This window comes from Cupressus sempervirens, chromosome 1 (genome assembly GCF_028749045.1).
Source record: "Cupressus sempervirens isolate cs-2001-9-10 chromosome 1, ASM2874904v1, whole genome shotgun sequence".
Taxonomy (NCBI): Eukaryota; Viridiplantae; Streptophyta; class Pinopsida; order Cupressales; family Cupressaceae; genus Cupressus; species Cupressus sempervirens.
Window position 1 is genome coordinate 688,383,641 of NC_143118.1, and position 107,703 is coordinate 688,491,343.

Below are 107,703 nucleotides of genomic sequence, written 5' to 3' on the forward strand. Positions count from 1 at the left end.
ATCTTGGTTTGTGTTTGTGAGTATCTAACCAAATGGATTTGTAGACTGTTATCACAAGTAGAAGAAGCTCATGGCCTCCTTTCACCATATGTTAAGATAATTTTAAACATTAGAGCTAGGGTGTGGAAAACAAAATTGGAAATGTTTTTCCATGTTCTAATGTTATTTGCTTGCTATAAGGGCTAGAATTGTTAGTTTTTAAAGCAGTAGAAGTTGAGAAAACCAATTACATAGTTCGCCAAGAACACTTGTATGCAAATAACCTATTGCTGAAGGAAACCAAAGAGGGAAAAAGCGCAGCTTGGAAATCTCAATGGAGTGAGCAAAATGTATTCCAAGATAATGAAAAAGAAATTACAAGAGTTCAAACTTAAAGGTGAACAGAACCCTAAAAAGGGAAAAGAAACTAGGTTATGCATTATAATCAATATAAAATATCAATTATATGCACCTAAGAGATAGCTTAAGTAAACTAGAGTAATAAACAACTTAATTAATTAAATCAAGAATCTAATTAATAAGCGTAAATAAATAATTAATCTAAAACCCCCCCTTAAGTAAAGCTCAAGAGGTAAGCTAACCTAGTAAAGCTATGAAAGCAGGAAAATGGGTCCTGGCAACAAGGCCTGATCAGGTACCCAAAATAAGGAAATCTCTGTAAACCAGAGAAAAAGGAGAAAACCCAATGGAAAAAACCCCTCTCCAAAAAGAGATAGAACATAGATGCTAAGAAAACATGAAGGAAGGAAGGAAAGCCTCAACAAGACCCCTTAAGGACAACTTCTATAACCCCAAGCATAGACCACAATTGAAGATAGCATGGTGATGCAAAAGATTTGGTGAAGATGTCAGCAACCTGGATGTCAGTGGGAATATACTCCAAAGAGAGAACACCATCATGAATCTTTTGACGTATGAAATGCATATGAAGCTCAATGTGTTTAGTGTGTTGATGCTCCACTGAGTTGTGGGAAATATGAATAACACTCTAATTATCGCACCACAAAACAATGGGATGATCAGGAGGAGAACCAAACTCAGTCATCAACTGTCAAAGCCATAAAATCTCTTGAATAGCATGCATTGTTTTTCTATACTTAGCCTCGGTAGATGAAAGTGCGTGAGCATGCTGCTTCTTGCATGACTAGGTGATAGGACCAGAGCCAAGACAAAAGATAAAGCCCAAAGTAGACTTCTGATCATCCACATCACCGGCCCAATATGAGTTAGTAAAGACAACAATGTGAGGAGTCCCTAATGTGTAATAAATGACATACATAAGTGTGTCTTAAATGTATCTCAAAATATGCTTGGTAGCTTGCCAATGACTCTCATGTGAAAACCAAGAGACAAAACTAATTGTAAAGGAGAGATTAGGACAAGTATGTGTTAGGTACAACAAACTGCCGATACAATGTGGGAATATGGGAGCAAGCTTGATTTCAAGCATGTCAAAGTGTCAAAGAATGTCAAGAGCATACTTTTTTTGGTAAAAAAAGATTCCAGCAAAGGACTAAACAATTTGTAGACCAAGAAAGTAGTGTAACAAACCAAGATCAGTCATCTCAAATTGTTCCATTAATGCTCGCTGAACATCCTGAAGCATAGAGGATGAGCTACCTATGAGAAGAAGATCATCAACACATAGCACAAGGATCAAACCTCAGCCTCAATACATTGAATGTATACTGTAGGATCAAAATGGTATTGTGTGAAGCTTGTAGAAAGTAGAAAGGAGTCCATCTTCTAATACCAAGCTTGAGGGGCCTGTTTGAGACCATACAATGAGTGTTAAAGTCTAGAAACCAAGGAGGAATTCTGCATAAATCCTTGAGGCTACTCTATGTAAATCTCCTCAGTAAGATCACTAAGAAAGAATGCACTCTTCACATCCATTTGAAAAATGGGCCATCCTTAAGAAGCTGTAAGGGATAAGACAAGGTAAATAGAGTTCATCTTGGCAATAGGGGCAAATCTCTCAGTGTAATCAATACCCTCAACTTGTGAAAGACCCTTTGCAACAAGATGTGCCTTGTGGTTATCAATAGAACCATCAACAACAAACTTAGTACAATATAACCATTTGCATTGCACTAACTTTCTTCCCTTAGGAAGAGAACAAAGATCCCAAGTATGATTCTTCATCAAAGAAGAAAACTCCTCCTCCATGGCACTATACTACTTAGAATGTCCTGTCATAGCTAAAAATGTCTGAGGATCACCACAAATAGTATGACTCAGAAGACTAGAACTTGCAATATGAGATCAGGCGTGACAGGAAGTGGAAGGGTCGCTAGCTAGAGATCTTGCAACCTCAATTGTAACATGAGCCCATTTAGACATCTGTGGAGGATCCTATGGTGGAGGTAAATGGGGATCAACAAGATCATCATCCTCATCATTTGAAAAAAAGATTGGAAAGGATGAGGGAGTAGTGGTAAGTGAAGTAGACTCTAGAGATAGGGTATCTACTACAGGAAGGTGCTCATCAAACTGGACATCCCGTCGAAATAGGACCTATCTAAAATTAGGATCAAACAACTTGTATGCCTTAACATCATCGTAGTAGCCAACAAAAATGAGGTGCCAACTCTTCCACTCCATTGCTCTCCTTTGAGCATTAGGTACAAATGCAACTCAAAATGAAGATACATTAGGCTTGACATGAGACCAAGCCTCCTTAGGAGTCATATATTGAACTGCCTTGTGAGGCATTCGATTCTGAATATAATTGGCACAATTGACTACTTCTACCCAAAAAGACAAATCCATGGACTTGGATTGTATCATACAATTAGCCATCTCCCAAAGTATTATGTTCTTTCTCTCTGCCACACCATTCTACTGACGGGTGTAGGGCACTAAAGACCATGTTCAGAGCAAAAATCCCTAAAATCTTGGTTCACATACTCCCCCCCATTATCTGTGCATATCCACCGAATAGAAAGACCAAATTGCTTCTCCACAAATGTCTTGAAGACTCAAAATGAATCAAAGACATTAGACTTGTACTTCAAAAAGTACACTCATGTGTGCCTAGAAAAGTCATCAATGAATGCAAGCATATATCTAGCATCAAAAAAGGAGTGGGAAATGACATGAGGTCACTATGAATCAACTCCAATGGTACCAAAGAATGAGTAGCTCGTCCATGTGGAAAAGGATCCCTATGTTGTTTGCCAAGAGCACAAACATGACAGACACCATCTATGTAGGAAATCTGGGGAAGCCCAAGAACAAGTGCTTGTGTGCTCATCTGTTGAAGATATCTGTAACTGACATGACCCAAATGCTCATGCCAAAGTCTACTTACTAAATCTACATGTCTTACAAGACAGGAACCTGTTCCATCAGAAGACTCAAATCCATCAAATCTGTATAGGCGAGATGCAGAGTCAACACTCCCAATAGCCACAATCAAGTTAGAATCATGTAAGTCTCGAATAACCACATCATGTGGTGAGAACTCAACTATCTTACCAGAGCTAGAGTGGCAAATCTGATAAATAGACAATAGGTTCGTCAAGATGTCAAGGAAAAAAATAACATCTTGAAGAGAACCCCTAGTTAATGCAACAAAAGAAAAACCCAAGAGTGAAAGATGTGATGAGTTCCCAACAACAATTTGTGAGGTAGCATAAGGAGCAAGTGAGGTGACCAACTGCTGAATGTGAGTCATATAGTGAGAGGCACTGAAATGAAGAATCCAGGTAGGCCCAAAAGTCAGTGCTCATGCAATAAGAGTGTGACCTTTCCCTACAAGGGGGATGAAGACTTAGGAGCATAAATGTGATGCTCCTACATGGCTTCCTCTAAAGCCTCCAAACATTTCCAACACCTAGAAATGGGATGTCCATCCTTTCCACAAAAATTGCAGGTCTTAATTAATTTTTTCTTAGTCTTGGAGGAAGACTCAGTAGACTTCAAAGAAGATTTACCCTTGGAAGGGATATCTGGAGGTTTAGGATTAGTTTTCAGTGTATCTTTCTTCGATTTGGTTTTTGGTTTTGGTTTCCCCTGAGAAGATTGAGCAACCAATGCTTGGCTGGAAGAGCCAAAACCATCCACCTATTGGATCTTTGCTTGTTCCAGTGTCAACTGATCACAGAATGTCTCAAAAAAAGGCATTTGATGTCTGTTGCCCAAAGCATCCATAGTGGAGTAGAAAGTGGAAGAAAAGATCTAATACCATCCTTGCAACTTTGAGAGTATAAAAAAAATGCACTCATCATCTATTTTGTTTTTCCCACATCCCTGCAAAATTGTACACAAAGATTTGAACTTCATCAAGAAGTCCTCAATGGTGGGAAAGTTGGTAGGTGTCAAAGAAGTCAACTCTTCATCAAGCTGTAGTGCCTGAAACTCATTCACTGTGCAAACAAGTTGTGAAACTTGGTCCAAATAGCCTGAGGAGTGTTCAAACCATCCAAATAAAATAGGAGACTATTGAAGATGTTTAGTGCAATCAATCCCATGGCTTCATCCATTTTGTTTATGTGTTGAAGAACCTCAAAAGGGCATTGTAGGATAGGTTGATTCTCATCGAGACATGACCATAAGTCATGTGACATAAGAAGTCAAGTCATGTGTGCTTTCCAATTATGGTAGTTGTGTGGTGTAAGCCGAACCATAGAGGGGTCTGACATTGAGAGAAGAAGATGAAAGTAGAAGGGCTGATTTTAAAGTAAATTATAGAAAGGAAAAAGCACCTCACCCACAATGTATAAATATATCCTTCATAAACCAAAGAAACAACTATGGAAAGCACAAAAACTGAGAAGAAACACCAGATGTAGAGAGGGAGGAAACTAAAGCCTCTACTTCAACATAAAAAATAGGAGCTCAAATAGCCACATCATAAAATGAAACCAACATCATCATCTTTGGCTTAGAACCAACTTTCTTGTGCTTCTTTCAGATCAAAAAAAGACCTCTGTATGCTTAAGTTATGGCCAAAAAATGAAATGCTCCTCCAAAGAATGAGTTCTTTGGAAAATTACAGACACTAGAAAAAATTTGATGGCTGTATGGCCATCTGTTGGAAAAAAATCTAGTTGTCAAAAAAAAATTTGGTCATTGGAAAAAAAATTGGTTGCTAGAAAGATGATGTCAGCAGATCAAAAAATGACGTCAGTGCCTACAAAAACAATCTATCAAATTTTTTTTTCCCAATGACCGAGAGATGACATCACTTGTCAAGAAAATGACATCACTTGACCAAAAGGTGATATTACCTAGATGCGGTGGTCACTGGGCAGTAGGATGACAATGGCAATGTGTCGGCGGTGGGTGAGCGGTGTGCTGACAATAGGTGGATGCGGGCTGAGCTGTAGTGGCACGCCATCAAAGGCATGGCTCTGATCGAGCATAGGTGACTCGTCGATGGTGTGTGGGTGGCACATTGCTGGCAGCTGGGTGGCCCGCTTTAAAATGCTTTTAAAGCTTTATTATTATTTTTGAATCTGTACGGCCCCCGGGAGGCCAAATCTTCTTTTTCAAAGGCTACTATGGCTGAAATTGACAAATTTTATATGAATTTTGACTATACGAAGCCTTATAAGCGTGATGGCGACATCTATTTTTGCCTAAAGTGCACCAAAAAAAGGTGCCTCCTCTGGATTGAAGAGAAAAGACCATGAAAAGATGTGTTTTTCATCTTCGAATCACAACTTCAAGATCTCCAGACTAGGTAGCAACAAGGAAACTCTAATACCATGTAGAAGTTGAGAAAACCAACTTCACTGTTCGCCAAGAACACCTGCATGCAAATAACTTGTTCCTGAAGGAAACCAAAGAGGGAAAAAACACAGCTTGGAAATCTCAACAGAAGAGCAAAATGTATTCCAAGATAATGAAAAAGAAATTACAAGAGTTCAACCTTAAAGGTGAATGAAACCCTAAAAAGGGAAAAGAAACTAGGTTGTGCATTATAATTAATATAAAATATTAATTATATGCACCTAAGAGATAGCTTAAGTAAACTAGAGTAATAAATAAATTAATTAATTAAAGCAAGATGATCTAATTAATAAGCATAAATAAATAATTACTCTAACACTTATATGGGTAATACAATTAACATTATTGAGTTTCTCTCATTTTATAGAATTCCTTTTTAAAGAATCATTAGTATATGTCAGTGGTCATCTCTTTATTCATGTTTTTTTTAATGTAGAGCATACTTGGCTATAGAATGCAAAGAAGGCCCATAATGTTAATCTTGGGGAGATTGTCAGAGCTAGACTCAAGTAATTTTTTGTAATGAATAAATTCAAGAAGAGAGCACAAGGGTTGGTGCCAAGCCTTTGGTCCTACATTGACACTTTCATGCGATCATAAAAGGCTTTCCACTTTGCTTGCATATAATCCTTGGATGTTAAACATATGTCTATGTAAGAACCATAATCAGTGGAGTCGATGCAACAAATTTCTAAACTATTGTGGTCTAGACAACAATTAAAATTCAACGAGGTTGATGATACAAGTCCTTATGTAGAGCTAGACATCTTATCTTTTCTCACAATCTTCAACTAATGAAACTTCAGTGCAAATTATATAAATACTAAAACATAAATCCTCATCAGTTGAAATGTTAGAGTAAATAAATTTGTATACTTTTTACCTTTATCAAATCAATGCCTTGGAAATGTTTTACTCTCTCATTCTTAAATGGGTGTTGGCAATAATCAAATTGAAGAACTTAACTTTAAAAGTTGGAAAGTTTCTATATTCGACATTAACAACATAGACACAAAGCATGCTACCAATAGTTTATCCATAAAACACATATTTAATAATCAGTTTTATTTAGCATAAACATAATAGACACCCAAAGCATAATACACAACATATATGATTAAGTTGCCATTATATTTGTAACTATACAACAAGTAGAAAAAAATTGTATACACATTTTTAACATAGTTCCCAAGTGTTCTACAAAATAAGCCTCATTTTAGCATGCTTTGTTTGACCAGAAGTATTCGTAGGTGGCCAATTCTTCTAAAAAGAACAAAAAGGTACACACTTGATCAGGGATACTATTTCACTATATTGGATATATTATATTCATGGGTATAGATTGTATGTACTATACATTATTTAGGTAATTCTAAAATGTAACTTTGATAGTAGGAGCACAACCAAGGGCATAATACTCATCAGCATGCATATTGTGTAGGAAGTTACAAAACCCTATTAGCATATCACACATTGCATGGAATTCTAGTACTCTTTCCTCCATTATCATAACATCAACATCTTTCACACCACATATTATTGAGCATGTTGCCTTTACATGTTCTAGTATGTTAATGCAAATAAGAGCAACTCTAGTTGAAAACTCTAAAATGTTATTTGTAGAAAAACCTGTACAATTGATTGAGGGCAGCGACTGATTTGGAAACACATGGGGGACATTACTACTTCTTGTTATCTCAATAAGATCTATATAATTTGGTGGATTTTCCATATCTAAGTGAAAAAATTCAATAAAACATTAAAGTTGTGATATAATAATATCTATTGCATCATTATTAAAGTCAATTTATTATCGCAATCCTACTACAAATAAATTTTCAAAGCCAACACTAATAAAAAGTTTGTTAGAAAAGGTGAACAAAATCCAAACAAAGAATCATCCATAAAAAGATCAAAAGACATTGTTAAAAATAAATTCTCCTATAATAGAAACAAGCAAAGAAGAAAGAAGATGGTCAAGATACAGATATGTGATCTTTCCAACTAGTAAAATTGTTATGGAGATTTGGGGTTGACAGTACAGGACAAGTCCAAAGGTGAAGAACGAGAAGGTAATCTACATGAAGTACTAATAGTAGACCTTAGGTTAGAATGACTCAATGATGACAACCTCGTACTGAAAAAGGATAGTCCTCATGCAAGTAAAGAAGATAGTATCAAAGGAAATGTCCAAGGGTCAATTTGTAAAGGTATTTATTATGGGAAGAGAACATGAAAAGACAAATTTAGGACAAAATCTTGGTTGTAGCACCAAGATTAATAACAAAGTGCAAATCTAGAGTAGTGAGCAAACCTTAAGAAACATCCATTTTGTGAAAGAGGTAGTCATCAAACATTACAAAAGGACATGATAGAATCTACCATATAAGAAACAAGCAAGGAAAGAAAAAAATCAAACAACATTGTCTTTTAATCTCCAATAAACATATCTAGCAAGATAGCAATAAAACCCTTTAGCTATACTATATGTCTAGAAGAACTAACTTCCCATCAAACTACAAATCTTTGTACAATCTCATAGTTGCATTGTTTCTTTGAATTAGATACGAATTATAGTTTAATAAATTATTTTGTGAAATAAGAAAGCAATTTGCAAACCACTCAATCCACATGAGATTTCTTGATTAACCAGTTTATTATTTACCCAAAAGTATCCCAAACCTATAGACATCATATATGTAAATGAAATCAGGATACTTAAGGAATGCTTAAAACTAGCCAAGATATCTCATCACAACACAAAGAAAACTCATTAATCTATGTTTTGAGGATTCTGTGATTTTCACAAGCAAAGAGACCACATCAACACATTCGCCACAAACTAGTGGGAGCAAGAAAATGTAACTCTAAAGAAGAGTTTTTTAGTGAGAATGACATATAGAAAAAAAAAATGTTCCACCTTGAACCAAATAGAACTATTAAATGACCCTCAATGCAAGTAAAAACAAAAGAGACATTTAAGACTTATGAGAACATTTACTAACATTAAATGCAATAGTAACATATTTTTAGGTCCTTCCTATATTATGATTTTGGGGGTGGGTCTTTTAGAACCTTAGTCTTGTTTTGTACCAATATAATAGGTAGTTTTAGTGTCATATCTTGTATGTGTTTCTTATATTTCTTCAAGAGATCCCTTTTTTTAAATACAAAAACTAGTAGGGGCCTTCATATTTTCACAGAGGTATTGTTGTTAAAGTTGATAAAAAATCAACCCCATAGCTCCCAAGAGTCACTTGCATGTAGACACCTATCACAGAAAGAGAGAAGCAAAAGTTATGGAGGCTGGAATTCCCAGATCCATAGATGAGACATTCTTGATGAGCAAAAATAGAAATTGCTATTATCAAAACTGAATTAATAAATTACAAAGAGATCAATCCTTGTAAAAGGAGATCAAAACCCTAACAGGTAAAACCTAGGTTGCATGATAATAATTAATAAAAGAATTAATTATTATATGCCTAAAGGTTAGCTTAAGTAAACTAGAGATAATAAGTGACTTAATAATTAAATCAAAATGATTTAATTAATAAGGCAATATCTTATTACTTTAACACACACCCCTTAAGATAAACTTATGGAGTAGCTAAAAAACTAGAATTTATTGTCAAAAGTAAAAACAAATGGGTTTGGGCAACAAAGGCCTAATCAGGTACCCAAGCACAACCAAATCTTTGTAAAGAGGAGAAATAGAGAAAACCATATGGGAAAAACCCTACTCCAAAAAAAGATGAAGAAAATACTGAAAAATAAACTAGTGAAGGAATGAAGAAGTCTCCAAACTAGGGAAGGTTCCAAAAGATAAGAACAAAAGATGATCATGAAGAACACCATTGAAGCATGAAGCTAAAAAAATTGCCAAACTGTTGATCTAAAGAACCTCCACTGTATAGAACATAACCAAGTAGAGAAGACTAAGTCTGAAGAGATGATCAATAGAAGATGGTAGGTATCTTCATGGCCTCCAAAAATAGGAATGAAAGAATGTCTATATGGTAAATGATCCATCTCACCAAAATGCATGGGTATCTAGCCACATCAATTACCTAGTACATAGGATCAAATACGTAATACATAGCTCAGTCCATCGAACCAAGAAAGAAATTGAACCAACATAACCCCTTATAATGTCAAGAGGTAAAACATGAACACTGAAACTGAATGCAATATCTCCTGTAGAAAGAAGAACCAGGAACATCAAGATTTTTTGGCACAAAAATTGAGATTTTTTAGCACAAAAATTTTGTTTTTTTAGCATGCAAATTGAGGTATTTTAGAATGAAAATAGGGTATGTTGGCACGAAAACCTAGGTGATTCACCTATGCTTGCCCTTCCAATTCTTTTTTGACCTACCTGTGGTTTTTTGGTCATAACTTGCTCATCCAGACTCTATTTTTCACAAATGAGATATCAATAGAAAGCTAGTTTTGAGAAAATCTTGGTGATACAATTTATTTTCACTTTTGATGTTGTTTGGTTGCTAGTTTATGTAGTTAAAGTTAGAGGTTCTATTTTGCACTTCGAGAGACATATCTTGAGACATTCTATTTTCTAGATTCTGCTCCAGGCACATCCCTTTCTATTTTTTTCCTTTTTACCATGTTGAAGTTGATGAAAGATCAACCCCATAGCTCCCAAGAATCACTTACATGCAAACACCTGTCACAGGAAGACAGAAGCAAAAGCCATGGAGGCTCGAGTTCCTAGATCCATAGATGAGACATTCTTGATGAGCAAAAATAGAAATTGCTATTATCAAAAGTGAATTAATAAATTACAAAGAGATCAATCCTTATACAAGGAGATCAAAACCTTAATAGGTAAAACCTAGATTGCATGATAAAAATTAATAAAAGAATTAATTATTATATAGTTAAATTTTAGCTTAAGTAAACTAGAGATAATAAGTGACTTAATAATTAAATCAAAATGATTTAATTAATAAGGAAATATCTTATTACTCTAACAGTTGCTTCCTCAAATTGTTGGTCGGATTTCTATGAGTTTTTCCCACTCAATGTTGGAAAATCCAACACTATTTGGCCAATGGATAGGTTTGATCCTTTCATAATCAAATACCCCTGCTCTTTAGGCCCTGCAAAACCTAGGCGGGTGCACCTTCACAAGAACTATTCACAATGACTGAATGCATGCTTTATGGATGATGCTCTTGAGATGGAAAGTAATTCTCAAGGAGAAATCACAAGTATAAAATTGAATGCTTAGAATGTTTTTATAGATGGTTAGAAATATGAATGGGAGTGGATAAATTGCATACAGATGAATTAGGCAAAAAACAAACTGCAATTACATATTGACTCAAATGAAACAAGAAAGACCTGTCCTTCATCCAATTGGGCAAATAGAGTCAACCTTACAAGAACTTATTTGAAACTCTTTTAGAGACAGTTGATTGCACATCAACTACCTCATAGAAAACTTGAAAAATACAGTTCCTAGTCTAAATGAATTTAACTTTGGTGATGGAGATCAATTAGACAAACATTTAGTAAAATAAAATATTTGATGATCAAAGATACATATAAAGTTCAATCCATCAACAATTGTCCTAGATCTGAGAGGAAAATATAGTATGCTAGTATTGAGAAACAAATTATCCAAATTGAGAGAAAAATAACATTTTTTTTTTGTTTCAAAAAAGGAAGTACAATTGAGCCGTGTTCAGTTGCATTACCTAATCAAATGCAAAATCACCCAACTAGTATTTCATGATTTGTGAAATGTTGTATTATGATCACTATATTATATCCTACCATGAATGATCTTGGTATCCTTTATAGAAACTTAAAGGATGCATGTAAGCTTCAGATCATCACATTGTTTCCTAACTAAAACCTAAATGCAACTGAACACAATAAATTGCTATGCAAAGTTTAATATAATTAATCTAAAATACCATCCTTGATATATATAAAACTATCAACATAACCCTTGCACCCTTCAAAGATGCAATTTTTAGTTTATAGTTTGTATAGATTGTCTATTTGAAAATGCTTTATGATCCTTGCATTCATTTTGAATTTTCAAATGAACAAGATAATTATCGTCGAGGTAGTTTGTTTGACAATACTCATGCACTATTTAATGACTTTGATGTGTTCTTCACCTTTCCATATTTTGTAGGTATATCAATAGGGGGCTCTCCAAAATTGACCTTCGTTATAGATTAATTGATGCACACATTTCCTTCTCTATTTGGGAAGAATTTTGTCAAATAGTTCATATGCATTGTCTATACTTCTCATTTAGTATACATTTCACTACCATCATCGAATATAAAATCATTGAGACATTCTTTCAAATATGTCAAATGCACAGTTCTTGTCGGAGTTTCAAAAAAAATTGAACTTAAGCTTTCCCTCAGCATTGCTAGTTGATTAAGGAAAGCCACAATGATATCTGACATATTGTTTTCTTTGACTTGTAGTTGAATGGATGGGAGGTGTTGGATATACCACTACCATCATAATCTAATAATGTGTTAGAAAAAGTTACTATCATTTTAAGGTCATTTCATCTTATCAACCATATCCATTTGAAAGCAATATACATCACGTTTCTTCAATGTGACTTTTCTCTATGCACCTTGATGTTTTGATGGAGCATTTGTTGCTTCGATAGATACTCCTTTCTTCATTGAAATGCTCGTGTCCTTTGATTTCAATGAGATCTCTATACTGTCTATTTGATGGTCACACTTTTGGTGAAACATCTTTCTATTTACTTGATACCTCTATTTTGATGGAGTACCTAGTTTGGATGAGAGACTTTTTGCTTTGATAGATACATAGTGTTTTATCATTGTAGGCACATTCATTTATATTTTGATGAGATGATTTTTGGGATGAACCGACCATTGATGTTTCATTGAAGCCCATATCTTATTTATATTTTGGTGAGAAATTATACAAATCACCTTGATATAATCACCTTAAGTTTTTATCTCCACCATCAAAAAATTGATCTTGTGATCATTAGATGATTTTGAATTTTATTTCTGCTTTATAACTTTGAAAGCGTATAAAATTATTTTCCATGTAAAACCAAAGCCAGGGGTGCCATGAATAGTAAGTGAAGTATAGTACTATGGGAACTCATCTTATATTCTTTTTTTTAATATTATTATTGAAATTGAGCAATTTAAATAATATAAACTTATATAATAGCTTTAAATTAGGCTCTAGAAACCATGATGCATGTTTGACCCCAATGGGCCCTTAGTAAAATTATTTTTGTTTTTTTGAATAATTGGCCACTAAACCTTTTCTAATCAATATTTTGAGTAGTATGGAGTGAGTGGTTTCCACTGACTGGATCAACAATTTGTCAAAGTACTAGAAGTGATCCTATAATGAAACAACTCATACCACATTGGCCATGCATCATTAATGAACTTGTAACAATAAAACTTCTTATGATAATCAAATATGTTATTCTTTTCAAATTGTTATATTTAGATCGTGACAACAAAGAAAATTTTAGTAGCTTCAAGCCTTGTAAAGATCTCTTCCTAGCTAACAAATACAAAAGTTTGGTAATGACCTAAACACAATGTCTTGGAAAGTAGCCATTTGTAGGATTTTCAATATTTTTAAATCTCAAAAAACATTAAACTTTACAAAAATTAATGATTCCAATAGAGTGCTTGAGAAATTTGGATCTAGGGGTCGATGGATATCATCAACTAAAGGAATGATTGGAACTCATTGTGCATATGTCTTAGTAAATGGAAGTCCTCAAGGATTTTTTGTCACTTCTCATTGTAGGTAGGAAGATCCAATCTCTCTTTTTTAATTCATTTTGATGGAATAAGTGCTCAGAAGATTTATTTCTAAACATCAAGATCAAGGTTAGTGAATGAGAATAATAGTAGCTATAGGAGTGGATCCATTGACTTACTTTCAATTTGTAGATGACACACCACTCATGGGGGAGGCATATTTGAGGGAGAATAGAATGGTGGGAAGAGTACTAAACAAGTATAACAAAGTTTTAGAACAAAAGATTAATTGGAGGAAATCTAAGGTCATCTTCTTCAACACAAGTGAGGATGTTCAAAGAGGAATCTTAAAGGTCTTCAAGGTAAATCCTTGGGAATTCCTTTATTTTAAAGGACATTCAAATAGTCTCTTCAGAGTCAGTTGATAGATGGGTGAATAAGGAAGTTGGAAACATGGATAATGCTAGTGACCAGAGTTTTAATGTTAAAAATAATCACATCAATAATCCCACTTTTCTCAATGACATGTCTTAAAATCCTATTGAAAGTTATCAATTTGATATAAGAAAGGATAAGATTTTTTTTGGAATGGCATTCTAGAGAAAAATAAAATTACACTTTGGCTTGGGAAACATATGCAAGCCAAGAGACTCAGAGGTGATGGTTTGAGGAATCAGAGAACATATCAATTTGATAGAAGAAAGGATGAGATTTTTTTTGGAATGACATTTAAGAGAAAGATAAAATTACACTTTTGCTTGGGAAACACATGCAAGCCAAGAGACTCAAGAGTCAAGAGGTGATGGTTTGAGAAATTGGAGAATTCTTAATGAGGCTACTGGTGCAAAGTTAGTGTAGCACATGTATAAATTCTTAGACCATAAATGGGCAAGAAATGTTAAAGAAAAGTATATGGATAGCAATGAAAGACTCAAAATTTTGATGGTTTAAGAGGCTCACCAAGGTTCTTCTTCATGGAACTTCATTGTAATTTGTAGGTCAGTAACAACGAATCACATTTCTTGGGAATTGGGGGACAATTAGAAAGCTAATCTTTGGATTGATTATGTGGACATTAAGTAGGTGCTAGCAGCTAAACATGTCCAAGTTAACATGATAAATGAAGTAAAGAAGCAAAGTTGGGTATAAAGGTCAGTGATTATGTGGAGGTGATAGATAATAGTTTGAGGTTGAATGGTGTTAGGAATTGCTTAAAGCATTTGGGTTGGATGAAATTGATACTCAAATTTTCAGTAACATCTTTAGAAATCAAATGCTAACCCTTTCAGAATTAGAAGATGGTTTTTTTTGGTGTGGTTTGGTAAGATGTTTAGAATTAGAAAGCACATTGAGAAAAGTATAGTAATGTAAGACATGTAATTAATAATCCATGATCTAGAAGTTTAAGCAGATAAAAGGCAGGTAATAAATTCCTTAGTGATAACTGGTAAGTAAGGAACATGGTAATATCTTAAGAAGTCTCAATTGTTTTAAAACTGATTATCTCAATATTTATCCTTTAATGAATAATTTTTTTGGGTTAATGTATAGTTTTAAATGTATATTTAATTTTTAATACTATAAGGGATGGTTCAATTCAGTATATACAACTTAACGAAATTTTTTTAATTGAGATTTTTACAGTTTGTATGATATGTTATCATTTAGTTTTTAAGCTTCTTTTAAAATAAAATTAGTTATGGAGCATAAGTTCCCCTTTAGCTATCATTCATGATGTCAAGGCAACATTTGTGTATGAGTTTCTTTATGTATATTCTAAGAACACTTTAACAAAGAAGATGATCTTTGAAATCGGGACTGTGAATCTCATCTATTGAGATCTTAAAAGCAAAGCATGACCAAGTGATTCTCATTTCATTCTTTTCTGGAATTTAATTTGGATATGTAAGGATATTGATTTATCTAACATGCATGGATCCAACACATACCTTTGATAAATGGACTATGTTATTCTAGGGCAAGACTAGGGGTCTCTTACTCTGTTGCCCCTTCCTGTGCCCTCATTGTATAGAGTTGTACTTATAAGTTTGTTTTATATTTAATAAACATATCAAGACATCAATCATCTACCCGTGTGTGTTCTAAACTAACTTAAAACTAATTATGAATTAAATATTATATTATTTCAATATAGAACACACACATAATATGCTCAATAAATATAAATATAACAATCATTAATCTAAATATTAAATAATATATGCCAAATTATATTTATATTGAACTTAATTTAAGTTACACAAAATGAAACTCTGATCCTAATTTTTTATATAATCCTAATCTTAACTCTAACTATTTGCTAAGTCTAACTCTAATAAAGAAAACGTCAACAATCAAAATTAAATATATTCACTTTAGGCTATTCATGAGTTAATCCTTTAATAATACTTTTAAAGCAAGTATATGAGCATTCTATTAAAACATATTATAGCTTTATAATTTTTTAAATAAAAATCTTCACTTTAGACTATTCATGAGTTAATTCTTTAATAATACTTTTAAAGCAAGTACTTGAGAATTCTATTAGTACATATGATAGCTCTATAAAAAGATAAAATAATAATAATATGTCATACAATATAAAAATGTATTTAATTTTAAATATATAATAATTATATAACCATTGAATTATGATAATATTATAATCTAGGGTTGTCATTTCACCAAAAAATCAATCTATCAATGCTTGATACAACCACTAGACTTATAGAGTACAAGAGATAGTAAAGCCATGTCATGAATCAAAAGGGGAGTATTGGTGGTTAGTCCTAGATTTGTTGTTGCATCAAAAGATCAAACTATCAATGTCTAATACAACCACTCAACTTATAGAACGTAGGAGACTATTAAGCCATGTTAGGAATCTCAAAGGGGAACGTTGGTGGTTAGTCCAACAAATAAGAGTCTTTGGATTAAATAAATAGTAAGAATTAGTTAGTGAGTTCATTTCCATGAATTATTATCCCCATCTAATCTAAATATTAAATTATATATCAAATCTATTTATGTCACACTACTCTAGGATTCTCTACATTAAAACAATGGTTTTAAATAGTGTACCCTAAATGGCTTTGGCTTTACATTAAAACAATGGTTTTGAACATTATGCCCTAGATTGTTCTGGCTTTACATTAAAAAGTGGTTTTGTAAATTGTGCCTTAAATGGCTTAATTTATACTAGTTGTGGTTGTGTAGAGTGTCCCCTAAGTGGTTTCTGATTTTACTTTAAGCTAACAATGGTTTTTGATAAAGGGTGCTCCCCTTAATACCACAATACACAATAAAAGCAGATAAACCACACAATTTGAGAAAATAAAATATGGGCTTCTTATTATTGCTGCAAATGTGGAATTACAGAGCTACAATATGCAAACCCATATGGGCGCTTTCCTTACAATAGTCTGCAAGACATAAATGTGACTATCACCCAAAACTGCCTAAACATCACTACGCGAATTTCTTATATAGGCAAATTTTCACCACCCAGGAAGGTTTAAGATATTAACCCTAGTCCTTGAGGCTGACAAAACTCCAATAAAAAATCATTTCTTAATTTATTACATAGGGTCGGCCCTAATTATGTTTTTGGGTACCCCAACTTCTGGAGGCCTTAACTTTCAAACCATACATCTAATTTTCAACTATAAGTATTTTTCGGAATTGTGAAATACTAAACAACAATGCCTAGCATGTGCAAGTGCAAGTTAGCCCATGCAAGACCTCATTTTGGAGCCTACAATGCCTTCAAATTTGAGCTCAAAGGCTTTGTGCCAAAAAACCTCAATAACTTTTGCAATACATATGGTATGACAATGCAACTCTATTGGGTAGCCGATATGACTAGGATGAATCTCCACCTGTGAAATCACAACATTCTGAGACTGTATGACCCACTTACTAAAAATAGTAAGTTTCCATAAATAGTAGCTTTGTACTGATATAGCCCTTATTAAAAATGGCAAAACAAAAATATTTTTGGGTGATACAAGATTGGCCTTACACCTAGGATACTCCTGCATCAAACACCTGGGGTAATTTTAAAAGTGATTCTGTCACATCTCAAGTACTTAAAGGAAAACCAAGACGGTCACCCTCCTCCCTTTCTAGCCATGATAAATCTTTTATTGGCCTCCCTTTTCATTTGACCAAGTATTCCTCATAGGTTGTGTTCCTTGTACTTCTGCCACACAACTGTCCAATATCTCCTTAATCTCCTTTGTAGTTGAAGTAGTTGTTGGAAAACTCCATTTTGCTTATGTTACTTCATTTCCATTGCTTCATACATGATACTCTATTAATTTGAAATGTTAAATATTGGTAAAACATTCAGTTCAACAAGAAACTCTACTTCATAGGCATTTCCAAAATCATGATTTTTCAGTATTTTGCACGATCCAAACTTCTTCATTTTCAACCTATTATATGTATCCACTAGAAATATAATGTAGGCACAATCTTTATTTTAAGCTTGTTTGTTAATCAAGAAACTTCTAGAGAAATATTATGAGGTGGTGAGACTCTCACAAACCTCAGAATAAATTAGTTCCAATTATGTGATAGGAAGTTGAGACATTATAGGGATGTAATTAGATTAGTTTCAAGCTTAACTTAGCCTATTTTATAGTATAAAATAAGCCTCAGTGCAGCTTGCAAGCAATGATAAGTAGTGTATGGTAAACCATAATGTAAATAAAGCTATTGTTTTGCATCCTAATGTTTTATTCAGGTTTTTTCATGAGTCTTTTGTCTCTGCTATCATTTTGGAGTGTATATGGTACTGCATTAGTTGGTATCAGAGCCCGTCAATAGCTTCTGATGAGATTAGATGATTGCATATTAATCTAAGCCAGGCTGCAACTGATCACACTAGTCAAAGTGTTTGCTAGACTGTTACATAAAGTCACATTGTGAATAAAGTATAAGCATTGTTCAATATAAGGAAATCTTCTTGGATTTATAATTGTGATTGTTGAAGATGCCAAGTTAAGGAGATCATAAGGTGCTGATTCAAAGACATATCACTGTTGAAGTCATCGCTTGTTGTTTAAGTCAAGATCTCTGCAAGTCCCAGTAAAATGCTCATAAGTTTCTTGTTTTCCAACAAAATTGAGAAATACAAAATATTTTGGAAAGCCGAGAGAGAGGAGCATCAAACCCAGAAATTATTTTGAATAATTCATTTCAGCAAATGAGCAGCTTTCATCAGAAGGTGATGGATTTTACTGCACAATATAGGAGTAAGTTTTATGAATTTAAATTTAATACTGTTTGTATATTTGAAATCTCTTTTTTAAGTGATCCATTTTATAAAAGAGGACATTTTAATCTTAGTAAGAATAAAAAAATTGTATGAGAAAAAGATTATTCTTTAGCCCCTTAACATTATTGTCTAAAAATAAAGAAGTCCCAGCGAGTGTGAAAGAAGACCTTTGCCTAGAGATGGCATTTAGAGTTCATGGAAGAAGAGGAGGTCAAGGAGGGGGTCGAGGAGGAGTAGCTGCAAATGCAGAAATCCTAGAGGAGATGAGACACATGCAAGCACGATTGCAAGCTATGGAACTTGCGCAAAGAAGAGGTATTGATATGGAAGATGTCAGTGACAAAGAAGAAGCTCAAGAGGCAGAGGTAGGACCTAAGGAAGAAGGATTTGAGACAAGATTCATTAGAGCAATCAACAGAGCAACTTCCAAACCTAAGTTGGAAGTGCTTATGTATGAAGGTAGCCTGGATACTGAGAAATTGATCGATTGCATCAGTGCAATGGCGAAATACTTCGAGTATGAAAGTATCACTAATGACAAGAAAGTAAAATTTGCAGTGACAAGACTGGAAGGTCATGCATCCCCCTGGTGGGATGGAGTAAAAGATGAAAGAAGACAAAAAGGGAAATCCAAGATCAAGAGTTAGGATCAGATGATAGCAAAGCTAAAAGGTGAATTCCTACCTAAAGATTATTAGGTTAATCTTTTTAAGAAATTACAAAATCTTAAGCAAAAGGAAGTGTCAGTTAAAGATTATATAGAGGAATTTTATAAGTTGACCATTAGAGTTGGTCATATTGAAGATGATATAGAAAAAGTGGCTCGATATCTCAATGGATTGAGATATAATATTCGAGATGAAATTAATTTTTTATGTCCAAGAACAGTGGAAGAAGCATACCAGTATGCTCTCAAAGCAGAGGAGAAAATGTTTAGAAAACAAGCGCAAAGCTCGAGAGGGAAAAGTAGAAGCTATAGAGGAAGAGGATCATCAAGTGGTAGAAACCAATGGTAAGCTCATAGGGAAGAAGCTAGTAGTTCACATCACCAGGAACAATCATCCCGAGGTAATGATTCCTTTAGAATCAAAAGACCCTATTCTAGAGATAGAGGTAGAGGATTTGTTGGCAAATGTTTTATATGTAATCAATATGGACATAGATCTTATGAGTGTCCAGAGAACTCTATGACAAGCCAAAGAAGTGCACACATTGCTCAAGCTGAGGAGGAGATTGTAGAATCACTTGTTCATACAGATGTACCTGAGGTTGGAGAATCATTGCTCATGAAATGAGTCCTACTTAAGCCAACCAAAGAAATTCAAGAGTCAGTACAAAGGAAAGCATGATTCATAACTACCTGCAAGGCCAAAGGTAAATGCTATAAAGTTATAATTGATAGCAAGAGTACTGACAACCTTGTATCCACTGAAATGGTTGATAAGTTGGGCTTGAAAAAGACAAATCATCCAACCCCATATAAGGTGTCTTGGCTGCAAAAAGGACATCAGTGGTAACAGAACAATGTCAAGTAGAATTTCAAATAAGAAGTTATAAATATAAAGTAATATGTGATGTTATGCCTATGGATGTCTGTCATATTCTCTTAGGTAGACCTTGGCAATTTGACAGGAAGACAATCCATGATGGAAGATGTAACACATATACTTTTGAAAAAGATGGACATAAACACACACTAATACCTCTTAAGGATGAAAATGTAGTTGAAGAGGTCAGTCCTAAGGTATTAATGGTAAGTGGGAAAGAATTTTGGCATCAAATCAAGAAGGAGGAGGTAAATTTTGCTCTAATTGGGAAACCAAAGGTAATTCGTACAAGTACAAAATTGGTTGATTTACCTTTAGAAATTCAAAATATGTTAGATGAATTTATTGATATTGTTGTGGATGATTTCCCTGATGAGTTACCACCAATAAGAAGTATCAGCCATCATATTGATCTTATCCCTGGAGCTAACTTGCCAAACAAAGTAGCCTATAGAATGACTCCAAGAGAGAATGAAGAGATCAAAGCCCAACTACAAGATTTGCTTGACAAAGGGTTGGTCAGAGAAAGTCTAAGTCCCTGTGTTGTTCCTACAGTATTGAGTCCAAAAAAATATGGAGGATGGTGAATGTGCATAGATTCTAGAGCCATAAACAAAATCACCATTAGGTATAGATTTCCTTTGCCTCGTATGGATGATTTAATGGATTGTCTAAGTGGTGCTAAGTATTTTTCTAAAATAGATTTAAAAAGTGGATATCATCAGATTAGAATAAGGGAAGATGATGAATGGAAAACAACATTTAAAACTAATGATGGGCTTTATGAATGGTTAGTAATGCCATTTGGTTTAACAAATGCTCCAAGCACTTTTATGAGATTAATGAATGAAGTGCTTAATGAATTCATAGGAAAATTTGTAATAGTCTATCTTGATGATATTTTAATCTATAGTCAATCAAAGGAAGAGCACCTTCGACACTTAAGATTGGTTTTAAGTAAGTTGAAGCAAGAAAAACTTTTAATCAATCTTAAGAAGTGCATATTTTTGAAGGATGAGTTAATTTATTTGGGTTTTGTAATATCTAAAGATGGATTGAAAATGGATCCTAAAAATATTAAAGCCATAATAGATTGGCCTACTCCAAGAAATGTTTTTGAAGTCAAAAGTTTTCATGGACTAGCTAGTTTTTACAGGAAGTTCATAAGAAACTTCAGTGGTATTTGTGCTCCAATTGTTGAAACAATCAAGGGAAATAAACGGTTATTCCAATGGACTAAAGAAGCAGAAACAAGTTTTCAGTTACTTAAGAAAAATATTATTGAACAACCTGTTCTAGCCTTACCTGATTTTGGTAAACTCTTCCAAGTTGAATGTGATGCTAGTGGAATGGTTGTTGGTGCTATTTTAAGTCAAGAAGGTAAGCCAATTGCTTACTATAGTGAGAAACTAAATGATACAAGGAAGAAATATTCTTCATATGACAAAGAATTTTATGCTCTTGTTCAAGCTTTGAAAAAGTGGAGGCATTACTTAATGTCCAAAGAATTTGTGTTGTATACTGATAACCATGCTTTAAAGTTTATTAGTAACCAAACCAAATTAAATCAAAGGCATGTAAAATGGATTTAATTTCTTCAAAATTTCACCTTTTTTATCAAGCATAAAAGTGGTCAAACTAACAAAGTTGCAGATGCTTTGAGTAGAAAAAGTTTGATCATGCAGAGCATTGAAATAAGCATAATGGGTTTTAATGATCTAAAGGAGATGTACAAGGAAGACATAGACTTCAAAGAAGCATATGAAGCATGTGTGAATCCTCTTAGTAAGTATAGAAGTCCTTGGATAGATTTCATGATACAAGAAGGTCTTCTATTCAAAGGAAGTTAGCTTTACATTCCAAGAAGTTCCATGAGAGAGAACTTGGTGAAAGAAAAACATAGTGGTAGTTTAGCAAGACACTTCAGGCAAAACAAGACACTAGCTCAGTTGAGTGCACACTATCACTGGCCAGGTATGAACAAAGATGTTAAGAAGTTTGTAGAAAGATGTAAAGTGTGTCAACATGCCAAAGGAGGTAGTAAAAATGTAGGTTTATATCAACCATTGCCAATTCCCAATAGGCCATGGGATTTAGTAAGTATGGACTTTGTACTTGGTTTACCAAGAACTCAAAAAGGGCATGATTCAATCTTTGTAGTAGTTGATCACTTTTCCAAAATGGCTCATTTTATTCCATGTACAAAGACAAATGATGCTACAAATATTGCCAATTTGTTCTTCAAGGAGATAGTTCGGTTACATGGATTGCCTAAAAGCATTGTCTCTGATCGGGACACTAAATTTGTAGGACACTTCTGGAGGACTCTATGGAAAAAGTTGGGTACAAATTTAAGCTTTAGCTCAGCTTATCATCCTCAAACAAATGGTCAAACAAAAGTAGCCAACAGAAGCCTTGGGAACATCTTGAGAATTTTGGTTAATATGCATCCCAAACAGTGGGACTTGGTACTTGCACAAGCAGAGTTCGCATACAATGACTCACCTAATAGAAGCACGAGTATGAGTCCATTTTAGATTTTGTATGGTATACATCCTAGAGGAGTATATGAGTTAAGAAATTTGGGTAAATTGGAAACAAGAAGTGCCGATGGTGAAGACTTTGCAAGAGCAATGCAAGATTTGCATGAACAAGTAAAAGGGAAACTTGAAGAAAGTACCATCAAGTACAAAATGAGAGCTGATCAAAAAAGAAAAGAAGTCAACTTTAATATTGGTGGCCTTGTTCTAGCTCATCTAAAAAAAAAGATATTTCCAAAGGGTGAGTATAATAAGCTAAAGGCTATGAAAATTAGTCCTTGCAAGATCTTAAGGAAGTTTTCTAGAAATGCATATGAAATAGAACTTCCACCAGGAATTGTGATTTCTCCTATATTTAACGTTGCAGATTTATACCCTTTCAAAGGTGAAGAGAAAACAATTAAAGTACCTGGAAAAGATAAATAATAGATTGTTGAGTGGAAACAATAGTTACCCAAAGAAACACCCAGGCAACCTGAGGAAATTGTGGACATGAAAGTGGTCAAGAAAACCAGGGGCAAAGAATATTTCCAATACCTAGTCAAATGGAAGGGCCATCCACTTGAGGATGCCACATGGATGACAACTTCAAAACTATCCAAGCATGGTACAAATATGGAAGACCTCATGGACAAGAGTTCATGAACAAATCTTTTGTTTCTTGGGAGTCTGATGCAGGCACAATCTTTATTTTAAGCTTGTTTGTTAATCAAGACACTTCTAGATAAATAATATGAGGTGGTGAGACTCTCACAAACCTCGGAATAAATTAGTTCCAATTATGTGATAGGAAGTTGAGACATTATAGGGATGTAATTTTAGATTAGTTTCAAGCTTAACTTAGCCTATTTTATAGCATAAAATAACCCTCAGTGCAGCTTGCAAGCAATGATAAGTAGCGTATGGTAAACCATAATGTAAATAAAGTTGTTTTTTTGCATCCTAATGTTTTATTTAGGTTTTTCCATGAGTCTTTTGTCTCTGCTATCATTTTGGAGTGTATATGGTACTGCATTAAAATCTCTCTTTCCTCAAATGAACCATGACTTCATCCATAACTTGAAATTTTGTATACCTTCTTTTCACATATTCCTTAGCCTTATACTATGTATTCATCCTTAATTTTTTTCGTCGCCTCCTCATGGATGTTCTTCAAATGTTCAGCAAAATCCTCTGCTTCAACACTACTTATCTCTCCTTTATCCAACTGCCTCAATTCAGAAGTATTTCTAGCACTACTCTCATATAAAATCTAGAATGATTATTTACCAGTACTCATGTTGATAGAATTATTATATGCAGTTTTTTTTGTGGTAAAATCATATCCCATCCCTTTGGCATATCTCCAACCAAGCATTTCAACAAATTTCTCAAACTTTAGTTCACCACATTGGTTTGTACATTGGTTTGTTGATCATGTGATGAACTGAACTTCAAATCTGTCTTCAGTTTCTTCCACAATGTATGCTACAAATACCCAACAAACTTGGTATCTCGATCAGAAACTATGCTTTTTGGAAAACCATGTAGTCTCACCACTTCTCTGAAAAATAACTCTGCCATGCAGGGAATAAATTGTGTCATTTTTAAAAATATGTCAACCACCACAAATATTGATCATGCTCTCGTAGTGTCCTTGGTAAAATAAGAACAAAATTCATGTTGACATCCTCCCATGACTTCTCTAGTAGGGGTAATAGTTGATACAACCCCATATTTTGCTTCACTCCTTTTATCGTTCAACATACTTTACAATTTTGTACAAACTTCTTGGCATCTTGTAACTGTGGCTAGTAATAATTCTAAGAAACCAAAGCAATGGTTTTATCTCTACCAAAATGTCAAACAAATCCTCCACTATGCTTCTCCTTGATGAGATTCTCTCTCATAGAACTTATGGGAATGCATTGTTGACTTACCTTGAACAACGTACCATCTTGGATTATGAAATCAAACCACTTTGTCCTATCAAGTGTAACAAGTTATGTACAAGCTTTTCAAACTTCACCAAAATAAGGATCCTCTGAATACAAATTATACAAAAAATTTCTTCTACTAAAAGCATCTACAACTCTATTAGACTTCTCACTTTTGTGTTTCAAAACAAATGTATAACTCTACAAAAACTCAACCCATTTTAAATGTCTTTAGTTCAATTTTCCTTGACTATTCAAATATTTCAAAGCTTGATGATCAGTATACAAAAAAACTCAGGAAACAGATACTAACTCCACTTCTTCAATGCTTGAACTATAGCATAAAATTCCTGATCATAAACAAAATATTTTCTTTCGGCATCATTCAACTTCTCACTGAAACAAGCAATAGGCCTACCTTCTTAGCTCAAGACAACTCCTATTGTAGCACTACTAGCATCATAGTCTTCTTGAAACACTTTGTTAAAATCTATAAGTTCTAAAATAGGCTTCTATGTAAATTTCTATTTCAATAGATTAAAACTCTTATTTGCTCCTATAGTCCACTTCAATTATTTCTTATCCACAAATACTCCTAAAACCTCTTATAAACTTTCTGTAAAAACTAGTCAGTCCATTAAAAGATCTTACCTCAATCGTACTCCTTGGAGTAGGTCATTCAAGGATAGATTTCACTTTCTTAAAGTCCATTTTAAGACCTTCTATTGAAACTAAAAATCACATATACACCAACTCCTTATTCACAAAACTACACTTCTTCAAATTTATCAACAACTTTTCCTCTCCCAGCTTATCAAACACCTTAAGAATGAGTATCAAATGCTCCTCCAATGTCTTACCAAAGATCAAAATATCATCTAAGTAATAATGACAAACTTACCTAGAAACTCCTTCAGTACCTCATTCATGAGCCTCATGAAAGTGCTCAATGTATTGGTTAGTCCAAAAGGCATGACTAACCACTCATATAATCCTTCCCTTTTCTTGAAGGAAGTCTTCCACTTATCTCCTTCTTTGATGTGAATCTAATAGTACTTATTCTCTAGATCTATCTTTGAATAGTCCATACTATTATCCATCTATGACAGTGGAAATCTATACTTGATTGTGATCTTGTTGATAGCACAAGAATCAGTACACATGCTCTATTCTCCATTCTTCTTAGGTGCTAATATTGTTGGTACAATACACAAACTTAGAATCTTTCAAATCAACTCTTTAGTTTCTATTGGTGTTATTATGCATGTTGAATTGTTTGGAAAACTAGCTCTTGGAATCAAGTCCTCTAGTGACTGATCTTCCTCATTGGGGAAAATCCATCAAGTACATTATCTAACACAATATCTAAAAACTCTTCCAACAAATCTGCAACTTCTACACGTACCTCCTCCAGTTCTTTACCATCTTTTGGAATTACAACAAAACACATATGCTCACACCTCATAACCTTGAGAAACTACTTTCCATCAATAATACATATTCTGGCAGCACTACATACCTTTTCTTCTTTGTCCTTAAATGGCTTCAACTTATGTTTCACTCTGTCATTTGCCAGAGTATAGGTATTTGCACACCCATCATGTACAACATACCTATCAAATTGTCACAACCTACCCAAAAACATATGACATACATCCATAGGTATGATATCACAAAGAACCTCATCCTGGTAGCTTCCAATCTTGAACTTCACTAGGCACTGCTCATTGACCATGACCTTGTGGCCATCCTGCACCTAGGAAATACAATATGGACGCTAGTGTTTTAGCCTCATAAGGTTTCACTTCATGACCATCTTTTTTGACACCAAATTATCAATGCTTCCACCATCCATAATCACATCACAACACTTATCTTCACATTTGATCCTGGTGTGAAACAAGCTTCTCTTTTGATAAGGTTCATTCTCACCACTCAGTAGGACTCCTCTATTAATTAGGAATTCTCCTCTTTCAGCATCTTTAAAATGTGATGATTTGACATCTTCATCAACATGTGCAACTCTGAATTGGCCTTTGTTTCTCCTATATGTCCTTCCTTGACACTAGAGACATTCAAATGCCCTATGTCCTCACAGTGAAAATAGGTTCCATGAAAACCCCCTCTACTAGACCCTTGCTCTCTTCCTCTTTTTCTCTAATCTCTAATATTTTGATCATAGAAATAATGGTTTCCCCTCTTATTTTGATTGCTACTACTAGCCTCATCCTTTATTGAATGATTCCATTGCATACATGTAGCCTATGCAAGACAGATACAACATAATCTTTGATGTACACTAGAAAAAGATACTAGATAGAAGATTGGATTTCCTTCAAAAGTTGAGAAACCCCACTAAAAGGTACCCATATGGACAACTTGCAGTCTTTTCACAAAAAATAATGAAGATTCCCCCTAATCAATTTCCAACATTTGAGCCCCAATTGGTAACATAAATTTGAGACGGGATATCCAATATTGTGACACGTAGAGAGAAGGGCAATAGAAAGAATGGAGCAAACTATTCTATTCTTAATTAAATTATCAAGGAAAAAGAAGAAGAATTTTGCTTTGGTTTAACATTAAAGTGAAAAGAATGGGCCACAAGCAGCACACCGAGAATCTCCCCGACCTCTTCTTCAGGGGCAATCGAGGGAGGGAAACGACTATCCGGCCCTCTTTGAATCAATCAATCAATTTTCCATTTCCACTTTATGTCGACATGCAAGTATCAAATTGCAATAGCGTACGCTATTCATCGGCATTTTTGGGGCTAGGGAATGTGAAGTTGAGATGGTCCATAGGAGAAGTTAAACTATTTGATGGATTTGATGGTTTCAGATGTGGCAATGAAAGAGCCACGTCTTCCCTTCCACATATATTTTGCACAAACCCTTTTTGACTTTTTACCATTTGTTTGCATTGAAAACTGTGTCATTAGAAAAATTAAATTCCTAAAGACTTCAGCTAATTAATTTATTATTTCTACTTTTGTTCAAATATTTCTCTTTTTCTGATTGGCCACATATATTTTTGCCAATGGTTTTTTTGTTTTTTCCAATTTAGAAATTCTTAAAAAATAAATGGCCAATCAAGTACAACCATATTATTTAATCGTAAACAAGGCAATAATACCTAACTGTCAACCAGGAACCAACAAAAACATTTTTATTGGCCTCTTTTATTTCGGCTTTTCAATAATTGAACCAACCTCACCCATTTAAATTTGTCACAAACTTTTTAAAACGATAGACAACAACGAAAGTACAATTGTCATACACCAACTTTAATGATTCTTAAATTAACTTCCTACTTTTTAGAAGTGCAATTTGAAAAATGAAAGCTCAAAAATAATCAATCAAGTTGGTATTCACTATTTTAAAAATAATCTTCATATTATTATTAATGCATCATTTTCCTTCTACTTATCTTTTCCCTATTTAGGGAGGTAGGAAAAAATGCACCCGCATGATGGTGGAAATATCCATTTCAATGACCACACAAACATTGCTCAATGATTTGGCGATTAGCTTTAGGGCTCGCAACAAGTAAATCATTTTATGTAACGAATGCTTGTATGAGGCTTATTAGCATTTATTAAGTAATAGTTGTGCACTCGTGAGCTAATCATTAATTAGTATTTTTTCCTTGTTTGATTAATACTACAGCTTCCATAAATATTTATTAATTTGAAATGTTATATAATTGATTTATTAGTCCTGTCTATATAGGTGGAGGCTTTTGTTTTCACCTGATTTTCTTCTATTAGTTTGCCTCCATTCCAAAAAAAAAATTACAATTGTAATGTTTTGCACAATTATTTTTTAATTTTAATTTTTAGAAGATTGTTTCTTTTTTCTAATTGACTTATCATATATTTGCTAGTGGTTTTTTAAAGAAATTCAAATTATTGTGAATATAAATGTGAGCCTTATTTTGCCTCCATTCTAAAAACATTAAATTACAATTGCAATGTTCTTAAGACATTTTTTTGGTTAATTTTAATTTTTTGAAAATTGTTTTTTTTTCCTAATTGACTTAGCATATTTTTGCTAGTAGTTTTTAATTTTTCTTTTCAAAATATTTTTTCATTCTACCAATTGGAAAAAACTAATCATCATTTTTTTTCTAATTGACTTAGCATATTTTCGCTAGTAGTTTTTAATTTTCTTTTCACAATATTTTTTCATTATACCAATTGAAAAAAACTAAACAATTTTCATTCAAATTAATAATGTATTTTAAAATATGATATTATGAAATAATAAATTTTATAATATGATGTCAAATTCAATAACATTATAAAATAATACATTTAATAATATGATAACTAATTTAATTGATTTTTTATATTAGAGAATCCAAATAGCCATTGTAAACAAACTCTCTAAAACAGTTATAAAGTTTTGTAATTGCCAAGGACAAATCTATTTAAAGGGCTCAGTGAAATCAAATCCAAATAGTAGAGTTGGAAAAAAAGGTCATGTTGTAGGTATAGCCCAAGGTAATTGTTGTTTAGAAGTAATCTTGTTTCAATGCAGAATTTTTCCTTCATAATTTTATGAGATTTCAATCTCTTTGTTTCTTTATTGATTTGTTATCACCAAACAATTTATAATCAGTTAATCTTTTTGAAGACAAAAGTTCTAGTCAAAAATTTGTTGGGTTTGAATTATTGTTGCACATAAAGTACAAATCAAATTAGTGATTGATTACTTACGAACCTATCATGTCTATCATTTTGTTGATTCTGATTATTAAAAGAAACCCAATTTCAATCATTCATGTATGGTATAAGTTTACTTATGTTTCAATTTGGTTAATGGTATTGGGAACAAACTAACTCTAGTTTAAGAGTTTGACCAGCAATAGATGTTTCAAGAAATAGTTTGCATTGAATTATATTATGTTCTGCATAGAAACCAATCGAAGAATTGGGAGAATGCAAGATTTATTATATTTTGTTGACTGATATTAGTCCATATAATTATAGAACCCTAATTTTTTTAATGAATTTTGTACTCTCTTGGTTGAATTAAATCAACTGGCAAATGTATGAGAATTTATTCAAGTTTGGTTATGAATGAATGTGGATGGAGTATGCCATCGGGCTTGAAATCTACTGTTGGTTACATGGTTGGAATTCCTAGGCTAGATAGGTATTGGTTATTACCCAAGGCTTGTCTTCCTTGTTATTATTGTGTCTAGATCTGATTTATATTTTAAAAGGCATTGGGTGTAAAATAAGTTTGAAGAGAGATCAATTTCAAGAATCGATTTATTCCATTAGTTGTTTCTAGTTGTATTTGACTTGAAAGACAAATTTTCATGAGCTTATAGTGAAATGTTGTGAAATTCAAGAATTGGTTAATCAAAAGCCATATGACAATATCAAAAATGAAATTGGGTCTCTTATAAAAATGTGTATGAGCTTTGTGAAATTTTGCCTCTATATTATTAGTATTTTGACAGTAAAGTGAAGTGAGAATATGAAGATTTAGGATTGTTCAATACACCTTTGCATCATAAGGAAAGATGTCTTAATATATAATATAGTTTACTATGAATATTAACTATTTCTTATTATCAATTATAAAATTTGTATATTTATTTAAATCTTAATTCTTTTTTATTAGGTGGGACTCCAGCTGTATCACAGCTCTTGTTTATAGTTTGTCATGGAATTAATTAATCTCTCGGTCCGAGATCTTACTTTAATGGAACCAATCAAGTAACCTAGCTAGTGGACATTTTAATGGTTCTAATTTGGGCATGATAAGTGATGTAAAAGATGATGACCTAAGTCAAGTCTTGTGAAGTACACAATAGCCTAGCCTATAAGTTTAGACTAAATGACCTTAAAAGATCATAAATCAATTTTACTAATTCAAATAAATATTTGCTATCTTTAGGTACCAATACCTTTGATGCTTTTTCCATCATGCTTTTATGATATAAATGAGTTCTCTAAATTTTTTACTTTATTATTTTCTTTAATTGTTTATCTGATCTTATTTCCTTTCAAACTTTACCATTTTTTAGGTCACATTCTTACTATTCCCTTTCCCTTTCATGATGATAGATTAGAAAATATGAAACAAAATGGGTGCTACCGACCTTTGAGTTAAGAGAAGTTTTGTCCTTGTTGTTGAGATAGTTTGATGTTTCTAGTAAACTAGAAGTGAAGTTCAATTATAGTTGAACTCTATAGACAAGAGAACTAGAAACATGTTAGAATAAAGAAGCAACCAACTAACATAACAGTTAAGTTACTAGTAAGGCCTAGTCAATAACTTTTAATAGAAAAAATGCAGTTGTATTGTAAGGCCTTAATTGAGGATACCTATAAAAAATAGCTAAGGTAACCTTGTTAGTTGCATATACCTAATTGCTTAACTTGATACATTTAGATGGTGCAAGTCAAACAGGGTGTGGATTGACTTCATGATTACTGTGACTATGAATCCTTGGCTAAGGTGAACTAGAATTAGTTGGTGATTGTCAATCTCTACCTCTCAGATAAAATGTGATTAGGAGTTAATAGAATCTTTTCTATTGAGCAAAACCAATCAAGCTTGTAGGGAAACACTAGTTCCAAATGACTTAACCCTTACTACCTATTTTTTGAAATTGATCAAGTTTGCAAGGAAACCCTTGTTCCAAATGACTTAACCTTTACTACCTATTTTTCCCTCGTAGAGAGTCTCAACCTACTTTAGTTAGAAGTGTGCAAAAGAAGATCAAATTGATGCACAGTTGGGTGGTTAAATGCTCCAATGATAAAATCAAGACACTCATGGCAGCCTTCTTTCCTCTACCCAGTAAGCTCTCTTTCCACTTATCATTTTGTATTTGTTATGAGAATAATGAAGTCAAATGGATTTACTTTTCATAGAAACTTGTAAATTTTACTCTTGCTATGTGATTGTTGTTAAGTTTACTCTGACTATGTAATTGTTGTCTCTTGCTATGTACTTGTTGCCAAGTTTACTCTTACTATGTAATTGTTGTTTTATCATGACATATTATACTTTTTATTTATTTATTTATTTATTCATACACTATTATAATATTTAGTATGCATATCTTATATCAACTAACCATTGCATCTTTTAGTGTAAGTACAAGTTTATCATTGCAATAATGAATTTTAGTTCATAATAAGTAATATTTTATGTCTAATTAAATTCTACCACAATAATAAGCTTTCATTTCCAATACACAATAAATGCCCACTTTGACAACTACAAAGCTTTTCCTAAGTTCCCTCAAAACAAACACTGGAATTCTGTCATAAATCTTTAAAAAAACGAATTGCAAAAACTAATCAATGAATTGTTTTGCATTCATAACCTCAATATAGTTCTGCTCGGGAAGAGTTGGAAAAGACAATAGTAAGTGACTAGTATAGTTGATCTATGGTCAACCTTGCAAATCATAGTAGTAAAGAAATGTTGTCAGAATAATATAAAACATGTAACAACATGAGTCATGACGGAGCTAAATACTATTCATGTGCTATATGCTACTAGCATTTAGTAAGTACACCAAGCACAACTCCAACCAAATTGATTGGAAAACTCAAAACTAGTATCAAGAACACTGCAAAAGAAGCTTAGCTAACTGTAGAACTTACAGGTATAACAAATTACCAAAACATAAATTTCCCTTTTAGGAAGCTTGCTTTAATATTAAATGGGATAATTACTAAAAGACACTAGAATTCTTTAAAAATGTGATAAAGTTTCTTTAACTTTTGGTAGCATATTTTCTAGGAATGTAGTGGTCTTGGACCATGTAATTTTCCTATTCTTATTAAGAAATAACTGAAAATAGATTCGATTAACTATTGGAATGTCATGCAATCAAGAATATTCTATTTTTTTTGAAGAATTAACTCCAAATTAATAAAAATGACAAGGACTCGGTAACCCTCACCATAGATTTAATGTCATACCCAAAAACTTTAGCACCCATTATTGAACAAAAATTGCATTTATGTGTTGTAAATTGATTTAATATTTGTGAGGAAATTAATAAAAAGAAGATGACACAAAAAGAGACAGCTGAAACATGAGAACATATAATATCCAAGAATTTGATGCCTGTTAAAATTGTCCTGAAATACCAGAGCAACAAATTAAAGGTTGTTGATTCCAAATAGTAGAAGGGTTTTCTTGAGTCTAAAATGTAAGAGAAAAATTAGAGATGCCAATAAAAGAATTACATGTGTAAAACCAAAATTGATATACAAATAAATTGTTCTATAGTAATGTGGATTATGATAGATCACCAAAAGATCAAGAAGAAGTAAATTTATTATATTGTCAAATAGAAAGACTCTAAAACTAAAAAGACAATACTAGGATCATATGGGCCCAACCAATTTTGGTGAAATGGATATCTCTGTCTTAACACTAAACCAAATGAGCCTGATTATTCATGCTCCTGGGATTTGAGCTCCCAACACAAATGGATTACAACATAATTCACAATGGTTATCCTCTTGACCAAAAAAAATGTTTTGCTTGCAGTTCTAGAATATTAATGTTTGACCAGTTAAAATTTTGTTCAACTGAGCCCACATTTTACTATATTTTAAGTATTTTGGTTGGCATGCTAATTTTTTTTTGTTTCTATCAACATTCTTACACCATAATCTTTGGCATTCACATCTACCCTCATACGGTCTTGAAACTAGGTGTGCTTGATTGATTTTAGTGCAAGTCACATATCTTGCAGTGTGTCCAAAACAATAAACAACAAACTTACCAAATCTAATTCAGTGTCTTTGCCACATAGTGGGCATGCGATAAACAATAATGTAGTTCAACATCGTTTCAATTTCACTTGTTCATGTAAAGATTTGTCTTCCACTAATTACTGTAGTAAATATTAGACCAGGTAGAAACACATACATTAGCATGCTCCTCTCAATTTAATTCCAAGGAAAGAAACACTCACAAACACAAGTACCAATAGTTACAAGCTCAACAATAAGAAGGAATGAGATAATATATTAGTAAGATTTGCATATTAATTGCTCAAGAATCCCCATGATAGCATCTGTCATATTAGCCATGAAATATGAAAATCAACATTGAAAGGAGACCCAATTAATAGAACATAAGCAACTTGAAAGCTATGCAATAAAAAAAAGGTCTATGAGCCAAAATGTAAAGAAAAAAATAGGAAAAAAAAATTAATGTCTTCTTTTGCACCTAAATTACCAATTTTTAGCATTATAGATGCAACAAAGAGTTACAAAAGTTGTTGAGATGAGTTAAACATTATATACTTCCTTTAACAATTCAAAAACTTGAGTCAAAATTCACAGAATCCTACTCTCTCTGGCAAAACCTAATAGAGGATGAAGCCATACAATAGTACCAAAATGCCAAAAATCAACAACCAAATAATCTTGTGTTTATAATCTCTATCTCCTTTTACATATTGGTTCTATTCTGTCAAGGATGACTATAGCAGCCTTGTGCATTTCCAAAACAATGTCGCACCCCCCAATAAGCTCACCTTTGTGGTATAACTATGGAAATGTTAGCCAATTAGAATAAGTCTTCAAGCTTTGTCTAACATCTTCATCACTCAAAATGTCAAAATGACCAAAGTATAAACCCTCTTCACTCAAAGCATTTACAACCTTTGAGCTGAAGCCAAATTGAGGAGCATTAGGTGTGCCTTTCATAAAGAGCATGAGAGGTGCAAAATTAACTAGGTTTTTCAACCGATCATCAAGTGACTCTTTGGGCATCACTCCTTTTTTAGAGGCAATGTTTCTCAGCTCTCCACTTTTGTGTATTTCTATCTTGATATCTAATCCACCAATAAGCTCACCTTTTATGTATAATTGTGGATAGCTCGACTAGTTAGAATATATTTTAAGACCTTGCCTTACCTCTTCATCAGTCAAAATGTTGAACCTCCCAAATTCTAGCCCTTGCTCTCTAAAAATTTCAACAACCTTTCGACTAAAACCACAGTGTGGTTCTTCAAGAGTGCCCTTTATAAATAACATGATTGGGTTGGAATTAATGATGTTCGTTAGCTGAGAGCTTAATGATTCACTTATACCAGTTGAGTCCACTATACCACCATTACTAGACTCTGAGTTAGCAGTATCATGTTTGGGTTTAGCAGAAGTGGCTTTTGTAATTAATTCACCAGACTCATTAGCGGTTAAGATCAAGCCATGGTCTTTAAATATTTTTTTTAGTTCCCCACTTTCATACAGTTCAAGGGTGATATCACAGCCTCTAAGCAACTCAACCTTACAATATAGCTACAAAAAAGGTTGGCTAGTTGGATAATGCCTTCAAGGCCTCCCGCACTAGTTAATCACTTAGAATATCAAAGCTACCATATTCCACACCCTCTATTTTCAAAACATCCACAACCTTTCTACTAAATCCACATTGTGGCTACTTGGGTGTCCCTTCCATAAACAACATGACTAGTTTGGAATTCACAAGTTGTTGTAGTTTTCTCTTAACTGCATCACCAGAATCTATATCAGTTTTAGCAGTCTAAAGTGACTTATATATTTATTTCACTGTCTTGATAACTGTTGAACTAGCAGACATTCCAAGACTAGCTAGCATGACTAGATGTCTCGACAATGTCTATGGAACTAGACACCTTGGCCACTTTCTTGGCCACTTCTGATGGATTTTCACATTCTAGTGTATCTACAACCTTCCCATCCTAAAAATATTAGCATGTATAAGGGCACTGAAACTCCAAAAAAACACTCATAACTTGATAAATGGGAAAGAAAATTAGAGATAAACCAAACATGCAGCCATAGTGGTGAAGGCCTAATTTTTTTGAGCACCATTAACATAGGAACATTAGTTTGTATTTATTATCATTGTCATTGATATCATAGAAACAAAATCCATCTATGAACCAATTCTACATGTAGACTAGAAATCTTGGCAAAAATGCATTTGAAAAAAGTTTCACATTGTCTCATATATATACAATGTGAATTGGTCTTGTTATGGATATTAATGTAGAAAAAACTAAATAAGTAATTTATATGAACACAAAACTCATGATGAAATTTAATTTATACATGCGAAAAGTACTATTTTTTTCTCTCTTTTAAAAATAATTTCCCCACATTTTAATTTAATTTGTAATCCACATTTTACTTGAAATGCACATACAAAATTCCAATAAATCATAAAACAACAGATGTTGAAATGTGCTTATGCAACCCTCAACACAATGCCAAAATTTATAGCCTACTAGCTCTTAAAGAGATCTATATCAAACACATCAAACAAACTAGATTTTCTTGCACACCTATTATCAAGTAGCTGTGTCACTAATTAAAAAATTAAGACTCAATGTGGAGAATCTGAGGTATGAATCTCTATAACTAAAAAATATTGACTAGAACCAAGCTCTAGATGGCAAAAATTGGCATGTTTCTCTTGTTGAAATTCTGGTAAGAAGAGTTGAGAAAACACAACTAAATTTGAATTTTTTCCATTGGTAATTTCTACTTGCACAAAGTCCTTAGGATTAGATGCCATAACCAAGTGGTAACTATTGACACAAAAGTCTACACCCTTGCTTAAGGTATGACCTTTAAGAGACCTTGTGTAACATGGAAACAACCTCCAAGTGTGGGACTTGCACTTTTGAGGTTGAATGTCTAGAGAAGGCCAACTTCTTTACTATCAAGGTGCACCTAACTACTTCTTGAGAGGAAAAGGGAGAAGGAATGCATGAAAGCAAACTACCTAATCTTATCTAGAGGGGGTGACACACCAATATAGTCTATTCGGTCTTATCTCTACTTAACAATACACTATTCACCAATATAATCTAAAACTACATTGATTCAACCTTTACCTTAATTCAAAAATAACATATAGATTAGGACCCAAATTAGATGCTATTAGGAAGGAACTTCACTCTATATCATTCAAGGCCAAATAGATACTATCATACAGATTGAAGAATGGAGGCAATACACTAACAAAGGCAAGAAGATTTTGGACTTATATTAATAGAAGTATGAGGTAGAGTAGAGAAATATATTCATTCATAGGCAAAAGGAAATTACAGTAGGAGAGCATATGATACAACTGCTATAGAATCAAAGAAAAAAAACCCACCCTAAAAAGGGGTACAAAACTTGCTTTTATAATTCAAGCATAACTGAGAAAACTTCTACCCTAAGACAAAGATCAACTACCACCATTGAATTTGTAGAGAACAATCATTGCTAATCCAAAGAAGATTTGATCAGGTGTATGCCCATTTGCAAAAAATTATATCTTTCATACAATTTCTTACTTGGAAGAGATAGAAATGATAGTCATAACTGCATAGCTAGGTAAATGGATAACCTAAAGTGGTGATTAAATGTCCTTTGCATCTAATAGGTATGGAGAACATCAAAAGGTGGTTGCAGATGATCCAAAGATTAGTTCACCATTAAAGAGTTGCATCAAATTGTGCTTTCTATGCCAAAACAAGCATACCATAAGTCAAAAGAAGTCAATTATTTTGCTTTTCCCAAATGGCCCAATACCTTTCAAACATTTTTCCACCTTGCAAACTTCCTATTTCCTTGTTGACTTGTGCACTCTACTAATATTCGTGACTTCGTAGCCTAGATTTCAATTTAACCATCTGGCTTGCAAAGCCATGAAACCTTTATGCTTTATGTCAATCACTACTTTGTAAACCTTCATCATTTCAACCCTTAACTGTTGCAATTGGTTCTTTGCATTGTTGCCATGGTTTAGTCTTAATAACCTTCTAACTATGCAATGGTAGGAAATAGTTAGTTTGCCCTTAGTCGCTCCTTCACAATCTATTTTTTGGCTAGAATCAAATTCCAGCGACTAGGTGAACAAGGGTTACCTTAGGCATTCTTTATTGCTTCGCCTTGTTGGGACTTATTTTATGGTTAGCAAGAAATGATGGCAACCTAGCAATGATGAGACTTAATTTCATGAAATCCTTTGTTCGTCACTTCACAGCTATCTATCCTAACTATAGACCAAACCCTGCAAAGCTGCGACCATCACTTGTTAATAGTGACTTCCAACCCCACTTCCTTACTAACCGCTGCAACCAGGTGAAGCCCAAAAATTAAATGCCATTGCACAGTCACAATCAACTTTTAATTTAGGCCTATTTCGATGAAATACATCAATCCAATAGATATGCTTCATTCAATGAATTACTTCGAAAACCTTATTTGTCTTAACTGCCAACTGCCCTTGTGATGATATGACTGCCTACACATGGCCCACCATGACACATGTCACCACCTCGTAGTAAAAACCATGGGTCAACATTTAACCTCGTGACCATGCACACAAGGGCATTTTCTGCTTCACTATCCAAACCCTAAGTTAAGCTAAATCACCTGCGATTGAGCAAAAAAGTGTAAATTGAACTGTTGTGGTTAACTTCACATGGTTGTGGCTTGCAAACACTTAGAGCTAAAATTTCCTATGACCAAGCAATCAAAGGGGAACTAACTATTTGAGATAGTTGTTTCGCATTGGTGCAGGCAAAAATTATGGTTTAGCTATAACCACAGTGGCAAGGTGATAAAAGTAGTCGCAAGGTCACAACATAAAACCCTAAAAGGGGTATGTCATGAAATATAAAAGGCTTTGAAGACCTAGGGACTCAGGGATATAAAATATATAACTAAGAATTTTGCGTATCCCTATTGGCTTGCATGGCAATAAATGAATAGTACAATGGACGTAGACATGGCTACCACCTTGATTTTCACGAGATTGGCAATATTTGGGAAACAAGGGTGGGGGAGAGGGAGGGAATGGTCAATAGTATCCTTGCATCAAATTCACCTAAGATGCAAGACTTGCACCTTATTTCATCTATTGGGTTCCACAACATCTAGAATTGCTTTACAACACCCAAAATTGGATAGTGTAATTTGGCATATGAACATGTAAAATATTCCTTGTCGATTTGAACACAAGTTTTGACAATTTGCTACTCACACTTAACCCACTTTAATACCATAGTTTAATTACAACTGTAACTAATTGCAATTAGCTCTAAATTAAGTGATGCATAATAATAAGGCTCACATTCCCATTTTTGGAATAGTTGTGAAGAATAAAAATTATTAGCTAACATGAAAATGTCTCCACCTAAGGATGGTTTTTAAAGTTGAATTTTGATGGGGATGCCAAAGGAAACCCTAGACCAATGGGAGAGGGGATGGTTATTCACTATCCTTTAGGCTCCTTCATAAAAGGAGGATCATAATTTTTTGGCACCAAGTCTAATAATGAGGATGGAGTTGTTAGCTCTACTAGAAGGATTGAAAATGACAATATTGGTGAGTAAAAATGGATTGGAAGTCAAAAATGGCTCTCTTGAAAATTATTCAAGATTACATTAAAGAAAATGACAAAGACTGGAAACTAGAGAGTTGAATGGAGGAAGTTAAACTGGTAGATGCTAGCTTCAATGAACTTCCAACATTGCTACATAAAATTCAATGGTATTATAACCCTCCTCCTAATTTCCATATGTATTAAAAATTAAAAGTGAGTATTTGTTATGCCATGTTAAGGCCTTATGTTTATTATGCCACCATTTTCTCTCCACGTTATTTCTTGTCTAGTGATTAGGAGTGAGACTTGTGAAAAAGCTCTAAATTTTCATGCTTGGATTCTCTTTCCTTGAATTTTTGTTTGCCTCTATGCAATTTTTCATGTAGTCTTGACGTTGTATCTGATCTCTCATGATGGCACATGTTAAGAGAGCTCAAGATTATTATGGTGTTGCATCCAATTTTTCCCTAAAGCACAAGATCAAATATTTCTATTCCTTTACATTTGTCAAAGACATACTTGGTGAGGTGGGTGGAGAGGTGCCAAATAGTCAAAAGCACTAATAAAGGACAATTTTTCTGCCTAATCGAAAGAATATGCACCTGACACTGGTTTTTGAATGGATTTTGCATTCCCTCTCTCCTGTAGTAGTTACTTTGCTCATGGCCAATAGGTCAGATTGAAGTTAACATGGATGGCTTGCTGGAGATGGTGCATTGGTAATGCAATCTTCTGCTTCATTTTATATATCTGATGATGTCATGCTATTCTTAAAAGACACACCTGCCATTGGTTTTTGAATGGATTATGCATGCCCTCTCTCCTATAGAAGTTACTTTTCTCATGGCCAATAGATCAGATTGGGAGTTAACATGGATGGCTTGTTGGAGACGGTGCATTGACAATGCATTCTTTTGCTTCATTTTATATATCTGATGATGTCATGCTATTCTTCAAAGACATTACATTGTACATAGATAGTCTTTAGTCTCTCTAGAAAATGACCATTTAGAGTTTTCTATCTTTTATACTTCTCCTCCATTGCCTATAGGTGTTATTAGACTGCATAACAGGATTATGTAGGCCCAGGGGTCTTGTGGCCGCTACAGATTGTGTTGTACATTAATGTCTCTATTTGGATTTTATTTTTTTAATTAGTTGACGTGTCTCGTGTGTTTTCCAAACAGTGTAATGCTTTTATGTAAGCTGGATTTTGTTCTTGAGCTGAATCCCATAATGTATATGTTATTTTCTAATAGGTTTAGGCCCCCATAGATCCCACAACTAGTTTATCAAAAAATAAATTTAAAAAAGCTCACATTTAAATAAAAAAAATCTATGAGAGCAAGTAGATTTCGACAATCCATAAGATCACTGTAAGCTTATTTTTGGATTCGATTGTGTATTTATTTTTGCATCAAATTTTTGGATCACACTTTGTGATCCATTATCAGGATGAAAATGGGAGCAATAGGAGATAATGATTCCCCCAAATTTAAAATTAACCTATTTGTAGACCAAAACAATAATTCCAACAATAAAATACTAAAGTGAACTCAATTAATCATTAATAATTCAAGAAATAATGAACAAGTACATCAGTTACAAAATAAGCAAATTATGATAATCATTATGACTACCTAGGTATCTTCTAACCAACCATAACTTAGTTCGATAGAAAAATTCAAAGAGCACCAGTAAACTACCCAACCCAACTAAGCTCAAGAGCATGCAATCATGCAAAAATGACAACTCACCTCTTATCCCACAAGTAGCAAGAACATCCAACTATGACCAATTCCATCACCTAGGGGAATCTTTACCCCTTGGGGTATTCAACTTGCCTCTCAACCCACAAGAGGCAAGAAAGTCAAACTATAACCAATTCCATCTCTTAGGTTGGTCTACTTAATTTGGGGGAGCCAACTAGTTCCTCAAATCTTACATTTGGTTGATTATGAGATAAATGTATGTATATATATGCAAGAATATAACATAGGTATCACCTTTATTGTAATCAATATCTATTAGAGCATATAAGAAGATTGATTGTATCCAATGATTAGAAATCAATATCACAAATGTATATGGGCAGATTGATTGCATAAAATACTAAACTAAATATCGAATTACTGATGCAAATGCACAATGGCAAGATTGATTGCATGAAATATGTAGGCATTCACACCAAGTTATGGTTGTAATGCACAACAAATTTAGAACTCCATCTGATTCCTTGTATCAAATTTATCCTTGATCAATGAATATATATATATATATCCATTGTAATGTAAGTGTCATGTCTTTCCAAAGTCACATCTCTTCTTCTATAAGGTGGCATCTCCTTAATGGTGACACACACACACACACACACACACACACACACACACAAGAACTAATTAAAATGGAGCAACACAAAAGAAATGAGAGAGCCCTACCTCACTCCAAAATCTATATACACTTTGTGGCGAAGAGCCGTGTCTTTCCCAAAGTCACAACTCTTCCTTCTAAAAGGTGGCATCTCCCTATTTGTGAAAATTAGTAACTAAAATTGTTGATTGTTTAATACTTGTGCCCCTTTACTAATAACCCCTGTCTACATAGGATTTGATCACATCTTGATAAAACACTCCTGCATATCAATACAACATCAGAACTTACATCGATACAGAATATATATATATATATATATATATATATATATATATATATATATATATATATATATATATATATATATATATATATATATATATATATATAGTAATGGAAGAGTCACATCTTTTCCAAAGTTATGACTCTTCTAAGGGGGGCCTCTCCCTATTCATGACAATTGTCTTTTTGTAACTAAAATTGTTGATTATTTAATATCTATGACCCTTTATTAATAACCTCCGACTGCATTGGATTTGATCACATCTTGATAAAACATACTCCTACATATCATCACAGCATATGAACTTACTGTTGAGATAATGGGTGTTGCACACATTGCATAATATTGTTATATTGTATTATTTTATTTTATTATGTAATGTTGCACCTAGATGGACGTGTAACATGTAATGATTCCCATGGGATATTCTCGATGAGTTGTATGGTAACATTGTGATAATATTTCATGTAATTATTTATTATTGGGGAAAAGAATTAATATTCCAATAGTAAATGAGGGGCTAATGTGTTAGATAGCATATGGATTTAGCACATGGTTTATGTAATACCACTTGGTAGTTTTGTGGGACTTGCTACTATATAAGCAGCCACAAGGGTAGTTGTTGTGTATTGAGAAGATAAAAAGACACAAAGGGAAAGAGTCGAGCAGGACAAGGCTTGACAGGTTAGCCAAGGGAGCATTTGTGAAGGTTAGAAGCATGGCATGGGATGTGTGGATTCATGCTTGTTCACTTTTGTTTGTTCGGTGGTGGCTATGGCTTTGAAGGCTTCCATGGTTGTATTGCAATGGTGTTTTTGTTGAATAATACATGGTGATGGATGCTTTTGGAGGTTGGTTTTCTCCCTCAACGAGGGTTTCCAAGGGTATATCTTGTGTCACATATTTGTGGGTATGTTGTCTATTCTCTTGCATGTGAATTTTGATTGCATATTTATTTCAGATCTATTATGGGTTATGTGGAAATGGTTATATTCTTTGTTGCAAGTTTCCTTACAAGTGGTATTAGAGCTATGGTTTTATTATTGTAACCCTAGATTGAATTCATGATAATGCATGAGAGGATAAAAGATAAGACAAGATATATGAGTTTTTATTATAGATATGAGGGTTTTGGGTTTGCTGGTATGATAGGATGTTGGTAGATTTTGGGCATGTGAAATTGTTGGACAAAAGGGTCTTTTGGATGTTTCATTCAAATGAGGGTTTTTTATGGGGAGCTTGCAGAAATGACCTCCTGGATAAAAACAAACCTCACCATTGGATCTGGGTCGACATTTCTATAAATTTTGATATATAATATGCCCTAGTTTGGCCATATTCAAAGGAAATGAAAGAGTTTTTTAGTTTCAGCCCGTGATGGCTGTCAAATTTAATCCCGTCAGAATTTTTGTCAAAAATAAAAATAAAATTGCAATGAAATTTGTATAAAGACTATCTTAGTAAAATGACCATAACTTTCTCTCAGGATATTGGATTTCAAATTTCTTACTGGCATTGGAAAGCTAATTCAAAGCACTACAACTTGGTGTAGGCTTGGTTCTATGATTTTGACATTTTGTCAGGTTTTAAGAGCTCCAAATTTAGATGTTATTTATTTTAAGCACAAATTAGCTCATACCTTGGGCATATGGAGTCAAATTTTGGACTTTGAGTAGTCAACAAAAAGCTTTTGGAGAGCTCTACACATTGGTTCAGATTTGGTGTAGGTTTGGCATGGTCTATTTGGTGATATATTAATCTGAATAGTTTATGGTATATATTAACTATGGTAAAATTGTGAGTTTATGGCATTGTATATTTTGGAGATTTAAGATTTGATGTCATTGTATACTCACTTCATATTTTAGATTGGTCTCATGATGATATGGTTATCAGTGTTTGGTTTGGATATGTATGATGACTAGTTGGGTCTACAAATTGTGCAATGTTGTAAGCGGTCTATACTTGTAGGTTGCATTTATGGCTTAGATATGGATTGTCTTTGCCTATTGATCTTTCATTATTGATGCATATTCAGATTGGTGGCTTGGATTTGGTTTATCTATGCCCTAAGTTACATAATTTTCTGATTTTTCTTCATATAGAAGGGATGAGATGTTGTAACCAGGTATAGTCATGGTGGAGGATTGTGGTTGACTATTTTATGCTGACAGGTTGGACACATTGAGAGTTAGATGCTCAATTCAGGGATGTGATCATGGTGCCATGGATTTTGGCATGACATGATTGGATATTTAGGTACATCCTTGATGTTCATTGGCTTGAATTCATGATTTGATTATGGTGGTATATCTTCTTAGTTGAGGATCATGATTATTTGATTTCTTTTGAGGAGCTCATGATGTTTATTTTGAATTTTGTAATTGTTTGATACTTTGGTTGATTCTCATGGTTATAGGATATTTTTTCATCATGTGTCATGGATAGCTTGGATACACGGTTTAGTGAGAGCTTATGATAGTGATGAGGTGGCAATGTAGGATTAGTTCCTGGCTTGGCTTGTATCTTCTTGGTTTGGAGATCTTGGTTTCACTTGGTACTGATAATTTGGTTGTGTGGGTTTAGACTTGGAGGATCTTCATGTAGGAGATGGATTTTATGATGTCATAGGTGACTTGGTACTATAGTTGACTGGGAGTTGTTGGCATTGATATATTTATTGAGTGTTTGCAAATGTTGGAGGTTTATCTTAGATCCTGTTGCTGCAGAAACATCTTTGACATTTGCATGGTGCACTTGCTATCTTCATGGTGTATGAAGATGGTTAGATCTTAAGGACTCGTGGGGTTCTTGGTTATCTTCATGGTGTGTGGAGATGGTTGCATCTTAAGGACTTATAGGGTTCTTGGTAAGGTGTGGTTTATGCTTTCATTTGACATGTTATCCTTGTATGAGGATAGTTTTATTATTATGTCATGATATACTCTTGATACACAATTAGAGTTTTAACATGTTATAGTATGTTCATATGGAGCATGTTATCTCTTTGGTTGAGATGGTTAGATCATTTTGTCATGTTTATGTTCCTGAGGCCATGGTTAGAACTTTGACATTGATCTTGGTTTAGTTTCTTGGTATTGAGTACATTGATCATAAGCTGAATACTTCATGATATCACTATGTTGCATTTGGAGTTAGCATGGATTGATTGGTTACAGGTGCTCATGGATACTTTGAGACATTTGGTGATGTTGATTTCTCTTGGATTAGAGATATGTTTATTAGGACGATTGATGGTTTTAGCAGGTAGTCCGAGGGGCATTCACCTGATATGGACTTGAGAGAAGATTGTTCTTAGATGAGTCTATGTTGGAGACTTGGATATCTTGATGAGAATTCTCATTCCCCACTCTTGGTCTACTCGATGGTTTGCTAATTGAGAGGTATAGCCCATTATTTCTCTTAGGTGCATTATATTTATGCTTGTCTTTCATGGATATGGATCTTGAGCTATCATACATGAGTTAGTTCTAGAAGGTTCATTTGAGAGTTGTTTAGCATTAGTTATCTCCATTTGCATATGTTTTTATGCTAGTTGAGTTTGGGAGATGGCTTTATATTGGGTATATTCCTTGGTTTAGGAATGGTTATTCCTTGGATTAGGAATGGTTTATGAGTTTGATCTTCTTGTGAGAGGCTTACATCCATGATTAGTTATATGGTATGGTTTGGGTCTTGTTGTGGCTTCTTGTTGGGGTTTTACGGAGGAGATCATATTTTCACAATTTACATCTAGAGGTGTGTATAGAAGAAAAAAATACAAATTATGATTTTTATAGTTTCTCTTTGGTCTTGGTTATCATCTTGGATGTTCAATTTTGCTTACATTGGATTTGAGATTGGTTAGAGATTGCAGGATCACTGATTTTTTCTCACGTATGTCATGTGAGAGATGACATGGTTATTCGTTTATCTCTTTCCTTTGTTAGTCTTGGAGAGCTTGGGAGACTATTGGAGACTTGTTATGAGAGTTGTTCTTGTAGGTTATTGGTTTATGTATTATGGTTGTCCTTGAGACTACATGGATTCACTTCTTTGAGATGATGTGAGTGGATTGGTTATAGATTTGACATTATCTTTTGTAGTGGGATCTTCTTGGTATATATGAGGCAAGTATTACTCTTGAGGCTTATGAATGCAAGTTATAGATTGGATATAATGATGATGCAAGATTCACTTGGTATACCTTTGGAGGTTGGATAGTTGGATGGATTTGGCACTTGTTGTGGGTGCTATTTCAGCTATCGATATTTGAGAACTACAGATATATGTGATTACCTTTGGATTAAGTTTTTCGTGCTTGGTATTTCAATTAGTATAGGATTATATGATCGTCTAATGTGGTAGGTTGGGTGCCTTTCTCTTTGGATGGCTTCTATGTATGTCCAGTGGTAGTGACGTAATAAAAGGTGAGATCATTCATGTTTAAGATGCTGGATACTTTGATTTTATTGCAGTTACCAGGATGGAGTACTTCATGTACTTTGATCCATGATGGTGGATGTGCTAGGAGGGATTGTTCCCTGGTTTATTTATGTGGCAACAAATTGACCCAATGCAATGTATACAACAAGTGGGAGTTTGTTGAGATAATGGGTGTTGCACACATTGCATAATATTGTTATATTATATTATATTATTTTATTATGTAATGCTGCACCTAGATGGGCATGCAACATATAATGATTCTCATGGGATATTCTTGATGAGTTGTATTGTAATATTGTGATAATATTTCATGTAATTATTTAATATTGTCAAAAAGAATTAATATTCCAATATTAAATGTGGAGTCAATGGGTTAGATAGCACATGGTTTATGTAATACCACTTGGTGGTTTTGTGGGACTTTCTACTATATAAGCAACCACAAGGGTAGTTGTTGTGTAGAGAGAAGAGAAGAAGACAAAAAAGGAAAGAGTCGAGTAGGACAAAGCTTGACAGGTTAGCCAAGGGAGCATTTATGAAGGTTAGAAGCATGGCATGGGATGTGTGGATTCATGCTTGTTCACATAGTTTTCTTGGTGGTGGCCATGGCTTTGAAGGCTTCTATGGTTGTATTGTAATGGTGTTTTTGTTGAATAATACATAGTGATGGATGCTTTTGGAGGCTGGGTTTTTTTCTCTCAATGAGGGTTTCTCAGGGTATATCTTGTGTCACATATTTGTGGGTATGTTGTCTATTCTCTTGCATGTGAATTTCAATTGCATATTTATTTTAGATCTATTATGGGTTATGTGGAAATGGTTATATTCTTTGTTGCAAGTTTCCTTACATTTACATCAATGCAGAATTATCATTAATCTCTTGTATTGGAATTCCTAGAAAATCATGAAATCTTATAAATAAGATTTTTTTTTAAATAAATGACATCTACTAAAGTGCTACTCATGGGGAGGGCATGACATACCTTTAAAAATAAGCAACTATGATTTGACTCAATAACAAACGGATTCCCTAATTATGAAATTTGTAATAATTATTAGGTTAGTAAGAAAGAATTGCATGAACTCCATCGCCTGTTGGTTGGTGAAAGATACATGTGGATAGCGGTCCCAAGGGAGATTAAAGACCACCATGTACCAGTGATGTTTTTCTAATGAGGATATGAACATTTACTTTTGAACATAAGCCTAGCCATTCAAACAAATTATGTGTTGGCAAAGCTCAGATAAAACAACAATTTAGAAATCCACATGCAGGTGCTATTTTTGAAACTGCTCTAAAATTTTAGGTGAACATCTAGCTCAACTAGACACTACTAACCTATAATGGAGACATGTTACTCTCATCCATACTATCTAATGGATTATTCCCTCTTTGAAAAGGGTTTGAGTCAAGCATGTCAGAAGTGGCTAGAAAAAGAGGTAGTTTGCATCCTTGTTGATTATAATACTTAATGTCTGAATGGTATATATTTCATTGATGATAAGCTAAATGGCAACATTCATAGGTAAGGAAACAACTAGAAGCACCCATTGTCAAAGGAGCCATGTGTTATCTTTGATGGAAAGGATGAATAAATCATTCTCATACTGACTTCCTTGTACATGAGTTAGGAACTTTGAGTGTGCTAATTTTAATTAACATTTTTAAATGATCTATATAACCAATATTACTTATAATATGGCATTACTTGTTTTGATTTGAGAGCTCTATTTAATGATTCAAGTAAGTATTTTATAGAAAATTACCATTACAACAACCAAGAAGATAATTATAATTTGATTGCCTGGACAGATATAACAACGTTACCATAGTCGGTCATTGTGCTCCCACGTCATCTATGTTAGCCATGTAATCTACTTATCTAAAAGTAAGATTTAGAAGAATGGTATTAACCATTGAATAAGAAATTCTCCATTGGTATTTATGAACTGTCATGCACAATGTTAGCACATTGAAATTCTGAATTTGATGTGTAATCTGATTACAACTAGGTGTACACCTATGAAAAATAATTTAAGTGGCTTAGTTTGATAGTTAATAATCTATGCTCTATGAAGTTTCTGGGATGGAGATGTTTTAGGGGATCATGTTTCTGGTACAGGTACAAGTCAAAGCCAAAATTTAGGGGACATGATCTTATGGATGACAATTAAAAACATATGGGTTTTTTTTATATATAGAGACAGAATTCAAATATGCATATCATTACATTGATAAACCATTCACTATGGATATTTTAAAGATCACTTCATGAAAAATTATCAAATGACAAATACTAGATACTTCCATTATAACAATATCACATACATATATAGAAAAATAAAATGCCTAAAGGCTCCAAGTATCATGCATGAAATTAGAATGAAATAAAGAGAAGTACAACTAAAATAGTAAGTAGTAAATACTAAATGCAATCTTTCCTCACTGCTATTGCTACTTTATGTTTTTTTTCTTCCTCTTATAAAGCATATCAAAACTAAAAAAAAGTAGAAGAGTTAGTGTTTTATTGATTTAATGGACCAAATATGGTTTGCATATTTTTGTTACATCTTTAAGATAACTAGGGACTGCGTGGACATCAAAAGTTTAAAAAAATGATTTTTTGGGGCTGTTTTGTCTTTATCGAAGTGGCTGGAAAAAAGAGGATCGCCAGCAGTTTCGAGGATGAATTGGGGACATCAAAGCCATCCCTGGTACTATTGGCCATCCCCAAGTTTCCTCCCAAAACAAATTGGCCAATTCATGGACCTTTCCCAATTTAGCAAAAAGTGGATGGCTATGGGGACGAAAAGAATCTATCTTCGCATCCCCATTTCGTTCCTTAGAGGGATAGGACCCGAAAATGATAGGGGACACATCCCCATGGAACACTGTTAATAACTTGATTCCTAGTAATTGTCACGAGAAATGCTCTTGGAATCATGTTAATTATCCATCATGGAACATGTTTGCCAAGTTACAATGCTTCCCACAATCAGATTTGACAAATTTCTAAGGTACCTAGTTTGAGGGCTCAACAAAAATATGCATTCTACACATGTTTAGAATTACCAGTGTGGTCTACCTTGGAGGCCTACGTTTCACATCTAGTTGATTGTTATATCAGAATGATTGTTCCCCTACATTGCAAACATGTCAGTAAGCCTCCATATACATTTTTCAGATGCAAACTGAGCAAGTGGACGGCAAGGATGGTGGAATAAAAGAAAATTCTTTGTGAAAAAATGTTTGCATAGTTGTTAAACCCAAAATAGAATGGGAAGCTTGATGTCAGATGGGTCGTGGTAATAGACATAAGATATAGCCCCAGGTCAACATTTAGAATATTTGGTCGGATTTGAAAATGAATGCAACGTAATCAAATTCGCAAATCCTCACGAAAGTTAATCAGAGGTGGCAAATGATATGTAATTTCATGTTATTAATATAATAAAAAAATTATTGCCGAGAAAAAAAAGTCAAGATGGAGATAATCATGGAAATATTTAGATCTTTTTATTTAAATACATTATTTATCTAAGTCTTCTGAGAGGTTGCTCTGATATGTTTCTTTTATGAATAGTTTTTGATTCCAACTTCAGCCGTGTGAACTCTTGTGAGGTGATTTTGTATCCCAAGCTCATTTTTATGAATTGTAATCTTAGTATATTATTTTTTTAATAGAAAATAACCATTCATCAAAAAAACAAAATACATTATTTTAATGGGCATTTGGAAATGTTTTGAACACTAACGGAATGTATTTAAAATGGAGGGTCCCTTTCTCAACTCCAAGTCGAGTGAAATCGCATGCTTGCAAGAAAAGATACCAAGCCCTAAATTAGACCTCGAACATGTGATGAAGGCAATTTATTTCAATGTCTATGCTTATACAATTGTATAGTGGGCCCGAATAAAAGGAGCGTTGAATGTTTTTAATAAAGACCATGAAGAGTCTTTGCAAACGATGTGGCGACGGGGCATCAAAGATTTCGAAGCTTGAATTACTGTTGGTGGTATTCATTGAAGGCAATGAAATGTTTCATCTCCAGCTGCCAACTCAATATACGCCACGGTGATTATGGATGTGTCACAGTGATTATGGATAGGTTCATGTTAGGGCAGTCTACATCCAAGTCTACATGAAACCTGCCAGTTAAGCATAAGGAGGAGACCTTAAATTCAAAGGGTTATATGAGCTTATATCTGACATAGAGGTATGGTTAAGATAATTAGGTCCACTAACTTAAGCACAGAATGCATTATTCTGTTGTACCGAGACAGCCTTGGTTAGAGCCATTCGGATCAATCTCATACTACATTCTAACCACGATTGTTTAAGTCTAAGACTATCATTATCATACAAGGGTTGTCAACCATGTAATCCTTGCAAGGTATTGAATACGGATTTATATCTGTTAAATGAAGATTATAATTTGGAAGGACATCTCTTATAATTGAAATCTAAAGTTAATGTTGTCTAGTTTTAGGAGGTCCCACAAGGGGACATTACAGTTATCCTGTAGAGACGTTTCGGGTGTATCTTAGCATTATGTATTGCTGGATGATTTTTTGATGAGGATTGAAGGTTATGTTGGTTTGATGTGATTCTGTTGATTGCATTTGTAGTCTTTCATTGAGTGCTGTATATTATCATTTGTAGATTGTATATCTGCTTGCTTTTGTAGCAATCATTCTGGGACTGGTGTTTTTAACTTGGGTTATAGCTGTAGGATTGTATGGAGACTACAGTGTTGATCAGATTCATTATTTTGTAAAGAAAGTACTGTTTAAACTTTAACTTTCTAGATTGTGGAGGCTCGAATATTTGTGACCTCTGTTTTGAGACGCTGATATTATTAATCAATTAAACCATATTTTTTTGGTGTGGCTGGGTTTTTTCTCGAGTAGGAGAGTTTTTCCAGGGTATCTCTGATTTTCATATGTTTTGATTTATCTGTTATTTATTTTTAACGCATTTCTGGTTCTAAGTTTTAGATGGCCAAATTTCAAAGTAATGGATAACATGATTCCTGTTTATGGAGATGTTGAAGAGACTGAATGCTTCCATATTGTATTCAAGTGGCTTCATTTTCCTCTAAAAGATCGATGCTAAAATGTTATATGTGCTGCTCACTACTCCCATGTGCACATGAACAAACTTACGACTATCTCACATTTCAATCACATAAAATGCCTTAAACTGCATTGTTAAAATGCCGGGCAGAGCTATCATTGCATGCACACGTTTCTTGGTTTATGCAGATCATAAAGAAATGTGGCTGTGTTTCAGACAGCAATATCCATGATGTTGGGCACTCCTACGTTAGTGTTTGAACCCCCTTTTTGCCATGTTTGTGTGGCATTGAGACAAAAAAGCCTGGTAGTGTTGTGTTGTAATGTCGCTTATTGGAACCTTCTTCAATTTTTTATTATTTTATTTTTCCAATTGCAGACATTTGCATATATTTTCTTTCACCTTTCTGAATGATATTCTCTCAATGTTAAAACTCTATATATAGCATTTTTATTGAGAGTTGTGCCTTTTCATAAATTAAATTAAATTATAATAATTATACTATATTTGCTATATTTATTATTATAATATTAATATTAATATTATTACATATAATGCATAATATATTTATAATATATATTTAAATTATTAATCTAAATATTATATTTTATCGCTTAATATGATATTTAATTTTCGTATTGATATACTATGCACTATTATAATATGATAATAAATTATACTATATCATTATTAATATTATATTATTTATTATTTATTTAATTACATGGATCTTATTGATGGGGATATCATATTCCTTCCCTTTGGATTTTGCTTGTCCTCAAACAAAAACCATTTATACATGACTTTTTGTAGAGCCATCATACTAAACATATAATTGGATGCAATAATTAGTATCATCATAATGCATGAAAACACAAAGCATACACGAAGTAGACATATGGAAGCATGAAGACACTAAGTAGACATGTGAAAACATGAAGCAGACACATGAATGCATGAAAACAAAAAGAAGACACAATATAGACACATAATACATGCATTCTTGATTATTGTCCTATAGCTCACTAGAATCAAGAAGATGATTTACAAAATTTACTTCTTCGATAGAATCATGCAACCACGAGTAACATTAGCACACGTGCATATATATGCTTCAAAAAAATGCGAGTCAAGATAATTTATTCCAAGCTAATCCCATACTTCCACACAGGTAGCTTACGTAGGGGGGTGCTTGTTTTGCTTTGCACTTATTATCAATCTTTAGTTGAGTAGAACATTTCAGATATAACTAGATTACTTAGCCACCAAACTCAATGGTCTTCCTCAAGGTTTCAGTGGATCCAAACCCATGTTCCTATCTTGGAATGACCTCAAGGCAACTTGATACCATCTTGGTCAAACCTCAAGGCAAGTATAGTGATGCAGATCCTATCCATCTCAGAATAACCAATTTCTTGGACTAGCTTGAATACACCTTTGTTCTTTGTCCTAAGGCCACCATTATAGGTAAGTAATAAAATATATGTGAATTAGATAGGTCATGTTATTCTAATTATAACTCTAGTCTAGAAGAAATGTTAAGATGCAATAGGTCACTCAATGATCTTTCTCAAGGTTTATGTGGATCCAAGCCCTTAATCTCATCTACAAGTAACCTCAAGGCAATTTGATCCCATTTTGGTTAGTCCTCAAGATATCTTATAGGGATGTTGATGCTTATCCATCTCAGAATAACTTATTGGTTGGGATTTACAATAGGCTAGAATAATTGATGAAATGACTTTGGTTGCTTTGATACCACACTCAACGGTCTTCCTTAAGGTTTATGTGGATCCAAGCCCTTAGTCTCATCTTGGAGTAACCTCAAGGCAACTTGATCCCATATTGGTTAATCCTCAAGACATCTTACAAGGACATTGATCCTTACCCATCTTGGAATAACCAATTGGTTGGATTATACAGGCTTATACTATATTGTATCCCTATCTAACCCTTCTAGCCCTTAGCAATAACAATTGGTTTAAACATGGATGTTAATTTGAGTAAATGATTTGATATCCCACTTATTAGACTATGTACAATTTACTTAAAATATACAACATGGTACATACCAGTCTTAGAGATCATGAAGTTCTACCCTCTGATTAATGATTATGTGATTGATCTAATTGTATCTAAAATATTTGTAGATCCTATGTAAATACTTTATTTCTTTATATTGTTGAAGTTGATGAATGATCAACCCTACAGCTTCCAAGAATCACCTGCATGCAAACGCCTATTACAAAAGAGAGAAGCAAAAAAGCTATGGAGGTAGGAATTGCCAAATCCATAGATGAGACATTCTTGATGAGCAAAAAAGAGATTGCTATAATCAAAACTGAATAAATTTTTACAATGAGAGATCGTCCTTATAAAGGAGATCAAAACCCTAAAAAGGTCTAACCTAGGTTACATAATAATAATTAATATTATATATGCCTAAATTTTAGCTTAAGCAAACTAGAGTTAATTAGGAAATATCTAATTATGGTAACATCCTCCCTTAAGATAAACTTAGGGAGTAGCTAAAAATCTATAAACTACTGCTGAAAGTAGAAATGGGTCCTGACAAACAAAGCCTAATGAGGTACCTGAGTACAACCAAATCTCTGAAAAGAGGAGGAATAGAGAAAACCACATGGAAAAACCCTACTCCAAAAACAGATGGAAAACATGCTGAAAGAAACTAGTGAAGGACTAAAGAAGCCTCCAAACTAAGGAATGTCCCATAAGAAAGGAACAAAAGATGATCATGAAGAACATCATTGAAGCATGTAGAAGTTGCAAAGCTCTATCAAAAGTAATTGTTGATATGAAGAACTTCCACTGAAATAGAACCTAACCAGGTAGAGAAGATTGTAATCTGCATTGAATTAGGAGGCACATAAAGACAAACAATTGAACTCGAAGATACAAATGGCATGAAACACCAAATCCTGAAGAGCTAATCAATCAAACCAAGGAAGCATGAGAAACAACAGAAGAACTTCCCTAATGCAGACAAGGGTGAGATGACATGCATCTGGAAAAGTGGGCCAAAAGAATTGCAAGTCAAGGAACCACGATCAAGATGCATAAAAGAGTACATATGTGTGTACTGAGGTGATCAATCTCAAACACAACATGAGACTAATGTCAGGGAAGGGACACTCACTGGACAAAGGAAGATGGTAAACAAAGGCAAAACATCAATCCTCCATGACACTTTATTAGTTAGTGCATGTACAATAAGGCACAAGACATAAGGAATCTCAAGAATATAGTAATCTGTACGAGTGTCCTCAGATGACACTGTTTGAATTAGAAGGAAAATAAAGGCAAATAACTGAAACAAAAATATAGATGCAAATGACACTTTATCTCAATGTGTTTGCAAGAATGCATACAAATGATGTCTACATAGACCATAAGAGACATAAGACTAATACAAAAGATAACACAAATCATGACGAATCATCTAAAGCAATGAAATCGATCCCGAAACTTGAAACAACCAAGATATCTACCAGAATGTAAAAATGTAGAAGACTGAATAGAATGTGCCTAGAGATGAATCTAGAAAAACAACTAGCATCACTAGAAAGATCTCAGAAAGAGCTTTCCAATGATATAAAGAATTCTCAAATTGGAGATCAGATGCTCAAGATATGTCTCTCAGAGTGTAAAACTAAACTCTAGAATTTGATATAAAAAAACCATCAAAACTACATCAAAAATAAAAACTAATTGAACCACTATGACAGGCTCGGAACTAGCTTTTTGACGATATCTTGTTTGCAAAAAAAGGAGTCTGTATGCCCAAGATATGAGCAAAAATGCAAAGGTAGGTCCAAATAGAGGTCGAGGAGGTGACAGTAGATGTTGATGTAGTGCTGATGTGGTGCTTATGTTAGCAAGTTATGAGCCCAAATTTGATGGTCAAATGGCCATCAAGGCAAAATAATGCCTAAAAAATGACCCCTATTGAAAAAATATCCGACCACCAAAAACACAATGTTAGACAAAGGGTTAGTGCTGGAAGAAAAATTTGATGGCCAATAAATTACACCATGTGGATTAAAAAATACCATGGAAAGGGTGTAAAATTACTCATAAAATGACCACCATGCCTGAGAACCACTAATGGAAACCCCTGAGCTAAGCCAAAAAATTGGTTGTGAAATCCATGCCAATAAATTGTCAATAATTTGTGGCTAAATATATAACCACGTGGCATGTGCATGATGCCAAGGGAATATGCTATAACATTTGGAATTGGAGGCAACACTCAAAAGTCAGTGATGAAAAAGGATGGCTTCAAGTTGTTGGTGTAGATTCCTCCAAAAATGACATTGTGGGGACCAAAAATAACTTGAGCATTAAAAAAATGAAAAAATTTCACCCATACAATTGACAATGATAAATGCCCATAAAGTACAAGGCCATTTGCATGGAGGGTAGGTCAATAGGCTTCATTACCCTCATTAGAGGCCATGGTGATTCCTTCTGCAAAGCCAAGATTAGAAGTAACTTGGTGCACAACTACTGGGTAACTAAACCACCACTGTGAGTCTACCATACAAGCCATCCCACCATTCAAAAATGCCACCAAGATGATGGAACCGAAACAAGAATGTATGGATCACCAAAAACAAACTCCCACAGATCGCCAAAGATGCTACAAATGCATAAAAAGGAAACTCAGAGGCCAAAGACTCCTCAAATATGCTCCATCATTTGGGCCCCCTACAAAAATGGGTGTCAAGCATGAAGAGGAAAACGATGGCCAAAAAAAGGGCTAAAAAAGTGTGAGAGCTCCCAAGAAGAGTGCATGTTTGAAAATACATTTTTCCATCTGAGGTCCCAACCAAAATAGTGCCTAACCCAAAATACAAGTGTAAATCACAACTCAGTCCAATCTCCTTCTCCCACCATAAATCACGTGCTTGGAAAGGGTGAGTAGCTTTGAAACTAGTGTAGGACGGGTGTTGAACTCAAGCACCAATGACCACCACACACCAAGACGCGTGAAAAGTGGAGCCAAGCAACTGCAAAAAAGGGGCAAAAAGATCCATGTAAACTACTCCAATCATAACACCTTGATCTATGGTGAGTTCAATCAAATTCTCTTCATCCCTTCATCATTGTTCTCTTCATTAACTAGGGTTGTAGACAGAGGTGGAGGTGGTTAATGGGCCATGTAGCCTAGCTAAGAAACAATCAGCTCCAATTAAGAGTCGTTGACCAGTACAATTAATGGCACTAATAGGGGTTGCAAATTTCCAAATTAGCATGCCACTTCTAATCAAAAATTGCATCAAGGAAACCACCATTGGGAGAAAAATAATAAAATTTGCCTATACAAAGAGAAAAATTGCCAAGCACATTGATAAAAGGTCCCAACCATCAAGGCAGAATCGCTTTAGGAAGCCCCAGCACAAGTCAAAGGGCACTAATGTGGACATTGGGAATCCAAAAGCATTCACATGGCATGAGAATGCATACACAAACTTTGAAAATTGGGTGGCCAAGGAACAAGGGCCTCTAACAAAAATACATGCTAAAGAACAATGCCTCTTCAATCCCATCCACAAGCTGTCCACCTTATATTGATTTATTTTTGTATTTAAAAAAAAAGATAAACTAGGGTGGTAGAAAAATGGTGATTTTTTAAAAAAAAAATGCATTTCCTTGATTTCTGTGCCTAGGTAAAAAATGACCTGGGTGCAAAAAAATTTGCCTCAAATTTCAACAATGTCCAAATCGAACATATTTTATATGGAAATGGGGGTTTTTGAGCACTCTAAGCTCAATGGTGGTATTCATTTGGGCTCAAAGTTCTCTAAAAATTAGGTGCCCCCAAATCCAATAAAAAATGCCAAAAGCTCAAATCTGAAAACTGCTATCAAATCTCTCACGAAAAAAATAGGGGCATGAAGATTTGGAGCTCGGATATCATGTTGAAGTTGATGAATGATCAACCCCACAACTCCCAAGAATCACCTACATGCAAACACCTATTATAGAAGAGAGAAGCAAAAAGGCTATAGAGGCAGGAATTACCAGATCCATAGATAAGACATTCTTGATGAGCAAAAAAGAGATTACTATAATCAAAATTGAATGAATGTTTACAATGAGAGATCATCCTTATAAAGGAGATCAAAACCCTAAAAAGGTCTAACCTAGATTGTATAATAATAATTAATAAAATAATTAATTATAATATGCCTACAGTTTAGCTTAAGCAAACTAGAGTTAATTAGGAAATATCTAATTATTAAAATGTCTAATAATTTCTTTCCCTTTCTAAAATTTCTGTCCTTTTCATTTTCCACATTAAATATGTGTTTACTTCTAAAGGTGTAGCATCTTGGAAATTCACTTCCAGCTCCAGTAAACTATCACATAGCTTCCCATATGAGTAGATAGACTTGTTTTGATCAACCTCAATCTTTGGCTTCCCAATCGGCTACTCACTAATATCCATGAGTTTCTACAACTCATAGAATTCTTTTTTGAGTTTGTCTGTAATTGTCTATGTTGACTGATTATTTCAAGTCAATTCCCTTTGCATAGACTTTAAGCATGGTAAGCATGAATAAATCTATGGCCTAACCACTGAATTGTAAAATCCATCATCCATTGGTGTAGCTCTATAATGGGTCCAGATAAGGAAGATGAGTCTATGGCTCATAGATTTTTTTGGTTGATAGATAATACTAACATTACACTGTATGAGGATTGTTGCACACTAACAGGATCAAGTGAGTTGCACTTTTTTAGAAGCTCTGATGTAGGTTCATAGAGTATCCACACATAAAAAATGAATTGCTAATATCCATCATGTGCAGAGGAAAATTGAGATGAGTGTGAGTCAACTGAATGGGTCAAAAAATGGGATATATGGGTTTTGGATCCAACTGACACTTATCATCCCCAACAAGCATTGGAAATAGTAGAGATGGATTCATCCATTGACTTTGACCGCTTGTCTAATCTAGTGCAACCTAGCAATACACACACACACACACACACACACACACACACACACACACATATATGTAACTTTATAACTTTTACCTAAGTATTTGTTGAATTAATGACCGTATTTTGTACATTTATCACTAGACAGGCCATGTTTTTGTTATTATTGCACTTGAAGACAATGAAGAAGGGATAGATTATTATTTGTGTCATTGTGTCCAGGCCAATTTTTTTTGGGATCACTTGGCTATAGATGGTGAAGGTTTAGAGTACCATATAGGTGCAGTGGTTGTAACTGGCATGTGGCTTACACGATATTCTATGAAGAACCCTAACTTGTGGTCATTTGAGGATTGGCAAACATAGAGGAAGATTCTTCATTATTTGAACTTTTTCATCACGTCAAATGTTCACTTCATAAAATATGGTGGAAAACCACATAATAAGACTCTTTGGAAAGTTCATGAGTTAGACCATGAGGCAATACTTGAGACATTAAAATGTAGAGCATATCTAGTTGGTTCATTAGATTGAATATAATTACAAAAACATGAAATCCTAAGGTAAAATATTGTTAGGGTTGGGAAACTAAGGTATTTTGTTACCTAATATGTCCTAGGAATCCTAACTAGGGTCCTAGATGGACCCATTTGAACAAAAGATGTAAAGAGCAAAAAGTTGCTCAAAAGTTGCAAAGTTTTTTTTTTTTTTTTTTTTTTTTTTCTAAGGGTAAACGCTTTGACCTGGAGCTATGAACCAGTGAGGCCACAAACGGGGGACCTCATCCCCATGAGATTTGAACCTTGATGGTAAGGATAACAACACAACAACTTAACCATCACAACATGCCACTATTGGCAAAGTTGCAAAGTTGCTGAAAAAGATGCTTGAGAAATTTTTGAAAAAAGTTGCAAATGATAGTTTGGGAAGTTGTAACTACCCATGGTTGGATATTTGAGCATGGGGAAGTATATTTTGGAAGGTTAGAATGTTTTCAACATGGGGAAGCACTCAAATTCCTAGGTTGGTCAAAAGTTGCTCAATAGGTTAAAAGTTGTCACAGATGGGAAACTAAGGTATTTGGTTACCTAATAGGTCCTAGGAATCTTAACTAGGATCCTAGAATAGTCTTAGATGGATCCATTTGACCAAAAGACGTAAAGAGCAAAAAATGTTCAAAATTTGCAAAGTTGCTCAAAAAGTTGCTTGAGCAACTTTTGTAATTTTTGCAAATAGTTACAAATGGAAGTTTGGAAAGTGGTAACTACCCATGCTCGAGTATATGAGCATGGGAAATATATTTTGTAAGGTTAGAAGTTTTTAGTCAAATTTCACACTCCTGTCCAACCAAGTTGCAATTTTGAGCAACTTTTAGAACTTTTGCAATTTTGCATAAAAAGTGCAACTTTTCCAAAGTTCACTAGAGTTCACTTATAGGACTTGGAAAAGGTTCCAAATTATTAAAAAAAACTAAAAACACCTAATCCTAGGCTATCTTGACCAAAAACTCAAAAAGATCCAATTTTTCCTAATTAGCAACTTTTGCTCATATCTTGCACAAAGTGGCTTAGGCATACATATCTTTATCATATCTCTTGCATCGTTCATCATGGGATCGAACTGTCTACTTGGTTAGCTCCAAGTGGATAGGTAAAAATTAGTCCCAAGTTTGTCCCATCTTGTTGACTTCTCAAACATTCTCAGGCATGCCAAACAAAATTGATCCTAAGAGTCGCTAAATGCCATAGGGCAACAATATTTGACAGGGCATATCTCAGAGCTCATGTGAGGTATGGATGCAATTCTAAGTGTTGTAGGATCATGTTTTTAACACCTATAATAAACTTTTTCTCTTTTTGAAGATTGGATTTTGTTTTGATTTTGCGGCCCCATCTCAGGTGACACTAAAACTTGTAGTGTTGGCCAGTAGAAATTTGCCAATTGGTGAATCTCTCTAATTGTATATCATGGGATCGAATTGCCTATTTTGTTATCTTTGAGTGGTTGAATAAACCCTAGTCCCAATCTCATGCCATCTTATTGACTACTTAAACATTCTCGGGCATTGCAAACCGAATTGACCCTAAATGCCACAGGGCAAGAATCATTGACAGGGCATATCTTGAAGCTCATGAGAGGTATGGATACAATTTAGGGTGCTATAGGATCATTTTATTGGCAGCTACAATAAGTTCTCTTGTTTTTTGAAGATTGGATTTTATTATGATTTTGTGGCCCCATCTTGAGTGATGTTGAAACTTGTAGTGTTGGCCAGTACAAATTCATCAACTAGTGAATCTCTCTAACTATTCATCGTGGGTTCGAATTGTCTATTTCATTAGCTCCAAGTGGTTGGGTAAACCCAAGTCCCAAGCTCATCTATCTAGTTGACCGCTTGAACATTCTCCGGTAGACCGAATGAAATTGACCTTGAGAGTTACTAAATTCTATAGGGCAGTGATCTTTGACGAGGCATATCTTGGAGCTTGTGCAAGGTATGGATGCAATTACAGGTGCTATAGGATCATGTTGTCGAAACCTACATTAAACTCCCTCTCTTTTTGGAGATCAAATTCTGTTTTCATTTTGTGGCCCCATCTCGGGTGATGCTGAAACTTGTAGTGTTGGCTAGTACAAAGTTGCCAACTAGTGAATATCTTTAACCATTCATCATGGGATCGAACTATGTGTTCTATTAGCTTCAAGTGGCCAGGTAAACTCTAGTTCCAAGCTCATCCCATCCCATTGACTGCTCAAACATTCTCAAGCATGCCAAATGAAATTGACCCTAAGAGTCACTAAATGCCATAGGGCAACGATCTTTAATAGGGCATATCTCGAAGCTCGTGCGAGGTATAGATGCAATTCTAGGTGCTACAGGATCGTCTTGTCGACATCTACATTAATCTCTCTTTATTTTTGGAGATCAATTTTCTTTTTGATTTTGCGGCCCCATCTCGGTGATGCTAAAACTTGTAGTGTTGGCCAATACAAAGTCGCCAACTAGTGAATCTCTCTAACCATTTGTTGTGGGATAAAAATGCCTATTTTGTTAGCTCTAAGTGGATAAGTAAACCCTAGTCTTAAGCTTGTCCCATCCCATTGATCACTCAAACATTCTCGGGCACACCGAACAAAATTGGCCCTAAGAGTCACTAAATGCCATGGGGTAGTGATCTTTGATAGGACATATATCATAGCTTGTGCAAGGTATGGATGTAGTTTTAGATGCTATAGGATCATGTTGTTAACATCTACATTAACCTCTCTCACTTTTTGGAGATCAAATTTTATTTTGATTTTATGGCCCCATCTCGGGTGATGTTGAAACTTCTAGTGTTGGCCAATACAAAGTTGCCAACAAGTGTATCTCTCTAACCATTCATCGTGGGATCAAATTGTCTATTCCATTAGCTCCTAGTGGTCAGGTAAACCTTAATCCCAAGCTCATCTTATCCCATTGACTGCTCGAACGTTCTTGGGCACACCAAACATAATTGACCCTAAGAGTCACTAAATGCCATAGGGTGGTGATCTTTGACGGGGCATATTTTGGAGCTCGTACAATGTATGAATGTGATTCTAGGTGCTATAGGATCATTTTTTCAACACCTATAATAACCTCTCTCTTTTTTTGGAGATAAAATTCCATTTTGATTTCACAGCACCATCTTGAGTGATGTTGAAACTTGTAGTGTTGGCAAGCACAAAGTCACCAACTGGTGAATCTCTCTAACCATTCGTCATAGGATCAAAATGTCTATCATGTTAGCTCCAAGTGGTTGGGTAAACCCTAGTCCCAATCTTGCCACATATCGTTGACTTCTCGAACGTTCTTGGACACGTCGAATGGAATTGACCCTAAGAGTCACTAAGTGCCACATGGTAGTGATCTTTGACAAGTCATATCTCCAAGCTCGTGCGAGATAGGGATAAAATTTCAAGTGCTACAAGATTGTGTTGTTGATACCTACAATAATCTCTCTCTTTGGAGATCAGATTCTATTTTGATTTTGTGGCCCCATGTTGGGTGATGCTGAAACTTGTAGTGTTGGCCAATACAAAGTTGCCAACTAGTGAATCTCTCTAACCATTCGTCATGGGATTGAATTATCTATTTTGTTAGCTCCATGTGGTTGGTAAATCCTAGTCCCAAGCTCATCCCATCTCATTGACTGCTCGAACATTCTCAAGCATGTTGAACGAAATTGACCCTAAGAGTCAGTAAATGCCATAGGGTAGCGATCTTTGACGAGGTATATCTCAGAGCTCATGTGAGGTATGGACACAATTCTAGATGCTACTAGATCATTTTGTCAATATCTACATTAACCTCTCTCATTTTTTGGAGATCAAATTCTATTTTGATTTTGCGGCCTCATCTCAAGTGATGTTGAAACTTGTAGTGTTGGCTATTACAAAGTTCATGGCTATTACTTGTAGTGTTGGCTAGTGTTCAAATCTCTTTAACCGTTCATTGTGGGATCAAACTATCTATTCTATTAGCTCTGAGTGCCTAGTTAAATCCTATTCCCAAGCTCATTTGGTCTTGTTGACTACTCAAACATTTTTGAGCACGTCAAATGAAATTGACCTTGAGAGTCACTAAATGCCACAACACATCGATCTTTGACAAGGCATATCTTGGAGGTCGTGCAATATATGGATGAAATTTTGGGTGCTACATAATTGTGTTGTCAACAACTACAATAACCTCTCTCTATTTTGGAGATCAAATTCTATTTTGATTTTGCGGCCCCATCTCGGGTGATGTTGAAACTTGTAGTGTTAGCTAGTACAAAGTTGCCAACTAGTTAATCTCTCTAATCAGTCATTGTGGGATCGAACTATCTATTCTATTAGCTCCAAGTGGCTAGTAAACCCTATTTCAAAACTTGTCCCATCCCATTGACCACTCGAATGTTCTTGGAAACACTGAACGAAATTGACCCTAAGAGTGACTAAATGCCATAGGGTAGTGATCTTTGACATGGCATATCTCGGAGCTCATTCGAGGTATCGATGCAATTCTAGGTGTTACATGATCGTGTTGTCGACACCTACAATAGAATCTCTCTTTTTTAAATATTGGATTGCATTTTGATTTGTGGCCCCATCTCAGGTGATGCTAAAACTTATAGTGTTGGCCAGTACAAAGTTGCCAACTATTAAATCTCTCTAACTGTTCATCGTGGGATCAAATTGTTTGTTTTGTTAACTTTGAGTGGCCAAGTAAATCCTAGTCCCAAGCTCATCCTGTCCTATTGATATCTCAAACTTTCTTATGCACGCCGAACAAAATTGAGTCTAAGAGTCACTAAATGCCATAGGGCAGCAATCTTTGATGGGGCATATCTTAGAGCTTGTGTAAGGTATGGATGCAATTTTGGGTGTTATAGGATGTTTTTGACACCTACAAGAACCTCTCTCATTTTTTGAATATTGGATTCCATTTTGGTTTTGCAGCCCCATCTCGGGTGATGCTAAAACTTGTAGTATTGGCTACTACAATGTTGCCAACTAGTGAATCTCTCTAATCGTTCATTGTGGGATCAAATTGTCTATTTTGTTAGCTCCGAGTGGCCTGGTAAACCTTAGTCCCAAGCTCATCTTATCTTGTTGATAGCTCAAACATTCTCAGGTATGCTAAATAAAATTGACCGTGAGAATCACTAAATGTCATAGGATAGTGATCTTTGAAGGGGCATATCTTGGAGTTTGTGTGAGGTATGGATAAAATTATAGGTGCTATAGGATTGTGTTTCAATCACCTACATTAACCTCTCTCACTTTTTGGAGATCAGATTTCATTTTGATTTTTCGGCCCCATCGCAGGTGATGTTGAAACTTGTAGTGTTGGCTAGTAGAAAGTTGCCAACTGGTGAATCTTTCCAACTATTCATCGTGGGATTGAACTATCCATTCTTTTAGCTCTGACTAGCCACTTGGAAACATTTTTACCTGCTATGACTTTCAAAATCATATTTCTAATTCTTAATTCCCCTTACAAAGATATATTTTGAGGAATATTGGAGGCACAACAGTTGTAGAAAGCCATGACTGCCAATTTGAATCCATTGGTGCCGCATGAATTTATTCCTCCTGTAGTACAATACATGACTCTCCCTCCTCTCCTATCCACTTTCTCAATTACCCTCCAACAATGAATGCAACCTCACTGATATCATACAATATTGTTCCATCTCCATTCCAACTGCAGATAAATTATGTTCCACACATCATGAATTATATTCCAGAAATATTTCCATCGAGTTTCCCTCTCATGGGTTGCATGATTCCTTTTCTCCTCTAAATACTCTCTTTCTTATTGGAAGAATAGTGGAACCATCCAATTTTTTGCCCGATTTTTCGGTTTGCCCTCCTAATGATTATCAAGGTTTGAAGGGTCCTCCGCAACATCTTGGGCTAAGAGTATACCTTTAAGTTAGTTGTAGGACTAGAATAGATTGAAAATCATTCTAGAGGGGAGTTGTACTCTTAAAATTCAAGGGTCTTTGATAAAGCACCTACCAAGACCCATTCTACTAGTATTAGTTTGTTCCTTTACTTTTGGGCAAAGAGTCGAGGCTAAGACTATTTTCAAGAAAAGGATAATCTTTTATCCAATAGTTTTTGGTGACTGTGCTGGAGATTTGGATTAAAGTCTATTGCTTGGGTTTTCATTCTCAGAAATCAATAGGTTCCTCCCTGAGGATGGACGATGGCAACTCTATATGAATGACCTTTTTTCTTTGGTCTAGGAAGGTCTAGTGTAACTTAATGCCCATGCCAAACTCAAAAACTAGGAGAAGGCCAATGCCTAAGCCTAGTCTCCAAGAACTCAACTATATTATTGATAAGCTACTACAAGAGCTTGTGGTTCTATATAAAGAAACCATCTCCCATATCATCCAAATGAATATCAACATTGAAGACAATCATGTTTCTACATCAATGTTGGAATGTGTGTGTGCCAGATTCTACAAGCTGAAAGACATGCAAAGAGAGGAGATGAGTTTGAAGCAAGGCCAAAGCTCATTCCCACTCCCAAAGAGCTCCATGCCATGGACAACAAAGTGCTTCATGAGATTTCTTTCCCAGCATAGAGAGAGTATTTCTTATGGAATCCACTAAAATATTAGTATTAAAGTTGATCATATGTCAAAGATGTTTTGGAACTACATTTGTGTCCATTTCCATAAACTAAAGGATCTACAAGAATGTGAAAGAAAGATGATGAAGCAAGCACAAATAGTTGAACAAGAAGAACTCTCGGTAAAGTCACTTGATTACACCCCTAAAAGTTTTCTAATGTTTTCTGACTAGGTGAACATTGTTGATGCTCCAAAAGATGAAAGTAACTCTTCATTAGATGGATCTGAAGAAGTGAATCTCAAATCAAAGGTGGATGATCACCATCCTATTCTGAACTATCCATTCCATTATAAGAAACTAGGAGGTAAGAGATTAATATCTGTTTGGGAGATATGCAAAAAGAAATCCATAAAAAATTCCTTTCAATATGAAGAGGAGCTTCAGGAAGATAAGGTAATGTTTCTCATTGGTAAAGAATCTTCTCCTATGCAAGATTTGATTGAAGAAGGAAGTTTTGTTTTCAACTGTCAGTCTTTGGACACTTCTACAACAATACTAGATACAAATTTCCTTTGTACGAAGGAGGATGTATTTTGTGGATCCTCGTCATCCCTCAGAACAAATGAGTCATCTGATGGCCCAACTACTAGCTCAGATTAGATTGAAGAAGGGTTGTTCATGATTGGACCTCTTGTGTTCAGTCTTACTATTTTTAAGAATAATGATGATACACTGGAGAATAGGGAGAATCAAGATTACTGCATATTTGAGGGAAATTTGATTCATAAATGCAAGGAAGAAGATGTCTATCCAATAGCGGATCTTGTGCAGAAGAAGCCTTTGTGTGCCCAAGTTGACAAAGCTCAATTATGTGAGAGTGAGACTGAAAGCCCCAGTGCTAATCACCCTACTGCTATTAAAGAAGTGTGTATCCATCTTTCTCTCGTACAAGATTTTCAAAAGAATACTGTAAAAGGACTTGAGGAGGATAGAGCGATATATAATGAAGCATGGATTTTTAGACCTAAGTGGGCATTTAGTTAAGTCTTGCATAGGATCTAGAGGTTTCAAATTTCCATGATGTTGATGCAAGTAGAGGTTATGTTGGGAAAACAAAACCAATTATGGAGGAAAGGATCCTACTTCTCTCAACCTATCAATAGTTTCACATAAGTACCTTATGTCACTGGTTTCTAGGTAGGATTCTTCCTACCTCTATACATATCTTAGGTTAGGTTGTTAACTTGCCTTTTTTCTTTCATTTTTTATGTGTTTTCTTTCCTTGTGTTTGTCTGCCCTACTTCCCCACCACCCATTTGCAGTTGCATCTCCCTGTGCTATTCTAGACTTTGCAACCCAATGGACACAACACTGATCTCTACAATTATGGTTGTGTGTTGTGTTGCAATAAAGAAGGTAGTTTGTCATTGGTGTGTGTGTTTATGTTCTGTTGATTCCTTTGGCACAACTTAGAGATATCTAGGTTCCTACTTAGGCATCATCATACCTAAGTCAGCAAGTCAAAGCCAATTATTGGTGCACTTTAGGTCATCCCAATTTTGAGCTCTTAAGTGAATGGTAATCCAATGCAAAATATGTTAAGTCGGGTCTAGGCTGCCATTAGGATGATTTTCTTCTCATCTACCCCTGTGAGCATATCCATGTAGCAAATGGAGAAAGTCAAGCACTATTAGTCAATTAGGTGATTCTAGGAGGGGTGGGCAAGTGCCAAGCTTTTCCTAAGATAAGAAGAAAGCTAAATGAGCTCTATTGATACATCTATCCATACTCAAAACCTTCTTGAAGTGAAGAACTAATTTTGTGTACATCAAAGGAAAAGATTCCATGAAGATACAGAGCCAGAGCAATGAAGAAGCAACCAATTGAACGAAGAGATCATGGAAAGCATGGACAAAAGCTGACAATGCATTTTGGGTCATTGATGTGATCAGAGCAATGGTTCATATCAAATCATGATCAACCACATTAGGGAAAAGAAAATTCAAATATTATATAAGTAAGGGTTTGTGTGACTAAGCATTGAAGATTCAAATCTCCAATCATAAAGATCCACATGGCAGTGGACCCACATTGAGCCAAGTGAAGTGGTTAATAAGAGATTGAATCCAACGGCCCTCACTTCACTGCTTTAGCTAGATGCAAACTCTTTAATCTTTACGACGTAGTAGGAGCCGTAGATTTCCTTCCACCTCATAAGTTGCGAGCTCATATCATCAATCCAACCACCATTCAATCAACTTATATCGATGACTCCAATTGAATTTTAGGTCAATTTTGTGCAATAATAATCTTGTATTCACATATTCTCCAGAAAGAGGATAGGTGACATACTTGATGTAACATCATTTAGGCATCGACATCCTTAACAAGTGTTATACATCATTCGATCAACAAAGATCAAATGGCCCAAGTCATATTCCGGGCCTAAATGTTGAAGAAAAATAAAGTTTTAGAGAAAGGCTATAGAATAATGACACTTGTCCACACTCAAATCCATTTCGAGCCAAAAATCAAAGGGATCAAAATTGACTTGAAAAGTCATCTGAATATATGACTAGGGTAGTAAATGTAAGTTCATAAAGGCCTTTATGATAAGATTTTATGTCTCCCGAACTTATGCCCAAAAACAAAGGTGTATGAGTGCAAGTGCAACTTAAGGGTGGTCATGATGTTGGATGAAAATACAAAGCTACGTCACCTTTTAGGTTGACTTATTAGAATGACTGAATTTGAGTATTTCTATCTAAATTAATTTTTTTTTCAAACATATGATCTTTGATAAATTTATTCTAGCTAAGTTATATATGGTCTTACACTTTTCCAATTGGAAAAGTCTATTAAATGCATGTTTTATAGTAGTTAGTAACCAATTACTAAAGAAAAAAATTATTTTAGAAAACTGATGTTTCAATAACTCTTACTATTTTTTTAGATATTATTTTAATAACATATACACACCATTTCGTAGAGCTCAAAGTCAAGAATATTCTCATATATGTTTCATAGTATTTTAATAAGATATAGTATATTATAATTTAAAAAATCTACAAGTACACATTTAATACTTGAGAAAATGTCAATTTTGAGAAAGAAAAAAAAATTAAATCATATCAGAAAAATTTAAAAGTTGTATGAAGTTCTAGAGGAGAGATTCCTCTTCAAGAATCTATAATTTTTCTTTTGATTGTAATAGATTTATTTTGATAAATGTGGTGGGAGATGAAAACTATCGATTTGAATAAGTTGAAATTTGAATCGTTATAAAAGAGAAAATTTAGGTCTAAAGCCAATTTTTATTTTTGATTGTTCTAGCTACATATGTTATCGATAACATAATCTAATATCAAAGGCAAATAAGTTTATTTCAATATAGTTTTGATGATTGGAATGTGAACTAGTTGGGAAATCACTAATAGTGGTTTTTAGATGGACTATAATCCATTTAGATTAGGAACCATTCCAATTTTCATTGTGTTTGCATTTAGTTAGTTTAGATGCATGTAGAAGTAGACAATAATTTAGAGATAATCCTAAAATCTGCCTAAGTATCCTATAGTTGTAGGTTACTTGGTTCTTTCTCTATTGCTCTCAAGTTAAGAGAATACCTTTAAGTTAGTTGTAGGACTGGAATAGATCGAAGATCATTCTAGAGGGGAGTTGTACTCTTAAAATTTAGGGGTCTTTGATGAGCACCTACCTAGACCCATTCTGCTAGTATCAGTTTGTTCCTTTAGTTTTGGGAAAAGAGTCGATGCTAAAACCATTTTTCAGAAAAAGGACAATTTATTATTCAATAATATTTTATGCTAATGATACTCTAAATACATTCTATTTCATTGAAATATTCTATATGGGACCAGTCAATGTGATTAAAGACAAATGATTTAGAGAATTGTCTTTTGATAATCTTATAAGTTGTCTTTGTTTCAGAAATGGTCAAGGAGACATCTTTAGACTCCAACGAATCAATTGCATTTCAATCTGAATATCTATATTTTCAAGGAAATAAAGCCCTTTCATGTGATGACCAGACTTTATACCTAAGTGTACCAAAATCTACTACCTAGAGGATGATGAAATGATCTCCATGTCATAGAGCATTGGCACCATCGTGCACAACACCCTGGCTGATTCTGTAATTAAAAAATATGCCAATGAAGCATTTATCTATTCTGAGAGCTCTATGTCATCTTTCTCAAGAAGCTCAAGTGCCACTAGTGAGGAATCTTAATCTTCCATCTCAACTAATTCAAATATAGACTTGGTGACATGTGGACAAAAAAAAGAAATGGAAACAAATCATGAAAATGACAATCTTACCTTTACAAATAGAGAGAGAACATGAAATGCATGAGAATGAACTTGAAGAACCCTTTGGGGAAAAACAGAATGAGATATTGGCCTCTCCAAATAGTCTGGTGAGATATTAGACACCTGCACATCATTTACTAAAGATTTGTTTTGGATGTCATTCCTCTTAAATTGCATTTTACAAATATTGAACTTTGACTCCATCTCACAATCAAATGAACAAAAGAAAATATGTGCGGCAGCTGAATTGCCAAATTGTTTCAGTCATGCAGCGAGATATTGAGATTCAACTAGAAAGGTTAAAAATTGAAGTTGAAAGTACCCGGGAGATGTACAGGGAAGGTATTAATCATGTTATTACTGAGAAGAAGAACGTAACTTAGTTCATTGCCAATTTATACTTTGATTCACCAAAACTATGCTGTTAATTTTTTACTTCAAATAAAGAACTTAATACTCGAACCAATAGCATTTATTTAGCTGCAATTTTGAGAAAGATAAAATGAGACATTGAACTTTAAAATATGTTAGCATCTGCAAAGCTCCTCCTTCTATTATAGAGGAAGGTTTAGGCCACTTGATTCAAGCCTCAATTTTTTTAAGCTAGTCTTTAACTTCTCCAACGACATAACACCATTGAAACAATTTAAATTGAATGTTGTAGACTATTTAGAATAAATAATTAATATTTGTAGACATTATTAAAATTACCTACTCAAGAAGCCACATAACTTGCACATTTGCTAATGGCCTAGCCTGTAACTTCTCACTTCCATTAACTTTTGATTGGACTGGACATTAAGAAAGTAACCTTAGCATTAGATACATCTTTTAATCATTTTGAAACTAAATAGAGTAAATGATTGCAGCTTAGGCCTCTCAAAAATTAGATTGGCTTTATAAAAATCAGTTGAAAAGAAAATTATGATAGTCTCATAGGCTATGAAATCATTTTGATTCATACAAAACTCTTGTGTAAGAGAACCTGTTAAGGCTGGAAGTTTCTCCCTAATCTTTCCTGATTGCTACATAGAAAAGTTATAGATCATTCAATTTTTGCTAAACAGATACCAAGGTTTCAACTGAGTTATACCATCTAATTATTTTTTTCAAAACTAAACTTATTTGTTCCCACGATGCCATTGGAAAATTAGGAAGTTATTCTGTCCTTGTGCTTTTCCTCAAATGTTGTGTCACGAGGAATGACCTTTCAAGCTATACTGCGCGTATTGTTTTGCTGAGTATAAATGTTAGCGTCCACATTGTTTTCAATGTAGAATTAGTTTGAGATATAAGTTCCACATTGTAAGACTTGTGATTTCTTTTCCAATTCCTAAATCCCACTTATATTTTTTGGTATATGTCAATCTGTGCAAAATTGTTGCACTATTGTAATTTTGTGAAATCTTTCTATATTGCTAATCATTGTAACCACTTTCCCTTTTGTGTTATGCAGAGTTTCAACCACCGTAGGGTGGATTTTGATTTTTTGGAGCTTTAGTGGGTTTTGTTTTATTGCATTTTTGGGATTATTGTGGATTTTAGTAGAATTATGTTTGAGTTGCGTAGAATTAATTATTTGCTTGTATATCGGACATTCTAAGGTTTTCTAGGGGTTATGTTTGGTAGTTACAAATCTATTTGTTGTTTGTGATAACATTGAGATAAGGTCTCTTTGGCGTTAACCTTATTTACATTCAAGTTGGGGTTTATTATAGCGATTCTTCCGTTATGTAATTGTGATCTTGTTTTGTTAGAGGTTTGTGTCGTGCCTTGCTTGAATTTGTCTCATAGTATGTTGCTTGAATGCATGTAGCAATTTGGTAAGGGTCAAAATTTGATGATAGAGTTGCAGTGTATGTATTCATGTTGATGGGAAGAAGATCGTGATTGAGATCTGTATGTGTGGACGCTGTGAGAAATTTGGGCTAAATTTAATATTCAAAGTCTGCTAGCGTTCACTATTGTGGATATACAACATCCATTCAAGAAAAAACATGAATATCCTTGGAAAGTTAGTTTGTGCAAAATATTTTACATGAATTTTATGAACCTTTAAATTTGATGTCTTGTGTTTTGTTTTATACAAAGTACATGAATTTTAGAAACTTTTAAATTTAATATCTTGTATTTTGTATTACACATAAGTACTTGATTTTGGCTTGATGGTTGAACATTTTTTTGGTAAAATTGGTCTGAATATTGTCATTTAATAAAAAAACTTCCTTAATTGGATCTTTCTTCTCGCTGAGCACATTTGGAAATCTACATGGAGATGATGAACATAGTTACCAGCCTACATGTTTGTGTAAATTCATTTCCTTGTTTTGCTTGTCTAAATTTTACATCTGCCAATGTTATCAATATAGACGACGAGACAGAATCAATGGATGAAAACGATGAAGCACCACCACCGGTTGTAACTACAAAAGAGAATGGAGGTGGGTTTTCCTTAGGCCTGATTGTAGAAACATTTAAAGGTTCCTTTTACCCTTCTCTTGCTTCCATCCACGAGAGTGCTAGCACAGATGCATCTATTGTCTACAGTATGCAGCTGAATCCAACACCCTATGGAACCAACAGATTGTACATAGATGAGGCCCATAAGACATTGCCTTGTATTTAATATTGTCGCTACAGAAACTACTTAGCACTATTGTTCAAGACCAAGTACCAACATGGACCCAAATCTATTGTACATTCCAACCAATACAAAATCTTATAACAGGCCATTGGGGTGACCAATGTAAGATAACTGAGCATCTCTACTGGTTAAACATGCTTGAACCCATCAATCGTCAAGACAACATAGAGTAAATGAACAAACACAAATGAGAATATTGTAACAAAACCGACATATCTGCAAAATCAACAGCTTAGTATGTAGTCTTATCAATACACGGTAGATTTTTAGCTATTTTGACACTCCAAAATGAATAAAACTACAAATGACTTCCACTTCCAATATGTAAAACAGTGGTACCCATTGGAGTGCGATTGTTCACACCAGCAAATTACTAACAGAATGTCATTTGACACTTTGATGTTAAAATATAGACACAACAATAACAAGAGTGTCCCGCTACTCCTCACCAAGCGGGACATTATTTAGTTATATATGGGGAGGAAGTGAGACGGCGTGGATATTAGCTGGCTCCCATCTACACGAGGTGGTTTAGAGGAAGAAAATGGCAGACAGGATGTAGTGGGCACCTCTGGATGTTCCAAAAAACTAAACCAATTTGCTAAAAGGAATTTTGTCAAACAGTTTGCATTCAACTTCTTATTTTTCCGTTTAATGTTTTAAATCCCTTATAACTCTGGAAATCAAACTTTTTTTTGTTTGTTGTGTTTTGTGCATGGAATTGGTATCATACAACATAAACAAGAAAGAAACTACAATAATATGCAAAGTGAAAATGAATTGATGCTAATAAAATGTTATTTTCAGAATTCATAAAACCAAATACATGGCAGATTTATCAATTCACTAATTACTTCAGCAGTATTGACATAATATTCCAACCTATGCTTTCGAACTTGCTGGTACAGTGTTTTGTCCTTCAATCAGTGCACTACTTTCGTAATATCATTCCCTCAAAGCGGCATAAGCATTGAAAAAGTAGTGAAGAAGATATGAGCAAAATACCAAATCTACCTGTAGCTAGAAATGCAACTAAATTGCCTGATAATGAAGCCAATAACAAAGAATTCCAAAGGCCAAACTTCAAGAGAATGACGTCTAGAATGTTACAAGAGAGGATAGACATCCTCAAATGCCAAGAACAGAGCTGCAACTCACACACCAATTTTTTCTCATATTCAACGTAATTAATGAAGCCACAAATGCTTCCTTTTATTCTATTTTCAAGGGTCCGCTCAACTCATATGGGCAATGTGAGATAAAAGATGTGTAGTATATAAAACATATATTAAAATACCCCTTATGTCTCCCTTGGGTACACATCCCCATAAAATAAATATTAAAATAATACTTTAATATTTTACAATTAAATTAGACGTTACTTTAATAAAATTTTAGGCATTAAAATGTATTAGCAATCGGACTCCGAATAATGCGAGTGATAGCTCATCAGAAAACTCTCACCGAGGAGTATCAAATCCAATCACCAAAATTGACCTGCATTGTGTCCTACTGACTTACTAAAAATAGTAAGTATGTCTGAAACTGAGTAAATCAACTTTGTTTTGGCCCAAACTGAAAATGACTAGGCCAAAACACTCCAAGATCCCATTAAACCCTTTGTTAGCCCTCGGGACCATGTAGAACAAGGCTAACGCACACACACTTGGTCAATTGCTAAAATGGGGACATTACAGTCTGCCCCCCTTGAAATTGCTTGTCCTCAAGCAATCTCAGTCCAGCCTGCTGAATAACCTGCTCACTCTCCCATGTAGAATCTTCCTCCGGCAGGTCTCTCCATCTGATCAAATACTCCTTCACTATCCTGTTTCTAAGCTTCCTCTCTTTGGTGTCCAGAATAGCCTCGGATACTAACACAAGCTTCCCCTCCTCATCCAAAGGGGGTAAATCTGCAGAAGGCACTACATTCTGACCAATAGCTTTCTTAAGCCTAGACACATGAAACACATTGTGCACTCGATTACCCTCTGAAAGCTCAAGCTCATAGGCAACTTTGCCCACTTTGCGAATCACCCTGTAGGGACCATAAAATCTAGGTTTCAACTTTTCAACTCTGCTCTTCTTGAGCGATGACTGTCTATATGGTTGTAGCCTCAAGTAAACTATATCCCCTACCTCCAAGCTACGCTCTATTCGGTGCTGATCAGCATACAATTTCTGTTGATTCTGGGCCTGTTGTATATTCTCTTTGCGCACTTTCAGGATGTCCTGACTATCCAGCAATAAGTTTTTGGCTTTGGGCACTCTACTGTCCCCCAAAACTAAATCCATGAAGCTAGGTGCTTCATAACCATAAAGTGCCATGAAAGGAGTCATCTTGATGGACATATGATAAGTGGTGTTATAACAATACTCTCCCATATGCAACCATCTGATCCAAGCCTTTTGTTGTGCAGTTACATAGTTCCTCAAATATCTTTCCACCCATTTATTCACAATCTCTGTTTGCCCATCTGTTTGTGGATGATAACTAGTGCTAGGTGTAAGATCTGTACCACACAACCTAAACAAATCTTACCAAAAAACACTCATAAACTTACTATTCCGATCGCTAACAATGAATCTAGGCAGCCCATGTAACCTGAATATCTCTCTAAAGAAAAGATCTGCCACCTGTGCTGTTGTGTAAGTGGACGAAATAGCAAAGAAGTGAGCAAACTTCATCAAGCAGTCCACCACCACATAGATGCAATCTCTTCCCTGCACTCGTGGTAAACTAGTGATGAAGTCCATCGAAATACTTTCCCATTTCCTATCAGGAATGGACAAGGGCTGTAATAAACCTGTAGGAAATGTGTGCTCTCCCTTATTCTGTTGACAAACCACACACTTCCTGACATACCTCTGAAAATCATCCTTGAGCCCTTTCCATGAAAACCGCTCTTGGATCTGCTTGTAAGTTTTGAAGACCCCTGGATATCCAGCTGTGGGTGCATCATGAAATGCCTTCAGTAGCGCTTCTCTCAAATGTGATGACGGAATCAAATAAACCCTGTCTTGAACTCTGATCAATCCATCTATCACCTCATAGTGATCATCCTGTATGGTACCTGAAATCAATCCAAAAGCCCAAGCATCTCCGACATACTCTGCTATAATTCGATCTCTCCAATCTCCTAAAATTTTTGCCAAAGCACATAAGTGAGGTCTCCGAGATAAGGCATCAGCCACCACATATTTCTTACCTTTGACAAACTCTGTGTCAAAGTCATAAGCCTACAATTTAGTCACCCATTTTTGTTGCTGGTCATTAAGATCACCTTGGCTCATGAAGTATTTAATACTGTTGTGATCAGTCTTGATCACAAAATGTCCACCTACCAAATATGACCGAAATTTGGCCATAAAGCATGCATTATGGCCAACATCTCCTGGTCATAGACAGAATAACTCTTCTCAACTCCCTAGAGCTTCCTACTCTTGAATGCAATGAGATGCTTCTCCTGCATCAATACTGCTCCAATCCCATCACCTGATGCATCACAATGAAGCTCAAAAGGCTTCGTAAAATTTGGTAGAGCTAGAACTAGACATGAAGACATTACCTGCTTGAAATGCTCAAAACACCTCTGTGCTGCCCCTGTCCACACAAAGGCTCCTTTCTTGGTAAGATTTGTCAAGGGTGTAGCAATATGTGAGAATCCCTTAACAAACCTCCTATAAAAATCACATAAACCAAAGAATCCCTTAAGCTGTGTAAGGTTTGTAGGAGTAGGCCACTCTACAATAGCTCTAATCTTTTTGGGATCAACCTGAATGCCATCTGCACTAATGATATGCCCAAGGTAAAGGAGCTCAGTCATGCCAAACTCACATTTAGATTCCTTGGCATACAATGACTCTCTCTCCAGAATAGATAACACCTCCTCCAGATGATGTAAGTGCTCCTCCCAGGTCTTATTGAAGACCAAGATGTCATCAAAGAAGATCAAGACAAATCTCCTCAGCTGCTTCCTGAATACCTGGTTCATACAACTTTAAAATGTAGCGGGTGCATTGGTTAGACCAAATGACATAACCATGAACTCAAAGTGGCCATAGTGACATCGAAAGGCTATTTTCTCAATGTCCTTTGCTCTCATCCTGATCTGATGGTATCTGGATCACAAATCAATTTTGGTGAAGAAGCATGCCCCGTGCAACTCATCAATCAGCTCATCAATCCTAGGAATAGGATACCTATTTTTAATTATTTTCTTATTCAGTGCCCTGTAATCGATGCACATGTGCATCATCTCATCCTTCTTCTTTACCAATACTACTGTTGAAGCAAAGGGGCTCTTACTAGGCCTGATATGCCCCATCTCCAACAAATCCTTAATCGCCTTCTCTATCTCATCCTTGTGTTTCTTAGGATGACGATAGGGAGTAATCATAACTGGTTTGGCTCCCTCCTCGAGCTCAATAATATGTTCCATCCCTCTTTCAAGAGGAACTCCATGAAGAATAACGCTAAATACTTTAGCGTGTCTATCAAGTATCTTTTGGATATCTTGTGGATGACTCTTTTCTTGTGGCTTTGGTGAAGTTGGCATAATGTAGCACTCTGTCGCCCACTCTATGTCATCATGACGAAAAAGTCTCTGCATTCTCCTCAAGGACACTAATCTGCAAACTCCATTTGAAAGACCTCTAAGTAACACAGTTTTGCCCTCATGTTGGAATCTCATCTCCAATTTCGCTAGGTTGAGTGTGAACTCCACTAGTGAAGCCATCCATGTCATGCCGAGGATGACATCATAATCTCCCATGTCCGCAACATAGAACTCATCCTTCAACTCGTAGCCATCTCCAAACCTAATGTGAAGATTAGATATCTTTCGAGTGCATAATAATTTATCACCGTTAGCCACCATGACTCTAAACCCATCATGCTCCTCTATCTGTAACCCTCTCCTGGCTACCAACTGTGCATCTATGAAGTTATGTGTAGCCCAAGTGTCAATAAGAGATATCACTTTCTGCCCCTGGATAGTACCCCTGACCTTAAATGTGATTGCCTTTTGAGCCCCTGTCAAGCGTGCCAACGATCTATCATCCTTAGGAATGTTGCTCTCTTCTATAATGTTACCCTCATCTAAATCGGAGTGTTGATCCTCCCCCTCTGACTCTGAATCTTCTGCTGAAAAATACTCCATTTGATTTTCCTTAGCCTTGAGAGAACATTTATGAGATAAGTCCCAAGGCTCTCTACAATGGAAGCACAGCTTCTTCTTTCGAAGTTCATTCAAGGTTTCATTGTCTAGTCCTTTTGATCCTTCTTTGAGTTTTCTATACTCTTTCTGAAATGATTTTTTGTCTTTGTCCTTGCGGTAGGAAGAATCTGTTGAATGGTTTTTTCCTTTGTATACCGAAGGGGCTAAATTTCATGCTTTTTTAGTTGCTTCAGCTAAGGTGAGTGGATCATGTCCGTTCACCCAACCTCGTAATGGATCAGCAAGACCATCACAAAATAACACCACCAATCTCCTAGGAGAGATATTAGTAACAAGTACAGACAAGCGTTGAAACTCGACAATGTAAGCATCCACAGAACCTGACTATTTTAACTGTGCTAGTTCCTTGAAATGTAACTCGGGATCCCTAGTGTCAAATCTCTCAATCAATGTTTCGGTGAATTTCTCATAAGATGTAATCTGATTATGCCCCAAAGTCACCATGCCATGATGCCACCATTCATGTGCAACGCCATCCAAGTGCATAGCTGCATACTTGATAGCCTCCTCTTCAGGCATAGGATTTAGCTGCAAGTATGTATCTACCTTCTGCACCCAAGCTCGTGTAGTCATCTTCCCTAAAGCATCATAATAAGGTAAGGAAATTTTTCCAACTTTCTTTCTCAGCTCAAAGTTTTGATTCCTCCCTCTTGCTCTAAGCATGTGTCTCATCCTCAAGTCTATATAATCTCTGAGGGAAATATCTGCCTGAAACTCTGATCCACTAGCCTCCCAGTCCCTCCTGAACTGATCTTGTAACTCGGTAATCTACGGTTCGTTTACTGGTTGAACCGGATCTCTGGGTGGGAAGGTGGGTAGAAGAGGTCTCAAGCTCGCAGTCTGCGCTGGGCATGCAACGTGTCTAAAGTTATCAGCCTCATTCCCATTGTTGTCGTGTCCATTATTACCATTAATGTTATTCTCAGGACCATTTTTGTTGCCTTGGCCTCCATGGTTATTATTTCCCCCATTGTTATTGTTTCCCTCATTGTTATTGTTTCTGTTGTTGGCATCACCTGGATTAATATTGACACCCATCTGTCTAGCCATGAGCTGCAACATCATGTCCATTCGCCTATTCTGCTCCTGCTGCATACGCTGCCCCTGCTCTAATGTATCCAGTAATTGTCTGAACATTACGTCCCCCTGATCTGGACCGGCATTCTTGCCTCCGCCTAATCCTGTATTCCTGTCATCTCGATCACCCATATTGTTGTCCTGATCAAATAATATCTCCTCTGTGTCTATATGGTTGGATTCAATGTCCCCCTGCACGGATGTACTAGACTGTTTGCTTTGCAAGTCTGAAATCCTATTTTGTCTTGCTCTGGTATCGCGGAAATTATAAGGCCCCTGTCGCATGCTCAAACATAAATGCTTAGCCTGTGTTTTTTTTTTTTTCTGATTTTAGTGTTTTGACATTTCGTCAAACACGTTTCCCTCTATCCGGCTGTTCCAAATTCCCTATAAGACCTCCACAGGATGGCAAGACTTATAGCTCTGATACCACTGTCGTGGGCACGCCTGGATGTCCCAAAAAACTAAACCAATTTGCTGAAAGGAATTTTGTCAAACAATTTGCATTCAACCTCTTATTTCTTCGTTTAATGTTTTAAACCCCTTATAACTCTGAAAATCAAACTTTTATTTGTTTGTTGTGTTTTGTGCATGGAATTGGTATCATACAACATAAACAAGAAAGAAACTACAATAATATGCAAAGTGGAAATGAACTGTTGCTAATAAAATGTTATTTTCAGAATTCATAAAATCAAATACATGGCAGATTTATCAACTCACTAATTACTTCAGTAGTATTGACATAATACTCCAGCCCATGCTTTCGAACTTGCTGCTACAGTGTTTTTTCCTTCAATCAGTCCACTACCTTCATAATATCATTCCCTCAAAGCAGCATAAGCGTCGAAAAAGTAGTGAAGAAGATATGAGCAAAATACCAAATTTGCCTGTAGCTAGAAATGCAACTAAATTGCCTGATAATGAAGCCAATAACAAAGAATTCCAAAGGCCAAACCTCAAGGGAATGACGTCTAGAATGTTACAAGAGAGGATAGACGTCCTCAAATGCCAAGAACGGAGCTGCACCTCACACACCAATTTCTTCTCATATTCAACCTGGCTAATGAAGCCACAAATGCTTCCTTTTATTCTATTTCCAAAGGTCCGCTCAACTCATATGGGCAATGTGAGATAAAAGATGTGTAGTATATAAAACATATATTAAAATACCCCTTATGTCTCCCTTGGGTACACATTCCCATAAAATAAATATTAAAGTAACACTTTAATATTTTACAATTAAATTAGACGTTACTTTAATAAAACTTCAAGCATTAAAATGTATTAGCAATCGAACTCTGAATAATGCGAGTGATAGCTCATCGGAAAGCTCTCACCGAAGAGTATCAAATCCAATCACCAAAATTGACTTGCACTGTGTCCTGCCGACTTACTAAAAATAGTAAGTATGCCTGAAACTGAGTAATTCAACTTTGTTTTGGCCCAAACTGGAAATGGCTAGGCCAAAACACTCCAGAATCTCATTAAACTCTTTGTTAGCCCTCAAAACCATATAGAACAAAGCTAACGCACACACACTTGGTCAACGGCTAAAATGGGGACATTACACAGGAGCACCACCAAGCTTGACATTCAACACCCGGAATGCTATGTATGTGGGATCCCAAGCGCTGGTGTCTGTATAACAGATAATCGCCATCTCCACCGTAATCTCATCTTCACCCTTCAGCCAGGCCCTTGCAATCTTCGTGCCTTGCAATACGTGGCAGCAATACACCCCGTACGCGTACTTTACAATGTGGCACACATACGCCACCTTCTCCTTCTCGTATTTCACCCCCATGATGTTGTACTCCTGCTGCTTCACTGATTTTGAAGCATTCATCGCCACAACGATTAAATGGCTGCTCCCCAGCTTTGAGGTGGTGTAATCAATCATGGATTCCATCGATGTTGCGCAGTACTTTGTTTCGCCCTGCATTGCCGAACTTTCGCAATGATTCAGAGCCGCCTTCATGGCCCCAGCCGTGACGAAATCTGGCACTACGTTGAGCTTCTCCATTGCCACAAAGAGGTTCGAGGAGGAGAACGGGATTTCGTCTGCCACTGACCGTGGAAGGAAGTGCGGCTTATTCTTCTTCTTGTTGGAAAATCTCAGAGACACTTTAGTTCCGATCACCAGATTTTTCTCTAGCAGAAACCATGACTTGATCAGCGCTGTGTCCCTTGGCATCTCATGCACATGAATATGATCTGCAGTGTTAGAAGGCTTCTCATCTGACGCGGGCTTGTCATCTGCAGATTTTATGTACCTGTAAAAAGGGAAGTTCTCATCTGCGGCCTCGGGCATACTCTCTGGAGTTTTGAAATTATTTCCAAATCCTCCATGGAGCGTATCAAAGACAGCACCCCAACTCTCTTTTTCAGCAGAGGCGTCCCCTCTTTATCACCTTTAGTAGAGAAGAGTTCCAGCAGACTGTGTGGGATGGGTATGGTGGGCAGCTTCTCACTCCAGTACGCAACTATTACGCTTTCCCTCTCGTCTTCCACATTATACGCCGCCCAGCAGGCCACTACTGACTGTCAATTGCAGAAAGACAAATTAAATATATGACATCTCTATCAAAATTCAATTATCTAATTTTATAAAATCAAACTATTTCACATTCCTTAAATACTCCAATTAACTTTCAATATTTAAAATAAATCAAGTTACAAACTATCTATCTACATAAACTTATGAAATAATGAAAATGCATACAATGGCAATAATGAAACCAGTTAAAGCCCTCATCTTGTTGAGACCGAGACCGAGCAAGCAAGATCAATAATTTCTGAGATACGTCCTGGTGGGGAGATCTCGTCCAGTTATATAGAGCTTAGAGATAGTTCCAGATCATACCACCCCTTGCCATTCAATAATTCACATTGTACCGGCTATCATGCCTTTTCAATAATTGACATTGTACTAATAATTTTTTAAGTCGAAACGTGATTGGAATGGCTTCTAAAATATATATATATATATATGAAAAGATAAAGCGAAATTAAGATGCAAATACGAAAACGTGATTGGAACGTCTGTTATTAAAAGCGAAATTAAGATCCCAATATGGAAACGGTGATTGGAACGTCTGTTATAATTATTTTTTAAGTGGAAACATGATTGGAACGTCTCTTCAAAGTATATATATATATATATAATTTAAAATCACTATGCTAGAATCATAATCACTATGCTAAAACCATAATCAAACTAATTTAGACAACTTTATAATCCACGTCAGATACGAAAGTTCTGAGCTTAATTTTTATTTTCTTATCAACCTCAAAAAATTAGTGTTATGTTCTTTGGGCCTCGTTTGGTTGGGAAGATGAATTTGTCTCATAATCAGGGTATCTCGTAATTACGTTTTTGAAAATCCGGTTATGTTATGCATTTTAGGAAGATAATTGGACCATTTGGTTGACACGGAAGATGAATATACAAATCCATATTCTACATTTGGTTGCCAATTTAGAAATTGGAATTGAAACGAATATGATTGGGATTATCTTTTTCTTGTGTTTAGTTATTCATTTTCAAATTAGAATTGGAATTTGAAGTAAATACTTTTAATCTTATTTTATTAGTGAAACACAAGTATTATAATTAGTAAAGTATTAATATTTATGATTACTAATTTATTTATAATTAGACTACATTATTATTATTTTTAATTCTTTAATATTCACAGATTTATTTTGTTAGTAAAGAATAAATAAAATGATTATTATTTTTTATTTTAATTCTATTTATTAGAAAAGAAAAGTAAAAAATGATCATACTTGCAATCATTTGTACAAAGTTATAAATTGTGTCATAGTTGGGAATTCTGATCATATATTTATATATTTTTGAAAAATTAAATAAGACGAATTTATCATCGAATTTTTTTTCAATATTTTTGCCTTGTCGAACTTCATCCGAACTTCATAAATGTCAAACTCGAATTCGAACCTTGTGACTTAGCCGTTAAATATGAGAACACTAGGAAATCCACGCTCTATACCGTTATGAACCACATTCGGTTAGCAACCCTCTCATGTTGCTCATTCTTCCCAATATTCTCTGTAGTGTTAGATAATCAATCCTACATATATAAACTATGTATAGATCAAACAGATACCAACATTCAAATAACAATGTCATCAAAATATGTTCAAATTATGAATGTGATCCAAATATGTTTAAACTAGGTATCTAATCAATAATTCAATGTTGCATATGTAGCATAAGATAGAAGATAGAAAACCAATATCCACGAACTAATGAGAAACAACAATATCCATGATCTGAATGGTGGTGTGAAAACACACCGTTAAATATGAAAACACTCAGAAATCCACGCTCTATACCCTTATGCCCCACATTCGGCGAGCAACCCTCTCATGCTGCTCAATCTTCCCATTACTGTTTGTATTGTTAGATGGTCAAGCCTACATATATGAACTAAACATACTTGAAAAATTAAAACCTGATTATTTTTTAAGGGAATACACCAAGGAGTAGCATCAGATATATTGACTGTTTACAAACATGCACATTAAACAATCATCAGATAGCTCATTTTTTATCAGCATGTGTGGTCTCGCAATATCAGCAAATCAAGAGCAATAAAAAAAATACAAAAGAGAGACACTTTGTCAATACTATTGACAATCTTGTCAGGAAGCACATACATAGGAAACCAAATTGCAGAAAAAAAAAAAAAAAAGACAAGAAATTTTAAAAATATCTAAGCAAATTAGGAATATGCATATAACATGGGACAGAATCATGAACTGTACAATCATCTACAAGAAATCCTCAATACTTTTGATAATCTTGTCAGTGAGAACATACATAGGAAATCAAATAGGGACAAAAAGAGAAGAAATAAAAATATATGCAAAAAAATTAGGACTATAGATATAAAATAGGACAGTATCATGAACTGTACAATATAATCTACCAAGTCACATTTCTATTAGCATATGCTCTCAAGTTCTACAATTGAGCATTCATCATTAGCCACTCATGTATTCCATGTATGTATGGTTCAATTATAGCTCTAATTAACAATGCAATGAACAACTATACCAAACATTTACGAGATCCCAACTGTGTATAGATCAGGTATGTATACATCAAGTATGCTTAGCAAAATAGTAAAATTGTGCTCAGGTAATGAGTTCCTGTATAGTGTTGTGAGAGATCAATGCAATACCACTAAACAAAGCCAACTAACCATCTAGAATTACTTCACGTGCCAATCGTGTGAATGCCAATGAAATGAACAACTAAATTGTGTATTGACCATGTTAATCATGTCAATGAAATGGACAACTAAACTATGCATAGATCAAGTATGTATACATACGTACATACATGTGTGTACATACATATGCACATACATACATACATACGCACATACATTCATACATGTATGTACATACATACACACATACATATATACATGTTAGTGTACATATATACATCAATGCAATACCACTAAACAAAGCCAAGTCAAAAACTAGAATTACTTTAGATGAAAATCACACCAATGCCACTGAAATGAACAACTAAACTATGTATTGACCAATACCAATCATGCCAATGAAATGAACAACTAAACTATGTATTGACCAATGCCAATCTTGCCAATGAAATGAACAACTAAACTATGCATAGATCAAGTAATTAGTTCCAGATTAGTGTTGTGAGAGATCAATGCAATACCATTAAATAGAGCCGAGTCATAAAATATGTATAGATCAATGCCAATCATGGCTTTTATCTATACATAGTCAATATGTGCTCAATATGTGCTCAATAATGAGTTCCAATATGTGCTCATGTGGTTAGCTTTGATTACCTGTATATATCATAGTGCCAATCATAAAATAGAATTACTTCAGATGCCAATCATACCAAAGGAAACTCATAAAATACAATTACTTCATATGCCAATAATACCAATTCCAATGAAATAGTCAGAATGTACTCAATAATAAGTTCCAATATAGTGTTGTGAGATATCAATGCAATACCATTAAATAAAGCCAAGTGGTAAATTATATATAGATCAAATATGTATAGATCAATGGCAATCATGGATTTTATTTATACATAGTTGACCTATACATAGTTTATCATGGTTCTATTTCTATTCGCTATCTGCTTAGCAAAATAGTCAATATATGATGTAACTGTTTGTTTCGAATCTATTTAGCAAAATACTCAATATATGTTGTAACAATTTGTTTAGAATCTGTCTAGCAAAATATTCAATATGTGCTCACTAATGAGTTCCAGTGTAGTGATGTGAGAGATCAATGCAATACCATTAATCAAAGTGAATCATGCCAATGAAATGAATAACTAAACTATGGATATATCAAGTATGTATAGATCCATGCAAAACCATTCAACATACTTATGAGGTCATAAAATATGTAGAGATCAATGCAATACCATTAAAAGCAGCCAACTCATAAACTATGTATGGATGTCCATCCTATATTTATGTAGTATACATGGCAGATCAATGACAATCATGGCTTTTATCTATACATAGTTGACCTATACATAGTTTATCATGGTTCTATTTCTATCTGCTATCTACTTAGCAAAATAGTCAATATATGTTGTAATTGTTTGTTTTGAATCTATTTAGAAAAATAGTCAATATATGTTGTAATAGTTTGTTTAGAATCTATTTAGCAAAATAGTCAATATGTGCTCACTAATGAGTTCCAATATATTGTTGTGAGAGATCAATGCAATACCATTAATCAAAGTGAATCATGCCAATGAAATGGACAACTAAATTATGGATATATCAAGTATGTATAGATCCATGCAAAATCAGTCAACATAGGAAACTCATAAAGTAGAATTACTTCAAATGCCAATCATACCAATACCAATGAAATGAACAACTGAACTATGTATTCATCAATGCCAATCATGTTATGCCAATGAAATGAATAGCTAAACTACGTATTGATCAATGCCACTCATGCCAATGAAATGAACAACTAAACTATGGATATATCAAGTATGTATAGATCCATGCAAAACCATTAAACATAGGAAACTCATTAACTGGAATTACTTTAGATGCTAATCATGCCAATGTCAATGCCATGAACAACTAAACTATGTAACAGTTTCTTGCTAGTAATTAGTTCCATTTGAGTGGTGTGAGAGATCAATGCAATATCATTAAATAAATCCAAGTGGTAAACTATGTATGTATCAAATATGTATAGATCAATGGCAATCATGGCTTTTATCTATACATAACTGACCTATACATAGTTTATCATGGTTATATTTCTATTTTTTATCTACTTAGCAAAAATTTTAATATACACATTGTAACAATTTGATCAACTAAACTATGGATATGTCAAGTATGTATAGATCCATGCAAAACCATTCAACATAGGAAACTTGTAAACTAGAATTACTTTAGATGTCAATCATGACAATGCCAATGAACTGAACAACTAAGCTATGTAATAGTTTCTTGCTAGTCTACTTAGTAAAACAATCAAAATGTGCTCAGCAATGAGTTCTAGTATAGTGCTATGAGAGATCCAATGGCAATAAAATGAACAACTAAACTATGTATTGATCAATGCTAATCATGCCAATGAAATGAACAACAAAACTATGTAGTGATCAATGCCAATCATGCCAATGAAATGAACAACTAAACTATGTATTGATCAATGCCAAACATTAAACAGAGGCAACTCATAAACTGATCCATGCAAAATTATTAAATAGAGGCAACTCATAAATGAGAATTACTTCAAATGCCAATCATACCAATGCCAATTAAATAGTTAAAATGTGTTGTGTAATGAGTTCCAATATAGTGTTGTGAGATCAATATAGTTCCAGTTTAGTGCTATCAGAGATCAATGCAAAACCATTGAATAGAGAAATCATGTAGCATATGCCATTGCAATCCAGTCAGTAGTTGAAATAGCTAAGTCGTACCAAATTTCATTACAAGCCATTCCACTCTCTCCACCTCATCCATCATCAAGAACCCTTTGACTCTTTCATGTTGAAGCACAAAGGTATCATGTGCTTTCAAGAAAACTACTCGACTCAATTCAGGGATAGCTTTGAGAGCAGTATATGGGGCGCTCAAAACATTCTTCTCTTTAGATTTATCCACTTTTATAATATGAGGCTTATTGAGGTCATCTTTCAATTCTTTCATAGTTTCACACATCACATCTAATGATCTAGCCAGAGTTGTCTTCTTCCTCTTTCCCCTCCTTGATGATGATGGTGGAGGAGTCCCTCTACCACTTGCACTCGACTAATTGGAATGATATAACTCTTCATCAAAATCTAGTTACCTGTCAAGAGGTTTACCATAATTGGTATCATCATCATCAAGCAAGTGGAATGCATCGTTCATAGGGTGCCCTTCTTCAACATCAAGGGGCATTGTAGCTTCGAACCCTTTAGCAATGTCATTGTCAAAAATTATAGCCAACTCATAGAAATATTGGAAAGGTGACCTCTTATACATTTTTGCATTTTTGAATTCTCTCCTCTAAGCATTAATAGATGGATTAGGTTGTTAGTTTTTCATTACTAAAATAAGAAGGGAAATTTCTTCAATCAAAAGAATACAAAGATCATCCTACCTTCAAAAGTTCATCCCACACAGAACCCTCAGCATCCACAATTTGAGTTTCTTCATTCCAAGCTAACCTACTTGTATTTTTCAAGTCCTTCATTACTCTATATCCTACTTTCCATGTTTTGAGCTTATTGTTAAAATGATCTCATGATAGATTCAAGTTCATCCCTGTATTGAATGTCCTCTCTATAGTAGTCCAGGCTTCTTTTTTAAAACCACCTTCACCTTTTCATCTATGATGAACTTGTTTGAGAAGCAAGTCTAAAAATTTGTGTTCCATCAGTTTAGTCCACATTTTCTTCTTTGAAGAAGTAGAGATTTGTTTCTTGCGGTGAGAGATCCATCTATATCACTCAAACTAATGGGAGAATACATTCGGTTCACATGATCAAAGCCATCCACACTCATCATGAGCTCAGTATATGCCATTGTGTACAACTTCTTGTATTTCATTTAAATTTGAAGGTGATAAACTTTAAATATCAATTTGTTATACATCATAATAGAACAAGGCTAACATATTAAATAGGTAAACATATTACAATTTAAAGTAACCATATGATTGAAATTGAAAGTTACTGCTCTTTAAATTTAAATGAAATGCAACAAGGAGTAACATCAGAAAATTAGGGTTTTCAACGAATTCACTATTCTCTTGTTGCTAGTGGGCTTATGATCTTCATCATTTGGTACTCCTTGCTGTATTTTATTTAAAATTGAAGACGATAAACTTTAAATATCATTTTTTAATACATCTTAATGCAATGAGGCTAACATTTAATAAACTTGAAATCATTTAACTAAAGATGATAAATATCATTCAACTACAGCATGTGATAATTTGAGTGGTTTTGAGGCAGCAGATAGGAGGAATAGTTGAGAGACATTTGAGCTACTCCTATCAGATGATACACATCATTAGCCTATTGCACCAGTCAATTCAAACTTTTCCAAATCATCAAATACTATAAATTTAATTGTAACTATGGTTGTATGAAGAAGATTTGTTGCTCGTGGTGAGGGATCCATCCATATCATTCAAACTAATAGGAGAACACATATGGTTCACATTATTAGATCCATCAATGCTCATCATGAGCTTAGTATATGCCATTGTGTACTCCTTCATGTATTTCATTTAAATTTGAAGGTGATAAACTTTAAATATCAATTTGTAATACATCATAATGGAACGAGGCTAACATATTGAATAGGTAAATGTATTACAATTTAAAGTAATCATATGATTGAAATTGAAAGTTATTTCTCTTTAAATTTAAATGGAATGCAACAAGGAGTAACATCAGAAAAATAGGATTTTCAACGAATTCATTGTTCTCTTGTTACTAGTGGGCTTATCATCTTCATCATTTGGTACTCCTTGTTGTATTTCATTTAAAATTGAAGACGATAAACTTTAAATATCATTTTTTAATACATCCTAATGCAATGAGGCTAACATTTAATAAACTTGAAAGCATTTAACTAAAGATGATAAACATTATTCAACTACAGCATGTGACAGTTTGAGTGGTTTTGAGGTAGTGGATAGGAGGAATAGTTGGGAGACATTTAAGCTACTCCTATAAGACGATACACATCATCAGCCTGATGTACCAGTCAATTCAAACTTTTCCAAATCATTAGATACTATATATTTTAATTGTAACTATGGTGGTGGATGGAAGATTTGTGCACAAAATATCATTTATAGAGGATTGGTGTGCAGGTTGCAATAATTGATGATAACATGTCAGCATCAACGAAACTACTAGCAAGACAAAATGGTGATATCAATGGCAGGTAAATACTCGTGAGCCTCATTATGAAGCATGTTATTGTACTTTCTCAATGCAAAGATGTATAATAATTATGCTTTATAATAATTGTGCTTTTTTACATTTAAAACAATGTAATCTACATTTCAAGTTTGATTGTGTCTAGCAGATATGATCAAGAGTTTTTGTACATAAAGTAGGTGTTAAATTGAAAGTTAATGCTCTTTTTATTTAATTGGAATGTAGCAAGGACTGATATCAGAATAAAAAAATCACACACCATCATTGTATATGCATACATCAATTTAATCATATAAAGCACATTGCCTTCTAATAAATCATTTATTCTCGGGATCTATAATCTTCCCACATCCTACTTGCTATATCTTCTCAAAATTGGGCCCACTCATTTCTATCCTCCTGAGACAACCCATATGTCTCAAGCAGTGGTACCTCTATCCCATCACGATCATCTTCCTCTTCAATAGCTACTTCCGATGGAAGATCGTCCTCTATTGTAATGAAATTGTGAAGTATACAACATGCTAACACAATATAGGATTGTGTCATGATATCATAAGATGTTGCATGTCTTAAGATTGGAAAATTTTGCCTTATAATACCAAACGTACGTTCTACTACATTTCTAAGAGAAGAGTGTCAATGGTTGAACAACTCATCTGTAGAGTTTATTGGGTTATCTCTTGACCACTCTTTCAAGTGGTAGCATGTACACTGATAAGGAGCAAGAAATCCAAGTGCATTTGGATATCCAGCATCCACTAGAAAATATTTTCCTACATAAAGAAAGTATATTGTCAATACTTGAAAAAATTAGCATACCCTTGAGTATATTAAAATGTGATTTGGCTTACCAAGGGGAACTACAAGTGGATCTGATCTAGACAGAGCTAAGGCTAGAACATGGCTATTCGTAGTAGAACCTTCCCAACTAGCAAGACAATACTGAAACTTACAATCAAAGGAGCAGACACCCATAACATTTTGTGACAAGTTCCCTTTTCTATCACGATATTTACCCTGTATGTTGACATCGACTTACACTAGAATATGGGTTCCATCAATAGCTCCAATGTAACCCTATGGGATATGATACACTGATCAAATGTATGCTCAAGTAATAATAAGATAAGGACAACAACCCAAACAATAAGCTTGTAGCAATGCATAATTTACCTTGAAGAATGGTTCAAAATGATCTGTCCCACTAATTTTAGGAGGAGTTCCCGGACCAGGTGGTATAAAGTAATCCCTGTGAAGGGCTAAGACAATCATCAACACCTTGTGGAAGTATCGACTGATTGTCTCTCCTGAGTGCCCAAAGTTATAGGAAATCTTGCTATTCCTTATATTGTGCCCAAGGGTGTGGAGGAACATCACTAGTTTTTCCTCTAACTTCAAGTGGATTGTATCTCTCAAGCTTCCTTAGCCTGAGAATATGAGCTAGAGAAAAGAAGGCTGCCCTACTCATCCAAATTTGATCATGACAATCCACCTCATTGGAATGACTAATGTCTCTACAAAATGAATTTCCTTTTCTTATTCATTTACCCATTTGACTTCCTTCTCAGGCTACTAGTACTTTGGCTATGCCAACAAAAGAAAAAAGAATTGTGAGAATGCAGGTGTATGTGGTCTTCCTAACTATGTGTCCTTGAACCTCTCTATTGTCCATAGGATCCATCAGTGGCCTGAAACATGGAAAAATTATATACTATCAGTTATGAGATACAATATGATTATTTGCTAGCCTCTTTGCATTAAGAAGTCAATTATTTATTCAAATACAACAAGGAGTACCAACTACTGAGGATCATAAGCCCATAATGAACAAATTACAATAACATGTCATTCTACTCCATGTAATTTGTCTACCAATGAAAGCATAATATTGATTCCATTTGTCTATATGTACACAGACACACATATGTATGTATGCATGTATGTACACATGCACACATATGTATGCATTTATGTACACACACACACACACACATGTATGTATGTATATACACACACATGTATGTATGTATGTATGTATGTATGTATGTACACACACATGTATGTACGTACGTACACACACATGTATGTACGTACGTACACACACATGTATGTATGTATGCATTTGGGTTTTTATGAATGTGCTTTCGGGCTCGTCATTTAGAAGATGAAAAGGAGTATTATTAGCACGTGGGAATAGGGTTTCTTTCTGCATTTATCTATACATAGTTTATGACCTCATAAACTATGTATAGTTGATGTATACATAGTTTAGTTGCTCATTTCATTGGCATGATTTGCATTGATCTTATTACTAAGCACATGTTTATTGTTTTCCTAAGCAGATTCAAAACAAACTATTACAACATGTATATTGATTTTTTTGCTAAGTAGATAGCAAATAGAGATAGAACCATTATAAACTACATATAGGTCAACTGTGTATAGATAAAAGCTATGATTGTCATTGATCTACCATGTATACTGCATAAATATAGGTTGGATTTAGTATCCACCCTTTAACAATGCAAAACTGAAACATGTGAATAGAGTCATGGCATAAACACTTTAGTTAGGTACATCCATACATAGTTTATTAGTAGGCTGTGTTTAATGAAATTGCAATGATCTATACATAGCTTATGACTTGGTTGTGTTTAATGGAATTGCAATGATCTATACAGATTTTACGGCCTCATAAATTGTGTGCATAAACTATGTATAGATCAGAGCCAAGATTGGCATTGATCTATACATAGTTTATGACCTCATAAACTATGTATAGATAAAAGCCCTAATTGCCATTGATCTATACATAGTTGATCCATACAAATTTTATGACTTGGCTCTATTCAATGGTATTGCATTGATCTCTCACAACACTATACTAGAACTCATTACTGGCAAGAAATTGTTACATAGTTTAGTTGTTTATTTCATTGGCATTGGCATGATTGACATTTGAAGTAATTTCAATTTATGATTTTCCTATGTTGAATGGTTTTGCATGGATTTATACATACTTGATATATCCATAGTTTAGTTGTTCATTTCATTGGCATGATTCACTTTGATTAATGGTATTGCATTGATCGCTCACAACACTATATTGGTACTCATTAGTGAGCACATATTGTCTATTTTGCTAAATAGATTTGAAACAAACTGTTACAACATATATTGACTATTTTGATAAGTTGATAGCAGATAGAAATAGAACCATGATATAAATTATGTAATCAGATAATCAAAGGTAATGACATGAGCACATATTAACTATTTTGCTAAGCAAACTGGCAAAAAAAAAAGATATATCTATGTAAAGAAAAAATCCAAAATGCAAAGATGGGTGGGAGAATAGAATCGTGCGTGCAAAGATTGGTAGGAGAAGAAACCCCATAGCCGTCATTGAAAGTAGGAAAACCCCATAGTCATCAGCCAAAGCGGAGAACAATGGCTCAAAAACTCCAAACTCATCAGCATCCACAGAAACCCCTAAATCTCCAAATTCATCGATGTCCACAGAAACCCCCAAAACGAAAAACTTGTCATCGTCCATAGAAACCCCAACCTCGCCCAAGAATACTAGAAACCCAAGTTGCGGGAGGGAAAATGGCTCACAGGTTTGTCTTCCCAAATGCCTCTATCATCTTCCAAAACCCTAATACAGATTTCGCAGACCCAATGATTTGATTAAAAGGCCTTCATAAAAATCCATAATCAGGTTTTCATTTTGAATTCCACCTATTTCTTGGAAGAAACTTCTTCCATTTTTGCTCCAAAATTGCAAGAAAAATTGATAATCAAGTTTTGTGTTTGGTGAACCAAACGCCCCCACTTTGCTGCAAAACTAGGTTTTTGTTGTCAAAACCCTATTCTGCCCCTCATATTCTTGTAACCAAATGAGTCCTTGGCAATTTGCTATATTGAATAGGAAGAGGAAGTTGGCATTGTTAAATGTATTTTTCAAATATCGATGCAAGAAAGTACTCTAAAACAATAGTCATTTTCAAGTCGTTAGGATATCATTAAGAACTATAAAGTAATCGAGGACAAGATAGCATTTGCCACATGCCTCTAGCTTGCTATCGTGTACAGTTAGCGGGCTTAAACTTCGCACACTAAGCTTAATTCTTAGACCAAAAGAATTAAATGGTTAAAGTTGACATTTTTTCAAGCTTAATTCTTCCCTTAGTGTGTAATATTTAAGGGTCGTGACAGTTGATGGATGTTGAGGAAATATGGAAGTGGGCATTTAGGCCATATGTTATGACATTAGAAGCACCTTTCTTTGTTGTTCTTATTCTTATTGTAGCTATGGCTTCACTTTGGATAATTCCAAAACTCTGCTACAAGTAGAATTAATAAGATGATAAGAAAAAGCTACTGCATCAACCATTGTCATCAGTACTTAGACATATTCAACTGAACGGCTTAAACATCACACACTAAGGCTTCATTCCTAGTGAAAAGTGTTAAATAGTCAAAGTTTGACTTTTTCCAAGCTTAATTTTTTTAGAAGTTGATGAAAGCCAACTTCATAGCTCGCCAAATTACAAACTATCTATCTACATAAACTTATGAAATAATTGAAATGCATACAATGACAATAATGAAACTAGTTAAAGCCCTCATCTTGTTGAGACCGAGACCGAGCAAGCAAGATTAATAATTTCTAAGATACGTCCTAGTGCGGAGGATCTCGTCCAGTTATATAGAGCTTAGAGATAGTGCATATCTCAGGTTTTCCAAATCATACCACCCCTTGCCATTCAATAATTCACATTGTACTAAATTTTTTTAAAGTAGAAACGTGATTGGAATGGCTTTATATATATATAAAGCGAAGGTAAGATCCAAATATGGAAACATGATTGAAACGTCTATTATAAAAAGCGAAATTAAGATCCAATTATGGAAACGTGATTGGAACGTCTGTTAAAAGTATATATATATAATTTAAAATCAGTATGCTAAAACCATAATCAAACTAATTTAGACAACTTTATAATCCACGTCAGATCCAAAAGTTCTAAGCTTAATTTTTATTCTCTAATCAACCTCAAAAAAAATTAGTGTCATGTCCTTTGGCAATTTCCTATATTGAATAGGAAGAGGAAGTTGGCATTGTTAAATGTTTTTTCAAATATTGATGCAAGAATGTACTCTAAAACAATAGTCTTTGTCAAGTCATTAGGATATCATTAAGAACTATAAAGTAATGGAGGACAAGATGGCATTTGCCACATGCCTCTAACTTGCTATCACATAGAGTTGGTGAGCTTAAACATCACACACTAAGCTTAATTCCTAGACCAAAAGTGTTAAATGGTCAAAGTTGACTTTTTTTTTTCCCAAGCTTAATTCTTTCCTTAGTGTGTGATATTTAAGGATGGCGATAGTTGACAAATGTTGAGGAAATATAGAAGTGCGAATGTAGGCCATCTGTTATGACATTAGAAGCAACTTTCTTTGTTGTTCTTATTCTGATTGTAGCTATGGCTTCACTTTGGATAATTCCAAAACTCTACTAAAAGTAGAATTAATAGGATGATAAGAAAAAGCCACTACATCCTCCATTTTCGTAAGTACTTAGACATATTTAACTCCTAATTAGAAGGGGAAAAAAAAAGGATTCCTCCAAACTTTCCAACTCCTATGAGAGAATTGGGTGCCCCTGCACTTGCAGGCTAGACGGCATACTCTTCAACCAATTATGGCAATGATGCTTGCAAGGAGAGTGTGCAGGGTCATGATAGATGAGAGATGAGAGAGAGAAGGCATTGTAATGCTCTTACTCAGTCTTATGTGTTTTTCTTCCTTTGATGATAAAAGATGATTCTGATTGTGTTGCCTTCTCCTTGGGCATTAACATGATTTATACAACTCACCATGATTGATCATAGCAGGTAGGCTCAAGGAGAGAATCTCCATCACAAACATCTTATTTTCCACAGACATTGCTTGAAGCCGAATCTTTACTCAAATCAATTGACATGGTTGCTAGAATTGGATGCCTTATGAAGCTCAAAGTTCTCAATGTTCCCAGCAATATGGATGTTGTGTTGCTTGATGAAATAGAATCCTACTGGTAAGTTATTTAAAATATCACAAACACATTTTGTCATTTTCTTCTTCGAGTATATATGCCCGATCTTTAAATTTATTCAAATATTGTATATTCACAAACTCATTTCATTCCTTCCTTCTACCTGAACTTTGAGGATGTATATGGTTGTATATGGAAATTTATTAATCATTTAAAAATTTAAACTGGAATTATAATTTAAAATTAAATAATAAATAATTATAAAAGTTTAATCACATGGCTATAAACCCGAAGGTTGGCTATATATGAAAATTTATTAATCATTCAAAATTTGCAAAGTAGTAGAATTCTAACAAAATTACATAATAAATAATTATAAAAGCTTAATCACAGCCAAGAAGCTTCCAAAGCAATTGCTACTTTTAGGATTCGCACATATGAGTGTCCAATTGCCAGTAGGCTAGCTTGAATCTGCATAATGGTTTTATTTATGTAGAGTTGCATGATAGAATATGCAGGTTTGATTGTGGGTGTTTTGTTCTAAGTTCCAAACTTAATATTCAAGAGTATTTGTATGTTTTGCATTGAGGCAAGGGATCCTATTTTTTTGTTAGTTTTCCACAAGTCTATAGCTTATAAATAGACTTTTATGCATTACATTAAATCTCATGGGCCCCTTATCTCTTTTGATCGCCCTCATTTAGATGTCAGAGTTTGCCTACTTTTAGACATGAGGAAAAGCATCCCTATTCAATTCAAGATCAACTCTCAATGGGGCGTATGGAATCAGACCATTAAGATGCAGAATGTGGACATTGTGCAAAAATTTCAAAATAGATTGGGTCATTTTAATTCCTAATGTCAAGAATTGGTATTTGATTCTACAAAAGTTTGCCCTGATTTCAATTCTAACCCAGCGTTATGCACTTTTAAATGGGATACAGATTCTCAGAAGGGCCAGAGTGTCGTCTTACCCCTTGTCCTTTGGGGAGATTTTTGGTATATGAATTCTTCCAAGATGTCAAGTTATCTATTTTCCCTTTTGCGTTAGTCAGTTTTGCCTTGTATTCAAAATTTGCTGCCTGGTGAAACTGTATGTGCTTCTTCCTCCTCATTATCAATGGGCCCTCATTTTCTAATCCCTAATGTGCTAAGGCAGAGATCTTTTTTCTTGGGATCCTCTTCATCCTCATCTACTCCACGGGCCTGTCCATTGACTCACAATTTGCTGATTCAAAGGCTAGGCAAACTAGTGATCAGATCCTTTCAGAGATTGCAACTTCTATCATTTTTGAAATAGCACAGGAAGAGGGAATCCTTTTAGATCATCAGAAGCCCATTTAAATTGATGGCTTGCTTAAAGATTTCCAATTCTAGAATAAGATATCTTCTTTCACTAATCCCCATACTGATATTTCAGATTCAGGATGCTACTTCAGGAATGATTTTAACTAATGAACAACATATTAGGGATGCAAGTGTTTATGTCTTCAAAAATCTTCTTGTTCTTGCAGAATATCCAACACCCTTGGATTCTCAAGTGAATGAACTTCTTGAAGCTATTCCTACAATTGTCTCTCCTTCAGAGAGTTCTATGCTTATGGCTCCCTTTTCCATTCACAAAATTCATAAGGTTGTCTTCTCATTCCCACCAGATAAAGCCCTAGGCCTTGATGGGTTTACTGCTCTCTTCTACCAAAGTTGTTGGGACACCATTGGTTGGGATATATTCATTGCTATTGAGGAATCTAGGAAAAATAGATCTATGCTGAAGTATTTCAATACTACTAATATTGTTTTGATTCCTAAATCTATGGAGCCTAAAAATTTTGCGAATTTTCCACCCATTTATTTATACAATTTGACATATAAGATTGTCACCAAAGCCATCTATTTGCGACTGCAACTTCTTCTTCCAAACATTATATCTCCTAAACAAGGCGAGTTTTTTCGAGGTAGGGAAAGTATGGAGGGTGCTTTGGTTGCTCATGAAGTCCTTCATTCTATTAATTCTTCACAATCTCCAAATTTTGTGGTCAAACTTGATATGATGAAAGCATATGACAAAGTTTGTTGGACTTTCCTTTTTCAATTCTTTAGAAAATGGGTTTTTTTGAGAACATGGTGTAAATGGATTAAAGCATGTAAATCTGGAGCCTCATTCTCAGTTATCATCAATGATAAAGCCTTTGGTTTCTTCTCTTCTAGACAAGGTGTTAGATAAGGTGATCCACTATCACTAGCTTTATTCATCATTATGGCTAAAGCTTTCAGCAAGAACATTAAACTCCATAACTCACTAGGCAAATGGTAGGGTGTGCACATACATGATACTTCTTTATTCGTCACCCATTCATTATTTGTAGATGACACACTTTTGTTTGGTAATTCTCATGTTTCTGAGGCCAGACAGATTAAGCATGTTTTGCAGTTATATTTTGATGTCTCTGGGCAAAAAAATAACCCTCAAAAAATGAAAAAATTTCTCTTCAATAAAAACAAAGTCATTTCTGACAAAATTGTGTAGATTTTGGGATTCTCTAAGGACTTTCTACCTTCTAATTACCTTTGAATTCCATTTTTTATGGGGTCCAACAAGACAAGTTATTGGACTTCTGTCATTGATAGAATTAAAAGCAAAATTGTTGCACGGAAAGTTAGATAGCTCTCTTTATCAGGCATAATTCTTCTCATTAAATCAATACTTGCAGCCATTCTGAGTTAGCTTGATGTCCTTAAAGCTCCAACCTTAGTCATCTTACAAATTCAAAAACTAATTAGAGGTTTCCTTTGGACAAGTAATTTGTCAGATGGCAAGAAAATCCCTCGTATTTCTCTCCAGGACATGACACATACTCCTATTGTCAAGGGTGCGGGTGTTCATGATTTATCAAATAGGAATGTTGCATTTGGTGGTAAATTAGCTTGGAAAATGTATACCAAGTCACACACTACTTGGTGCCAAATAATCCAACAAAAGTATTTGGATAATAATGATCCATCAAGAATATTCTCAATGTCTAATCCTCCAAAGGGGTCTATGGTTTGGGACTTTTTGGTCTCTTCAAGAGACATTGTTCTTAAGTATATTGCTTAGGAAGTAAATAGCGGAGATAAAGTTAAATTTAGGAAAGACTCTTGGAATGGTTAACCTCCCTTAATCACTTTGCCTAGTACAAAAGATCATTGCTTATTTTCAGATTCTATTTGAGGAACACAAGTTCATCACTATATTTTAGCAGTCTGTCTTTTTTCTAGGAAAGTCTTCTAGAAGGATCTAGATCTTCTTCCTCTTCCTAATCAAGATTGACAATATTTTTGTACCATTTTAGATCAGAAACATGTCCTTTTATCAAACTCTAAAGATAAATTGTTGTGGGCACCTACCAAGGATGGTAACTATTTTATTAAAGAGGTATACAAGTTAATTCAAAAGATTGCTTCAATAAAGAGTCCTTGTAGAGCATACTTGTTTTGCTGGAACAATGTAATTCTTCCGAAAGATGGTTGTTTTGCATGGCTTGCTATGAAGCATAGGATTCTTACAAGTGACAGACTTGTAAAATTAAATATTGCTTCAGCTTTCAAATGTGTGTTATGTAATGATGAATTTGAAACAAGTGATCACCTCTTTGTGAGATGTTTGCTTGCCTTTCAGTGTTGGACCTTTCTTCTGCGCAAATTAAGCTTCTTTACCCCTCTCCAAAATAGCATATGGGATACTTTCCAAACATGGCCAATCATCCATCCTCGCGTCTTGTTTGCAGGGTTATGGAAGTGCTCCCTAGCATTAATCATTTGGGCTATTTGGTGGAAAAGAAATAAGTGGATATTCAGAAAAGACTTTTCTATTGTTGATAAGGTGCTTGAAGGTATCGAAAAGTCAATTGCGAAAGTAACAAATGCAAGCCTTAGCAGAAGTAAGTTCAATCCTATCATTACTCATTGGGATGCCAACATTATGCGTGAATGGAAAACACTCTTTATTCCTATTAGTGGTGGATTAGCCAATAAATCGCAACCTAAAGCTAATCGTTCTAATGTACACTGGTATCCTCCCAATTTAGGGTATGTGAAGATCAATTTCGATGGTGTCTCTAGAGGAAATCTAGGTAAATCAAGGTTAGGAGCTTGTATTCATGACTGTAATGGGAAAATGTTAGCATTTACGTCTGCCCCCTTACCAGAGGGTACCAATAATCTTACAGAAGCTCAAGCCCTATTTGTTGGATTAGTCCTTGCCAAAAAAGGTAACTTTCAATGTCTACACATTGAAGGTGACTTACAGGTAATCATTGATGCTTGCATTAAAAGGCAGACATTCTCCTAGCAACTAAAGTACATTCTTTCTCAAATATGGAATTTGTTGGATCAGTATCAAGATTTACGTATTTTACATACTCTATGGGAGGGAAATCAAGTTGTTGATTACCTTTCAAATCTAGGCTGTGATGGCATCACGATTTCCACTTTTCATTCATCCTCATTTCTTGATCAATACAAAGAGTTATAATTATTGATTACCTCAGATATTGTTAAATGTCGATCTTGATTACATTTTATCGGGCTCATGTTCCATGATGAATTTGATTTTCTCATTATCATGATTTTCAAACATAGCCATCAAGGTTCTGTCATATAGACGCCATAATTGTACTTTGTGTGCCTTAGATGGACACGTGGTTTACTTCATTTGGGCTTATGGTCATTTTGGCATCTGATGTTATTTCATGTCATAGGGATATATGTCCTTCATATCCCTCGAGCATGCTAGTTTCTAATGGAATTTAATTCACACAAGAGATGCAGTTTTCCTTGTTCACACTCATTTATTTTTGTCAAGCCATTAGTTTCAACACTCTTTCATTGTTGGTGGTTTGGAATTGTTCTTTGACGTGGAGGCGTATATCTAGTGTGACTCTTTTTCTTAGTTTCATAGATCAATTTTGCCTAAAATCTATCGTATTTGGCTCCAACCAAGCGTGGACGAATGTGCTCTCCCTTTGCTTGTTGATTTAGATATGGATATCATGTTCTCTGTTCATTCACCTTCTATACGACGAGCGATTAGACATATGATTGGGGATGATATTCTCTCCCCCTCCTCTAGGCATTTCCTATTTCCATCAAACATGGTGTCGATCTTTTTGTCAAATGCAATAGATTTATTGCAGTTTGTTTCTCTTTTGAAGATCATGGTTGCTAAGGTAGTTCACTATAAATTTTGGGGTGATCACAAATTGAAGGTTGCAATGCAACATTATGACTTGTGGGAAGGTAATGCTCTAGTTGATGGTTGATTCGTGCAATCCTAGCTCATGCAGTAGCATGACTTTATGGAAACTTACGAGGCCCTCCAAAAATTGTTTGGAAAATAAAGCTCCTATTTCATAAAGAATACAAGTTACGGAAAGGGTGTTGGGCTTTCAACTGGATGAGCGGGTTAAGCGTATAGGGCATGCTATCTTGGGCCTATTGGAGCTTTCAAATTCTATTGTCTTGTCATCTCCCAATCCATGGATTTTGTCTCGGTTGACCCCTGCATCTCAACATTTCTTTGAGGATTCGTGTTTGGTTGATTGATTTCAATTTTGGAGGAAGTATAGGATCTAAATTGTAATCAGGAAACTTATATCTCATCGATGTGATATTTTGTATATATATCAATGTTTCTTATCTTTTGTATTCAGCAAGGATTCTGGGTTTTCTTTCTGATTCCTTCACATTTGAGCTTTGAATTAGTTTCTTTTTAAAATATATATACATTCAATGGCTTGTCCACTTTTGCCAAAAAAATAATAATAACAATTGCCTGGTTGCTTGTGAAAAAATTATGCATTTTTATTTAATAGAGTTTCAACACCATAGTCTTTTCAATTGCTTACATTTTCAATCGTTATTTTTGTTTTAATTGGGGAAGAGGTTGAAGCTTAATCCTAACACATTTCAATGCAATTGATAGCCATTTCATTAGTAATTTGGAGGCTAGTAAATAATGGCAATGGTGATACAATTTCAATCATTAAATTGGCAAAGTTATAAAGTAGAAAAATTGGCAAAGTTGTAAAATGGAACTTTTTCTGTTGATTGATTTTTTGGGATTTCTTCCCCCTTTAAAGAATGTAATGGGGTTTCATTTGGGAGAAGGAAGTTGGGAGAACGAAGTTAAGGTTTGAAGCATGTATGCATTGCCTTGGAGCTATGGGCTACTATTAATTTAAGAAACAAATGGAGAACACACAGATAAAAACAAGAGACAGGATATATCGTGGTTCAACACAACTTATGGCTACGTCCACATTGAAAGCAGAGCTTATATATTAAGTCATTGTAGCTTACATACTTAGGGCTTTGCCCTTATATTTATACATTAGTCTTCAAGAGAAGATGAAGAGACAAATAAGAAGAATGTGAAATGAACACATATGACTCTTGGACTTCACATCCAACAATCTTCCACTTCAAGTTCAACTGTACTACAACCTCATATCTAAATATCCTTTCACTTAAACTATGCTTTCCCTTACCAAATCCCATGGTAAGAAAGTTGAATTTCCTAGAAATTATTTTATCTCAACTTTTAGATAGAAAGTTCATAACAAGTTTAAAATTGCACGTCAAGTTGACATAACCCTGATTTTCTGATTTTTCATTCACTTAAGGGCATAGTTTGGTTGACCATAATCCTACATAGTGAGCATAGAGAAGTTCAGATGACATTCAGAGTCTATGGGGATTTCGACCCTAGCAATTAAGTCCTTGATACTTTGGATCCCCTGAATCTTGCAAGGCATTTGACAAGTGGGAAAATGTTGAGAAACATGTATCTTAGTCTTACAATCTTTTTCTAGATAATTACAAAATTATTGTTGGGCAAGTTTTCACATGTTTATTTATTGGAAAAAGGTGTATGATTTGTTAAAAATGTGCCTTGTCCATAGTAGAATATTGAAGGGTCATTTTTAGAGCATAGATGACTCATCATATGACTTTTATGAGGGTCTAAACTAGGGGACAAGGTTTAGGATGAGAATACTATTTTAACCTGCATTTTTTCCATCTTAGAAATGTAAATGTCAAGAATGGGAAACACTTGGCATAGTGGTATTAGAAAACCCAAAGTGGTTTCTAGGTTGTAAAATTACCATATAAGGAGGGCTTGTGGATGATTTTGTATCATTGAATTTTGTTTGGAAGGTTGGGTGCTAGAAGGAGTCTATTTGAGTTTGTGTTATGGTGATGCTCCTGTAAATAGATATTTACTCGATTTCGTTCTCAAGATAACATACAAATCATAAACATATGAAATCGCATTATAAATAAACCAGTAATGTAAACCATAGTAAATATCACCAAAAGATATTTATCTAGCTTCTTCTTGAAAATAATATTTAGAACTCAAACATATGAAATTTAGCTATAAACCAACAGTATATAAAACCCAGTAAATTCTCATAAAACTCCCTAAAACATGTTATTGCATTATACAATAGCAATACAATAACTAGCATTCAAAGTCCAATTTTAAACATAGTTTTACAGTCAGATTGGAACACTAAGAGAAGAACCTAGAAGCACATACGAGACACCTAAAATGACATCTCCACAGACAATGGGTTTGCGTCCACTGTTTGTCGACACAAGGGGCTACATCCTCACACCAGCTAAAAGTTGAAGCTTTTTGAATCTCGCAGGAGAGAAACTGAAATCTAAATAGTAAACTAAGCATCCAAATGAAAGAGTCTCTTCTTCTTTTATCCTTACAGTTGTGACTCTTCGACTACCCTCATGGTTTTTGTCTTATCTCTCCTTATCCTTTAGCCCACTTTATAGTATTAAAAATTGACCTTTTATATTTTGAATCCATGCTCTTCAAGTCAATTTTAATATTATATATAATGTCTTTAACTTTTCTAATGTCCCAAAAAGGAGACATTACAAATCTCCCCTCCTTGAAATTGCTTGTCCTCGAGCAATCAGTATCAGGATCTTATACGAATCTACAAGTAGCTCTACAACCCAATCTGAAAACAAATCATGCCATACTACAAAGCAAGGCGTCACTTTGCAATCCATCCATCAAACGAATCCCTGGATCCCATATAAATCTATAAAATAACGTGGCACCTGTAAACTGTACAACTTTGATCACCATTGCATCAAACCTCAAACTTAGTAGAACTTTAACAAAATCCTCAACAAGCCATAGATACATACTATCAACACTTGGATCCCAAACCCTATTGTCAAGACTAGTTGATATGATGAGGTACAAATGTATCAAGGAGCTATGTATAACCCAGTAGAGGGTGACGACCCGACCTAGAGAGATGATGTAAGAAATGAACTACTCAAAAGCTGAAACTAACACGATGGGCACATCAAAACCCATATTGTTGCCATAAGTCTAGAAAACCCCCTAGTACATACGTGATATGAGTAAGTATGAAGCTTAAAATCCATTTGTTGTGATTGAAACATAACCCTCACCAATACTCCACCAAGATCTATACAATGGTTGATGTATGAAATTCACCCAATTGTTGTATAGGTTGAAAACGAGAACCATATTTAGACTGATCCTATGACCAGTGATGGTAGTCAATTCACCACTCACATCTTGTGACCAAGATTCACTGCTATGAACTATACTAGGGTTCAATATTCTGAAATCTTAAAGTGAAAAGAATGAGCCACGAGCAACACACCGAGAATCTCCTCAACCTATTCTTCAAGGGCAATTGAGGGAGGAAAACGACTATCCATCCATATTTGAATCAATCAATCAATTTTCCATTTCCCCTTTGTGTCACCATGCACGCATCAAATTGTTGCAGTGTCTGCTATTCACCAGTGTTCCTGGGGTAAGGGAATGTGAAGTCGGGATGGTCTGCAAGAGAAGTTTAATTGTCTGATGAATTTGATGGTTTCAGATGTAGCAATGACAGAGCAATGTCTTCCCTTCCACATATCTTCCCCACAAACCTGTTTTTGCAATTTCCAAAGAAATTTAAGGACCTACTAATTTGTTTATGGTTTTTCATGGAATTAATTAATCCACTATTCCCAAATCTTACTTTAATGGAACAAATCAAGTGACCTAGTTGGTGGACATTTTAATGGTTATAATTTGGGCATGATAAGTGACCGAATAGATGATGAACTGATTCAAGTCTTGCAAAGTACACAACAGCTTGAAAGTTTATAAATGAGTACTCTAAAAAATTTACTTAGTTATTTTCTTTAATTGTTTATATGATCTTATTTTCTTTGAAACTTTGCCATCTTTTTAGGTCATATCCTTACTGTTTCCTTTCCCTTGTTTTTGATATTTTCAAATTGGTCATCTTTTTTATCTTCAAGAAAATGTGTCGGTATAAGGTTGGCCGTATTACACCTATCATAGCAATTAAGAAAATTAGTAATAATAGCAATGATCTCAAATGTTACATGCACTACACGTTCATATGTATTTCAAGATCAATAGTCCAAAATTTGTTAGAACCCATGGACTACCATCAAAGCAATGCTGGTCATTCATTTTGGTTTGTGTCAATTTTTTGGTACAAGGAATTTGTAGGAGTTTGATAATACTATATTGACATCTACTATTATCAAATTCAACTTTTATTTAATGTGGGAGAGATTGTGTGTATGGAGTGGATATTATTATGAATGATAATGGTTGAGCCTTATAATTTAGCCATATTACTGAATATCATAATTGTTTCTCTCCCTATTGACTAGCGCAGCCCAAATCTCTATCCACAAGCTATGAATTATTCAAATAATTGTAGAAATTATAGAAGAGGTGCCATTGTGGATCATGTAAGTATGGTAATACTATAATACTTATAAGCATAGTAATACTATAATAATTACTAAATAAATAATTATGTTACTTTAAATAGTTGACATGTAAAAACTTATACTACAAATATTAATTAAATATTTAAATTATATTTCTATATAGATTATATTATAATATAAATATAAATTAAATAAACTCTATAAAGTTACTATATTATATCGTAATTATGTTGTATAGAAAATATATATTTTTAATTGTTAGTAGGTATTAAAAATAATAAATTTATTTAGGATATATATTTTACTAATTTAAATAGTGATTATTAGTTTGATAGATATAACAAACAAAATGTAAATAGTTTAATTTTAGAGAGGGAAATAGAGGTAAGTAGTGAGAAAAAGATATGTTCAAACTACAATTTGTTCAAAGACGAACATTGATGATAGACCAGAAAATATGAAACTAAATGGTTGCTATCGACCTTTGAGTTGGAGAAGTTTTGTCCTCGTTATTGAAACAGTTTAATGTTTCTAGTAAATTGAAAGGGAAGTTTAATTACAGTTGAACACTATAGACCAGAGAACTGGAAACGTATCAGAATAAAGAAGCAACCAACTAATAGAGCAGTTAAGTGACTAGTATGATCCAGTCGATCCCGTTTAACAAAAAGAAATGCAGTTGCACTGTAAGGCCTTAACTGAGGATAACTTAAAAAATAGCTAAGGTGACTTTGTTAGCTGCCTATACCCAACTGTAACTTGATATGTTTAGATGGTACAGGTAAAATAGGGTGTGGATTGACTTTCATGATTACCGTGACTATGAATCCTTGGCTAAGCTCAACCAGAATTAGTTGGTGCTTGTCAATCTCTACCTCCCGAATAAAACGTGATCAGGAGTTGACATAATCTACTCTCTAGAGCGAAACCGATCAAGCTTGCAGGGCAGCACCAATTCCAAATGAATTAACCCTTACTACCTATTTTTTCCCTCGCAGATACTCAAACCTACTTCAGTTAGGAGTGTGCAAAAGAAGATCAAATTGATGCATGGTTGGGTGGTTAAATGCTCCAATGATATATTTTTCTCTGCTCGAAGTTAGGATCAATTCGCTCATGGCAGCGCTCTTCCCTTTGCTCTTTAATACTTAGTAAGTTCTCTTTCCATTTATCATTTTGTATTTGTTATGAGAATCATGAAGTCAAATGGATTTACTTTTCAGAGAATCTTGTAAAGATTACTCTTGCTATGTAATTGTTCGTTTTTTTTGCAAACACAGTCATGGTTCTCTTTCCACTTATCATTTTGTATTTGTTATGAGAATCATGAAGTCAAATGGATTTACTTTCCAGAGAATCTTGTAAAGTTTACTCTTGCTATGTAATTGTTCCTTTTTTTGCAAACATATTCATGGCATCTAAAATAGTTTTTCTTTTCTAAAACTTATGCCTTGCAACTTATTCTAATATATATTAAAAACATCCTTATTTTCACATATTATATCATGACATTTTTTTTCAAAAAATAATTCATACACTATTATAATATTTAGTATGCATATCTTACTAATCAACTAATCGTTGCACCTTTTAGTGCAAGTACAAGTTTATCGTTGCAATAATGAATTTTAGTTCATAGTAAGTAATTTTAATATGTCTCATTAAAAGTTACCACAATAATAAGCTTTAATTACCAATACACAATAAATGCCCACTGAAAACTGCAAACCTGTTCCTAATTTACCTCAAAACAAACACTGGAATTCTGTCATAACTCTTTAAAAAATTTAAGTCCAAAAACTGATCAATGAACTGTTTTGCATTCGTAATCTCAATATAGTTTTACTAGGGAAGAGTTGGAAAAGGCGATACTAAGTGACTAGTACAGTTGATCTATGGTCAACCTTGGAAATCATAGTAGTAAAGAATTGTAGTTTGAATAATATAAAACACGTAACAACATGAGCCGTGATGGAGCTAAATACTATTCATATGCTACATGCTACTAGCATTTAGTAAGTACACCAAGCACAACTCCACCCAAACCGATTGGAAAACTCAAAACTAATATTAAGAACATTGCAAAACAAGCTTAGCTAACGGTAGAACTTACAGGCATAAAAAAATCACCAAAACATAAATTGGCCTTATATGAAGCTTGCCTTAATATTAAATGAGACAATGACTGAAAGACACTGGAATTCTTTTAAAATGTGATAAAGGTTCTTAAACTTTTGGTAATATATTTTCCAGGAATGCAGTGATCCCGAACCATGTAATTTTCCTATTCTTATTAAGAAATTCAAATAACTGAATATAGATTCGATTAACTATTGGAGTTTCATGCAATCAAGAATATTCCATTTTTTATGAAGAAATAACTCCAAATTTTAAAAAATGACAAAGAATCGGTAACCCTCACCATAGATTTTAATGTCATGCTCAAAAACTTCAGCACCCAGAACTGAACTAAAATTACATTAATCATTTAATGTGCTCTAATATGATTTAATATTTGTGAGGAAATTTAATAAAAAGGTGATGACACAAAAAGAGACAACTGAAACATGAGAACACAAAATATCCAAGAATTTGATGCCTATTAAAATTGTCACGAAATACCAGAGCAAAAAATTAAAGGTTGTTGATTCCAAATATCAGAAGGGTTTTCTTGAGTCTAAAATGAAACAGAAAAA

At 34.6% G+C, this 107,703-nt stretch overlaps 1 protein-coding gene and 1 pseudogene across 1 annotated transcript; both read right to left on the minus strand.

The window, feature by feature from the left end:
* Window positions 1-34,225: 34,225 nt before the first annotated feature.
* Window positions 34,226-69,935, minus strand: LOC149579806 (monothiol glutaredoxin-S11 pseudogene; annotated as a pseudogene).
* A 10,321-nt stretch (window positions 69,936-80,256) lies between these two features.
* LOC149579807 (BURP domain-containing protein 5-like) lies at window positions 80,257-92,707 on the minus strand. Its single transcript, XM_089802555.1, has 3 exons — window positions 92,573-92,707; window positions 81,058-81,233; window positions 80,257-80,965 (listed from the first exon to the last, which is right to left on the minus strand). Exons 1-3 carry the CDS (start codon window positions 92,705-92,707, stop codon window positions 80,257-80,259), a joined length of 1,020 nt encoding a protein of 339 aa, XP_089658681.1.
* Between the last annotated feature and the right edge of the window lie 14,996 nt (window positions 92,708-107,703).

Bases quoted from the DNA above. Each gene is read 5' to 3' on its own strand.
- LOC149579807 (XM_089802555.1), bottom strand. From the start codon at position 92,707: ATGGACGATGACAAGTTTTTCGTTTTGGGGGTTTCTGTGGACATCGAT. The intron at 81,234-92,572 runs GTTTTCCTACTT...TGCAATTGACAG, and splicing joins CTTTGGCTGATGACTATGGG to TCAGTAGTGGCCTGCTGGGC. The intron at 80,966-81,057 runs GTCTTTGATACG...CCCTTTTTACAG, and splicing joins AAAAAGAGAGTTGGGGTGCT to GTACATAAAATCTGCAGATG.